Below are 144,179 nucleotides of genomic sequence, written 5' to 3'. Positions count from 1 at the left end.
TGTACCTGGGTAGCAGGCTCCATCCCCAGCACAGTCTCTTGTAGGCTGCATATATTTGAGTCTTGTTTCCTTATCCATTCAGCTACCCTATGTCTTAATTGTGATATTTAATCCATTTATATTTAAGGTTATTATTGATAGGTACTTATCTATTGGCATTTTATTTATTTATGTCTATGTTTCTCATTCTCTCTATTTCAAATTCTTATTACACCAGTCCTTTTAACATTTCTTGCAATGCTGGTTTGGTGGTGATAAACTCCTTTTTTGTCTGGAAAGCTCTTTATTTCACCATGTATTTTGAATGATAGCCTTGCTGGACAGAGTAGTCTTGGTTTCCGATCTTTGTTTTGCATTACCTTGAATACTTCATGCCATTCCCCTTTGGCCTGTAGAGTTTCTGATGAGAAATCAGCTGACAGCCTTATGGGAGCTCCTTTGTAGGTAACAGATTGCTTTTCTCTTGCTGCCTTTAAGATCCTCTCTTTTCTTGAACTTTTGGTATTTTAATTATGATGTATCTGGGTGTGGGCCTCTTTAGGTTCTTCTTGCTTGGGACTCTCTGTGCCTCCTCAACTTGTGTGACTTTTTTCTTGACTAGGTTAGGGAAGTTTTCTGCCTTTTTTTCTTCAAACAGGTTCTCTAACCCTTGCTTACTTTCGACCTCTTCTGGCACTCCTATGATATGAATATTGTTACATTTCATGTTGTCCCACAGCTCCCATGAACTGTCCTCCTATTTCTTAATTGTTTTCTCTTTTTGGTTTTCTGATTGAGTGATTTTTTCTACTCTGTCTTCTAATTTGCTTATCTGATCTTCAGCTTCCCTTAATCTGCTGTTCATTCCTTCCGATGTTTTTTTAATTTCTACTATGTCATTCTTAATTTCCTTCAAATTTCATTTTTCATGCTGTTGAGCAACCTTGGGATCAGTCTTCTGAACTCTATATCTGATAGATTGCTTATCTCCATTTCATTTAGCTCTTCTTCTGGAAAATTCGTCTCCTTCATTTGGAGCTTGTTTTTTTGTCTCCCCATTTTGGCTACCTATTTGGATTTGCTTCTGTGGATTAGGTAGATCTGCTTGGACTCCCAGTCTTTTGGATGGTCTCTAATGCAGGCCAATTTCAGACACTGTTTATGACTGGCCTTGAGTACCCTGTTTGAAGTTTTCCACATTCCACAGCTTCTGGTTTCCTCTGCTGGAGCTGGGTGTGTTTGGACAGGACCAAGATGCGCACCAAGGTCTGCTTTCTAAGCCCTGCGTCCAGAAGCAAATCAAGCAAAGACTCAAAGCACCCAGAGGCTGTTTGTTATTCAGTCTCTTAATGAGGCTGTAGAAACTCCACAGAGTGGAGCAAGAGGTTTTTCCAGCAGGGTGGGGCAATTGCTTCCCTTCCAGGCAAAAGCTGCTTAGAAGGTAAATGTCTGCCTGAGAAAGATGTCCTCTGCCATATAGGGGAATGACTCAGCACCAGGGTCCAGATGGGTGTGCTTTGAGATCTATTCCCCCAGTCAGCCCTCATAGATTCTCCTCACACTGCTCTAGTACACTCTGCCTTACCTCTGTCAGAGCCCTAGGTGAATGGCTGCACATGAAACTTTATGCATTGGCTCTTTAAGAAGGTGCCTGCATTTCCAGCTGTCTCTCCCTGGCAGACAGAAACCTGGCTGCTTTTCACAGCCAGATGTTATGTGGGCACCTTTCTCAGTTCTGGTGCTCTGGGCTGGGAAGACCAGCCTGAGGTTTAGGCCCCAGAGTTCTCAGTGGGAACCCCCAACAGCTGAGATCTCCCTCCTGACCTTCATCTTCTGCCTATGGGAGCCCAGCCAGCCCTCTCATGCCTCCACACTTCCTACCACTCTCTATGAGTTCTCCACTTTTTGTCCTTGGTTGTGACGGTTCTCTCCAGCTAGTCTTCAGTTGCAGTTGATTATTCAGGATGGTTTTCTTATATTTTAGTTGTAATTCCAGTTTGGTCCTGGGAGAGTGTTAGTGTAGCTTCCACTCAATCTGCCACCATCTTGGATCTCCTAAGGCTAAATTTTTAACATCACTTGGTTTACATAAAGAAAAAGGCTTTATTGAGAAACTTAGGACCAAGAGCCAGTATGAAGGGGCACATAGATGCCCCCATCCAGAGAAGGAAGGTGGGGCCAGAGGCAAGATGTAGGAGGGTTACATTCCAGGGTAGGGACCCTTCCTTCTTATATAGGAAAAGCATGAGAGCAATGTTATCAGCTGGGCATGGGGAAGAGGGAGGAACTCATTATTTAGCTGCCAGACAGTCTGAATTTAGATATTGGCTATTTTCAGGAGATTTCAGTGAAATCTGGCTGCCCAGCACCCGAAGAGCTTAGAGCCTGTGGGAAGTTTCAGATCCTTCTACTTGGAGGAAGTCACATGTCTGGGAAGCTGAGTTCAGGTGCAGCCCTTCCCACTGTGGGAATGCAGGAATCTGAGGAATTCACTAAGGGGTTTGGACAATGCAGAGCGAGCTTCCACTTCATTCTAAATCAAATCTTCTTACAACACTGATGTGAGAGAGAAACATTGATCAACTGTTTCCCATATATGCCCTGACCAGGGCTGGAATCCACAACCTGGGTATGTGCCATGATTGGGAATTGAACCCACGACCTTTTGGTGTATGGGGTGACGCTCCAACTAATTGAGCCACCTGGCCAAGGCTCTTTTTTATTTTTAATTTTAATCTATCCCTCCATAAGTTCTTGCTGACCTGTATGTGCTCTTCTGAATTCACTGACTTTACACATTCCATTTCTTCTAACTGTGATACTTTCTCCTCCTGCAATGCCATGGATTTTTTTTCCTCTGAATTTTCCCTGTCATCAGTGTTGCGCATTTGGCATAACCGCTGTGATAAATGCTTTTGTAGAAGTGTGAAGGAATTGCTTTGCAGAATCAGAGGGAGGAATTATTGATTTCACAAGCAAAGGAAAGACTCCTGAAAGATTTCATTGAGGGGTAATCATTTGGATGCACAAAAATAGAAGGTTGGGGAAGGCACTTTAGGCAATGGGAACAGCTTGCACAAAGAGTTAGAGCAACACAGTGTAGCTGAGGTACAAGGCAGGTTGGAGGAGGGAGGTCAGGGAAGACACTTAAGGGTCTTGAACTCTTGCTAAAGACTGTGAACTTCAGCATATGGGATCTGGCAAGCAAGTGAGTAACTGTTCAAATATATGTGTTAGGAGCAAAATCCTGGCAGAAAGAGGGATGAATGGAAAAAGGAGAGAGACTGGAGGCAGGGAGACTAGTTAGGAGACAAGTCATCCACTATCCTCACTCCTCAGAGCAGTGAGCGTGCCGCCTGCCCGCCCTGCCTGCCTCCTCCAGGTGCTGTAAAGCAGTTCTGCTCTCCAGGAGCAGAGCAATGAAGGAAGGAGAGATGCGCACAGTTCTTAGTATGTACACTGAGTAGGTGTCTGGCACTAGAGTAGCTTCCATAGTGGGGACTTACAGTTGTAACTCTGTTTGGAGTACAGTATCCCTCCCCCTTCTCTGGCATTACCCTACCCACCAAGTCAGAAGTTCCCTTTGCACACTTCTATGAGGGGAAAAAAACAAGATTCTCCTCAAATATAGTATAGTTCTAGTTTTCTTTTTTCTCTTCAATTACATTTTCTTGAAAATTGATTCCACACCTTGCTGTTACAGGCCACCTGGAAGTTAGAATTAGCATGGGCTTCAGAGCCAGGGAAATTCAGGCTCCAATCCTCACTTAGTAATTGTGTGAACTTGAGTGATTATGTAACTTTCTTGACCTCTGTTTCTTCACCTCTACCCTATCAATGAGGAAAGAGACAATATCTATAAAATACTTAAGTCAAAATTCAGGTGCAGCTCAGCCAGAAGTACACAAAAGTCCATGGGTAGGAGCTCTGAGATGGAGTCAGAGGGAGAGCTGCAGAATTACAGTGGGGTTTCCTGGCTCCTCTCCTCCACAGCTCTGCTCCAGTCTTGTACTGCACCCACCCAGGCTCTTGTCTGAGGACAATGCATGAACTAAGTTAGATTCAGACAGGGTTCATCCCACTTAGCAGGTACAAATCTCAGTTCAAAAAAACAAAGCCATACAAGTGTGTTAACTTTAATTTTCTATAAGGATTAAATTTTCTAATTCGAGGCTCAATTTAATGGAAAGGTAGAACCATAACTTCAGGCAATGTGGCATTCCTTCTCACCGACTGCCTTGATCTGGGGCTGGGCGTAAGTTCCAGGAGACTTGTATAGACCTAAATCATTGGGAGACCACATCTGGCCATTTATAGGATCAGGTACCACATCAGCATTTGATGGAATGACCTTGTTCTCCTTGGTCTCCTTGGTAACTTCTGGGTCCTTCCTTATTCCTTTCCCAAGCAGCTGGTCCTCTGGGCCATTTCTACACCACTCTTGGGAACACAGGAAACATTCTGTGCTCCTGAGCCACGCAGTGTCACAGGGATCTCTAGAACACCCTCTAAAGACTGCCTACTTGTCTCATGTGGCCATCTCTTCTGCATGTGCACCTCAGGAGATGTGGGAAACCTTGGAGTTTTGCTGCTTCTCCAGGCTATACCCAGGAGTCGGAGCACAGAATCACCTAAATGCACCTGGACCTAGGAATATAGGCAGGGTTCTCCTCACTCTGATTTCTCTAGTCCTAGGAACCCTTACTAATCTGTAGCTAATTTTCTAATCTTTTAGCTTTACTACAATTCTTATGGAGTTTTTCAACATAATAATCCTTTTGTTTGTCTTTTGATTCCAAGATGGGCACCAAGGTCTGCTTTTCCAAACCCTGAGTCCAGAAGCAAATCAGGCAAAGACCCAAAGCACCCAGAGGCTGATTGTTATTCAGTCTCTTAAAGAGCCTCAGACTGTAGAAGAAACTCCACAGGGTGGGGCATGAGGTTTTTCCAACAGGGTGGAACAATTGCTTCCCCCTCCAGGCAAAAGCTGCTTGGACAGTAAATGCCTGCCTGAGAAAGATGTCCTCTGCTGTATGGGGGAATGACTCAACACAGGAATCCAGATCGTTGCCCTCTGAGCTCTATCCCCTGAGCCAGCCCCCCTGGACTCTCCTCACAGAGCTCCAGTCCACTCTGCCCTCCCTCCACTGGAGACCAAGGTGATTGGCTGCACATGAAACTTTGTGTGTTGGCCCTTTAAGAGGGTGCCTGCATTTCCAGCTGTCTCTCCCTGGCAGACAGAAACCCAGCTGCTTTTCACAGCCAGATGTTATGTGGGCACCTTTCTCAGTTCTGGTGCTCTGGGCTGTGAAGCCCAGCTTGGGGTTTAGGCCCCAGAGTTTTCAATGGGAACCCCACAGCTGAGATATCCCTCTGGACCTTCAGCCAGTCCTCTTGCGCCTCCACACTTCCTACCAGTCTCTATGCAGTCTCTTTGTTGCATACTTGGTTATGAGGGTGCTCTCTAGCTAGACTTCAGTTGATTATTCAGGATGTTTTTTTCTATTTTAGTTGTAATTCCAGTTTGGTCCTAGGAGAGTGTTAGTGTAGCTTCCACTCAGTCTGCCACCACCTTGGAATCTCCCTCTCCATGTCTTTTGAGCATGGGCTCTGACTGACTTTGTTTTGAAATATCTTTTCAGGAATGTTATATAACAAACAGTCTTGGAAGATCAAGGTAGTATTTTTCCTTAGCACAAAGGGCAGGTATGCTTATTGTTTATTACAAAAGATCTAGATCCCCTAAACTTAGGTAGGGTTCCTTTACTGTAATGCAACCCACTGCCTGTGAGAGCATCAATCTATCTGTGGGAAGCAGAACACAGGAAACCTATGTAAATGCTGATATTCTGGCTCTTACTATTACTGAGTAGCAATTTCTTAATTTCTGATTCAGGAAACTCATGTCTTTTACTAGCACAAAACTGAGTCAGACTCGAGGAACTTTTGGTAGCCTCAAGGAGGTGAGACAGCTCCAGGCTCATAAGCAGCAAAAAAATGGTGACTTCAAGCATACAGCCATAAGAAACTAAATTCTGTCAACAGATTAGCCTGGAAGAGAACCCTGAGTTTCAGAAAGACACACAGCCCAGCCAACACATTAATTGTAATCCTGTAAGACTCAGAGCATAGGACCTATCTAAGCCATGCTCAGACTTCTGAACCACAGAAACTGAGATAATAAATGTGGTTTTATTATTTGTGATAATTTATTGTGCAGCAATAGAAAATTAATACATAATACACTATAAAACTAAGCTCTACTCTGATATTAATATCCTTAAGAAACTAACAGTATAGCATGTTTTAGAAGAAGGAACACTTTCATTCTGCAGTTTAGCAGTTCAGGAGCCTCAGTTCTCTACAATGTGTTGAAGGCAAAATTAAGTCTTTGAAAATATTCCATGAGTAATGGGGTTATATGCTCTCCGTAATAAGTAATTCTCAGTAATTACACCTTCTCATCCACTGCTCCACAGGATAACAACAATGACGCCCTTCTTTTTGTTTATTTGTATGAGCATGTATTACTCATTCAACAATATTGCTCGGTAGCTGGAATGAAAATTACATTAGAAAAAGAAACAAGGACCAACTCTATTGAGATGCTGCTTTGATAACCCACTCTGTCTAAAGCAAGCCTCTGATGGCTCCCGCTTTTTATGGGAAGGTAGCATTTTTTCATGGGGAGAAAGAAGCTTCTATGAAAAATAAAGTGGGGGAAGAAGAAAAAGCAGAATTAAGTTTCTTGAGGGCAGATAAGGGCAGGGAATGAGACAGAAAAGAAGAGATAACTGGTGACTAGAAGCTGGGAGGAAATTCCCAGGAGAAGAGATTGTTTATGGGGATTTTTCTGGAGAAATGTGGAGTTTTTGAGTCTGAGACCTTTTTTAGGGCCCCCACAAATGGTCAGTAAAAAAAGCAAACATTTTGCTAGGCTTAGCTCAATTGGATTTCTTATAAATGCATCAAGGTGAGACTCTGGCTAAGACAGAGTCAGTCTATGCAAGATGAACAGATGTCGGTCAACATCTGGCTTTTTTTCAAGATTTCGGACTAAAAAGATCAGTGCACAGAGGCTGAAGTTACCTTGGGATTATTACCAAGCATAACTCTGAAGATGATAATTTTGAAAAACTATAGCCCTTTATCTTATTTTATATCAGTTTTACTGTATCAGAAACATAAAAGCAGAGGAGCTTTTCTTAATCTAGGCAATGCTTACAGTTTTGTAATGTAAATTATGATGATAAAATGAAAAGCTAGAGGTAGGAGAAATGGGGAAGAGAGGCCCTACAGCAACTAAGACAACGTTGACATTCAACAAATTTTATTTTAAATTTTAGTTGAGTTTATTTTTACTTTTCTTCCCCAATTCACTTCCTTTTTGTAAAACAAGTTTTTTCTGTATCTGTTCGACATGAAGTCCTGAACACATAATTACTTTCTTCTGTTTTACAAAACTAATGATAGTCTCTTTAATTCTCAAGTTTTTCCTTGTTTCATTTATAAAAATAAAGAAAAACTCATAATCGGTAACTTTAATTAGTAAACTTATAATTACTATTTGAACAAACTATACTTTTAATATTCCAAAAGAAATATTTTTCTATTAAATCTAGTTTTGTGCAAAACAGCTTTATGTTCCAACGTCCATGTGCATTTTCTTTTGAAGTATGTGTGGCATAGTTTCCATTCTATCCATCACTTCCCCCTGTTTTTTGGCAGAGAGGAAATCTTTTCTTCTGATGTTTCAAATTGTCCAAAAAATCCTACAGTGCCTTATATTCCCATCCCTCTCAACCTCACTTCGCCCTACCCCCTTCTGTCCAAATACCCACACAGTCTTCTTGAAGTATGCCAAGAAAATCAGGCCATAGCATCAGACTGATAGCTGATGAAAAAAATGTGAAGCCCAACCACATGGAGTAATATAGGAGTAATATAGGTACCACTGCTGCCTTTCAAAGTCCTTATTTATTTTTAAATTAAGATTTCTCCCCTAGCCAGTTTGGCACAGTGGTTAGAGTGTCAGCCTTTGGACTGAAGGACCTGGGGTTCGATTCTGGCCAAGGGTACGTACTTCATTTGCAGGCTCGAACCCAGGCCGAGCCAGGTACATGTGGGAGGCAACCAATCGATGTGTCTCTCTCACATCGATGTTTCTCTCTCTCTCTCTCTCCCTTCCACTCTCTGAAAAGCAATGGAAAAAATATTCTCAGGTGAGGATTTAAAAAAAAAAGATTTCTCTAACAGTTATAATCTGTCATAACTGGTTATATAAAAAAGCCATCTAAATTTAAAATGTAGTTTTAGATTTAAATAAAAATTGAGATCTTCATTTAGGATAGCTATAGATATTTCAGTTTACGAGATCTTTGTTTGGGGGTAGTTGTACATTATCTCAGTTTATAGATGAAAAAAGAAAAGATATAGAGTGGCTAATGAACGTATCCAGGATTCATGCTTATAGCTTTGCACTGTTTGTAAATTTTAGAGTTTTAACTTTTTATAAACATTTACTAGTGCTCTCTGGTGACAACATGGATAAGAATAGTGTTATACTGGACTCTCTTATAATGTTACTTTTCTTTTGAAAATGGAAATGGAGACTATTTGGATAAGCATGGAACAGCTTTCACTTTTTCTGTCTTGGTCCCATGATGAGTCTATGGGATATTTTTTTTCCATTTTTTTCTCTGTCTCATATTTCTGAATATTGAGTAGTCATCTTTGAAATGGTGCAGTGATACCATGAATCTCACCTTCTACATCTTCTACCTTCAACTTTTGTTTCTTTTTTCATTCTACTTTCATCTTCTCATTCATGAGGTGATGAAAGGACAGAGGTCATGGATGTTGCTCATTTATATCCCTGCTGCCTTTTATGCTGAAGAACACCCAACTGATCCCAGGATGCCTTCATTTGAATCAATAGTATCTCTTTGCAATTCACCCCCGGTCACGCTCTACAGTCCAATCTAACTTTTGTCTAACAACAACTAAAACAGCAGTGAAAGAAAGAAAATGCCTCACCACACAGGAGCAGTGACAATCAATCTGGGGAAACATTATAAAGGATCTTCATTTATTTGTATTCCTCTAATGAGCATTTTTAAGATCTAAAGATCCCAGTAAATGATTAGAAAGTCAATGAGAGTTAAACAAAAAACAAACAAACAAAACTTGTGCCATTATAATTCCATTGAAGACGATAATTTTATTCACCTACTCCAAAATAATCAGATAGTAGCCCAGAATCTTGAGCAGAGGGAAAACTGAAGAACTATGATGGCCACATATGAGATAAGTCTCTTCTGAAATGGAATTCTTATCCATTTGTTCTCCCTGGCAACAGCTGGTAGTATTCCACAAACAACTGGCCTGCTGGTGCAAGAGTTGCATGCCTCTGTGTGCCAAGTGGGCCTGCCAATCTGCTTCTGTCTGAGTCACCTGCTGAACTTACCTCATAGTTTGATTTTCTTTAGTGTAAGTTAAGATAGATTAGCAATGGGAGAGAATAGTGAAAACATAAAATAGTGCTTTTATTTTTTTCAGTAGTTTCAGCTTTATATTTGTTTAAAACGTGCCATGGACTTTCTTATTTTCAGAGGATCAATGTGCAGTTTCTCATTGGTAATTATGGAACATTAGTCTCATGAAATGCTCCATGAAATAAAGATTCTGCAGCCAAATAAACTTGAGAGATAGTGCAATTTTATTCACAGTGCACAGTAGCAACTTAAAAGTTCTGCGTAGTCATGTAGAAAACAAAACAGTTCAATTTTGTTAATTCAGTGTTACCCAAGTTTATTCGACCACTGAATACTGTTTTTTCACAGAACACTCTTATTACCAGGCTAGTGTTCAAAGAGTATACTTTAGAATATTGACTTAGAGGCTCTCAAGCCAGCAGATTTTGTTTAAATAAGTTATTTCTCTTTAAATGTGTGTGTATGTGCTTGTTAATTCATAAAAATAAATCTAGACCACTAGTTCTAACCATAGGTGATTTGCGTCCCTGGGGACATTTGGCAATGTTTGAAGATATTTTTGGTTGCCACAACTTGGAGTTGCTATTAACATTCTTGGAAGCGGCCAGAAATAATGTTAAATATCCCACAATGGATAGCTCCTCTCAACAAAAAATGATCTGACCCATGTGCCAATAGTGCCAAGATTGCAAAATTCTGATCTGGATTGTGGTTAACTCTGAGGAGTAGGATTGGCAGTGAGGGTGAGGAGAGAAAGTTTCTCTCTTGATATTGTACAAGTATACTTCAATTACTTTTGTAATTAAAATATAATTAAGCAAAGTAATGCATATACATTATAGAAACGTTTAAAAATACACCAACTATAAATTTTAAATTACCCAGTTATAACCACTGTTAAAATGATAGTGGATGAGATTAGAAATACTGTGGTATGAATGAGCATTCTATCCTCACATCTCACCCCAGATTCCTAGAAATAGAAAAATAACATTAATAAGTCCACAACAGCCTAGGATGACAATAAAGGATGGTTATGTTGGTCTAGAAATATGGGAAGCAGAGAAGGCTACTGAGGGAAAATCCAAGCCTAAAATGAATAAGAGAAGATGTGCAGAAGCAGCTCAAGAGGCACATCAGGACAGAAGTAGCAGACATGACAAACTAGAGGAAGTCTGGAGAAAACTAGGTGATTATTTGGGAATCCACAGAAAGAGCAGCCAAGTAAGTCTAATGCTTCCTACCCTGCCCCTATTCATCTGCTGTAGAGCAACAGAGAGCTCCCATCCCAGACAAAAGCAATGAGTGTGGAGCCCTTAACCCAGAAGGCAGGGTCGGGCCCAGTGTTGAAGGCCTGAAGGGCTCCCACCTAGATTGCGCCACTGCATCTTCCACCCATGCCACCTCTCCGACGATCGCGAGGGTCAGCTTAGAGGTAGAAAAAGAAATACGCGGGTGGAGCAAGAGAGAATGCAGGCCCCACAATGAAAGAAGCAAAAGTAAATGTGCTCTAGAGAGATATACCTTCACCCCAGGCAATTGGATTAAATTAATTAAATCAGTGGGTGCCACTGAGTACTGTGTAGTTTTATATTTAATGTAATATAGTCATGATAGTTGCGGTGAAGACATTTTAGTAGTACCTTAACAATTTATCTTGCCTATATTTTTTTCTAAGTATGTACAAGAATGATACATAATAAAATCTATGTTTAAATAAACCAGAAAAGGGATCTGGTGTATTTTTAAACTTTTCTATAATGTATAAAAATGTTCATCTAAGTGAAAAAAATAGTTTTATAATTTAATTGGGCAGCATTTTTGTTCTTTCATAGTGATATATAAAATAATGGCATCTTAGATTATATAGCATATAATAGATGCACAATTCCTAAACTAAATATTAACAAACTAAATCTATCAATATATTGAAAGGATAATTTATTATGTCTAAGTTAGGTTTATCCAAAAATGCAAGATTGTTTCATCTTAAGAAACCAATTAATGTGATTCACCATATTAGCAGATTAAAAGAGAAATAGCATATGATCTTCTATCTCAACTCAGAAAAAGACTTCTGATAAAATTCAACATCCAGACACAATAAAACTCATTGCAAATTAAGAACAGAAGAGAATCTCTTTAACTAATGAATAGCATTTACAAACAAACAAACAAGCTACTGCAAACATTATGCATAACAAAAACCCTTAAAAGCTTTTCCTTAGAGTTCAGAAACAAAGCAAACTTTAGAATATTGACCTAAGGGCTCACAGATCAGCAGGTTTTGTTTACTATTGCAGTTAAATAAGTAATTCAACATTGTATCAGGATTTATATTCAGAAAATATAAACTAAAAATCAGTAGGAAAAAAATAGAACACAAATGGACTTAAATGGGAAAAAATCTTGAACTTCACAGAATGGGAAATCCAAATGACCAATACACATCTGACAAAATATGACATCCTGCATACTGCTGATGGGTATGTGAATGGCTTCTAAAACTGAAATGTATAGCCCTGTGAGTATGAACGGAAATGTCAATTATAAACTAAAATATAATTTTCTCAGAATTAAAAAAAAAATTATATGTAGATAGGCTTGAAGTAAGGAAGACCTCTTAAATAACATATGAATTGCAAAACCATAAAGGAAAGTGTTGGTAAATAATAAAAATATGATTACATCAATGTGAAAATCTTCTGGAAGACAAAAACAACCTAAAGAAAGTTGAAAGACAGACCACAAATATCAACCAAAAGCCTATATAATACTGGAAAACTTAAGAAATATGCAAGGACTGTATAAGGAAAACTTTAAAATATCATTGTGGAATATAATAGGGAGCATGAACAAATATATTGGCATTCCATGTTCTTATATATGAGAAGTAAACTTCAAAAAGGTGGTTAATGCTCCTCAAAATAATCTTTAAATAAGTTACAAGCCCAATAAAAGACCAACAGGTTTTTGGTGGTTTTTGTATTGTTTTATTGAGCTAAATAAGCTCCATCTAATTCACTGGGAAAATAAAGAAGCAAGAATTGGTGGTAATTTTGTTTTAAAAAAAAGAAGAGCAAGAACACTGCTCTTAGAGATATTTACTATGAAAATAACAGCACTATTGCACTTGCATATGAAGGGACAAGCAGCTCAATAGAACAGGAAAGGATATCCTGAAATAGACTAAAAAGCAAAAATACATTACTTTGTGATTAAGGTGACATTTAATTATAAATGATTTTAAATAAGCTATTGGGTCACCTGAGTACCTATGGGGGAGGGGGGTGAGAAGCAGTTGGGGAGGGAAGTAAATTTTCTTTTATTCCTTACATCTTACTCCAAGGTAGTTTCCAGATGAATCAAAGATTTAGATGTAAAAAAAATGAAGCTATAAAGAACTATAAGAAACTGTAGAAATATGTTTCCATAATTGCAGAGTAAGGAAAGCCTTTGATATTTTATAAAACACAGAAGCCATCACGGAAAATTTAATGAGTTTGACTATGTGAAAATTTAAAAATTTATTCATGGAAACAAAGAGCACAAGTAAAATTAAACATGAAATGACAAACAGGAAAAAATTATTTGTGACTCATATCAATGCAAAGGGATAAATTTCAAAACATATATTTAGATTCTATAAATCAGTACGAAAAGGAACAAAAAAACACAATAGAAAAAAAATGAGCAAAAGGTGTCAACAGTTTACAGAAAAATAAATAAAGATGGCTCTTAAATATACAAAAAGATGCTCATCTCATTATAAAAGAAATGAAAATAAAAACTACGTTGAGATACAATATTTCACCTATTTGTGTGGCAATGGTTTTAAAAATGAACACATTCTTGAAGATGCTCTGGGGAAAAGTCACTCTCAGACCTGCCTGTGGGAATGCAATATGGTTCAGCCACTGTGGAGGGCAACTTAACATTACTGTCAAAATTACTAATGCACATCTTCTTTGAGTCTGCGAATACATCCTAGAGATATACATACGCCTAAATCTGTAGAGTGACACCTCTACAAGGTTGTTTATTGCACTTTTTTTTTTTTTTTCAGTAACGACAAATTATGTATTGAAGACAACCCAAGCATTTGGAGACCTGGTAGAGAAGAACTATCCATTGAGTGCAAAGGCGAACCAGGTGAGTGTCTCCAGCGTAGTAGGAGACAAGAGGAGAGAACTTTCCAGAGGAGCAGAGTGAGCAGCAGTTTCAAATGCTGGTGGAAGGTCCAGTAATATGAGAACAGAACAAAGACAATAGATGTTGGGAAGAAATATATCACAGTTCATCTTTAAAAATAATAGTAGTGAGGACAAAGTGGAATGGTGAGATCAAAAATTTTTGTTGAGATAAGATAAGAAGGGGGTGGGAGATGAGGAAGTGGAGGGAAGGGTATAGGTTGGTATTTTTAAAGATGGGTGATGACATAAGAATCAAATAATCCTGTAGCGAATAATTTCATAACTGCTTGGGGGGGGGGGGGAAGGAAGGAAGGAAAGGAGGGAGGGAGACAAAAGAGTTTGTGATGGCATCCCATTTAAATTGAAATCATTAATAGCCCCTCAAAGGAAGCTGATTCATGTTTGGATCTTTTAACTATTTATTATTGAACTTAGATCAGTTGGAATTTTTTGATGGTCTCTTGTAATCAGAGATTATGTAAGTAATGAATATTTTTAGAACTGTGTATATTTCTGATTAGTAAACATAGAAATTCTTGCCACATAAACTTCATTGCCATTTAGCTGATCTGCAGTCATTCCTCAGGGCCCTCATGGGGTGTAGCTCCTGTTCCTGTAATCACAGGCCGTCACTGTGCCAACGTGGCCTATCTGACACTGTTGATTTATCAGCAGTAAATGTAAATGGTGTTTTTTTAAAGGTTTAGGTTTGGCCTGACTTTGTAACTCCCTTTTTCTTTCATTATTGTTGTGGTTATACTTGCCCCCCTTAGATTATTCAGCTCTTCAGTCACCATCTAACTAGTCACATATTTAACTGCTCCACGCTGAGACAAGGGTGCCGCAGCTTCAATGCTGGTGGCATGCCTGCGCTTCAGAAAATGTTTACGGTTTGTTCAAACATGTCATCTAATGATAGGCACCGCTGAACTGATTTGTAACAGCAGCAGCACATTCAAGTCTTATAACTATGCAATAATTTCAACATTACTCTTTTCTGTAAACTGTCCTATTTGCCAGAATGTTAATGCCGCTACAATTATATTCCACATTAATTTCTTTTGAGAACAGAGAGAAGCTCATATAAGTTTTAAAAGGTAATACTATTTATTCATACTTATGGACTTATTTAGAACTCATTTCAGCACAAGGGCTACAACAATTCCCGCCCTCAGAAGCTTTATAACCTGGTGGGGTTATAAGACAATGAAACAATTACTATAAAGGAGATAGAGACCCCTTTAAGGAAGCTTGGATGCAATAAGAATCCCTCACAGAGTCCTCAGAGAGGGCCCCTGCTGTCTCACATGTTGTCATCATCAGTGGCGTTACAGGCAAAGCCTCTTTTTTTTACTTTATTTTTATTGTTGACACTATGACTGTTGTGTGTGTGTGTGTGATCATCCCCCACCCCCACCCCACACAAAGTCTTCCTGAAAGCCAGATGCAGAGAAACTAAACTAGATGAGTCCTCACGAGTTTATCATTTCATTGCCACTTGGATGTGAATGCATTCAACCTAAACTGTTCCTACACAGATGCAGAATGATGATAGGTCACATATATAGTTTATTTATTCTTTACACCTGCGTATAAACATGTTTATCAGATCCTGCCCAAAAATCACTTAGATGAGGAGGAAAAGAAAGCATCATCAGGCCCAGGAACCATGGGGAGATACTGGCAAGTACGAGAAAAGATAACCCAAAGGACAGGACACAAGGGGCCTTAGACAAACACTAAACAGGCCCTGGTTGTATTGCTGGATTCATAAATATGTACTTGTGCTGATATGAGCTCTGAAATGTCCCTCACTAGTCCCTGTTTCCAAGTGACCCTGGGTTCTCGTCACTGCTTGGTTGAAATCACTTCCTTTGCTTCATTTTTACTCTAGATGGCAGCAGCAGAACAAAATAGAGGAGAAAAATTTATTTTCAATGAAATTTATTCTTCTGTGTCTATTAGGTAAAAAAAGGTCTCAGAATGTTATTTGAAATAAAATATGCCCTTTAAAATTTCCTTTCCAGTATAGAAATATATCAGCAATGTTTCAATAATTAAACATCAAGGTACAAGTAGGTGTCTTCACAATTGTCCAACTTGTCAGGCCACTGATGATATGATATTTATAGATAATTTTTCTTTTAATAAAAATACCTCTGTGAAGACTCATTGCTTATATTCACAAGTTTACATATGGAAGCTGAGATGTCCAAGTTGAATATCAAATATAATTTAAAAAATTATTTATGTGTGTGTGTGTGTGCGTGTGCGTGTGTGTGTGTGTGTCTTTATTGATTTCAGAGAGAGGAAGGGAGAGAGAAAGAGAGAGATAGAAACATCAATGATGAGAGAGTCATTGATCGGTTGCCTCCTGCACAGCCAGGGATCGAGCCTGCAACCCAGGGCACGTGCCCTGACTGGTAATCGAACCATGATCTCCTAGATCATAGGTCGATGCCCAACCTCTGAGCCACATCAACGGGGCTCAAATATACTTTTCAAACTGACAGAACTTTATCCGAACTTTATCTCTCTATTGTTTATCCGATAATCAGATAGACAATAGAGAGAAATTATCTGGCTGAATATATTAGAAAATTAAAACTTTACTATGTCTTTAATAAATTTGCATTTTTTAAAGTTATTTTTAAAAAGTTATTTTAAATAAACATACACATATTAAACTAGTTTATATATACAGGGGTGGGCAAAAATAAGTTTACAGTTGTAATACAAATAAATAATACAAAGAATAAACACTTTCGAGTACTCACAACTGTAAACCTACTTTTGCTCTCCTCTGTATATTAAAATTACAAATAGTTTATAAATATTTAAAAAGAAGTAATTTTATTACAAAATGAAATTTTACACCATTGTTTTATAAGCTCAGAGGATTTATGGTCCCAGAACATGGTTTGTAGGTGAGATTGCAAAAACACCAGAAACATCATAAAACCAAAGAGACCTTAAGAGGAGCCAATAGATCAAAAGAAGGATGAAAGTTGTAATAATTTTCAACAAAAAGAGCTTCCAGAAAACATTGTCTACTTTGATTGACATTATATTCTCACAAAATTCTTGGCTGGATTGAATGGAATATTCTCAAAGGGTTGGAAAATACAGTTGTCTAGGATTTGTGCCTCATGGCTCTAGCAACTCATATATCTATATTCATAGGTTTATGTATCGATTAAGTTAATTTTCCTGCAGATGGTGTTAAAATATTTTGGAGAAGGGTTATTTTTTTTCCTAATTCACACAAAAGTGGTATTTGGATGAACAGTGGCCCTGTTATCATGAGTCAGAGAGCTTCATTAAATTATAGCCCAAGCAAACCAACACTTTCTTTTTGTGTTAGAATTATTGGCTAGATAAATCAGAATTAATAAATCAGACTCTAGATTACCAGAGTTCAATCATTTTTAACTACATCAATGGAGACACATAGAATTGTGTCAAAAACTCAGACTTTAGTGTGGAGGTTTTTTAGTTGAATTTATAGCTCTGCCACTTACTCATAAGTCCTACTGGTGTTTGAGTGGATTGGAAAGTAGTCTGGCACCATGTAAGTTGAAACATATATATATATACACATATACATACATATATATACACATATATATAATATTTCTTATATTTTATTATGTTTATTATATATTTATATATTTTTATTTCTCTCTAACATGAGGGGGAAAGTCAGGAAGAGCCATAAAGCTTTATGCACAAAAAGTTCATCATTATGTGAATTACAATAGTGAACAAACTGGAAATGATGTACAACAGAGTAATGGTTAAGTAAATTACAAGACATATTAAGATTTGGTAATCAAATAAATATTTAGCAAGGGTTTACTAACATGACATGTATTCTGCTAGGCACTAAAGATTTAGCAGTGAGCATGATAAATATGGAACATGACTTTCTTACAGTAATAATTTAATATCAAGTTTTTAAAAAGCAAGAAAAAAACCCTTATAATACTATAATACTTTACAATACTATAAAACCCTCTTTAGTCTATCCACTGTATAATTTATATATGTATATATGTGGAGAAAAATATAGAAGAGAATACATCAAAATGTTAATAAATATCTCCGAGTGATAGTAATACATGATTTTTCAACAATTTTCTTCATTTTCTTCAATTAACGTGTTATGTTGAAAATTTTTAATTATGCAAAATGACATTATACCAAAGGTGGGTTAAAGTAAAAAGAGAATCATATCTGATAACATACTCAAAAGCCAGGATCACTTCATGGGAACGAAAATCCCTAAGCCTATAAGGACAAATTACATTGTCTATTTTTGTGTTTTGATTTCCATCAGTGTTTTTTGCAAAGTCTGCTTCCTTCTCAGAGTGGGGAAGGTCTGTTCTTAGGCGGAGAAAGGCAGGCAGCATTCCACCCAAGGGACACAAGGGGGTGCACAGGCCCCGCTTCCAAAGCTTCCCTTTGTGTTACAGGGAAAAGGAAAAACCCTACATTTCACTTGATTTGGTGACCAGTTAAAATGTTTAAATAGGCTTATATATACATTAACAATGCGTTTCTAACCTCTGAGATCTTTGAGGGCATGGATCGTCTGTACAAACCACCTCTACTTCCCCACAGTTATTTTATAAGAAAAAATATTGCAAGAGAAAGAGAAATCTGTTAGAGCACAATTAGTAGAACTGGAGACAGTCTAAATGGCTTAGAATAAGAGGTTGTTAAGCAAATTATGGTGCATCATAAACAAATTAGAAAATAACCATTAAAAATGATATTGACATGGAAGGACATTAAAAAGCAATTTTAAAAAGCAGTTTACACAATAATATGTACAATATGGCCTCATTTTTAATTTAAATATATTGCATGCATAAATAGAAAAATCTTGAAAGATATACCTCAAAATATTAAGTATTATCCTTAAGAGGTGAGTGATAGGTGAATTTTGTATTGCTTTTTTTCTGCATATCTACATTTTATAATTTTTGTTTATAACAAATAAAGATTAGTTTTTTAAAACAACAAGAATAAATGAGTGCTTCCAAATAAAAATAAATTCTGGTTCTTACAAATTTTGTTAATTAAATATGTATGTAAATCACTACAAATTACCCAGACATGTGGTAACAAAACTGCCATATTTGCTAAAGACAGTTCCACCTTACGACTGTTTTTCGGGACTAACTATTAATAGTGCCCCTTTCATTTTAAAAATTGAATAAGTCACCCAGCCGGGCGTGGCTCAGTGGTTGAGCATCGACCTAGGATCCCGGAGATCGCGGTTTGATTCCCAGTCAGGGCACATGCCCGGGTTGCGGGCTCCATCCCCAGTCGGGGGCGTGCAGGAGGCAGCTGATCAATGACTCTCATCATTGATGTTTCTCTCCCCCTCTCCTTTCCTCTCTCTGAAATCTAAATAAAGATATATTTAAAAAAATAAAACAAAACTACCTTTCAATAAAAATAATAAAATAAAATAAAATAAAATAATAAAATAAAATAAAATAAAATAAAATAAAATCCGAATAAGTCACTATATAGGTATAATTTTACATTTTCTCCAGGAAGTTAGCAAGCCTTGCAGCTTTTCCTCGTAAGTCAGCAGAATGCTCCTAATCCAAAGAATCCTAATCCTTGTCTCTACCAATGTGCTAAAATGCCAGGCTGGCCCAGAAACTCTGAGATTCCTTGGGCTGCATTAGGATGAGGGTACACTCCAAGACCCACCTGGTCACAGTCAAGACAGAAAAATCTTTTTGAGATCCAGCCTGACTCCTTGGCTGAAGTGCCCTCGAGGCTGACTTGAACACTGAGCACCAGGAACCCTCCGGGGAACAGTGCCCTGACACCCTACCATCACAGCACCTCTGACATGTCTTTCGGGACAGAGCCCTGCCGCTACTAGTACAGATAGTATTTTCAAAGCACTGCTATCCATGGAAAACCAGCAACCCTACTGCTTTGTTGAAAATTCTTTGGATTAGAAGTAACAAACACCATTCAAATAGCAAGTAAAACTGGCAAATGTTCTAAATCAATCTAAGGGTGACTTCTGGTACTTAGAGCATAGAGCCCAGCCAAGGCCCTCACAGGACCAGAGCCAAACCTGGAAAGCACAGTTAACTTTCTTTCTCTTTCCTTTTCTGTCCCATTCTGTGGGATCGCAAGTCTCTGTTTCTTTGAGCGCAGAGTGTCATTTTTCGTACTCTGCAGAAATGCTTATTCTGCCATTTCATACACACCAAAGCTGGCCACCCTGACGGCCCCTACATGTCCTCTCAGGCCTAGCAGCAATTAATTAGCGTTCTCGCCTCTGAGTCCAAATTCCCAATTCCCAAGAGACAGACTGATTGATTTCTATAAATTAATGGAGTCCAGTGTCCGCTCTGGCTCAATCAATTGTGGGTGCTAAAATGGCCCACCCATGTGGGTTAGGAGAGAGGAATGTAGCCTGGGTAGACGCCCCCATGGGCATCTGCGAGCTTTCTTCCCTGCAGAGAACTTGGCAAGGTTCTCCTCCTCATAGCTGCTCTGACTAAACAGGCAGAAATAAGGAGCTCTTAGTGACTCGAATCCATACACCACAGGGACACCGTCAACCATAGTTTCCCCCCTTAGCTGCTTCAGATTTTCTTCACTCTATCGCCAACTACCAAGGGGAATGGAAACATAGTCCTTACCCGCTTTCTTCCAAACCTCAAATCCTATGATGAACAGTCAGGAGGAAGTCATGGGTCACCCACTTGAAGAGCAAAATCTTTATTCTTCTGCTGTTTCATCCATTCACTCATGTAACAAACATTTATTGCGTTGCTACCATATGTCAGGGCCTGTTCTCCGTGCTGTGGGAAGAGATAAGACACGGTCCTTATTCACAGCATTCGCAATGTACTGAGAGAGTCAAACAGATAAAAGAATAATTATGTTACAATGTGATATGACCTACAACAGAAGTATATACCAAGTGTGCTGAGTGCAGAGAGAAAGGGTTTAAATCATCCTTGGGGAAATCAAGAAAGGAGTCAAAAGATTATATTCCATTTGGGTGCTGACAGAATAAGACTGTTCCTGATGGAGGGGAGGAGGAAAATTCCAAGCTAAAATAACAACAATAATAAATAGCTACCACATACTTAGCGTTTACTGCGTATACTGTACCACATGCCACACGTGGATGATCTTGTTAAACCTTGCAGCAGAGCTGACCTGCCTGTCCCTCCACTATGATGTCTACGTATCTCGGAATCAGTCACTGAGAACATAAGATCCTCAGGAGGACAGAACTATGAGCAAGTAAGAAAATTAATAAACGGGTAATATTCTTTATTAGTGTGTGTCTGAGGAAACAAGCACTTTTATACACTATTGATGAAAGTAAAACTTCCTGAAGGACAGTTTGCCAACATGCATCAAAACTCACTCCTAGAAAGTTACCTTAAGGAAATAATTGAGAATTTAGGGGAAGTCAAAACTACAAGGATGTTCATCACCATATTGTTCATAGGAACAATCTATAATGTTCAACAATGTTGCCATAAAAAATGATGTTGTGGATGTATATTTATTGAAATATGTCATGACAAGTTTTCAAAATCAATATATAAGCAAAATATACAGAACAGTCTCAATCATTTTATTTTTATATATACATACATATATAGTATTTACATGAATACATAAAAAAGTACATATATTTTAAATGTGCATATGTACAGGGTGGGGCAAAAGAAGGTTTACAGTTGTGATGATAGGAAACAGTTTATTCTTGTATTATTATTTATTAATTATTGCATTATTTTCTATATGACTAACTGTAAACCTACTTTTTCCCAAGCCTGCATATTTATAGATGTGTATGTTTTATTTTATTGAGATATATATTGTATTTTTTATATATTTATATGAAACACTAGAAAAATATACACTAAAATTTCCCAGCGATTTCTGTAGCCAAGAATTTGAGGGTTGGATAATATTTCTTTTGATTTGGCTCTCCTTTTGAATTGTTCTACAATAAGCTCAATTTATTTGTGTAAGCAAAACAAAAATGAGAACTTAAAATGCCATTTATTATGATAATAATTTAATCACTTGTTTAAATTGACAAACCAAGAACAAGATCCCAAGGTGTGACCTACATTCAACATAAAACTACTTTGTATTCATGTAGAAGTGGTATCTTTGAAAGTTGTAATTTTTTACATCTTTGGACAATATTTTCATAGAGATTATTTACATATCCAAATTATCTCCTATTTCCATGAAGGTGAACAATTTAAAAAAAGAGAAGTTCCAAGTGTGCCACTTACCAATACTTTGAGGTTTGGTAAGTTACTTAACCTCTCTGAGCCTCAGATTGATTATAAAAAAGAAAATAATCTCTCTTGCTAGTTTTTATAAGAACTGAATGAATGTACCTGTGCATACTTTATAAAACTTATATTAATATCCAGTGCAAATTTAACAAAGATCAGACATTAGGTCCTTAAGTTCTCCTTTTGGAAATCTTAATTTTTAGAGCATCCAACATCTTTATAGACCACAAAGTTATGAGCATTATGCTGTTTAGTATTTGATCATATGCAAGCCACGAGGCATTGCCAACCCAGGAAAACTGTGCTGTTCTCATTAATAGTCTGGCTACTGTTCCTCCAGCTTTGGAGATCTACCATAAGGCAGGAATTTACCTTGCTAGTTGAAAACTGTGAAACTGATACAAGCTTCTTAATGCCTTTAATTGCCCCTATACAGCAATATGCTAAGCCTGACAAAATAGCCAATAAAAATGTTCATGCTAGTAATTTTAACTCCCTGGTCCTTTTTGTGACCATTTGCAAAATGACCCAAAACTAGAGTCCCTCTTCTTCCTAGCACAGTCAAAAAGTGAGTTATTTCAGTTATTGGAGTCCCTTTTTCATTCTAGCTCCTTATGCTCTCCCTAATATGAGAAACCAACTTTAAACATGCGGACCATGAGATTTGATTTAACCCCCATTTCACCTGTTGAGTTCTCTCTCTCTCTCTTATGGCTTCATTAGACACCTGTTTCCCGGAAACCACAATGTAACATGACATCAGAGTCTCTTGTTATACCAAAATTATTTTCTTTACAATAAAATTTTTGTCTCAAACAGAGTCCCTCCCTCAGGTCAGCTTTTGACACATACTCATAAAATCATACTGGCAATGCTGGTAAGTATGTTCACTTAGAAAAACCATGGAGATCCTAATTTTGGAATCTTGGAATCTTTTGTCTTCTCTGGATTTGAAACATGATCTGGGTGGTGAGCTTATAACAGTGTGTCCTAATCTTCTTTGGGTCTATGACACCATTATGAATGTACTAGGACACATCTGAAGGGTGTTTCCCTTCCCTATCTACCCTGCCTGTCATCTGCTAGCCCAGCCAACTGATTTGATATTACTATTTTCTACTCTTTCACTTACTAAGATAATGGGAAAAGCAATCATAAATGGAAGTTAAACTCAAAATGTTCTTTGTCTATTAAACTCTACTTCAACAGTCATAGCGTCCAATGTTTTTTATTTAATTGCTTACTTAATTGTAATTTGTTGTATTTGCTTCCCCTTTATATTTTATTTATTTTTTATTTTTTATCCTCACCTAAGGATATTTTTTCTATTGCTTTTCAGAGAGAGTGGAAGAGAGAGAGAGAGAGAAACATCGATGTGAGAGAGACACGTCAATTGGTTGCCTCCCGAATGTGATCCAGCCTGCAACCAAGGTACGTGCCCTTGGCTGGAATCGAACCTGGGACCCTTCAGTCTGCAGGCTGACGCTCTGACCACTGAGCCAAACCAGCTAGGGGCTGCTTCCCCTTTAGACTGTACATTCTGGTGTTGTTTACCCACTACCTAACATAGTGCTTGTTACAAACTAGGTGCTGAATAATAATTTATTATGTGAAAGAATCCTCTCCCTCAATCCCAGTTCCCATTTTTATCAGCAAAATTAACCAGTCAAGGGAGTGGTTATGAGTCAATCCCAGAAAATAGAGTCCACCAGCGCTGAGCAAAGTTTGGTTGCTAGAATGTGAATCAGTTCCCGGTGTCACCAACAATAAAATGTTTCCACAGTGACAAATGGGTGATATTTAGTAAAATATTAAAATAAGCTATTCTGGCCCAGCCAGGTGTGGCTCAGCGGTTGAACATTGACCTAGGATCCAGGCGATCAGGGTTTGATTCCCGGTCAGGGCACATGCCCGGGTTGCGGGCTCGATCCCCAGTTGGGGGCGTGCAGGAGGCAGCTGATCAATGGCTCTCATCATTGATGTATTGATGTTTCTCTCTCTCCCTCTCCTTTCCTCTCTCTGAAATCAATAAAGATATATTTAAAAAGAAAAAAAAGCTATTCTGAATCAATGACGAGGATCTGTCACACTTTTTGTTATTTTAAGATCAAATAGCTGCTGCCACCTTTTGTTATCAAGAAAACAATGTCACCTTTCTCCTCATAATAGTAGCTAAATTTATTGAGCACATACTTGTGATAAAACTGTCTTACACACTTTTTATAAATGCATTACTGATTTAATCTTGAAAAATATTTTAAATTAGAGATCATTATCAAGCCCATTTTATAAGTTAGAAAATAAAGCTCTGAAGTTAAAGAAATTGTTCAGGTTTCAAAAACATGTAAGTAATAGAGCCAGAATTCAAATCTGCTTCTATTTGAAACCAGAATCCAAGCTCTTGTCTGTTAAACTCTATCATTACTGGTTAAAACTCAGGATTACCAGCCTATTTATTGTTGAAGTTCAATGGGTCAGAGATATGTAAAAAGTTAATGGTTTCTTATGGAAGCTGAACAGCTTCCATTTTTTGATAGAGAAGGAAATAATATCAGGAAATCCTCCTCCCTTTAAGAAAGCTGGTTTACTAGAGGGTATTATGCTAAGTGAAATAAATCAGACAGAGTAAGACAAATACTATATAATTTCACTTATATGTGGACTCTAAAGAACAAAATAAACAGACAAAATAGAAACAGACTGACACCTGTCAGAGAGGTAGGAGATAGGGAGACTGGGTAAAAAAGGTAAAAGGATTAAGTTGTATAAATTGGTAGTTACAGAACAGTCACAGAGACATAGATTACAGCACAGAGAAAACAGTCAATAATGTCGTGATACCTATGTATGGGGCCAGGTAGGTACTTGAAGCATCGGGGGGACCACTCTGTAAAGTACATGATTTTCTAACCACTTTGCTGTATATCTGAAACTAATATAGAATAATATTGAAGGCAAACTGTAATTAAAAAAATAAAAATAATTTAAAAAATTTAAAAAGAACACCTGTAATCCAATCCCCACATGACCACCCTCAAGAGTTTACTTTACAATCCAATCCTCCATTTCCTCTCTCTCATCTCCATGTAATTTTTCTCATGTTTCCCCCTTAATCTCAAATGCATAAAACAAACTGCAAACTGTTCTTCTGAGAAATATTTATCTCAGTCTACTGAGATCTTGCTTCCAGTTGTACCCTGTGTTTGCCTCAAGTAAGTTTTATAAAAATTCTCAAAAGGAGGTTTAAGTTAAAAGGAAGCCATAAAACAAAGCATTTGACTTACTAGTAGCTATTTTTTTCAGACACTTTGTTATAAGACTCTGTGTTGATGAGTAAACTAAAAGATATAGAATATTTATCATCCAAGGCAATAAATAAAAATATTTAGTCAATTCTGTATCTGCCACAGGAGTAGTATTGTTATCTCAGATTTTAGATGATATTAACTGAGATAATATACAGATAGGGACAGAAAGCAGATCAATATTTGCAAGAGGCTGTGTGCTCTTAAGGGGCACAGCAAAATTTTTGCAGTGATGAAACTGTTCTATAATTTAGATGCAGTGTACTTGTGTGCATTTGTAAAAATTTGCATGAATATTACTCTACTTAAGTTATTCCTTAATAAAAAATATTTTAAGTGCCTGGCACATAGTCAACAAGCGAAACATAAAAAATAGTTTTTGCTTTAGATAATGTGTTATGTTCTAGAAAATGGAATGACTATGTGCGTCAGTGCATAAATTTCATACTCAGATCTTGAAAGCCAATGTGATCAGTTTCATAAGAGTTTGGATGCCTATTTTCCCCCATTGATGAGATTATGGGAATAGGGTTTTAAAGGGTGGAGTCAGGCAGATCCTGCCAGGTCTGTCTCTAGTTGAAAGGTAGAAAGGGAATTTTTCAAGTAAAATGACTCAGCAGACGTGTATTTAATTAGACTTTTAAAATTGAGGGCTGAGAGCTACAGAATCATGATAACGCTCTGGGTCAGTCACATTAGCAAGTGGCATTTGAAGCATGAGATTTTTCCACATTTCTCAGGTACTTTGAAGGACATGCTCCCACAGATATATGACTATGGAGGGGATAATCGAACATGAGGCATGAGGCAGCCACTGAAGTGGACAGTAGTGAAATAGGATCAAATATCAGAGCATTTTGCAAGCTACAGTTTTTGAAATATTGTAGGTTTATTCAATGCTAATAATAAAAAATTAACATTTCTTTAATTCTTACATGTATTTTTGGGAACTTGGCTAAGTGTTTTGAATTTATTACTCAGAATAATCTCTTACTATACTATACTATACTATACATTATTATTGCCTCCATTTTACAGATGGTAAAAGTGAGGCTAAGAGGTTGAGTTACTTGCCCAAAGTACAAACGTAAGTGTGGCAGAACTGGGGTTTGAATCCAGTCTCTCATCTCTAAACTCTCTGCTCCTAGTCACTATCATCCAATGACTATTTGCTCAGTGGAAATTCTTTTGATTAGGTCTTCTAATAGCAATATATATATTTATTGAAGAAAAATATTCCTTTTTTATAAATTGCATATTGTAGAAAGACCTTATGAAGGAGGACAAATAGATTGAAAAGTTGAAGTATTTTAGATTTTTAAATAAGGGCCTGAGAGCTTACATCTTTAGTCTGAGGCTTAAATGTGGCTTTTTTTTTCTAAGAGAAAATAGCAAAACACTGTGGAGATTGGCGTCTTTCCCCTGAGGATCCTAAGGACTGTGCTTCCAACACTAACACCGGGCACTCTGACCTTGCCCTGAAACATGGGACAAGGCAGGAACCAAGGTTGGAAAGCTGAGCCTTGTAAAAATAGGATGGAACAAGCCAGAGCGTTGAAAGATAGCCGAGCAAACACTGAGGTCAAAAATCTTATGGGAGACTTAGTATAAGTTTAATTCAACATCTAGAAATCAAATTCTCTATTTCTTAAGACTAACAATGACCCTACATTTCTTGAGGCCAATTCATGAAGTAATAAGGTGCCATAAGCAACCAGGACCCAGAGCTTTATTATTTGACGCTCAACCTTGATTAAAGAAAAGTTCCGAAGAGTCAGGGCTACTTCCCTTTGTTCATTTCTGTTCGTTTCAGAAACTGTACTTTCTCTGTTAAAGGGACCATGTTAAATTTGAACTTACCATGAATCAATAAAACTGTTTTCACCTTTCTGAAAGACAGTAGAACTAGAGTTTACAGTTTCTTTATTCCCTTTCTGATTACATATAGAACTTATTTTTTTGTGCCACACACTTCAGCTCTTGATATGCAGCTTAAATATCTCCTTTATACTATTCTTTAGTTTCCCATCTTTGTTGGTCTGGCCTTCTTAAGCTCTTTGTGGGAGGAAGAGTCCAATATTTCTTCTGCAGTGAAATATATAAATATTTACATTAAGTGGAATAAATAGATTATAGTCAATTCAAGTCAAATTTTACTATAAATTAGTTATGAAAAAACTTTTGTTTTTTAACAAACTTTTTGGACTTAAGAATTTCAGATACCAGTTTATGAACCTCTAATAATATGATACAAAAGAGTCTTATTTGTTTATACTGAATAGTAGTTCTATTTTTAAATTAAATAAATTACAACCCTAGGCTTAAAAATATACATGTGCATATACACATGTACAGCTTGCAAACAGGTATTAAAATAATTTTTTATCTAAAGCCTTAAAAAGAGCATATATATGCATTCACAATATTGAATCAGAGATTTGTTTTGAGAATGACTGTTGATGCTATTAGCAGGATAATGATCTATTACACCCATATATTACTTTATATTTTGTCAAACACCATTATATTTACTCTCACATCAATCTTCACACCAATTATGTGAAGTAAAAAAGGCAGGAATTATTGCATTTTTAAAAAAACAATCACCTCAGTCTTTATCTGGTTGCCAAAGGAAGGCATTCTTGTAAATAATATGAAAGATAACAGAAGAAAGAAAATGAGCTTTCCTCTCATTTTATAGAAGAAACTTGAGAGTCAGAGAGGTTCAACGGCTGATTGCGGGTCTACCAGCTAGAAAGCGCTGGAGCTGAAGTTGAAATCTAGTCTGACTCCGAGACTGACAGGTTTTATTCTTTCAACAATATCTAGTGAGCACCAGCAGCGTCAGGCTCTCTAGTAACCACATTCACTATACCACAGTGCCTTTCTGCTAAGAAACAAGAGAAAAGACACAAAATCCCACAGTTTAAAGTACCTGCAGGAATCTAGATCTAAAAAATGTAATAGTACCATAATGTTAGCAGAATCGATTATTTTCATTTTAAGGGGCTAGTTTAATTTGCTAATTAAAGTAGAACCTTTCTTCCCGAAGTTCTGTTTAAACTATTTGGCAGGCACAAACATTTCGGTGCTAGTTGGGGACCTGTGCACTAATGTAGATTGGAGCTACCTCAGACCAGCCATTCCCATAAATGACCACACTTATTTTATAAGATGTGAACTTTAAGATGTGCAGTTGCTAGAGACTATTGATGGCTGAGGCGGGGAGGGATGATGTAAGCCAGTTACGTGAACTACTGAGGGTATTTCCAAAGTCTTAGTCTTGCGCCTGATACTGTGGAGAAATAGCTCCCACTAAACTGTTCCTAACTTTGGAAAAGTGACTTTTAGTGACTTGACCTAGAGACATTTGGTCCAAGTGTCAACTCTATGATGAAGGGCCTCAAATTTAGATTTTGATGTTATTTCTAACTGAGTTATGCATACAGTCTGCATTTAGTTTCCTGGGGCTGCCATAACAAAGTACCACAAACTGGATGGCTTAAGCAAAAGAAATTTAATTTTTCCGTTTTGGAGGCTAGAAGTCTGGAATCAAAGTCTCAGTGGAGTTGGTTCCTTTAGAGGGGTATAAGGGAGAATCTGCCCCATGCCTTTCTCCTAGCTTTTGGAAGTGCTGGAATTCCTTGGCATATAGGTGGCATTCTCCCTGTATCCTCATATCATTTTCTCTCTATGCATGTCTGTGTCCAAATTTCCCCTTTTGATGAGTACACCAGTCACACTGGATTAGGGCCCATCCTAATGACCTCATTTTTACTTGATTGCCTCTGTAAAAACCCTATTTGTACATAAAGTCACATTCTGGGGATTAGGACTTCAACATCTTTATTGGGGATTGTAATGGTTAATTCTATGTGTCCACTTGGAGGGTATTTTTGAATGAGATTAACATTTAAATTGGTGAACTCTGGGTAAAGCAAACTGCTCTCAATAATATGAGTATCATCTTGTGATCTTCAGAGCATACAGGCAAGTGAAAAAAGCTAGTTGAAAAAACATAAGTATAATATGCTACCTTTTATTTTTAAAAAGAGGGAGGACACAGTGACATATATGCTTTTGCTATTTTTTTTTAAATAAAAGGCTAAAGTGAAAAAGTTTAAATGACTGCATATAAGGAGAGAAGAAACTGTAAGAAATATAGGATAAATGATAGACTTTCTTGAATGTACTTTGTTTAGTAGATTTCTTTGGAACCACATGAATGTCTTACATAATTAAAAATTATGATTTTATTTAAAAAGAAATCCCTGAAAATCTTAAGCAAAATGAAACAAATCAATCTATGCAATGAGTTGCTGGCATAATCACATAGAGAAGCATTATTTCAAATGTATTGAAAACATAATAATTTCATTTGCCTACTAGGATATACCCTGAGAAACAAAATAAGTAAATAAAATGTAAAAAAGTATCTTGAGCAATTTCCCATATTCATATTGTTAGTGATAACATTGGTTATATTATTCTGAAAATATTTTATACAATTTAGGATAAAGAAAATTAACAATGTTTATGCCGTTAAGAAACAATATTTTTACAATAATAAAAATGACATAAATATAAACTCAAAGAAGTGAAAACATGTTAATCTTAAATTTAAAATACTGTGAACTCACCCTTGCTGGTTTTTCTCAGTGGTTAGAGCATCGGCCCATGGGCTAAAGGGTCCTGGGTGTGATCCCGGCCAAGGGCAAGTACCTCTGTTGCAAGCTCAACACCGCCCTGATAGGCTCGCGAGCAGGAGACAACCAGTTGATCTGTCTCTTTCACATTGATGCTTCTAACTCTCTCTTTCCCCCCTCTCTAAAAAGCAATGGGAAAAATATCCTTGGGTGAGAATTAAAAATTTCATTAATTAATTAAAATAAAATATTGTTGAACTCATTTTCTTTTAAAAAACATTTATGTGTCTCCTAGCTCTGTACACTGAACAAGCCTAGAAACAATGCAGCAGCAGCGAGCACTCTTAACATCCACATTGTGGTCCCTTAATACCATTTACCAACATTGGACTCCTCAAAGAAATGGATGATCTCAGTCCTAGAGCAAGGGATGTATAAGACGATCTTAGCATATCTTATTATTCCAGAAAACAGTGAGGTTTGCCAAAAGGACTCTGGAGCCCTGGCTGGGTAGCTCAGTTGGTTAGAGCATCGTCCCAATACCCCAAGGTTGTGGGTTTCATACTCAGTCAGGGCACATACAGGAGGCAGCTAATAAATGCTTAAATGAGTGGAAAAACAAAGAAATGTTTCTCTCTGTCTTTCTTTTTCTCTCCCTTCCTCTTTCTCTCTAAAATCAATAAAATAAAATAATTTTTAAAAAGGACCCTGGAGCCAAATTGAAGAAACTTCTACTAGTCAAAGATGGCATAATTTAAACACCAATAAAAAAAAAAAAAATTACTGCAATGAATTGAAATATATAAAAAACATTTTTCAAAGTTCATTGGCCACCCATGGAAAGTGATGTAGAATCAGGTCAGTATGCTTACATCAGATAAACGAAGAAAAAATAGAGTATTTTTCTTTCCTCAATGAAATATATTGCTAGGTAACCAAAAGTTGTGAAAAAAATTTTATCTTGGGGTGTGATGGAGTGGATAAGAGTATAAATAAGATTGGTCATGCTAATTGTGGAAGCCAGGTATTCTCTTTATTTTTGTACATGTTATAAATTTTCCATATTAAAAAGTTAAACTTCATAAAATATGACTATCCAGTTTTTGTTTGGACTGGGGGGATGAAGATGCCATTTGCTGACATTAGAGGGTGGGGCAAAAGTAGATTTACAGTTGTGAGTACACAAAACATATAGTTTATTCTTATGTTATTATTTATTAATTATTGTTATTTTCCATTCAAGAAAGTAAGTGGCCAATAGTAATGAATAGTGCTGAGAGACCAAGGAAAAGGCATGCTGAAATTAATTCTATTACTGGTAGCAAGTTCAGCTCATGACTCACATTACAGTTTATTTCTGTCAGTATCCTTTTCAATAGAATGACTAATGGTGTGATTCTAACTTGATAAATAATAGAGATATTTGCTTCTACTATTATACATACAAATATAAAGCTTCGCCTGTAACATATCTTGCCTTAAAATACATGATACGTACAAATCTAGAAAGTCAAAATATAATTTAGAGAGGACTTTTCTGTGGTTAACAATAGAATTTCTTACTGAAATGATTCATCTAACGATTCTTTTATATGGGGATTTCTCTTAATACATTTAAAATACAATTCAATTTTCAAAACTGTCAGACATGACATTTTACAGACATATTTTCTGTACACCTATACTATGATTTTTATATGTTTTAGTGTTTGCTAAGACTAGGAAGAATTTAAACTCTCAGAAAGAATAAAGCTTAAAAGCTGTTAAATACAAATTACTAGCTTTTTTACAGCTCAAAGATGATCTTCTTTGCATTTTCAAATCTTATTTCAGTTTCCATGAATAAATTGTTAGCATGTATTTTCCTGGGTTCTTAGGGAGAATCTTCATATTCTCAGGAAAATTGTCTGTGATATGAATAGTAGCAAAGAACCTCGTTTTCATCTGCACATATGCCCTTTTTTTATACATGCTTCTTAAGGAATTCTCCAGTACTAAGTACGTTGCACATAGTGGAAAATAAGTTAGAGATCTTCCTCTCAAGTAATCTATTTGCAGCCATCAGTGTAATATTAGCTTATGTTTTCACTTTGATAAAAGAAAGATATACCACACAAAGTGTTTTTTGGCTTAAATTTTTTAAACCTTAATAACCATACTAGAAAATGGGAAATGCTTACCTTCTCATTTATGTTTCTTTGATTTAAAATTTGGCTTAGAGATCAAGATGCAATTAATCTGAAAAAAATAAATAAATAAAAGAATCGAGGAAAATGGCATGGTGCCTGACCTGAACTGCATAATCTAAGGAAGCCTCTGAAAGTGAATGCACTACTTCTCTTTCCTAGTATCTACAGTGAAAGAAAAGGAACTAATAGCTACACTGGAGCTGCCAACCACAGGACCAGAGCTGGTCCATCCCCTGGCACAGTGACAGTTACTCAATGGGTGTTCCGTAAATCAGTACAGAACAAACAAATGAATAAATGAATGAGTAACAAATGAAGCTCGTGCTTGCATGGGTAATGAGAAGCAGGAGGCAGTGTGTTAAATAATAATGCCAACTTGTACTACACGGTTTTCATGTGCAAAAGCAACAGTGAATAAAACTGTTGGTCTCTCAGGAAAAATCGAGGCAGGGACAGTAGTTATATTTGTCACCATCATACAGTCATAGTAAAAATAAGTGCCAGGTTCACTTAGGAATATCCTTTATAAAGCAAGGAAAATGATTAACTTTATTAGATCTATACTTCTTGTAAATATTCTGTATGATGAAGTGAGAAGTATGCATAAAGCACTTCTGCAGCTACTGAGAAGAGACGGCTGCCTCTGGGAAAAGGATTTTAGACAACTGAGTTGCAAACAGAACCAACTTATGTTTCCATGAAACATCATTTCTATTTGAAAAAAAGACTGATAAACAAATGATGAATTATCAGCTTGATAAAGTTTTTACATGTTTTTAAATGAACAAGTAAGCCTGTCACTTCAAGGAAAACAACGGGTGGTTTTTTTTGTCTCTAATTTTCTTCAAATTTGAGCCTTGAAAAATAAAAGTTTGTAAAACTTTAGTTCACTACAGTGAACTTTATAATTTCTCAACACTTCAAGGCTTTCCTGATGAGATTGGATAGTAACAAAAAAATTTTTGATTTTGTATAGCAAAACGAGTCAACATTCAGAAGAGCTGAATAAGTCAGTGAACCAGTATTTTCCCAATGACCAATGAATAATGCTATAAAACATGCATTAGTAAAAGGTCCATTTAAAGTTCAAACCAGATCAGTAGATTTTAACACAACTGGGTGCACAAAGCTTATCTACATGCGTTCAGATTCCACATTGCCATTAACCTATAAGAAACTACCATTTGTAGGGGTTTAGTGTAGTATAAAATATAAGAAAATAGGGAAAGGCAGAATGAATGAATTGCCCAATATCAGAAACAAATTGCTGAAGTTCTGAGATTAGAAACTTGGCTCCTAAATCCCTATCTCCCAAGAAAAAGTGTCTAAAAATATTACCCGTTTTAGTGGTAGTCTTATTAAGATTCTGAAGATATGGCCCCAACCTTATCCCTGATCATCAGAACTTAAAATTTAGAAATACTTCCCAATTTTTTAATGCTAAAACATTTTGAGGACTTCAACATTTAGTGCTTATATTTTAAGCATCTATTAACAAAATGCTACAAGGTATTATTATATTCAGTCTACTGGCAATATGTGGTGTACATTTTGATTCAGGGGACCCCTTCCAATGATCCAAATCCCACAAATTGGAATTTAAAGGTCTTTATCTAAACTTTAGAAAGAGCTGCTAACAGAGGTAGCCATCAGATTCACGCCAACACAGAAGGCAATAAGAGAAATCTGGTGTGTGTGTGTGTGTGTGTGTGTGTGTGTGTGTGTGTGTGTGTGTGTGTGAGAGAGAGAGAGAGAAAGAGACAGTTTTCTCAAGAGAAGTCTGTTTGGTGCCTTTTGCAAAATTCTACATGCTTGGGTTGGGCTTGGTGGGAGAAACGGGAGCCAGTCTTTAACCAGCGTTCCGTTACATCTTACTTCAGCTCAGACATACAGCAGCACCGTATTATTGCATTGCCAAGCCAAACCTAGATTTGAAGCAGACACAGCTGCAAAGTAAGAATGACTGTGTACAAATATAAGGTGTTGTTCGGTGTCTGGTGATATTCTGCCCGACATTTAGATACAGAGAATTTCAGAGAAATCTTACATATCATCTAGCCAATCTTCACTTTTCAAAGATGAGAAAACTATAGCCAAGAAAAATTAAGTGGCTTGCTCAAATTTTTACAGTGAGTTAATGCTAAAGATGGAACTGAAAGCCACAGGCCTTTCTCTGTACCACGACTTGATCATCTAACTGCTTTTCTCCTTGACTGTCAGTTCCCTATCTCTAAACTTAGACTGATGTTTTCCTAACCACAACAAAAAGGATACAGAGTGCTAAAGAACTTGTTAAATACAATCAAGGAACCCTATTTAATTTCCAAAGGAGAGCAAGGCTTGTTAAATGCTAAGAAGTTTTATAATAGTCTAGTCAGTTGACATAGGTTCTTAGGTTTCAATTACAGGAAAATATTATTGCCAAAGTCTGCAAGTGCTACCCTAATTTTTCAGATTACTTCCTTGGAAAGAGTGCTTTTGATCTGCTCTTCCAAAGAAGAACAAATGTGCAGACTTCAATGCTTAATAAAGTTGAAAGCTTCTCCCTGGGGTAACTGAAATTTTTATCAAAGGGGCGATAGACCTGGTTGCAGCTGCAACAAAGAAGAGCCATATAAAGCCAAGTGGAAAGCAGTTATCCATCATTGGTGGTACAGAGCCATTGAACGTGGTGATATTAATTGGAATGCATTGCACAGGACATTCCACTACATGCTGGGCTAATGACCCTGAAAGTTTTGAGTCTCTCTAGTGTATAAAAAAAGTTCAGATGTAAAAATAATCATACAGATGGTGAATTCACTATCCTTGAATGAACACAGCTACCTTGAAATCTAGGTGGCTGAAAAATTTCTTTTTTAAATAATGCCCTTTGAGTGAGTTCCCATATATGCATCTTCCTTTACAACCATTAAAAAAAAAAATCTTCTAATAATTTCACACAGAGCTTTCAGTATAGCAACATTCAAAAGAATAAAACCAATGGAACATGGCAATTTTTACTTTTTTACTTTTGTGCTTTGGGGAAATTCCGATTAAAAGATACGAGACAGTTCAAGTTGGAATTTCTTTATTGCTTCCAAAATGAATGACTGCTAATCTAACAGAAAAATTAGGTTTAAGGCCAAGGTAAGGTAGAACATGTTTCAGGTATGTCTGGGTGCAACTCTTATGCACTTATTACTTAAATCCTCATATCTTTAGATGCTCATTTTGTTCCTGATTGCAGGTTGTGTATAGAGAGAGCAATCACTCTATTTGTCTTTTAGGCAACAGCCATTTCTGAGCTTCATCACAGCCTCTTTACCTAACTCTTTCAACTAAATGTTAAAAGAAAACCTCACAATGTATAATAATATCAATGAATAATAACCTTAAAATGTCAGAAATATCGTCAAGATGTAGCCAACTGATGAGAATAATCCCTCTCTTGGATTCCCAAATTTTGCCCAATTTTATAAATAAATTGTCTAGAATACAATTCTTTGAAAATACAAGCCCTAGCTAGATGATGGCCAGGGGATGAATGTCCTTAAAATTACCATACTTCAACCCAACTTTCATTTACTTGAAACTCAAAGCCTCAAATTTTTATGAACATCAATCTTTTCATCAAGCCATATAACACATGCTAGAAAGATGCTGAGTTTATATGATGTTCAAGTTCTATTTTTCCCCAAGAATCAACACATAATGTTGACTGGATTTTTGATTAGCATATTATCTAAACATAACATTCATAAGAAGTCCAAACATAGAAATCAACACATTTACAAACACATTTTCTTAAACTAATTAAAGCAAACAGAGTAATTATACTTTTCTCTTGTCCATAACCATAACCAGTACTTCCTCTATATTTACCTTTCTACCAACTAGTGAAATTTCAATGATAGCTATCTTTCACAAAATGATTATCTTTGAATCTGCTGGAGCCCCCAAAAGGTGGGCATTATTATTGCCAAGGAGAATAGGGAGGATATTTACAACCTGAGCTCATTTGATGTGGGAAAACTTCTATGGATAGCCTACCTATTTCTTAAGGGTCAAATATCATTGAATATATTATTTAAGTAGAGGCAACATGACCTCTTGAATCACACTCCATTGGGTAGAATGGAACTGATGAAAGACAAATGACAGATGAAAGAGTCTGATATTCCACTGTGGGCCTTGCTTCTTGAGCAGTGTCTTGCACTGAATGACAGCCAGAACCAAGATATAATGGAGATTACAAGATAGGCATGGTAGAACTTGCCAAATTCTCTCTTTATAATGAATAACTCTGGCCATCACTGGTTTCATTAATTATAACATTAATAATCCAATGTGGTTATCATTGAAAAAAGATTAGCAGGACATTAAATGAATCATTTTCATACCAAGTCACTATGTCATCCATAATACTTTCTCCCATAGCTCTCTACTAAAATTGATATGGCCATAATATTCTGGGAAAGGTGTGAGCAAGCACTATTCTATAAGTGGTCTCACCACAAAACACAACAGTAACAGAAATCTCTTCCTAGATTATCTACTTTCATAAATGTTTATCACCTAGTATTACCCAAACAATTTATCTGTATGCACATAGGTTAATCAAAGTAGAGAAGTTTCATCCCCAGTCAGAATACAAAGGTTTTAAAACAGTCATGCTATTATTGTATTATTTTTCTTAGTCACTGAAAAAATGTGACAATTTTACTTGCCTAAAAAACTTACCAGAGAGATTTGAGGAACATTTGAGGGTCCACTGAACTAAAAATCAGTCACTGACAGTATAACATAGTAGGTTTAGAATCAGACAAATCTAATTTGAATTCAGACTACAATACATATCAATTCTGCAACTTAGATTCAGTTATATAAGTTCTCTAATCCTCAGTTTTTAAATTTTTAAAATGAAAATGATAATACTTTCAATATAGGGTTGTTATGATTAAATGTGATAACACATTTAAAACCTTTAGCACAATGTCAGACACATAATAATTACTGAGATAAATGGTAGCTATCAGGATCTCTACCAAGCTTCATAGTTCTTGTGAATTAGAAAAAGCCCTGTAGGTATCAACTTGGAAAGGAGAGCACTGGATTTTAGCCTTTCCTGGCCACCTCAGCCAAGTGCTTCTTGCACAATTTTACTCAAAGGGCTTACACTATCAACTATAGCACCAAAATTTCCATTGTTTAAACAACTCCTTGTTAATAAGGTATCCTCCCTCTCTCTAGGAAGCACTTGCTATTTTGACATTCAATGAAAATAAGAAGGTGATGAGCTGGATAATTTCATACCCACTGTTTTAGGTATCAATAACAAAAAGATATCTGGAAAATGCTCCAAAATTTGGAAACTAAAAAACACACTTCTAAATAACCAATGGGTCAAAGAAATCAATAGGGAAATTAGAAAGTCTTTGCAACTGAAATAATACATATATAGTATTTCAAAATTTGTGGAATACACTTTAAGAAGTATTTAGAGGGGAATTTATAGCATTAAACACTTACTTTAGAAAAAAAGAAAGGTTTCAAATTAATGACCTTAGCTTCAATCATAAGAAACCAGAAAAATAAGATCAAATGAAGCCCAAAGTAAGCAGGATAAAGGAAATAATAAGACCACAGCAGAAATCAATAAAATAGGAAAGAGAAAAACATTAGGAATCAATAAAAAGAAAAGCTTGTTTTGTGAGAAGATCAATAAAATTGACAAACCTATAGTCAGACTGACTGATCAGGAAAAATGAAAGAAGACACAAATGACCAAGATCAGGAATGAGAGAGCTAAATTAACTTTCAATTCTACAAATATTAAAAACATAATAAGGATATATTATGAACAAGTCTATGCCATTAAATTCAGCAACTTAAGTGAAACATTAAAATTCCTTGAAAGACAAATACTACTAAAGCATTTCTTTTGGAAGTGTCATTTCTGCTCAGTAGGCAAAAGCAAGTTAGCATGTAATGAAAAAGAACAGAAGCAACATGGAAAATTACAGGGCACAGTCATAATGATAGTTTTTAATACTCAGAAATTTTTAGTTCCTTTCTGATCAGTTCTTTAGCAAAAGAAGGCATCAGTAGAATTTGAGATTATAATTTTAAATATGTCAAAGATGTGACAGAAAGCATTTGACTTTTTTAAGGCCTGAAAAAAAGTCATTGAGTTTTATATACTTTTAATGTAAGATCTTAACTAAAAATTAGTTTTAATGCAATGAATAAGGGAAAGTAAATGATTTCTTGTATTCTCCAGAATTATCTTTTTATAAATGTAGACAAAATATCTATAATCTTCATAAATGATATGAAATAAATATCTATAATATATAAGTGGCTTCCACCAATTAACAAGAAAGATAAATGAGGCTGTAGAAAAATGATCAAAGGATATTTATATTGTGACAATTCAAAAGAAAAATTCAAATGTCCATAAATTTTATTTTTTTATTTATTTACTTTTTAAAAATATATCTTTATTGATCTCAGAGAGAGGAAAGGAGAAGGAGAGAGAGAGAGATAGAAACAGCAATGATGAGAGTCATTGATCGAGCCCGCAACCGCGCATGTGCCCTGACCAGGAATCGAACCCTGATCGCCTGGATCCTAGGTCGACGCTCAACCGCAGAGCCACGCCCAGCCGGGCAAAATGTCCATAAATTTTAAAATATTAAAACATCTTCAACTTTGCCAGTTATCAGAAACATAAAAAGTAGACAATGAAATAGCATTTTTCATCTATTACACTGACAAGTAAAAGACTTTAATAATAATCATTGCTGACAATGAGAAGTTCCATAATTTCCTTTGTAAACACAAATTGCTATAGTTTGAGAAGACAAACTTAGCATTATCTAGCAAAGTTTAAAATGCACATATCCTGAAGAAAAGAAAAACCCATATAACCACCTCAATGGATGCAGAAAAAGCATCTGACAAAATCAAACACCCTTTCATAATAAAAAGTATTCAATAAACTAGAAACAAAAGAGAACTTCCTCTACTAAATAAAGGATATCTACACATAAAATCTCTAGCTAATATCAACTTAATGGTGAAAGACTGAATGTTTTTCCTTAAGATCAGGAATAAACAATGTGTCTGCTTTCACCACTTCTACTTAACATTGTATTGGATGTTCTAGCCAGGGCAATTAGACAAGAAAAAGAAATAAAAGACATCCAAATTAGAAAGAGAGAAGCAAAACTATCTCTACTTGAAAATGATATAATCTTGAATGAAAACAATCCTAAAGAATGCATTAGAAAACAAGAATAGACAAGTTCAATAAGTTTGCAAGATACAAGACCAATATACAAAAATCAATTGTATACACTAGCAATGAACAATCTAAAACAAAATTAATAAAACAATTCCATTTATAAATAACATCAAGAAGAATAAAATACTAAGGAATAAACAACCAAAAATAAGATGTCCAAGACTTCTTGGACATCTTGGAAAATGACAAAACATTACTGAAGGAGAATATAGAAGATCTAAATAAATGGAGACATATCCCATGATCATGGATTGGAAGACTTAATATAATTAAGATGGCAATATTTTCCAAACTGATCTACAGATTCAGCATATCAAAATCCCAACTGCAGTTTTTGCAGAAGTTAGCAAGGTGATCTTAAAATTGATGTGGAAATTCAAGTGACCAAAATAGCCAAAACAATCTTGGAAAAAAAGAACAAAGTTAAAGGACTCATCCTTTTCTATTTTGAAACATACTATAAAGCTATAGTAATAAAAACAGTGTGATGCTGGAACAAGAATAGACATATAGAGTAATGGAACATAATTGAGAGTGCAGAAATAAATCCTTACATATACAGTTGGTTGATTTTTATTCAATGAATGAAAGAATAGTCTATTCTTAGACCAATCACTGTTTCCGAGGAGACAGACCACAGTGATTTGTGGGGTCAGAATCAAGTGCCCACTGCTGAGTTCAAGAATTCAGTCCTGGGATAGACACCTCTGACATCCACCCACAGGGAGCGGGTGAGGAGTAGTTAACACACACACCCAAAAGCTAGAAAGATACAAATAGCAGATGTCAATTAAATCAAGCATAAACTTTTTTTTTCTGGAAGTGTGACCTTGAAACAGAGTTGACAGAGAGGTCAGTATAACTAAAGTGGAATGTGGAGATGAGGAAGTTTGCTAGATTAGGAGTGATTTGAGTACATTTAAGTGCTTTTGCATAGTAGCCAATAGGAAGTGAGTGGTTAAAGACAAAAAAAGAAATGAAAGCTAATCAATGAATCTAAAGAGATCATTACTTCCATATCTCCATCAGAAAATATATTCAATAAAGGAATTTCTTGCCCAGCCGGTGTGGCTCAGCAGCTGAGCATCAAACTCTGATCCAGGAGATCGCAGTTCGGTTCCCAGGTCAGGGCACATGTTCAGGCTTCGGTCTCGATCCCCCATCGCGCAAGTGTAGGAGGCAGCCGATCAATGACTCTCTCGTAATTGATGTTTCTCCCTCTCTCTCCCCCCCTCTCTCTGCAATCAATAAAGACATATTTTTAAAAATAATAATAAATTTTTTTAAAAAAGAATTACTTCCTGGGTCCTTGGAAGATTATCTAGGCTCTCCCTCTCCTCTTCATGCTCAGGCAACATGAAGTTAAACCACCAAATTTAAATTACAGTATACAGTCTATACAGTCATTGAAACTTGAAATTCCAATGTCCAGGTTATTATATTAATCAGCAGTTCAATCTTCATTAATAATAGGGTTCTCTCCACTCACCCCTTTACCCAGCCTGGGCATAATTTCAAGCAGGCCACCTGTCTTTGCCAAAGGGGATGTGGTAAACTTGTTCACCTCTTCCCACATTCTCAGCTGCCGTTGCTGACCCCTCTAAATTGAAACACTAAGAGGCAGGTGAGGAAAGGGAGGCAGAAAAGTTCTCCCATGGATTGGTACTATTATCAGATGACTTTGCATTCTCTGGTTTGGCAGATATTTAAAGCTGAGTCATTCTTTTTCCTTTTTAATCCTCACCTGAGGATATGTTTTTATTGAATTTAGAGAGAGAGAGAGAGAGAGAAACATTAGTGTGAGAGAAAAACATCCATCAGTTGCCTCCTGTACCCACCCCTACCAGGGATCCACTCACAACCCAGGTACGTGCCCTGACTATGAATCAAGCCCACAACCTTTTGGGACCACGCTCCAACCATCTGAGCCACTTGGACAGGGCTAAAGCTGAGTCATTCTTAACGATGGCTTTATGGGCTCTTTAGAGACTATCCTTCCAACTGCAACTCCATGACACAGGTTGTTCTTTCTGTACTTACAGCTACTGATCCACCCTTCGCTGCCGCTGGATACAGAAGCCCACCTCTCAGATTCTCTATTGGATGCCCATCACCTTCCCAGGCAGGCTTCTTGGAAATACCTTGCTATGTGGAATTATACATTTTCCTTATTGTTTAAGTCAAACAAGTCATATTTTTAGGTTATCCGCTACCAAAGCACTTATACCGATAACAATAACTTAAATTTTATTCTTCTCTTCCTTGTATCCTGCTTATTTTATGCGAGGGAGTTTCTGACTGTTTGTGGCTTGATTTCTCTTTAGAAAGCTTCAGTGGTCCTGGTTCAGACTCTCTAAGCTTAGTGCCTTCAGAGCCTCAACGAATATTGAGAAAATTAATGAATTACCATTATGAATAAAAATTATAATAAAGAATTGTTTTTAAAAGTCTTGAGAGCCTTATCCCAAAACAAAAGGCAAGGTTCCTAGACTTTTTTCCTTAAATCTCCCTAAGTGAATTTTCTTTTAATTGACATTTTATTTTCACAGTATTTTAAAAATTAGAATGCTCATGTGTTTAAAGCAGTACCTGTACTATATTTGCTTTAAAAACTGACAAGAAACCAAAAGAACTAGAGCAAGAAGCACTAATTTTGTACCCGGCAGCATATTAAATACACAATGGATCCGATCTGAACCCAAATATAACTGCTATTTTCAGATGTCTGTTTAGTGTCATAAGTAACACATAAATATATTATATTATAAAAGATTCAAACAGTCTCAAAGTAACTTTCCTTTTTATACGTATTTGAATACATACATACATATAACTTTAAATAGTTCACATAAATGAAGTCATCATAAATATACTATTGTTCTGTGGCTTGCATTTTTATTTAATAACTTGTTTTGAAAATTTTTCTAAGTCAGTATATAGAGCTCATTTTAACAACTGCATAATAGTCAATAGTGGAGAGCATATAATTTATTTGAACATATCTATTAATGGATATTTAGGTTCATTCTAACTTTCGCTTATTACAAACAATGCTACAACTATAAACATTCTTTTATTCATATTATCCTATAGCACTTTTTTTAAAATTTAATAGTTAAATTTAAAACTTGATGTTACACCTTTTAAATATTTAGACCTGTGGTGTTGACAAAGAGTCTCCTTGACTAAACTTAGCCTTCTTGACTAAGTTTTTTTTGTTTGTTTTTGGTTTTTTATTGTTCAAAATATTACAGATGTCCCTTTTTCTCCCCATTGTCTCCTTCCCCCTGCCCCCACCCCCCTCCCAGTCTCTCACCCCAATAGCATTTTTAAAAATCAATGGAGACATATATACCTGAAACAACAAAATATTCTCTGAATCACCCCCATATGCTTGCTCAAAGTTCTTGCTTTAGTCACATATAGACAATTGTTTAACAGGTTGTAATAATATATCATTTGAACAAACAGATCACTCACTGCCTGCAGGGACATTACCTAAAATAGTATACTTAATAAATGTCTCATGTCTCAAAATGGAACTGCAACAGACAAGTTCATGAGCTGACTAATCTAATTGGGAACACAAGCTGACTTCAGGCATTGTTCATTCCACCAAATTTCCTTCCTCCCTTCTTCCCCTTTTCTCCCTTCCTTCCTTCTTCTCACATTTGCGGGTATGAGTTACTGATGAAATAATTTATACCTTTCAAGTCTTGGTTCTTCCATTACCCACTCAGGTATATCTGTGTAATAATGATTATATATGGACAACTATTAAGAGGTGTTTCTAATTTTCACAACCTGTTAGAAGACTAAAAGGTCAGTTTTTAAAAGTAGTCCTCTTTTAAGCAGTTACAGAATTACACTGTCAAGCTGTTTGTTTTTCACTACAAGGGAAGATTTGCATTACAGTTTTATTGCCTGAAAGAAAACCCTGCCATGCTTTTCATGTTATCATGTAGTCTATATATAGATTTTCTCATTCAGCAGAAAGGAACCAGACATTTGATAAGTTTTACATAAGGTATCAAATATTCCTGTGGTTTGTGGGTCAACAAATCAAAAACAGACACCAAATCTTCCTCACATATTACCACCTGCACTAGCAGGAATTCTTAGTTTAGTAACCTAAGAAGAATATTGTAACAGAATCAAGGTCTGAAGGCATCATAGGGTATTTTTAGACTTCTGTCAGGTCATGATCTGCTCTTTTTAGGTGTGGATTTCATGTATTAAAATTCAATGACTAGTTTTTTCAACTTCATAAAGACCTTAAGGCAAAATGCATCCTGAAAAATTTTGAGGGGTCTCAAACAGTAGCAAAGGATACATTTTAATTTTAATTCCAATGCTGCTTTCATGTTACTTAACTTGTTTACTGTTGTGCCCTAGGTCTTCCTAGGCAGCCAGTTGTAAAAGGCTTCTGTGATTTGGCAGTTTAAGAGCCCATAAAGTAATGAACACTAAGTTATTCCAATTAGCACATGCACACATGCCAGGTCAGATATCAGTCAAGCGCAGCAATAGATAACGTTCCTTTTATGTGTAAGGAATTTTGTAAAACAAAACATCCTACCAGGTTGAATTTAATTTAACTGTACTAAATAAAGAAAACTTTCAGAGACTTTGTAAGTAGGTTTCTTAGAAGGCAGTAAATTTGACTTAAATATTTCAGTTGAGCCTTTTTAAAAAATCATAATTATACTCTCTCAGCATTTTCATACTAACATCCAGAGCATTCTCTTCATACTTTGACCAAAGATTGTTTTAAAATGTAATGAGTTAGAATCAAGTTTGCATTTGTATCTCCAAAGGCATTTACAAAATTAGGGGAACATTTTTAAATGCATTGTTAAATCATGGGAGATTTTCATTCTAATTCCGATTCACTCTAAATAATCTTAGGTAGCTGCATAAGTATTTTATACCATTTGTGATTTAGAAGTCATGAATGCTTTCTCAAATTTTGATTGTATGCTGACATAGTGTTCATTATTTTTCAAATTTTTGAAATGTGTACTTTAAATGATTGTATTAATTTCATAGAAAAATAAGTGACTATTATATCCTTAATTCTGCAGCATATGCAATTTATTTATTTATTTTTGTGTATTTTTTTTATTTTTATTTTTTATGCAATTTATTTAATTCCTGCTCAGTGGTAGCATGGGATTAGATCATAAGAGGTGGAAATTCCATTCATTATTCATTTCAATGACTAAGGCTTGCCAAATATTCATCACTAACCCCTTAGCTGCTTCCATTTTATAGTAAAGAAATATGAGGCATGGAGACATTGAATAAGTTTCCAAAGCTCACATCATATTTTAGTAACAAATCAGAATTAGTATCTTCTGGAAATTTCAGGATATGATAACTTACCAAAAGATATCAATGCAATGACTGAAGACAGGAATGAATCATAGCTGATGCCATAGAGCAGTAGTGCAGAAGTTCATTATAATTTACATGTGCCCTAAGAGGGGGGAAAAGGGCAAAGTATATAAACAGAGTAAGAAATATAAATAATCAATTAACGTGTAAAAATATGTACTCTCACTAAGAACTAAAAAAAGTAGATTTCCATAGAAAAAAGCCTACAAGGACCCCCTCCCCCCCATCAGTAGTTACTTTAGGGAATCATGATTGTGGAAGGAAAGACTTTTCTTTTCAAATGTAAATATTTTTTATTGTTGTGTTTTTTTGTTGTTGTTGTTACAACCAAAAAGTATGATGGTCAACAAATATTTACTAAACTTCTACAGTATGTGGGCACTGTATTTGGAATATATCAGTGAAAAAAACAAAAGTTCTTGTTGCTATGAAGCTTACATTCAACTTTTGTTACATTGAGTTCAAAAAACAGCTGAGGCACCTTTAATTAAATTTAATTCAAAGGACTGCAGCAGAAAAATTTGATGGAGGGAACTGCTGTCTCAAGTAACATAAGTTACATTGAGGTGGATTTGTTTGTTTGTTTTTTGTTTTTAATGGCTAGGAGAGAAAAAGACCCATGTGGAAAAGGGGACAAAATAAACAAATAAAAACAGAATTTAGTGATAGATAATATTGCAATATGTACACTATCTTTATCTCTAATGCCATGTTTTATGATTTTAAAAAATTATCTAAAGCATTAATCACAAAACTTAAAGTAAACCAAGAATAGGAGTTAGAGTTTATATTTGTAATAGAATATGATTTCTGTAACACATTTGAGAGACCTTTTAGCGTTTTGTAATTTGGGTGTCAGATGACAGGAGGAAGAAATCTATGCAGGAAAAGAGAGTACATCAAAATATAATCTGAACTGGAGCTTTGAATCTTAGCCCAATTGGTGCAGCTAATCTGCTGAACAAGGTATTGTTAATATTCCAGAGCAGGGGCATTTACTGCTTTGGAACTGAATAAACCAAGGGGCAAAATGATTTCTTCAGAACCTCCCTTTAATTAAAAATTGATTCCCTTCTTACAAGGGTGACTCATATTTCTAATTTAATATTTTCCATTATCAAAAGGTGGCTTATGTTGTGCCACATGTAGAAGACACTAATTTTTATTTATGAGCACATATATATTTTTCAAATGTATTTCAGACATGTACATGAACACTGTATCATTCATGGTGTGGTTTCAATCAGCTTTAACTTTTATACGCTCTTAAATTTGTACTTGAAGATTTTTTTCTGCTACAGGATGCATTTCATCTGAATTTGATTTTGGATGGTACAACAAAGTTTTCAAAATGCTGTATATACCTTGTACTTTATCAATTATACTGAAGAAAACACTAATTTCCAAGTATTCACCCATAACAACCACAGCTATATTCTTATTAAATACAATAAATATGCTATAGAGAGCTGTTACACATATGAAGGTAAATTTTATCATATATTTATTCAACTTTCATTCTGTTAAATTCTGAAATATATATTTTTACATATATATAATATATATAAAAAGTATATTATATATACCTATAGATCACATATTTTCTTTGTACATTGTATGTATGTGTTTTTCTTAATGTATTTAACTACAAATAAGAAAAAGTCAAAATAACACTGGTGGAGAGTGATTTGTCTCTTTTCTTTTCTTTTTTAATCCTCACCTGAGGATATTTTTTCTATTGCTTTTCAGGGAGAGTAGAAGGGAGGGAGAGAGAAACATCGATGTGAGAGAGACATCGATGTTGGTTGCCTCCCACTCTCGCCCCAACCAGGGCTGGGGATTGAGCCTGCGATTGAGGTACGAGCCCTTGGCCAGAATCGAACCTGGGAACTTTCAGTCTAACCATTGAGCCAAACTGGCTAGGACGAGAGTGATTTCTTAATAATTAGAAGAAAGCAATGAATATTCTTGGTATATTTAATATTGTTATTATTCAAATGTTAACACTTGCCAGCTAAGCATTCCACATTTTTTAAATCACATTTTCCTGGGAGTAAGATGATTATATATTACAAAGTGAATCAAAATACTCTTGATTCTTTTACACATGAATCTTCTAAAAGTTTCTTGGTAAAATCAAATAGTCATCCAAGAATTGGCTGACATGTTTTTTTGAATTCTCTAATACACTTTTTTGTTAAGTTGACTTTTGTTTTTACCTTTTCAAACCAGAAGTTCTATTTTATAGATTATGAACTAAGTTGATGTGTAAAATCTTGTGAATTCATGCCTAAAACTGAATTTATAAAACACAAGTGCATTAGGGCAGGTTAGAATGATTAATTTTGCTGTGGTATTAGGAATCAGAAAGAGGAAGTTTGGATTCTCTTTCAAATTCTAAATTAATCCAATGTCAATGAAAATACACACAAAATAGTTACATGTTGCTTTAGTAGTAGAAGGGAAAAAAGAAATAAGTAACAATTATTGAGGACCTAAATTTGCCAGGAATTTATACAAATGTTTTCATTTTAATACTTGTAATAGTATTTTGATGTAGGAAATGTTATTTTCAACAATTTAGAGGTGTGGGAAAGTAACCTTCTCAGTGTCACACAATTAGTAAGTGGCTGTGGGGTTCAGCCCAGGACTGGTGACATCAGAAGCTCAGTCTTGAATAACTATACTCTGCTGCCCATCTTATTGGTCTTAATTTCCTTTGTCTCCTGGTTCACTGTTAATTTCCTATTCTCATCCTTCTTTTTCTCCTCCCTTTCTTCTCTATTTCCTTTTCCAATACAAATGGAGAAATAAAAGGAAATAGCAAATATTGCTTCATTGTTTTGGGAAAACTACATTATGGTTATCCTAGATATTTTACCTTATTTCTTTTCGATTTTTTTAGGGTCAAAAAGAGCTGAGTCTAAAGGGTTTTATCACTTAAGGACTGACAGGAAATAGATGGCATACTCAAATTGGATAATTTGAGGAGAGTTTTGAAAAGAGACTGTTCCTAAAAGTACAACTGGGATATAGGAAAGCACATGAGATAGTGCAATAGCAGTTGGACTCCCCTGCCATTACAGCTAGGCCTGCAGAGCAAGAATTTGTGTCTTCCAGAGCTTGGAGACTCAGGAAGTTCCGTGAAGGGGGTCATCTGACAGGTAACTGATCTTCAGTCAATGGATGCAGACAGATGTGAGATGGTGGAACCAACTCCCATGACTCCCTGCCCTCCTACCATCTCCTGCTGGGGGGCTCTCTATTGGCAGCATCCACCCAAAGCTGGAAGGCAAAAAATCCTGCTGAGGTAGTCTGTGCAGCCAGCCTCCCAGGGCATGGAGAAGGCTGGAGAAGAGTGGAGAGCGGGCATAGAGGGCCAAACAGACGATATCCAGCACAAGGTGAAAATTGTGGTGAAAAGAGGCAGTGCAGTTACTCTAGCTAGGGATATTTCCTTGTCTTCCAAAAGCTTTTGTTTTTGCTAATATGAGAAATAGCTTTCCCAATTAATCCCATTGGAATTCATGTAATTTATTCATACAAGTTGCAATGACATTAAACATTTTATCTGTGCCTGATTATCATTTCTTTCATACATATCACTGTTCCTAAGTTTTTGCAACATGTACATGTTATGTATGCTACTACTGAATTATAGAAATGGGAGGCCTGGGACCTCCTAGGTCAGATGGGTAGCCCCGGTACTAGGTTGAGAGTTGCTTTGGTTCCCAGAGCATATTCGCCTCAGGCAGCCCATATTGCACAACGCTTAAGAATAGAAGTTTTGAAGCCAGACTCTGCTGCTGGTTAGCTGTGTGGTGTCATACTGGGTAAATTATTTCTGTCTATGTTACCTATTTATAAAATGGGGAGAAATTATACCATATATCTCAAAAGGTCATTCTTTCCAAGTTTTAGATGAATGAGTATGTGCAAAGTGAGTACAGCAATGCCTGACACATAGTAAGCACTGAACAAATGTTAGGTTTATTATCTCAAAAATTAATATTTTTGGTCTGACACAAGTTGGCTGATTATAAGGAGACTATGTACACAAATAAAGATAAATCAGTATAAATTATAATTAGTAAAGCAATTCAGAGTGACTTTGAGACCACATAAAGAAACATTAGGGCAGAAAACTCATCTAAATGACCAATTTGCAAGCAAACAACATAATCCCAGAAACCACCTTTGCAATATGGGGGTCTCACATCAAATTTGCTTTATGTTTAGGCTATTGTATTTGCCCTCAATTCACAATTCCTTACTATATATTTTTGGGTCATTCTAACTGACCACAGGCTTAGGTCAAATTATTTCCTCCCCTGGCTCCTCTGAGCTGATCCCACATCTCAGATGCCTTGAACCAATTACTTTCCCTCTCTGTCTCCTGCTCTGCTCTTGTTTCATTTAATGCCACTTTATTTTCCCTCCTCCTAGGGACAATGCTCTTTCACCATTCTTGTTCCCACAGTTCTCTTGTTAACTTCGCCTAGTTTGCATTTAGGACCCTGGATTATTCTCTTAGACACCTGTAGCTTTATCAACTTTATTCCTGTCAAACAATTTCTGCCTCATACAAAATGAGGGCCTTAGAGTAGTCCTTTTACGTGTTATTCACAACTTCTGTGGATCCCAAAAGCGAAAGCATAGAAGGCAAGTTATCATAGATAAATAAAGAGTATTATTAGCAACCCAACAACCTCAATGTTTTCCAAACTGCAGGCCACGACCGATTCTGAATCATCAACCACATTTTATTCGCAGTTCCAGCGTTTTTTCAAAATTAACAAAATACAATGGATAGAATAAGAAAAAATCGAAATGGGACCATAAAATAAGAGTATGATTGTTTCATGAAGTTTTGCTATAGTTATTCAAGTGTATATGTGTTTGTCACCATGTAAAATGTATTTTTTACTCCAGCTCAAGATATAAAAATTTTGAAAGCTACTCTAATATAGCACATTTACTTGTTATTTGTTTTTAAATGCTCTTAGTTCTTTCTACAAGGATTTTTATACATAATTAGATTATAAATTACTTGTGGGAAAGGACTCTTCCCCATCTGGAACCTGTCCCATTTATTGTAATTGCTTGTTCAGCCACCTTCATTGCCTGATAACATGAAAGCTCTTAGGGAACAAGGACTTTTTCTCACCATTATATCCCACATGTACCTAGGAAAATACATGATGTGGTAAAAGTCTAATAAATCCTTGTAGAGTGAAGGAAAAGTCAAAGCTAGAGCTTTTTCTCCATTTTACTAAAGTTTATTTTCAGTATTGAATATTATTACTTAAAAATAATTGTATTAGTAATGCAATCCCATAAGGATCTGATCACTTTACTGTTTCTCTAACCCATTAATATGAATATTTTGCATAAAAAATGCAATAATGATGATAATAACAAAACCATATCATTAAAATGCCTTCACATCTGGCTGGCGTGGCTCAGCGGTTGAGCATTGGCCTATGACTCAGGAGGTCGCAGTTCAATTTCCAGTCAGGGCACATGTCTGGATTTGGGGCTCAGTCCCTGGTAAGGGGCATGCAGGAGGCAGCTGATCAATGCCTCTCTCATCATTGATGTTTCTATCTCTCCCTCTCCCTCTCCCTTCTTCTCTCTGAAATCAATAAAGATATTTTAAAAAATTTATTAAAAATATAAATAAAATAAAATGCCTTCACAATATACTTGCCTAGAAAACTGGTGTCTTTGAATGAAAGATCATCAAGAAGATAAATTTCAGAGTTGTCACACATGCTGAGTTGTTGTGAGGTAATTACATATTATTCTCCAAAAATGTAATCTTACCAAAGGCACCCTTTTCCTAAGAAGATAATTCTTAGTAGGGAAGAAAAAAATTTGTCTATTTTCTGGCCATGATAGAAAAAGAACTTACAAAGTAAGATCAGAAAAAGAAGTAAAATAAATCTATAAGAAAAACTGTAATAAAATATCAAGAGTGCTTGGGTGCATTAACAATTTTCATTAAGTTCTCAAGTTTTCCTAGGTGAAGTCACATATTATTTGGTCTTTCTCATGATTAACGCCAAGCCAATCTTCATTTAAACAAACAATATGACCTGTGAATAATTTTTATGGTTACTATCTTGATACTAAAGCTTATGAAAAATTTAATTAGTAAATTGGAGAATTCAAAGGAAATTGAGGGTCCAAGCATTATCTCCCTTTTCTCCTCTTTTCTCCCATGCTTTACTCCCTGGGAGAAGATGGGGAATTCATATAATTTTAAAATTTTTACTCAACATATACCCATCAACAGAATATGAGGGTTAAAAAAGAATAGACAATGTCTTTTTGTACTAACACTTAACATATTGTGTATATTCAGAAATGTTTAAGGAATGAGTGAAAAACTGTTTTTTATAAGTATCAGTTATTCTTAAAATCACACTAAAATTTTCAAAAATCTTACCTTACAAATGTGTATTTGGTTACATTGACGACATTAAACAATATAACTAATAATACCTAGCAGAGGAAAAGAAACCTTATTTATGGATAAGAACATAGCTTTTTTTCAGTGGATTGAATTCAATGCACCCTCCTTGCATACCCTGCTCTTATGGTTTCTTTTCTTTTCTTCTATGAATCTTTAAAAATATGTTTTTATTGCGTTTTTAGAGATAGAGAAAAGGAAGAGGGAGAGAGAGAGAGAAACATCAGTTGGTTGCCAACTGGGACTCATGACCTTTTGGTGCAACAAGCAGACACTCAACCAACTGAGCCACATAGCCAGGGATCTTATGGTTTCTTAATAGCAGCTTGTCATTAGTATTACTGAAACTCCTTTTTAAAAATCATTTGCTTCTTCACAAGGAACAAAACAAAAAACTCGCAAAAGAAAAACAAACAGTTAAACTGGTCGAATGATTCATCAAATCTAAGGGAAAAAAATTCTAACCTCAATTAAAGCAGATGTCTTCTGTCCCATTTTTGCCCAACTGCCTCTACCTGATTTAATGTTCTTTACACAGAGCTATCTTCCTCTCAACATCACCAAGTAGAGATTCAAAGCAAAACAATTTTAATCAAATTCACATGCAGATTATAAAGTCTCCCAGATACTTCCTCTTATCACAATTGGCCAGAACTGTGGTACTGCCATGCTTTATAGAGTTTTCGAATAATTTTCTTTGATGCACATTTCATATCATTATGAAGTGATATGGCCTGTTTAAAAATATATTTTATAAATCCAATTTCTTCTCCTGTCTTAATAAATCTTGAGAGTATTAGACAGTACAATTTTTGAAAGTTATTTATTTCCATCTTTTTGGCTTTGAAATTTTCTTGATATTGAAAATTGGAGAAAACACTATTAAATTTCCCTCGTGTTTCTAAGTTGTTTTACTTATCCCAAATATATTTTAAAAGTACTACAAAAGTATATATCATCTGCAGTTATCTTTCAAAATACTTCCTAGGAATAATTGGTCAAAATGAGCATAAGCAGTTAAGTCCAAAATACAAGGAATTTTATAGTAAAGTTGAAAATGCTTTTTTTTTAAAGTTTACAAATAATCTTTAAAAATTTTTTAAGTAGCCTGGCCAGTGTGACTCAGTGGTTGAGTGTCCACCCCTGAACCTGGAGGTCATGGTTTGATTCTTGGTCAGGGCATATGCCCAGTAGGGGATGTGCAGGAGGCAGCTGATTGATGATTCTCTTTCATCACTGATGTTTCTATTCTCTATCCCTCTCCTTTCCTCTGTCTGGTGAGTTAGCAAACACATCTGAGCTTTAGGTTTCTCTTTTTTGGAATGAATAATAACAATGGCTGCCTCTAAGGGCTAGTGAGAGGATTAAGTGAAGCAGCATATGTAAAGGTGCTGACTACAGTGTCTGGCCTGTAATGAGTGTTTAGTTATTATTACTAAACTCCAGAAGCATATTACTGTTGGAAACAGAATTTTAATTTAAAGCATGAGACTGTTTATTTGAAATCATTCTGGGTATTTGGTGCTTTTTTAAACTACTAGTCATGATTCATTGTTGGATCATGAAATCTATTCAGTGGGTCATTATCAATATTTAAAAAACTGCAACAAAGTAGTAATGTATAGACTAGAGTACTTTGCACTAATAGGGTTTATTTAAACGTTTGAGAAACAATGACCTGTTGATGGGAGGGAAGCATGCTATTTGAAGGTGGTGGTGGTGTTTTCCTTTTAAGTAAAACTGTTATAGCGTAGTAAAAGCTAGGAAAATTCTAGGACACGGGGAATAGGGAAACTAAGACTGATAGTTGAACAGCGTTTGCAGCCAATTAGTAAATCCTATCTTCCCTAATCAAGGACACTTAAAGGTAAATGGTTTGCACTTCTCTCCCCAACCTGAGCATAAATAGTTCAAATCACCCTACTCAGGGAGACAGTTAACAGAAATCCAGTTAGTGCCATTTACCAACCACACCCAAAGACGGACAAATTAAGAGAATAAATCTCATTTTGGTACATCAGCATAAAGTTGATGAATATTCTATTGATCGGTCCCCAAACACCCAGCCCAGCCTTTAGAACCCACTGAAAATGAAGGTCCCAGTCCCAATGCACTCACCCTCCAGGGAGCATACCCATGCCATTCCCTTCCCCCTCTCTTTCCCCCACAGGCATATGTTCCCTAACCTCTAAGGGACCCCATGAGACTTGCAACCAGGGGAGCAATGGGCAGTGGGAACTTGTTCCTGGCTAACCTCCTGAACCTGTCTCCAAGGCCCCCTTTTCCCCCTTATCTCTGACTTCCCAGTGAGCCAAAGCAGTCCAGCCTAGGCTCTTCTACTGTTTCTTCTATGCCCTTCCTTGTTTCATTGTCTTAAGTATATATTTGCTGTGGTCAATAAATCCTTGCTTTTTTTTCTACACTTTGTCTCTTGCTTGAAATCTTTCCCTTGAGAACACAAGAACTGAGGTCTTCTCGTTGTCTCTCAGGTAACAAAACCACAACCAGTTATTTAAAAAATTGTCCATGTTTATAATAATATAACTCCTAATTTACAGGACTACCAAAGAGGTACTTTCTTGAGTCCACTGCATCCTAGCTCATCTTTCATGCCTAATAATAAAATACTAAAGTCTTATAAAATAAGTTTCATTTATAAAAATGTTAATAAACTTTCATATTTTAAAAGAGGCAGATATACATTTATCACCCAGACCTTGGTTTCTAAATATAATTCCCCAATAAAAGAAACCAGGCCTCCATGGAGAAATGGCTGATTCCACAACAGGGATAGAAAGGGTAAGATGAACCAGGAACATCTTGCTGTGCACAAAAGTACATATTGTTCAACTATTGATGAACCATGTTAAAAGAACTCACAATCCAGTTTAAAGAGGTTCCCTTTGGCTAAATATGGGAAAAATTGGGAATCTAAAGGAATATTTGGGAAAATAAAGATGGATTTATAAAAGGAGCCAACCTGAAAGACCTTCTAATGGCCAGAGCTGAAACAATTTGAACAACAATATAAAGTAGTATTGGATTAGACCCAAAGTATTAAATAACCGTGAGTCCATGTTTATATAAATAAATCATTAAATAATAAATAAGAGTAGACACATTTTCATTACTGAAGAATTCCAAATAATATATGTAGATATTCTTCCCTCCTGGAAGTGGAGCTTAATCCTGCTTCCCCCTCTCCACTCCCACTTCACCCTGGCCTTGAATGTGAACTGGGTTTATTAATTTCCAAAGCACACAGTATGACTAAGGAACAAGTGAAGTGGACATATCTGAGAAACATTACCTTAACCAGGTGATCAGGCTAATATCACTAGTGATAAGTCAGGTTGATGGCATTTTACCTCTGTGATATAATGTGATGAGGACACTTCACCTTTGTGGTATTCTTTCCTCAAATCCTTAACTCCAGTCTAATCATGAGAAAACCATTAAATTGAGAGACATTCTAAAAAATATCTGACAAATATTTCTCAACTGTTGAGGTCTTGAAAAACAAAGACTGAGAAACTGTCACAGAGAAGACAATGGAGACATGACAACTATATGCAATTTGGTACCCTCGATTGGGTCCTGGAACAGAAAAAGAGTATTAGTGGAAAAACAGTGACATTTGAGTAAAGTCTGGAGTTTAGTTAACAGCAATATACCAATGTCAGTTTCTTGGTTTTAACAAATGTAAAATGGTAATGTAAGATGTTAACTTTAGGAAAAATTAGGTGAAGGATATGCGAGAACTCTCTGTACTAACTTTGTAACTTTTCTGTAAACTTAAAATTATTCCAAATTAAAAAGTTTATTTAAAAAGAGCAAATATAATTTAATAGTAAAACATTAATAAAGAACTGGAAGGAAAGAGGCCCTGGCCAGGTAGCTCAGTTGGTTAGATAGAGCGTTGACCAGATACTCAAGGCTGTGGGTTTTATCCCCAGTCACAGGCACATACAAGAATTAACCAATGAGCACACAAATAAGTGGAACAACCAATCAATGTTTCTCTCTCTTTCACCTTCCTCTCTTTAAAATCAATCAATAAAAAAAAGATCACATATTTCCATATTACATTTTATTAAGACAACTCAAACTAAACACAATGCCACGGAATTCATCAAATCTTAAGTTCTTAGTGTTCCAGTACCTGTGTATACAAGGCTTCATTATGTGTGTAATTCTATTTTAAATAACATTTTCCTATTTAATTTATAGTTTTCTGAAATTAGAAATAGTTCTATTTTTCAATGCAGAAAACTTGAAAAGCATAGAAAACACAAAGAAAAAGAATCATTCAGCCTGGCTGGGTGTGGCTCAGCGGTTGAGCATCAACCTAGGATCCAGGCGACCAGGGTTCGATTCCCGGTCAGGGCACATGCCCTGGTTTCGGGCTCGATCCCCAGTGGGAGGCGTGCAGGAGGCAGCCAATCAATGACTCTCTCATCACTGATGTTTCGATCTCTCTCTCTCCCTCTCATTTCCTCTCTCTGAAATCAATAAAGATATATTTTAAAAAAAAAGAAAAAAAAGAATCATTCATAATGCCACTGCCTTAAGATAAACACTGTTAACATTTTGGTAAAAATCTTTACAAATATAATGTCATGCAATATGTGTTTATATTTTTTTGTACAAAATTGATCCCACATACTGTGTTTGATAGTCTTCTTTTTATAGTTAACATGGGTATTTTCTCATATCAAAATATACTCTTCTAATATATATATATAAAATATATATTCTAAAAATTCATTTCTAATGGCTGCAAAATATTCCATGGTAGAGTGTTTAAAAAATATGCCCAGCCGGGCGTGGCTCAGTGGTTAAGCATGGACCTAGGATCCAGGCGATCAGGGTTCGATTCCCGGTCAGGGCACATGCCCAGGTTGCGGGCTCGATCAATGACTCTCTCATCATTGATGTTTCTATCTCTCTCTTTCCCTCTCCTTTCCTCTCTGAAATCAATAAAGATATATTTTAAAAATAAATAAATAAAAAATAAAAATACTTTTATTTCTGATAATCAAGTAATATGCTCATTCCAAAAATTCAGACAATGCAAAAAATATAGAAATTACAAAATTTATGTTGACCATAAGTCTACCTTTTGGAAATAACACTATTAACGTCCAGACTATAGATTGATCTATCTATATAAACACACACACACACACAATATTTTAAATGTGATTATGCATGCTGTTTTGTGACTTTTCTTTTTAATTTTTACTTCCCCCCCCAATTTTATTGAGATATAACGGACTTTTCTTTTTAATAATGAACATCTGTTCAAAATAATGTAGGTAAAAATAGGTCTACATAAAAATTTTGAAGTTTGTGTAATATTCCATTACGAATATAACATAGTGGCAGCAAATAGGGTCATTGATGTGGGCTATGAAAATGGAAAGTGGAGGACTTAAATCCTAGTTCTGCTACTTAGAAATTGTGGGACCTTAGATAAATGTTTGTTTGCTATAAATCTCAATTGCTTAATAGAAATCATAAGGTCTACCTAGCAAGAGTAGTGAAGTGTTAGTGGGAATCAGGGGAGGGTCTAAACGAAAATGCTTTTAGCATGCAAGGCCTTAAGAGGAACAATCTTTATTTTTCCAAGTTCAGATAAGATGGAATACTTAGGCCTATGTCCAAATGGAACTTCAGCAGCCCTCACATTGCATCACTTACATTGAGAAACAAAACAAAATAATACATTTTTTTAGTGGCAGAAATATTGATCATGCTCTGTTAGTAGTGATTGTTAGCTGTGGTTATAAGAAATATTGGGGGGGGGAAGAAATATTAATCATGCTCTGTTAAATGTAATTGTTCTGTTCTGATTAGCAAAAGCACATTCTAACCTGGCTGAGAGTTGTAGGCCCCAGGAAGTGCGAGTTAACCTTGTAATGATCATCTTGGAAAGATTAACAACCTGTTCCTGAAACACTGGAGTCCAGGAGGCAACCCCCCTTTGGGAAAACCCCAGCCTGAATCGATCCATTATACCCATCTTATTCCTTTGCCTACTTCTCCATGTAATCTTTGTCCTTCTACCCAACATAAACAGCTGGCTTACGGGGGTCAGGGGGTGGAGGGAGCAGATTTTATATGAATGACCCTGCTGCTCTCCCATACTGCTGGCATTATTGAAATAAACACTCATATATGATTCAACCTTATGTCTGCTTAATTGGCTAAAGTAGTAACTTGTAGCCCAGACCCACTGCGTCTGGTTTCACATTGAAGGCTGAAACAGAGAGAGAGATAAGGAGGGAGAGAGGGGAAAAGGGAGAGAGGGAGACATGGGAAGGGAGAGAAGGAGAAAGAAAAACCCATAAAGCAAAACTAGTACCCTCACACATTGCTGGTGGGAATGCAAATGGTGAAGCCACTTTGGAAGAGTCTAGCAATTCCTCAAAAGGCTAAACATGGAGTTACTACATGAGCCAACTATTCCAATTCTAGGTATATGCCCAAGAGAAATGAAAACATACATTTGTCTATAAAATAACTTGTACAGGATTCTTAATAGCAGCATTAATCCTAGTAGCCATAAAAGTGGGAAGGACCTAAATGTCTATCAAAGGATGAATAAATAAAATGATGTGGCATATTCACATGCTGGTATATTTGACAATGAAAAAGGAATGAGTAGTGATACATGCTACAGAAGGATGAACCTAGAAAACATTATGCTAACTGAAAGCAGTCAGTCATAAAAGACCCCGTATTGTATGATTCCATTTATATGAATGGTCTAGACTAGGCAAGGCTATAGAGTCAGAAAGTAGATTAGTGGTTGTCCCTGGGATTTGGGGTGAAATGGGGAGTGACTACCAACAGGTACAGGGGTTCTTTTTGAGTGATGAAAAATGTACTAAAATTTATTGTGATGGTGGTTGCACCACTCTGTGAATATTCTAAAAACTATTGACTTGTACAGTTTAAATAGATCAATAGTATGGTAGGTGAATTATGTATCAGTAAGGCTGTTGGAGAAAAAAAGCAAACTAGAACATTATAATTTTGAAGGATCATAATAGGATGGTATATAAATTGTTGGATAGATGAAGCCCTTTCTAAATGGTGGCTGTTACTCACTGATGGGTAATTTGATTGCTTTCTTCAAAATGATGAACATTTTTAAAAACATTCTATACATAGCAATACAATAGTGAGTGCTTTTGCAGTCACCATTTTCTTTCTGAACTTTTAGAGATGTGGAAGTGCTGATCCAATGTTATGTACATTTTTTTAGGACTCCCCCTACCCCCCAGAAGGGCTGGGCTAGTGAGCATTTCCTTGAGAGTATAGAGTGCCAGCAAAGCATCCTTTTTTAGATTTTCCTGTCAAAGTGATGATAACAACATACCCACAAAAGAGTCCTAGTATTATTTCTAAAGGTCTTGCTTTGGGAAAGAGTTTAAGTGTTGTTAAAATATTCAAAGTACCTCCATGATAATGCTTACGGTATTGCTGCAGGTTCTGGTGGACAAGCCAAGCAGGTTGCTTCTGCTTTGATCCTACCTGTGGAAGGTAGCAAGCATTGCAGCAGGGAAACCGTGGGCCCCGCTCTGCCAGAAGTTCCCCCGACCACGTCCAACAACGGGTCTTCACCTAAACTCTGCTGCCGGTTGTGAACACATCTACGTTGAACTGAAAATCAGTTTTACACAGCTCAAGTGCTAACAGGTGGGGAGAGGGCTCGGCCGAACTGTGTCACAGGTGTGGATCTGTGGAACCTGACATAAGAGAAGGCCACCGATTTTTTTAAAAAAGCTAAAAGAGTTGGGAGCGGATAGTAGGTACATTTTCAGGCTCTCTTCTCCCCTCAAAAGTCTGTCAGTGGGCAACTGGAGCCCCCCGTGTTGCTCTCCCTAGGTGAGGCAGCGGCTCCAGGGCTACCAGCGCTTCCAGAAGTTGTAGGGCAAGATTCCCGGGAGTAGCGGAATCAGGATGAAAGGCGCGGGCTGCGTCCGGGTCGCTCATTCCCCGGCAGCTGCGGGCACCCGCCGGCCCGGGCGGGCCAGCGGCGGGCGCTGGGGGGCGGGGACGTAGGGGCGGGTCAACAAAGGTCGGCGATTGTTCCGGGAAGAGAACGGGGCGTTGGCGGCCGCAGGCGGAGCCCAGGCCCGGTGATGTAAAGAGTCGCGGGCTCTCACTGGGAGAGTCGGGGCGGCGCGGTGAGACCCCAGGGGTGTGGGGCCGGGGATTCCAGTCCCCGCCCTGTTTCCCCGCCCCTCCCCCCGCCTCCTTCACGCCCCTCCCCCCGCCTCCCCGCTGGTTGGAAAGTTTCTAGAATCTCTTCCCAGCGGCCTTTGCGGTTCCAACATGGCGGAGCTGACGGTGGAGGTTCGCGGCTCCAACGGGGCTTTCTACAAGGTACCCTCTTGCCGCTTTGTCGGGTCTTCTGGCGGCCGGAGCAGGTTTGGGGGAGGGTTGGTGGCCCCGGAGAGTGAGGTTTGGGGTCGAAAAGGGAGGCCAGACCAAAGCCTGAGGCCGCTGGGTTCTTTGCTTCTCCCCCCTTCACCCGCGGTTTAACGGTCTCGGGGGCCCGGGCTCCGTTATGTTTTGAAACAACACGTCGGACACCTCTTGCGTTTTCCTACTTAGGAACCTTTTTCTTGGATGCTAGTGCGGCCCTTGGCCGGCCGGTGAAGAGAAGCCGAGTCGCTGCCGGGCGGCGAGGAGCCCCCTGGGAGCAGGCCTGAGCGCGGCGGGGTGGGGGAGTCGTGCAAGGAGGCGGTGGGATTGTGTGGTCGCAGCCGCTCTCCCGCCCCTCGGACGGGGCCGGGCGGGAGCGCCGCGGCCGGCTGCTCCGACCCCTCCCCACCCCCTGGGGGGGGGCGTCGCGGAATCTTAGGAATTCACCTTTGTACTAGGGTTTGGGGCTAATAAACTTTAGTGTCTGAAGGAGAGCGAGTACGGATTTGAGGGTTAGGATCGAAGAGAGAAAACGAGGAAACCTTGAAATGTGGCGGGTTGAAATCTTGTTGCGGCCTGGGAAATAGGGCGGCGCCTGAGCCCCTTCTATTACGGAAGAAAAGGCGAGAGAGTTCCAGGCTTTAAAGTATGGTTTAAAATGTGAAATGGATCAGGGAGGCAGGTAGAGAGGTGATCAGTTTCTTTATAGCAGTTACCCAGTGGTTTTGGAAGGTGTTGAGGTTTGTTTTATTTCCCCCCACGAGGTTTTTTTGTTTGTTTCCTTCGGGAGGAAGGAGATTCATTACGATGGAATCGGGGCTGGGAAACGGAAGACGAATTCGAGAGTAGAAGAATTTAGTAGGGGCTTCCAATGTAGGGGTCACATAACTCAAAATGAAATCCTTACAGTTTAGTTCTTCCATTGTAACGGTCTCCCGATTCTCCCTTTCTCCCAAAGTATGCCAAGAGGTTACAAGATCAATACAAAACCTCCCCAGCTGTTGTCTGTCAGTCAATCTCACTAAGCCAGCATCTCAAATGTTTGAGAGTCCTGGCTATTTTTATGAAGGCGCCTTCTCCTTGTACAGGAGTATTGTGCATACGCAGAATGTATTTTCACTACGTTTCATTTTAGCATACCTTCTATTCCACGGGATTTTATTTTATTTGGTGGTCGGAATTTCCTATTTTCTAAGTGTGGTTTTTCTTTTTTCTTTCCTAGTTTACTGATTAGCTATGTGGTTTTGATTTTAACTGTCACGTGGTAATAGCATAGTGGGAAATCACAGTTGGCATCTAAAGGATCTCCCTAAGCTTTTTACAACTTTGAATCTCCTTAGGTGGTCAACATAAAGTAAAAACAGTGATTGTCTGATGGGAAGGAGTTTTAATGCATGACCAGTTACATTAGCAATCTAGGTTTAAAACTTGGTGTCAGACGGGCCTTGGCTGGGTAGCTAAGTTGGTTAGAGCGACCTCCCAACATGCCAAGGTTGCAGGTTCAATCCTGGGTCAGGGCACATGAATCAACCAATGAATGCATAAATAAATGGAACAACGAATTGATGTTTTCCCCCCTCTCTCTCAAATCAATCAATCGATTAAAAAAAAAGCTCGGTGTCAAAGGACCTAAGTAAAATTTGAGTAGATATTTCATTGACTTCTGTTCTTACTGAAACCTAGTGGTTGCCTTCTCTGATTGCAGACACAGCTGTGGCACAATGCACAAAGAATGGGCTTACCATACTTTTCCTATCAAGTGTAAATAAGTTTCATCATTTTTGCATTAACACCCCCTCACCCTTGGAAAAGTGTAAAATTCTCACTATTTGGCTATACAGTTCTTGTGTAATGGAGGCATGCTTTTTTTTGGTCATATTGGAAATTAGAAAAGGATTATTTTGTCTTAAATTATTTTGCAGCATGTAGATGGTAGAACACCATTTATTTTTTGCTAAATATACTTTATGTTGATAGCCTTCATTTTTTATTTTTTTTTTTATACAACTCATTTAAGATCATTGAAAGTTTTAGTAAAGACTGTTTACAATCTTACTTTGACTTCTCAGTATTTTTCTTTTTAAATCAAGTCACAGTAAGTTAAATGTCCCCATTTTGGAACTCTGAAGTACTTACTGTTGGTCCCTATCCACCTATCTTCTTGATTCTATTTGGACTTTGACTCCATTGCTCAGTGTTACCTAACAAAGTAAGGTAGCTCTTTGGCAAAGGTTGGGAAGGACCCTCCAGCCACACTTTTATGTACTAAGATAATTGCACTTGAACATTTGGAATTTTATGCCTTGCCATAATCCAGTTGTACATGTGCTTTGTGGAAACTGGTCTGAAGAACTCTGGAAGAGTGAGAATGGTTAGGTGAAGGATTTTAACTATGTGAATTGAGATTAATTTGCATATAGTAGAATTCACCTTTTTTGATACACAATTATATGAGCTTTGATAAATGCTCACAGTTGTGTAACCACAACTAGGATGAAGAGAGAGAATATTTCTGCCATTCTAAAAATTTCCCTCATGCCACTTTGTAGTCAACCTCTCTCCTAGGTTTGTTGTTTTTTATTCCCGTACTTTGCATTTTTCAGAATGTCCAATGTGTAGAATCATATACCTTGTAGCATTTTGAGTCTTCTTTCATTTAATATAGCAGCAATTTTAAGTAATTTTTTCTAATTTAAATAGTGCATGGTTAGTGAGGGAATTTTGAAAACTATCAGAAATTGCCTTGAGCCCGGCCGGGCGTGACTCAGTGGTTGAGGGTCAACCTGGGATCAGGCGATCAGGGTTCGATTCCCGGTCAGGGCACATGCCTGAGTTGCGGGCTCGATCAGTGACTCTCTCATCATTGATGTTTCTATCTCTCCTTTCCTCTCTCTGAAATCAATAAAGATATATATAAAAAAAAATTATTAAAAAAGAAATTGCTTTGATAACAGCTATCATTTTGTTTTATTTTTTCTTTCAGTTTTTTTCAATGTACAGGTGTTTGATTTTCCTTCTTTTTTTCTCTCCTTCCTTCCATATGCTCACTTGGCTCTAAATGTGAATTGCCAGTGAAGAATTTCAGTCATGGGATTAGTAGCCAAATATCATCATGCCTTGAGGCAGTGCTCTGTAGACATTAATGAAAGGTTTTCTCCTGGAACTTCATTTCACAAATTAATTGGAATCAGTGAAAAATTGAAGATTTAACCAAAAGTTGGGATAGTCTTTTTTATTCCCCCCAAAATATTAAATATTAACATAAATGAAAGCAAGTTCCTATCTTGCCTTTTTGGGGGGGAGGGGAGAGAAAGTGAAACAGAAACATCAATTTGTTGTTACCCTTACTTATTCATTCATTGGTTGCTTGTATATGCCCTGAGCAGAGGTTGAACCTGAAATGGCGTATCAGGACTATGCTGTCGCCAATTGAGCTCCGTAGCCAGGGCTGTATCTTGCTTTTTATAACCTAACAGTGGATCTGTAGTTAAAGAGAGAAAACTTGATACGTTCCTGTTTGCAGCCCTATGAATCTATGGGGATTGGAACAAATGGGAGAAATGTTCATTAAATACTTGATAGGGGATTCCATTTTATGTAAAAATTGGCTTTTATAGCCTTTTCTACCTGGAGTGTGGCATTTTAGGGTTTATACTACTAGCCATTTAAGATACCTCCTCTTTTTTAAAAGTTGTGTGGCTGAATTTGTAATCTGTGATTATTGAAGTTGAAAGTCAGTCAATTTCTGGCTCATGCAGAGGAAGGTTTCCATAGTGTTCCAAGGAAATGTGTAATTTCTAAGATGGTTGAATGAAATATTAGGCCTTCTCTATAGAAAATTGAACTACTTTTAGAGCTCTGTGATTTTTTTCTTTGACTATGTAATTGACTACAAAACAAATTTTAAAGTATAATATTTCCAAAATCTTATCGTAGCTTAATTAATATTAAATGAAATTTGATAGTAATTAAGTTATGCAGGTTTATTATCACTGTGATGATGACCTGTGGAGTTATAGAAAAGGAGTTGTGTTCTGAGAGTGTAATGACTTCACAGTTAGTATTGTGTTGATTTCTTTGTGGAGAGATTAGTAATTGAGGAAAAGATGCTGGCTGTCTTAATATTAGGGACATTGTTAAATTAAAAACATACAATTCCAGATATTTCAAGTATAATATTTAGTTTTATGTGTTTTAAAATGCGATTGTTATAAAAATGGAAAAGAGCTAAGATTTAACTAAATGAAAGGTCCAATTAACAATTTTTAAAAATTTACCTTTCCTGTAGTTTTGTTTTTGTATTACAAGAACAACATGATTATGAAAACTCTGAAAACAAATGAATAAAACAATCTACCTACCTAGAGATACATTGCCAAGGCCTTGGCCTTTTATACTTACGGAAAGCATATTTTTTCCCATTACTTTTTTCCAGCAGTATATTTCCAACATCATATTTGTGAATTAATTGGTAATAGTTTTGAGTGCCTGTTACTTGCTAGATACTCTGTGTCACTTATACGTGTATTTCCTGGTTTTTTTCTCAAGGATTCCATGAGGTATGTGGTATCATCCCCATTTTACATTTTAGGAAACTGACATGATTAACTTGTTCAAGGTTTCACTGTAGCTGAAGTGAGATTTAACTCTAGGGTTTATCACTTTCAGTTGCCTAGTTGAGCTTAGTATTCCTCAAAGGAAATTTGAGGGTAATGAACATACATTTTAAGTTAGGAACACTGGGCAGACACTTGCCGGGATAGTAACTCTAGAAGTGAGTTCTCTACCACAATGTTAAGGTTGTAGCAAACTAGTGTGTGTGTGTTTTTAGTGGGAAGAGCAATATGCCTTTCATCTTCTATGTCTGACTCCTAATTCTTGTACTGGCTGCTTGTCAGAGCTTAATTTCTTTTCATTTGTGGTATGAGACAGTTGGATATCCTCTAACACAGTTTTTCTAGTGGTGGAATCTGCTAGGTTCTTTTCACATTTAGTTCTAACAACAATAACAGCTGTTATTTATTGAGCATGCAGATTATTAGATGTTGCAGGTACTGTATATGAATTTACCTCATTAAGTCCTTTTGATCACAGTGAAGGGGAGATAGTGTTACCATCAGTTGAGGAAACTGAGGCTGTAAGTGAATGTAGGCCCATAGTATTAATAGGAGGCTGATTCAAGATTCAGACCGTTCTCTCAGACTCTAGAGAGGATGATGTCTTTAATCATTATAGTATGTGGTTTTTTTTTGATGTACAAGTGTATGGTTTATCAAGTTATTATTAGTTATAAATTACTACTAATTAATACAATGGAAGTCAAGAGGACTGAATTGGGAGGATTCCTGGAGAAATGATTTGAGCTATGTCTTCACTTTACTAAAATCTACTCTTATACAATATGGTAGTCATTAGCCATGGGACTGGAATGTGCTAATCTGAGTTGAGATGTGCTTTAAGTGTAAAATCCATACTGGATTTCAGAGACTTAGTATGAAAAAAAGCATATACATCATAATATAAAAATACTGATTACATGTTGAAATATTTTCAATGTATTGGATTAAATAAAATTAAAATTGTACCTGTTTTTATTTTAATATGGGTACTAGAAATTTTAAAACTAGATATATAGCTTATATATATCTTAAATTATAATTGTTGGTTATAACCACACATTTATATCATCAATTATTAGCGTTATATTATGTAAGGTATTTGGGAAAATACTTGAGATATTTTACATATGCATATATAGTAGGAAACTTTTATAATGTGGCACTTCTTGGTGGTAATCATACCACACAGCATATTTTTTGAGGGTGCCAGAGCTTTTTAAAAAAATTTATTTTCCAATTACAGTTGATGTACAATATTATATTAGTTACAGGTGTACAATAGTGATTAGACATTTACATACCTTCTGAAGTGATAACCCCCAAAAGTCTAGTGCTCATCTGACACCATACATAGTTATTGCAGTATTATTGACTGTGGTCTATGCCATCTAGTATTTTTGAGTATCGAAAGGCTTTAGAAGATCCCTTGCCAGATCTTTAGCAAATAGTAAGAAACTGTTTTGATGGTTGTTAAATTTACTAGGACCAAAAAAATATAAAAAATAGCTCAACTAAAATAAAAGCAATGTAATGCATTGCTTTGTTAGTCTGGACATGTATATTTACATGTATGACAATCCCTTTAATTTATTTGTGCTTACATTAAAGAGGCCGAAAGCATGGCAGAATTGAACCAGCATTAAATCTGAGTTAAATATCAGTTGTTTTGTCTCTCATACTCTAGCCTTAGCACTTTCTGCTTAGCTTTTTGGGAAGATGAATAGAGATCTCCCCCAGTAATAACTAATGGAATTTATAGGTATTGTTGGCAAAGGAACATGCATCCCCCTGGCAATACTTCTTCAGGATAATTAGTCATATTAAAACTTCTTTCTTTCCCATGTTACAAATTTTTGGTTTTATAGTTTTTCAGGTTATTTTCAAGTCTTAGATTTTCCAGTAACTTGTTGTGTGTACTTAGTACATAGTAGGCCTTCAGTACATATTGAATGAACAAATGAATTAGTTATTCTTGGTTTTTGAACATACTCTGATTTATTAATCTTAGTATAACATAGCATGTATACAAAGCTAACTTTGTCACTTTTAATTTTGATTCAACTGAACTTAAATTGACTTTTTTTAGGGGTTATGTATTGATTCTGGTCAAGTTCAGATATTGTAACAGAACTTTATGCATACAGAGAGAAGTGTGGGGAACTTCAACTCTTTGGAATAGGAAAATCATAATAGTTTTGGGCGACCGTTTGGAGAACTGTTGGATGTTACAAACTTGTGAAATTAACAAGCCAAGAACCTTACTGGTATGCAAGCATTAGTAGATACTTATGCATTCTTAGGAAATATTCATATCTTCATCGTCATTCTTTTATTTAGAATACTTAAATGTTCAATACGAAGGAATGCTGATGGTTTGCCTTGAATAACTTTTTTCCTTAATAGAACTTATTCCGTAATGATGTAATAATTTCTGTAATGTATAATGTAATTAGTAAGTTTGCAGATTTTTTTATTTGTAGAGCATGTGTCCATTGATTTAAAATAATTTCTATTTGTAGATTGGTTTCTGGGCCTTTTAAAAAGGTATTGTTTGAAGTTACTTTTTTTTAAAAAAATTTTTTGGGGAGATTTGCAAAGTTTATTTGAAAATCCATAATTGTAATGGGACATTTTAATATATTTTCTCAGGAAATGAAAAACAATATTTGGTAGCATACAACAGCTGAGAAAACAGTTAATAAAATATTTTTATGAAATACCTGCAGAAGTGTTCATTTTACCAAGAAAAATACATGTACTTTTAATCACATCCAGTCAAACAATTGAAAATATATTGAGGGGTTACATTCAGCTCTCAGTAACCAGAAACACCCACAGTCTTCCTGACAGGAGGAACATGCTTATTTTCACATGTAAGGACCAGGTCAAGGCAGCCAGTGCACATGCAGCTGAGAAACAGACTCCAGTGTCCTTTTTTGACTGCACCATTGTAGATGTTATGGCGAATCAGGAAAGCATACTCATTGGCACCGTGAAAGCATAAAGTGTTTCCTATACAAATTAGACCATATACAGATATAATCTAGAGAAGAGGGGAATTAGACATAGCATGAAAGTTTGAATCAGTTATCTGGTGAAGTTAAGACTTTTTTTAAAAAAATTGCATTAGCAGTCTTGAATGTTTTACTTGTTACTGGAATCAAATTACAATTTAGATCTTTTAGGTGCTATAAACATCGAACAAACAAGTTTGTTACTTAGAAAGTAGATTTGAGATCCCTAGGCATGGAAAAATTAAAAAGATGTGAGAAGTGATTATATGTCTGTATGGAAAAAGTGCTGGTTTACAAAGTGTTTTAAGATATATCTTGACTCTTTAAAAAAAATTCATACATGCATATACATACGTATAGTTTTACACATACATATTCCTTTATGGTAATCCTCCCCCCCCCTCCCCCTGCCCCGTTTTTTCCTCCTCTTGGCTTCCTTTCACCACTTGATCTCTTCTTTTCCTCCATTTCATTTTAGGTAACCCATTTATAGCCAAGTATACATCATACCTGATTTTTCTTCATATTCAGTAGAATGGTATATAGGTACACATTCAGATACTAATGTAGGTTTTTCCCATACTGCTCTATAAAAATAAGATAATCTACATCTTGGCTATTTTCACTTGGAATGTAATTTTTATTTTATTTTTTGTGTGTGTATATTTTTGTTTATTTTCTCCCCAATGACCCATTCCACCCTTTCCCACCCCCCTCCCCACTCCCCCTCCACCCCATTGTCCATGTCCTAGGGTTGTGCATATAAGGATATAAATTTTTTGGTTAATCTCTCCCTCTCCACCCACCCGCCCTCCTCTGTCCCTCTGATATTCGTCAGTCTGATCCATGCTTCCATGTCATTGAATCTATTCTGCTCATCAGTTATTAAGTTCTTTAGATTCCACATATAAGTGAGATCATGTGATGCTTGTCTTTCTCTGCCTGGCTTATTTCGCTTTTCATTATATTCTCCAGGTCCATCTGTACTGTCCCAAAGGGCACGAGGCCATTCTTCTTTACAGCTGCATAGTATGGAATGTAATTTTTTTTTAATTGTTATGTAATGTTTCACAGTAAGAATTACCTTGAAACCCAGCCATTCCCCAATTACTAGATACTTGGTTCTCATTTTTTTTTTTGCTACTCCACATATTTGTTTCCATTGGATAGAGTTCAAAGAGTGGGATAGCTTGGTGGAAGGGAACTTTTTTTTTAAACTCTAATAAAGGTTAACAGATTACTTTCCAAAAGTCTTAACACTTCTTTTTCTTCCATTGATGACTGTCAACTCTTTTCTTTACGTCTTTGCTGGGAATGGGTTGTATGATCTTTAATTTTTGCCTGGTGGATATAAAGGGTTATCTCATTGGAACTTTCACTTACAGATCCCCACTTGTGAATTTTAATATTTATTGGCCACTTGATTTACTTTTCCATAAGTTGCCGTCATTTACCCATTTGCTTGTTGGGATGTCATTTTTCCCTTTTTGAGATTGCTTAAGAGTCATTTATTGTAAGAGTGCCCTTCCACATTTATTATCTGTTGACATTCTGGTATCCCTGGCCACAGAGAACTTCTATTTTTTTATATACTGAACTACTTTTTCCCTGTTAAGGCTTCAGGGTTTCCAGTCTTGATTAAGACAGCCTTTGTTCAGATTATACATAAAATTTCTTAGGTTTTCCTGTAGTGTTTCATTCATTCATTTTATATTTTCTACATCAAGATTTATTTTTGAATATTTATAGGCACCATGTATTAAATAACCTGTTTTAAACTTTTTTTTTTTGGCATGTAGGGGAATTGGATATTTGCTCTCTTCAGCCAAGTCTTCCTCACTTCTAGGATTGGGATGGGAGGAGGATGTCCAACTCCAGGAAAGCTGGGTTCTTTTCAGGGTTTGTAGAACCTCCTAAGAATTGCTCCAAAAATCTCTTGGGTGCTCTGAGAAGACCATACAGTCCCCAAAAGGGGACACTGTGATTTGCTTTTTGGGCAAATGAAGTTAGGTCTTTATTTTCCTTATCTTACTGCCCTGGGCCTTCTCTCTTGTTTTACCTACCACATCATAGATAGTGAGTGGATCTGAGCCCAATCTTAATAGTGAAACCCCCACTATACCATAGTGTCTGTAATAAGAGGTTTTTTCCCCCTTTCCCTATTGATATGCGTTCTTTTTATATGTGCTAACTGTATACATAGTTCAGAAACATAATGTTTTATTATAAATTATTTAAATTATGTGACATAAAAGCTCCAGGAAGATTTACCATGGTATTTATGGGGAGGAGAGGAGTAGCTTTAAGTACTTCTGACACACCTTGGAGTGCCTGGGAATACCTTAGTTTAAGATTCTTCAACTGTTTCCTAATTGAGACTCTCATATATAAGATTGCTTAGGTTGTGATGATCACTTGCATCTGGGACCCCCTAAGTTAGTTTTCTCAACCTAATAGAGTTTCTCATCTGAATTATAAAACACTATTTTCTCAAATTTTCAAGGATGGTGCATAGCTAGTGCTATTCTAGATGCATGGGAGAGATTAACTTATTATGGACAATGAATGCCTTAATGATTGGGCTGTATTCTCTTAGAGCCCTGTTTTTAAGAAATAATTGTTTGCTTTATAATGATTGGGCTGTATTCTCTTAGAGCCCTGTTTTTAAGAAATAATTGTTTGCTTTATTCAATTTTCTTTTTTTTTTTTTTATCCTGTAAATTGGATCATGCATGTGTAGAGTGCAAAGTAGGACAATAGATGATTCTGATTGTTGGCATGTGATTTGAGGTGAAAATTGCAAACAAACTAAGTAAGCCAAAGGTAGAGATGCCTCTAGTTGGAAGTTGGGTTTAGAGTCCAAGTAATAGGTTATTTTTCCATATATTGATTTGGGAAGTTAGTGGAAGATCCATACAATTTCATTGTATCAAAAATAGCATCAGTTGTGAGGCACTGAGGAAATGTTGCCAATTAATCTGAGTGGTAGTTTTCTTTATCTTTTAGAATTCTTGTTGTGTACTTATTGAAAGGTCATCTTTAAACACCTGCATACAAAAAATGGAAAATATAAGCATTTAAATTTAAACCAGTAAAATTTAAATTGGTGAAAACAGCTTCACAGTCAGGTGATAGTGTTTCTTCTCACAGTATCTTCCTCAGTGCCATGGAGAGCATTGATGTTGCAAGCAAACTTTAAAAGAGCTTTCCTCTATTATCTCCAGGATTTTCTTCCAAGAATTTTCACCCACTCTGCAAGCTTTGGTGCTGGTGCTTTCTTGATTTTATCAGAAGGTGTCAGCAGAACAACCTTCTGGTAAGAAACCTCAGTCTTTCCTAAAATGGTCCTTTATTGGTTTGCTGAATGAAATGTCTAGGTGTTCCAGTCAAGTGTCAAAGAAAATTGCAAACAAACCAAATTTGAGCATACTTACCTTTTTTTTTTTTTTAGAGAAAGAGGAAGGGGGAGAGAGAAGCATCGATTTGTTCTACTTATTTATGCATTTATTGGTTGATTCTTGTATGTGCCATGGCTGGGGATCACACCTGAAATTTTGATGCTCTAACCAGTTGACCTCCCTGCCAGGGCTTTGAGCGTGCTTAAACAGTGACATTTATGCGTACTTAATCTCCTGACTATCAGTGGCTATCAGCTATTCTAAGATGCTATCCATCAATTGTAAGAAGCATCCTAATTTCAGAGATGTTAAATCGTTAGAATTGATGGGCTGGGAAGGTAGGCTGGGTTCAGAGGATGAATCAGTAAATAAACTGATAATTGATCAAAGGGTAACAGGTGATAAATCGATTGTGGAAAAACCTGAGGCAAATTTTGCATAAATTATGCTATTAACTTTTCCTTTTTTCATGGGTTATGTTTTTGTAATTACATTTATCCACAGCAGTAAACTTTACCTGATGTAGTTGGCGAAAGTGTAGACTTAACTCAGTCATATAGGCCTATAGGATCTGATATATAGAGAATTTGTTCTGATCGGTTACTTTTAGACTACAGTGTTTAATCATGTTTGCTTCAGTAATTAAGACATCAATTGCAGTATTTGGAGAAGGCGGTAAAAAATGTTGTTTCACTGTTGTGCCAAATAAATGGAAAAATAAAATCTCTAAATTTCACAACAGTGATCCTGAGAAAGACTTTAGGAAGTAAAACTGAAAGAAGTATCAAAGCTGGAGTGAATTTTAAATTATATAAGAATACTTGATCAGTTGTGAGTGTGAGAACTTTTTGCTTGCTTAAGAGAATAAATGTGAACTAGAGTAGAAGTTTGATTCCTGATGGATCCCTTGCTTTTACCACTTGAGATTGGAGTCATTCAAAACCTACTCTCCATTTAGCAAGATGGTACTATTTCTTGCTCAGGGTATTGGCAGTCAGCAAACTCTTCTAAGAAGAATTTTGAAATTTATGAAAGAGTTACAACTTTAGGATATAAATCTTGAGTTTTTGGATCTGGGCTTCTACACTATCGTTGAGGACTTATGCTGTCTGGTTTCTGTTCATAGTTTGCTGAGTATTAAGGTTTTAAAGTTTCTGTTTCCCTTTTATAAGGAATGTAAATTTAAGGTTGTAATGAAGTGCAATTGTAAGACATCAGTGGATTTTTTAAAAAATCTAAAGTAATAGGTGAATTTGAAATGATAATTACTTTGCAGTCCAGGTACTTTTTCTAGACTACGATGATATAGTAGTCTTAATGAATTTAGTGGGAATGTTCTCAAAGGGATTCATGCATCTCTAGATTTCTAAGCCACAGCAAGCAAAGTCTCTGATAAATTGACCTGCGCTTTAAACTTAAAATTTTATTTCAACTTGCATTTATGATTTGGACAAGATAGCTGCCTTTCTAGTTGTGAACTAGTTTTTTGTGTGTGTGTGTGTGTTTTTTTTAATGTCTTTATTGATTTCAGAGAGAGGAAGGGAGAGGGAGAGAGATAGAAACATCAATGATGAGAGAGTCACTGACCAGCTGCCTCCTGCATGTCCCCTACTGGGGATCGAGCCCGAAACCCGAGCATGTGCCCTGACTGGGAATTGAACCGTGATCTCCTGGATCATAGGTTGACCAACACTCAACTGCCGAGCCACTCAAGCTGGGCGTGAACTAGATTTTTATGTTTTGTCCTGGAACTTTGCCTTAAATAGGCTTTTTAGGAAAGGTGCTTTATTCACATTAGTATTGCTACCAGACTTAACCTTTTGGAGTTTAAAACTGTAAATCAGCAAAAGCATTTTATCGTCTGATTGATAATGATTTAATGAAAAGAGCTCCAGACAGAAGATGAGGTTCTAAATTCAGTAATTATAACCTCCTAGGGAGTGAAATTTTGGGGTTATGTATATGTATATGGTTTCAACTCCTTTTCTCTAATATGAGGGATTTGGAAGGTCTATAAAAGAAATTTTGTCCATCTTCAGAGTCATTAGCTGGGTTCCATAATTCACCTCTTCTTTTTGACTATATATCTCAGTCTTTGAATTCCTGAAATACACTCATACCATCTTGCGTTCTGTTTAACCAGTAGGATTTTCTTCCCCGTGAGTACTTACCAATTGAAAAACCTGTTTTTCAGTTGTGGTGTTCTAGAACTTCAAAAATCTCTTCTTTTATTAAGCAGATATCCTGTGCTCCTTGTTCTTTCCACAGGCCATTAAAGCTCCCAACTCAAAATTGTCATATACCTTATGCAAATGTTCAAAAAATGAAATTGATTTTTATATTCTGATGAGAAAGGATCCACAAGATATAAAGTGGGAAGAGAAAAACAAAGGTCAAAACAAATTGTAGTAAATGTGTATGTAACACTTTAAAGAGGATTTATATATTGTTAAAATTACAACTTATTTTTTTGTGAATTGCCCATTCACATGGTTCATGCTCATTTTTATCAGCTTGTTCAGCTTGTTCTTACTATCTTGCCTGAGAATATTATAAATTGGGAATTTAACTCTGTTGTTTGTTGTTTCACTTTCTTTTTCTTTCGTTGTATGTGATATAGTTTGCTTACTTGTGCTTTCTCCTAGAATCTTTATTGATTTAAAAAAGTTTGAAACTTTTATCTATTGATTTTTGGTGAAATACATTTTCTTTTTCCTTAATATTTATGTACCTGTCCCAATACTATTTAAAAATAATCCATTGAGTTCTCTTATTTGTAAATTCCTAAGTGATTTAGGCCTGTTTTTGGAATCTGCGCCTGTCTTTTTTTGTTTTGATTATTATAGCTTTAAAGTAAACTTTAATATTTGGGTAGGGGTAGTTACCCCCTACTCCCATTTAAAAGATTAATTTCTGAATACTTACTTGTTTGTTTTTAAGATATACTCTGGTGTAATTTTATTAAGAGTAACCCCTTTGCCTCCAACAGAATCATATACTCCCCTAGGATATTAATGGTATCCCATTTAGGGGTATATTTAATTTTTTACAGTATCAAGACCCCCCCCCCAAAAAGAATGTGATGGGGTTTACATTTTCCTATATATTCTATTTATATTCATTTGTAAAGTTTCAAAGATTTCTGTACATTCTGTATATTTTTTTTGTTGAGGACATTTCTAGGGTTTTATTTTTTAGATGCTCTTAGAATATTTTTGTATTTTATTTTCTAGCTGTTTTTATCTAGAAAGCTGATTATTGGTTAACTTTCCAATAAGTTATTGAATCTTTGAGTTTTAAAATTTTTTTATTTTAGGCTAGATTGCATTTGAAAAAGAATTTCTTAAAATAGTGCTTCCACTGCTTATGGAATTCTGCTGTTCCCTTCATCTCCTCCCTTACCCCCAATCTACACATAATTTATGACATTCCTGGGATTTTACTATTAGATGCTCTGTTTATTTCTTATGGGAGAACGTCTAAGGTATTTTGATGACACATAAGATGTGTTACAGTGTCTTGTTTTACTTACTAATGATTGTTTAAATTATAGTTAAGAGTTTCAAATTAGGCATTTTGGACTGTTGTGAATGAACAAATTAAGGGACCATTTTATAAAGATGCCTTGGAATCTTTCATGTCCACATATGTATGCGAAGATGAAAGATGTGAGATGTACTGTTCTGAGAAATATGTTCCTGGACCAGATGAGGGTGAATAGGGAGAGACAAAATCCCCAAAAGTTGGAGGTTAGAGTACCACAAGGAAGACAAAGTTATGGAGACATAAAGTCATAAAGCCACCTCCCCCATGCTGTGTGCAGACAAATGTGGCCGTTATTATTTGGTGACTCTTGACTCAAAGATTTTGGCAAACACCTAACCCTGCCATTTTATGTCTCTTGAGTATAAAGGACCCACCATTATTCTGGTGACTTGGAGAGTACAAAAATGACTTGAAAAGTATTGACTTTGTCCTGCATCAAATGGACATAATTTAATGGAGTTCTGGCCACTATAAGTACCTTATCCTTAGCATCTAGTTTTTGGGGATAGAACATATTTCCTAACTGTTCACTACAGTCCAAATGCACTTTAAAGACAGGTTGTCAGGTCCTTAACCCATTTAATCTTATGCCTAAAGGATTTAAGCAATAAAAGTAGGTATCCAGAGCTTTATTTTATTTTTTTAAGTTTTTGAAAAATGTGCACCCAAACAAAGCTAATTGCTGACTTGCTGGAAGTAAAGTGGGAATTGAGTGGGGAGAGGCATAAGCACTGATTTTTATATAGAAGAAAAGGATTTTATTATAATGGAGAGTGGAATTTCCCAGTGACTTGGAGTTCTGATTTGAACTAATCCACTGTATAAATTATACAGAAATGATATAAGGATTGATATAACAAAACATTCCAAATTCTGAAAGTTGGGAAGGACTAGAAAACATTAGTGAAAGCTGAAAGTATGACTGACTTTTGACTGCAGGATACATTTTACTCTAATATTCATGAACTTGAAAATTCGGTTTCTGATAATATCATTTAGAAATGGCAAGGGTATAATATAGATAGATATGCTGCTAACATAACTCTGAAAGTGCCAACCAAAAACATTAGCTGAAAGTAGATGTGTGGATGAACTACTAGGAATAGAGAAACAGGCCGGGATTTCATTATTATAGTATGGTCAGATAATCCCAGCTTGTACTAGAATGGCAATTGTTAATTTTTAGCTTTGGGAGGAGAGAGAGGAATAAAAAAATTTGTACAGAATTGCAAGACAGGAACTATGATAGCACTCTTGAAAGTACTGTAAATCCTCACTTAATGTTATCCAAAGGGTCTTGGAAACTGTGACTTGAAGCAAAACTACCTATAACAAAATCAATTTTACCATAGGCTAATTGATAAACGAGTTAAGTTCCTAAAGCATATTTCTGATCACAAAAACCTCACCAGACTTCTAAATAAAGATTCAAAACACATTTAATATTAAACATTGAAATAAATGTGAGCTATACAGACAGTTAATAAAGGTTAATAAAAACAAGATAATTTTCTAACCTGCTTTTTCCAGTTCAGGGTTAAGGAGAGTCTGGAGCCTATCCTGGCAACTCAGGGTGCAAAGCATGAACCAGCCCTAGACAGGACGCCCTTCCATCACAGGGCACTCATATTCACCCACACACACTCAGACTGGGACAATTTCACCTCATGTGCACATCTTCAGGATGTGGCAGGAAAGTAGAGTACATAGAGAAAACCTACATAGATACGGGGTGAATGGGCCAGCTCCACACAGGAGTGGCCCTGGACAGGAATCAACTTTTTTTCTTTCTCCTTAGTGTTAAAATGAGAATGCTATTCTAGGACTTGCTATGTCCTGAGTTTTAGGCCTCACAAGAGGATGTTTGCATTGGAATAACCCATAGCACACAAATCAGGTTATAGGCCTTTAAAGCTGGAGAGAGATCAGGGTCAAATTACAGATCATGTAATTGAGTAGCAAATGTGGAAGGAAGGCACTGAGAGAGGAGTTACCTACATTCTGTGATTGGTGATTTCTATATTATTAAAGAAAATGTAATGATTTTATTTTCAGCCCCATCTGTTTTCCTCTTCTCCAAGTTCCAAAGATTTTTTGCGGTGATGGCATTGCTCATTATCTTGCTTTTTGGTTTTTCCACTGCCAGTTTGTTTCATAGTCTTTGATTTGCTAATTTGCTTAGAATAATGTCGAAGTTATAGTACTTAAATATTAATAGTTGCTTTTTCTTTAAAATTAGTTTACTTCTGTTCAGTGAATTTCTCAAATTTTGTTGCAGTTTTTTCTTTTTTTTGTGTGTATGGGTTTATGCGTAAAAATCTTCTTAGTATTATTTAATGGACTTCTGATAGGGAGATGAGGTAAACATATGTTCATTTCTGCCATGTTTTAACCAGGTACTGACAATGTGTGTGTTTATTTAGCTAGGTTTGAGTGCATTTTCTGGAGTTTAGTGTGATCTTGGTTTTAGAAAAATATTTTAATTACCTAGTGTTTCAAAGTGTTAAGGTTGAGAACTTTCAAGTTTTGATTGACAGAAATATAAAGTGTCATTTAATGTCAGTTTTAATCATACAGGTGCCAAGGACTGTTTGCCCATGGTTACATAGTGGTAGAGCCCAAGATTTGAACAGCAGTTGTTCTACACCCAAGTCCTTTGCTTTCTTGAGTATGTTAGGTCCTATGGTTGGTTTCGTTCAGCTGTATTCATCAAATGATAATTTTAAGGCTAGAAAATTACTAGTGGTTTTTATTGAGAATCTACTTATATTCATTCCAAAATGGTTTTGAAGTAATGTACTCACTATAGCCCAATTTTTTTTAAGCAAAAGAGGGAGAGAAATTTGTAGGAAAAATAAGATTAGGTTAATGGTAAGGTTAGTATTCAAAATGTAGTCTTGTCTTTTATTAAAGGTGGGTTCTGATTTAATATTTATAACTAATATTTGTAATAAATTGTGGTAAGCATTATTTTACATGATCCCTCACTCAAGAATGTATAAGTGATAGTGCCTGGGATATGAATCTTGGCTGCCTGACACTAGAGCCTGAACTATAAGTCACAGTACTAAATACTGCCTCACTTAGTTTGAGTATTGACTAATACCTATGATGTTTCAGGCTTTTTACTAATTTCAAGGTAGGTTATAGTACTATGTGAAAACTGAGGTTCAGAGAATTTAAGTAAATTCCAGTGTCATACATTTCACAAATGATGGAGATGGAAATCAGGCCCAGATTTGCCCAATTGTAAGCTCTGTGTTCTTTTCAGTACTCTATATTTATATTTCTGTTGCCGTTTAGAGTTAACATAATGTTTAATTGAATATTGATATGTTTTAATAATGTTTTTGTTTTTTTGCAGGGATTTATCAAAGATGTTCATGAAGATTCCCTCACAGTTGTTTTTGAGAACAAGTAAGTTATTTTTTATTTATAGAAATCTTAATTTTAAAAATGGGTAGTGCCAGTTTGTTTTTGGTTCTTACTATTACCAGTGAAAAATGACTTTGCTTTTGGGCGGGCCTTTTTTTTATAATTCTAGTTTTGATGACACTTTGCCTGTTTTTCTGCCCACAATGTATGTGTTACTTTTTTCATGACACTTTTCTTTGCCAAAACACATATGAACATGAATCAGTAAGTAGTTTTTGCCAAAATAGATGGCACAAATGGGATTATAATATGCTTAATTCTTAAAAAAGCAAATGTTGCCCTGCCGGGCGTGGCTCAGCAGTTGAGCATTGACCTAGGATCCAGGAGATAGCGGTTTCATTCATGGTTGGGGCACATGCCTGGGTTGGGGGCTCCATCAGTGACTCTCATCATTGATGTTTCTATCTCTCTCTCTCTCTCTCCCCCTTCTCCCTTCCTCTCTGAAATCAATAGAGATATATTTAAAAAAAAAAAAAAAAAAAAGCAAATGTTGAAATGATGTTGTAGGAGACCTTCCAAGTGGCTACTGGTAGTCATTTTCAGACTGTAGATATTGTAATGGCTAGGTAATGGTCTAAAATATGCAAGACTAGGTATTCTGGACTTGTTTAGGAAGGGTTATAAAGGATCACTGTGTAACTGAAGGTCACAACAGAACTGTTCAACTTTCACTTTTAAGCTGCTCTGGAACTGTCTGAAAAGATATCTGCCCAGCAGTCGTTTCATGTAGAAACAAGTGTTGTGATGATTTCTGTGTTTGAGCAGCTGCCATTTTGACAGTAATGGTGAAAAGAAAGCACTCAAAAATCTTTTACTTCTCTCCTGCTGTGTGTGTGTCCCGTGCATCCTGTGCAGATAAATGCTATAGGAACATTTTATGAACATTATATGAACATATGAATGATCTGTTAGAACTTGAAGTTATTCATCAACTCAGCTTATAAAATACAACATTAAAAAATGTCAGTTAAGCAATAACTAAATTAGCAACTTTGATACATATTTGCTACAAACATGAAAACTAAGCTTTTACTAGGTTTTAATTGTGTATGTGTTCATTGTTGAAAAGATAAATTTTATGTGAGGAAATGAAACCTTATGTAATTCAGGTATTCAAAATAATTGAGTAATTTTCTGTATTTCTGTGAACATCTACACTAAAACATATTGTGCATTTATATTGTTTTATAATCTCTGGAATTATATTTTATATAGTTGTAAATGTGTTTGAAGTAAGTTGGTTCCACTGCTGTTATTTGGCAGTAGTGTAGATATGATATTTTTTGAATATAGCCCATATCCTTTGCAGAATAATGTATATACTGTTGCTTTAGGATGAGTAATTTGGCAGGTAATATGTAATTATTTTCAATGATGTTAATTATTTATAAACTTTATTAAGAGTCATGCAAAATCTGTTCTACTACAACAAACTAATTACTTGGAAAGTATATAATATGAAACTTGTTTTTCTTTATGGAAAACTAAATGATTAATTTGAAAAATATACAGCACTAAGCATAGATTATATAGCTTCCATATTAGTGGGTATTAGGATAATATATTTTGAAATTTTAAATGCCTTTTCTAATCCTTCAGTTGGCAACCAGAACGTCAGGTTCCATTTAATGAAGTTCGATTACCACCACCACCTGATATAAAAAAAGAAATTAGTGAAGGAGATGAAGTAGAGGTATGTATTTGTAAGTTTATTTTCTTGTGTGCCTGTTATTTTGTTTTAAATAAATATTCTTGTAGGAAAATCTGTTTAGCTGATGGAGAATAAATCTAATTCCTTTTCTTTTTCTGTTGGCAATGACTGTAAATAGCAATGCTTGAGTTTTGGAGTCAGAACTGGGATTTATGTCTCAGCTCTACTATTTTTAGCTTTGTGGCTTGGTCAGGTTTCTTTATCACTAAAATGAAAATAATGAAATGATGAGAGAGTTAAGGATGATAGTTCATTTGAATTTCTTTGTATGGAATCCCATAAAAAACTAACGATGTCTTTCTGACTTCAGTATGTTAATAATGTTAATTAATATGCCTGCTCTGTAAAAAGAAACTTGAACTCAATTGTCCAATAGTGGTATAATGAGTTTGTTGGAGATAGAAAATTTGATTTTTTTTGCTTTTCAAGAAGCAACACAGTACCTCCTAGATGCTCAGATATGCTAAATGTTTCTCACAAGGAGTTGGCTCCATAGTATTGAAAGAGATATTTTCAAATCTCATTTGTACCTCATTTATGTAGGATGGGGGGAGAGGAACTGGGGGTGTAGGAGAACCATTACTGATGAAATAAACATTTAACAATACATAATCTGTGCCAGACACTCTTCTGAGCACCTTGCAAATGAATATGTTTAGTTAATCTGTCACTTTTTTTTTTACCCTCACCCTAGGATATGTTTTTATTGATTTTAGAGAGAGAGAAACATCGATTGGTTGCCTCCCTTATGCACCCTGGACCGGTGATGGAACCTGCAACCTAGGTATGTGCCTGGACCGGGAATCAAACCTGCAACCTTTTGGTGTACGGGACAGTGCTCTAACCAGCTGAGCCACCTGGCCAGGGCTAATCTGTCACTTTTATTTCTCATTTTTTTTAATGGTAAATTTTCTTTGAGTTCCCATTAAATTGTAGATATTATGCTAGGAAACCAAAGAATTGTGCTTTAACCCCTAACAACCTCAACTCATTTTCATTTAAAAATTCTGCCTAGATTTTAACTACTTGCTCTAAGTTTACTATGCACTTTATGCTAAATCAAAAAGCATGCTATAACTTAATTGTGTCAGGGCACCACACCATGAGCCCACTCCCTAATAATGTTACAGCTTTCACTTTACTCACCTTTTTCTGTTATAGTTGATTTCACCAAAGGTGGGTACTAAGAACTTTTTTGTAAGGAGATCTGTAGCTGTAGTCTTAGTGTGGTGTGTATTTGTATCTTTGAGGAGTGTGAAGTAGGGTACTTGATGGGTCCTATGAATTGTAGTAGTGATGCTGCTGATTACTACTGTACTATGTTTTCTTGGACTTTAGACTCCAGTGAAAACATTTGTTTGTTGTTTTGGTTTTTTCTAAATAGAAGCAAAAATTCATTTAGAAAGTCACAGGTAGAAGAAGTGAGCCCTGGAAGAAGTGAGCCAGCTGGGCTGTGTGGGCTTAGGAAACAAATTACAGAGGCAAAAGAGTAGCCTTTGGAGCTTAGGAAAAAGAAAGCCAAAGAAAACTCACACAGGGGCCTGTTCCAGAGAGAGCAGTAGAGCCCTGGGGGAAAAAAGGGGTGGGGAAAAGCTCCAGAGAGAAAGATCAAAGAGCGAGCTTGTATTTTCGAATAAACACCTTTCTGTGAGGATTGATAAAATAACTTGATTTGTTTTCATTTTAAAAAATTTGTTTTAGAAGTTGTTTCCTCTGAATTCTTAGTTTTGTTCTAGAATTAGAAATATGTGGTGGCCAATTCTGAGCATAGTGCTTTTCATACTTTTAAAATTGTTGTTGCCCGTCCGGGCGTGGCTCAGTGGTTGAGCGTCGACCTAGGATCCAGGCAATCGGGGTTCGATTCCCTGTCAGGACACATGCCCGGGTTGCAGGCTCGATCCCCCAGTCGGGGGCATGCAGGAGGCAGCTGATCAGTGACTCTCTCATCATTGATGTTTCTATCTCTCTCTCCTTCCTCTCTCTGAAGTCAATAAAGATATATTTAAAAAAAAAAAAAGTTCCTTTAAAAAAAAAATTGTTGTTTAGACAAACAATTTTAATTTTAGTTGGTAGTTTAAAGGCATAGATAAAAGGAAAAACTTGGTGGAGCACTGAGAATGTTACCAGTGTACTTTCCCCAATCTCAGGTGAGGAAGGCCTTATCCATTTTTTGGACCATCTTTGTTGCCCATTTGGAAATTGATGATCAGAGTGTTTTATTTCAGATTGGTTTTTGGTTCAGTCTTGGTGAAATTTGCTCCTTAAAATGATGAGAATCTATACCTGAAATTAAGATGTTATTGTCATTTTTTTCCCTTGAAAATTTACATAAAGAAGCTTTAAAAAGTTAATCTTGCCACCTTTATTGGTTTTTGTTTGGCCATCAGTAGTCAGGAATCTCTCCATGTGACCTGGAATGTTTAGGAATTATGGTTGTTAGACTTTATATTTTGAACCAAATAACATTTTGAGAGCCCTCCCCACCCCATTGCATAACATAAAATATGAATCTTCCCTCTTAGTGTGGTGTGTAGGTGTGCTGGTTGCCCATCTCAGTTTAGATATCATTTACCAGAGTTGAGTGTCTCTTCAAATTTTTTTTTTGCATTTATAAAGAGTATGCATGTCTCTTACAAAAATGAGAATATGTTATATATTTGTTACTTTCTTTTTCAGTTAATCAGGATATCAGACATTTTCATGTCTAAACATACGGATTACATCATTTTTTCTAACCACCCCATAATACTCCGTATTCTACAGATGTGTCATAATTAGACGCATTGAAATTGACAGATTTTTTTGCTATTACAAAAAAAGCCAGAATTAATTAATCGTCTTTTATATAAATCTTCTTCTGGTAATAGTTTTGTTTTGTTTTTAACCCTTACCTGGAGGTATTTTTTCCATTGCTTTTGTGAGAGACTGGAAGGGAAGGAGGGGGAGGGAGAGAAAACCATTGATGTGAGAGAGACACTGATTGGTTGCCCCCTCTACGCGCCTCGACCAGGGCTGGGAATTGAGCCTGCAACCCATGTATGTGCCTTTAGCCAGAATTGAACCAGGACCCTTCAGTCCGTGGACCGACGCTCTAACCACTGAGCCAAACCAGATAGGGTGGTAATACAGGTCTAAGTGGTTCAGTTGCTGAATCAAAAAGCATGTTATTTAAAATTTTGGTAGTACCAAAATGTACCATTTTGTCCTTTAAAAATGCTTTTTGAATTACCACTTAATTTTGCTAACACTTGAATGTATTTGTTTCCTCATTGATTGACTGGCTGGGTTATTATTAATCTGTTATATAAACCCAGTAGAAGGAAGCTGATGTCTTACAATTCTTCATTTCTTCCTTAATCATCACTAGTGATACGGAATGTCTTTTAACACATTCTTCTTTCTTTTTCAAATATATCTTTATTGATTTCAGAGAGAGGAAGGGAGAGGGAGAGAGAGAGAGACAGACAGAAACAGAAACATCAGTGATAAGAGAGTCATCATTGATTGGTTCCTCCTGCATGCCACCGACCAGGAATCGAACCCCTTGGATCCTAGGTCGACGCTCATCCGCTGAGCCCTGCCCGGCCACATGAGAGTGTCTTTTGAATTAGCTCATTGACTGTTAACCTTTTGTTCTTCGAATTGTCTTATTTTTTGTCCATGTAGTTTTTGATGTAGGCAATCTTAGCATTTTATGGATAAATTTTTATGTTATATATTGTGTTTTCTCCCAGACAATGTAATATTCTGTGGCTTTGGCTATCAAGAAGTTTTAGGTTTGCTTCTTCAGATCTGCCAATTTTTTTGTGTGTGGCCTCTGATACATTTCTGCAGGTTTGTGTCCCCCTCCCCCCAAGAGTATATAGGTTTTTAATCCAATTTGATACTTTTCTCTTGGTAATTTACGGCATGGTATATTATTTTTAGTATATTAATTTTTTAATTTATGTCATTGGCCACTGTTTTCTTTCTGCTAGTCACAAATAGCATAACATAGCAATAATAACAGCTGACACTTGTATAGTACTAGTATATGTAACATAACTAACTGGCTTCTTAAACAGATTATTTCCATTTAACACAGTAATCTCTTGAGGGCCTGTTCTAAACTCTAGGAATACTTCGTTAACCATTCCAAGGTCATAAAGCTTGAAGGTTGAGAACCTGATAAACCAGTTTCAGTTTTTGTCCTGAATGCTATTTTTTAATATATCATGTATTTATAGGATGTTGTCAGTTTTATGCTAGACTTAGAACTCTTTTGTTCTTTTGCAGCTCTGGTACCCCTTCTCTTTGAAGAAGGGAAGGTGGCTTTGATTTGGCCATTATTACATTTAGTACAAAAGTGATACAGGAGAGAGAGCTTTCCATTGAGCTCTTTCAGGCATTTACTTAGTTTGGCTATATAAAATTTTCATTCTTCTAGGTCAGGAATGGTTGAATATTGATAATTTCATATGGTTTGCCCTGAAATTTTATTACTTTAAAAATGTTTGGCTACTTGAGGTTTGTCTTTCCAGCCAGTTTATGAGGCTTACATGAAGTTACAGAACATAAATTAGTCTCATGATCAAGTGATGGCCTCAAGGAGACACTATAATTTATAATAGAAAGTTGGTTTTGAAAGGTCTAAAATTAAGTATTTGCTTAATGGTTGATTTTGCTAACTAAATATTGCTAAGAAAATAATACTCAGCTTACAAAGTTGGATGTAATGGGAAAATGAAGAGTTCCTTAGATTCTCTTGAACTGGTTATAGAATATAATAATGTTCTGGGATATTGGAAGGGCAGTACAAATTACTCCAGTGATTTCACGTGAGGTGTGCTTTGTCTTTTATTATAGATACCTGCCTTGTTTAGCAAGTTAGTACACACACACACACACACACACACACACACGTTACATAGGAAACCTTACAACCCAAGCTAATGTGTATAATTTCACAAGGTTTTCAAAGTTTTCTTCTTGTATTTAACATATTTGATAATTATTTTTGAATTGTGAAGTTTTCTTCACAATTGAAATAAGAATTGGCAAGTTTTGTTTCTTGACATATGCCTTTTGTCCTGTCTTTTATGGCAGATTATAAGACATGATTATTCATCTTTATATTTTAATTGTAACATTGGGATAGGTGCCTTGAGAGAAAGTAGATAAAAGGGGTAAGAATAATTTGAGATAGGACACTCTTACCTTACAATTTTTAAAATTCAGTATTTTATTTATATGAAAGCTAAATATATATACGTATTGTTTACATATACCTTTAAAAATGTCCGTTTGATCTTTGCGACCAATCTGAAAATGTTAGCTCTCTGCAATTAGTCGTTCTCATAATACCAAGCCCATTGTTAATCTTAGTGCTTGGGAAATGCTCAAACATTTAAAAAAAAAGATGTGAGCACATTATTTTTGTTACATCTTTCTCTTGGAAAATGGTCAGTTTTTAAGACTTGTGAAACCCACTTGTTAGTGTATCAGCCACAAATATGAATGAGATAATAATATTGTACAGGTAGATAAATTACATTAATGTGTTCTAGATGTTAAGCTTGCTTTTTCTAAGGTACATTTTTTTTTTTATCTCTTCATAGATTGTAGTGAGATGAAATGGTGAATACAGGGGAATAAATTTATCTCATGTTGTAAAATGGGTCATTGTGATTAACTATTCAGTTTAGTGCTTAACATTATTCAGAAATTTTCTTCATAGTTTGGTAAATTTTCTCTCTAGTGTTGTTATCTCTATTTTGTTGTAACTTTGAAAGGCATTGTTGAACATTTTTAACTTGAATGAATACTTAGCAACATCAGACTGGAATTTCATTTAAGTTACAATTTGGTGTGTATTATAGTTTGGAGACTATTTTGTAATAAGGTTTGACTTGGAGTCATTTGGTAGAAAGAATCCTTAAAAAGGCTTTTGGAATTTGAGTCTTCATTTTCCATCCTTCACTCCATAAAACTGTAACTTTCAATCTGAGTACTTTTGTGTTTTTAGGTCTCCCATGGACACTCCTTAGTCTGCTTTTTTGAGCTTTTTTTGGATTTGAAGAAACAATGGTAAAGCAACTAGGGCCATAGCTTTAGAGTGTGAATTGCTCCCTTAGAATAGTTTGGAGATTTAAGTGAAATCTAAAGAAAGGGAATTTCTGTGAGGTGTTCTTATTCCAATGATGTCATAAATTTAGTAATCAACATTTGGAACACAGTACACTAGGGCACAGTTTTAATTCTGGGTTATTAAAGTGATTTTTTTTTTTTTTTTTTTGGTATGAGATACAGTACATTTTATCAAGAATATGATTTGACCCACAGCACGTAAGTGGAGCCAGACTCATAGTTGGCTTCATGAGAGTGGCTTTGTCTTTGAGGGATAAAGTTGTTAATGAGATTTACAGAGATGGATGTAAGTATAAAATGGAATACAGCATTTCAGTGTTCAGTGAGAAATAAGGCCTCAAAGCAGTCCAGAATGGTTTATTCTCTTTTTTGTAGATAAGCTTACACAGCGAGCCAGATTCCTAGAATGTTATGCTTTGGCAAAAATACAATTAAAGGGATTTAAGTAGTTTTAAGACCCGTTTTGTTTGTTTGTTTGTTTTTAGCATTTAAGTTTGAGTCACTCATTCACTATAGATCACTAAGAGAAACTTCATCTAGATGAACTGCCTTCCTGAGTAGTGCTTGGAATTGGCAAGAACCTTCTGTCCTTAGGGTTTTCTTTTTTTTTTTTAATCCACAGTATACTAGGGAAAATAGTCATCCTTTATCATTTGGGCTATATTTACTGGTTTAAAAAATATTTTTAAGTCATTTTACATATAATTTTTCATAAGCATTTAAACATAGCAAATTCAACTTTGTATTCCATATTTTCTTGGTTTTGATAATACATATGCCTAAAATGAGTAAAGTTCCGTAAATATTACTGCTCATCAGCTGTCAGACATAAACCCCAAACATGCCCCATCTTATAAATACTGACATCAAATTTAAAATACATTTCTAATAAGTTCTAGTTTATTATTTCTTCTGGTTCATTTTACACATGAATTGTCAGAATGTAATACTTTAAGAATATTTGGAACTGTTGGTGGTTTCTAATTTTATTGAACAAAGCAAAGTCTTTTTGCTATAATTACACCTTTTTTTAAAAAAACACACAACACTTTTTATATTTAACCAATTGGGTTGAGTAATCCACTGAATTTTTTGCATTTCTTCTTCAGCTCTTTCTTTCTAGTCATCTTTGTATACACATCTGCCTTTGGCATTTGGCCACTTATCAACTGAACCGAGTATATTTTGGTGTGCAGGCATGAAAGATGAAACAGTACTGTTATGTGTCCTTGTAGAAAAACAGGAGTGGTCCAGATGCTTGTTGCAGGATTTTGTATAATGGAGTCCCAGTTGAATGATTAACTGGGTGAGAATACTAAATTTCCTTTTTTTCATTAGGAATGTATTGTTTGGGGGTGTTGATCTAGGATGTTGTCATTTGAAGACTTCATAGACTGAGATTCTGCTTATAAGATAATTTCACATTGATCATTAGAATCTGGAGTGCTGTTGGCTCTTTGCTCCAGTCTGATTCCTCTAATAATCATGAAAGTCCTTCCTCTGTAAATTTTTTTCTGTGTAATTATGGGTTGAAAATAAAAATTCTGAATTCTTAACTGTTCAGCAGTAGCCAAAAGTAGACAAGAATGGTGTTTCTAGTGTTTCTTAATATTTTCTTGAAAGACTATGCAGTAAACTAGAGGATGATGCATTAATAGTGATATATTTTACTGTTGTATCCTTCCTGGCAATACCGTCATTTTTCTGTTTTATTTATTTATTTTTAAAAAATATATCTTTATTGATTTCAGGGAGGAAAGAAGGGGGAGGAGAGGGATAGAAACATCAGTGATGAGAGAGAGTCATTGATTGGCTGTGAGCCTGCAACCCGGGCATGTGCCCTGACTGGGAATTGAACCCCGATCGCTGGGATCCTAGGTCGACGCTCAACTGCTGAGCCACGCCCGGCCGGGCTCTTTTTATTTTTTAAAAATTATAGTTGGAGGTAATTGAATGATGATGATGAAATGAAATAGCAAAGTGTTTAAAGGGAAAGGAAAAATATGACCACTAGATTCCACCTTAGATTTATAAAAGGGCCCATAGGACTCATATACTAATTTTCAGATAGTTTTTATTCTGTTTAAAAAAAAACAATTTCTTAATTTTTTGGAAGACCAGTGAGAAAGGATAAAAGTCATAAAATAGGTTTGCTCATAAAAGAAATGCAAAAGTTAAAATTGAGTCCTTTGGAGCCTAATTGGTACAAAGGCCTATTTTTCTTTTTATCTTTTCTTTCTCACAGTTTTTTTCTAACGGTGTACAGTAAAGTTGATCATAAGGTTTTGGCTTATTCATTTACAGTTTCAATATTCCACTGCTTCCAAAATCACTCTCACAACACCTTGATAGAAGCTGCAAGCTTTTCAAAACTATTTACTTATCAACAGTTTGCATTTATCTCACAGGTAGCTGTTAACTGGTATTGATAGATTTCTTTGGCGACCTCTGTAGGGGTAACCTTAGCTTAGTCATCTTAGCCCCCAACCCCCCAGTTTTCCATGTATTGAAAATACATTTGAAAAGCTGCTATATCATAAATAACTATAATCCCTAATGGAAATTTTCTAATGTGTAATGTTAAAAAATACCTGATAATTATAAATACAGAGCATATAAGACACACTTTTTAGATAGGAAGTGTCATAAGATACGTACTTTGCTAGATGTACTAATGTATGTGACTTTTTTTCCCCCCAGCTAAACATTTAGTACATTTGATGTAGGTTCCTCAGCAAGGGATCTAAATGTCATATTCTTGAAGTAATTTTAAAATAGAGTGTATCACTTTCTGAAAAACAATTCTTGATTTGAGCATCTTATAAATACTGACATCAGATTTTATTTATTATTTTTAATATTCGCCCGAGGATATTTTTTCAGTTGCTTTTGAAAGTAGAAGGGAAAGAGAGAGAGGCAGGCAGACAGACATACATCCATGTGAGAGAGACACATCAATTTGTTGCCTCCTGCATGCGTCCCTACCGGGGCTGGGGATTGAGCCTGCAACCGAGGTACATGCCCTTGTCCGGAATTGAACCTGGGACCCTTAAGTCCTGGCGCTGACGCTCTAACCACTGAGCAAACTGGCTAGGGCCAGGCATCAGATTTTTAAAATACATCTCTCTCAAGTTCTGGCTTATCCTTCTGCTACTTGAACCATCAAAATGCAATGTTTAAAGATGAACAATGGTGACAGAAACTAAACTATGTTTTACACTGTATAAAACTACCTTGTAAGAATCATTTCTTTAATATTTGTTTAGTAAACCCTCATGAATTTGAATTTGTTTTTTGAGGAGAAAATTGCCTAAAAAGGCTATCTTATTTTTCAGTAGTAAAATTTAGGCTCATGTAACTCTTTGTGTGTGTGCGTGTGTGTAATATTTTATTGATTTCAGAGAAAGGAAGGGAGAAGGAGGAGATAGAGATAGAAACATCAGTGATGAGGGAGTCATTGTTTGTCTTCATGCCTCCTGCTCCCCCATTGCGGTGATCGAGCCCACAACCTGGGCACGTGCCCTGACTGGAATCGAACCATGATCTCCTGGATCATAGGTCAATGCTCAACCACTGAGCCAAGCCGGCCGGACTTATATAATTCTTTTATTAAACTTTGTTTAGCCCATTAATTTCAGTACAATAACATTTTTTATTCTTAAGTTTAATGGGACTTGGCATTTATAATAAGTCATTATTTACAAGGTTGAAATATCTTACGATGAATGGTTGAAGGCATTTTTTTTCCTTCTCAGGTATATTCACGAGCAAATGACCAAGAACCTTGTGGATGGTGGTTGGCTAAAGTTCGAATGATGAAAGGAGAAGTAAGTGATGTTAACACTTGGTTTGTGACTAGTTTCCAAGGAAATGCCTCAACTCTTCGTTTCTGTAAAGGTTACTCCAACTCTGTTTTGTTTCTAAAAGCCTACTTTAGAAATAATTGGTCAAAAATTCATCATCATTCGTTTCTGTTTGTGTTCTCAATTTGCAAACACCAAGGCTGCTCTCTAGAGGTACACCCTAAGCATGTGAGGACTACTAAGATTCATGTTTATAAAAACCTATAATCTACTTTAGGAAAATCAGTTTGATGTAACTAAGCTGTGCTTAGTATTTGTGCCACAAGGGGGAGGGTCTACTATTTAAGCTGAGCAAGGTAATTAGAACTTCATTTAAAGCTTATTAGTTTTGCTCAGATGGGATTTTTAAAGTATTTTGATGTCTTTTAGTTTTATGTCATTGAATATGCTGCTTGTGATGCCACTTACAATGAAATAGTCACATTTGAACGACTTCGGCCTGTCAATCAAAATAAAACTGTCAAAAAAAATACCTTCTTTAAATGCACAGTGGATGTTCCTGAAGATTTGAGAGAGGCGTGAGTAATTTTCTTTACTATTGAATTGTTTTGTGTTTTAAGAAGATTTTTTTAAATGCTACAAAAATCTTTTTTCCCCAAACACCTAACCAAAAACTTCTTATAGAAAATCTTTTTAATCAACAAAAGTTTTAATGGGTGGTATCAAAATGAAATACTGGGGTTTGTATTATAATTGCCCTCTAAATTTAATCTGTTATTTAGGTCTTACACATGAATTAATGTCTCCATAGGTGTGCTAATGAAAATGCACATAAAGATTTTAAGAAAGCAGTAGGAGCATGCAGAATTTTTTACCATCCAGAAACCACACAGCTAATGATACTGGTAAGGTAACTCCATATTTTAAGTAGTTAATGGATATTGCGCAGATTTTGTAATTAGATATTTAAAAAAATAAAGGCTAATTTTCTGTATAGTGAATTTATTAATACAGTGTGGGAGAAAAAGTTTTCGTAGTTATAAAATGTTAAATTTTTATCTTCTGAAGTAAGGAAGAATTTTAATATGACATTTTATTCTTAACGTGTGGGGGTTTGGGACCTCCCACCAATCATAATGTGAATAGCAAAATTAAATAAAGTGGGAATTCAGAAAGGAAAGTAAGAGTGCTTCTGGGAAGAGGGGCGTTTGTGTTAGGTGAGGAGAGAGGTGTAGTTGATGAGAATCATGGAAGGCTTTATTGTGAAGGTCCTGTTTGTAGTGAAAAGTCATTGTTTTTGAGTGATTAATTTGTTTGTTTATAGTCTGCCAGTGAAGCAACTGTGAAGAGAGTAAATATTTTAAGTGACATGCATTTACGAAGTATTCGTACGAAGTTGATGCTTATGTCCAGAAATGAAGAGGCCACTAAGCATTTAGAAGTGAGTTTAATCATAAAAGGTATTTTTTGTGTCCCAGTTTCCTAAATATATTCAAGCTCCCTTGCTCAAAATGACTTGACTGTTAGGTAAGGCAACTTAGGATCTATTTTGTGGCTAATAACTGGAGTCATTGTATCCTTAGAAGAATTGCTTTTTTTTCTATTACTTTTCTCAATTATAGCCTTATTTGCTAAATGCCTGTTGAGTTTCTTGTTAGGATTTAGATTTCAGATGCCAAAGAGCTTAGAAACTTACTAGGGATTTCCAGAACTGTATTGCTGATTCTTCTTTACTCTGTTCTTAACCTTTTTTTTTTTACTTCCCTGTCCTGTGTTGGTCACAACACACTTACAGTAGTAACTAGGTTATTATAACAGTTCTTGTGTAAGAGAAGAGTAGGACACACAGCACATAGTTTTTAAAAAGAGCCTGTTGTTGCTTTTCTACCCTGCCCTAAGATACTCCTGTTTTCTCCTATTCATCGCTGGGAGATTTGTTCCTCCTACCCTCCCCCAAATATACATGCAAATACACACTGTCTTAGAGAAACTGGGGCATCTTTAAGACAATTGTGTGAATGCCCTTACTAATTTAAAAGTTACAAATGGGATATGCGAATGAGTTTTGAAACATGAATCATCTGAATTGGAGAACTGCTTGTCTCAATTACTCTGGAAAATTGTTTTAGAATTACTGTTTTTTGTGACTGTGACTAAATAGACTCATCAAACCATTTTCCCCCCTTCCATTATATGACCCAAATAAGTTTCCTTTATTCCTTAGGGGTTTTTTTGTTTGTTTGTTTTTATTCACATTGTAGTAAAATTGACATAACATAAAATTTACCATCTTAACCATTTTAAGTGCAGTTCAGTAGTCTTAAAAGTATATGCAGATTGTTGAGCAATCTCCATGACTTATTCATCTTGCAGAACTGAAACTCTATACCCATTAAACAACTTCCCTTTCCCCCTTCCCTTCAGCTCCATGCAGTTTCCATTCTGCTTTCTGTTTTCTATAAATTCGACTACTCTAGGTACCACATATAAATGGAATCATACAGCATTATTCATTTTGTGACAGGCTTATTTCACTAAGCACAATACCTTTGATGTTTATCCACATTGTAGCATGTCAGCATTTTCTTTTTAAGATTGAATAATTTTGCATTGTATAGTATATCACATTTTGTTCATTTATTCATCAGTCTGCATATTTGGGTTGCTTCCACTTCTTGCCTCTTGTGACTAATGCTGTGAACGTGGGTGTACAGAAAACCATTTCTGTTTTTGATCTTTTATAATAAATTCTAATTTACCTCTTTTACTAGTGCACAAAACAACTTGCAGCAGCTTTTCATGAGGAATTTGTTGTGAGAGAAGATTTGATGGGCCTGGCAATAGGAACACATGGTAGTAACATACAGCAAGCTAGGAAGGTTCCTGGAGTTACAGCTATTGAGCTAGATGAAGATACTGGAACATTTAGAATTTATGGAGAGGTAAGCTGTTTCCTGTCTCTCATCTAGGATAACTTTGCTATAACATTAACTATTCTTTGATAACATTTGGAATTTCAGTTTTTCAGTGAAAATACTTTAAAATCAGTCAGCCTAGTAATCATTATACATATATACGTGTGGATTGAAGATGATACTGTATTATTTGAGGCAGTGAAAGATTTTTGAGTAATGTGTACTATTTTCAGAAGTCTTAACTAGCTGCTTCTGGGTTTACTAAGTTTTATGTGCATTACAAATAATTCAAATATTTTTTGCTTGCTTACCATGTGTTGGGCACTGACAGTTGTAAATAAAACAGCTTTGGTAGAACTTTAATTTAGGTAATATTTTGTGACTGATAATAACATTTGTGTGGATAGAAATAATCTGAGAAGTAATTCAAAGTTTTCATTGAGACTATGCTTCACATTAGAATATATGGATAAGGTGTTTTTGGAGGGAGGAGGGTGATAATTTCAAGTCTTGGCTTTTCATACATAGCTCTTTTTTTAAAAAATATATATATTTATTGATTTCAGAGAGAGGGAGGGAGAAATAGAAACATAGTGATGAGAGAGAGTCATTGATCAAGCTGCCTCCTGTATGCTCCCTATTTGGGATTGAGCTAGCAACCTGAGCATATGCCCTGACTGGGAATTGAACTATGACTTCCTGGTTCATAAGTTGATGCTCAGTTGTTGAGCCACTCTTGCCAGGCTCATACATAGCTCTTAATGGAAAGCTTGAGTCATAAATCTGACTTAGAGGCCTGATTTTTATTTCTGAACTTTTAGAATAGAAGTAGGCAGTATAACAGAGTAATTAAGATGAAAGGCTTTGGAACCGTAGTGCCTGAATTGGAATTCTGTGTCTTACCACTTTGAGTGGGCTTGGAGAAAATTACTAAATTTCCCTGCATAATTTTCCTCGTTGTAAATGGAAAGTATAATTGTGCTTACCTTATAATTTATGAGGAATAGATACATTTTAAAATTTTTATTATATATGTTTTATGATATGAGTTCACAATACAATTGATCTGTGGCTATTAAAGAACAAACAGTAAAAGTGGAAGTTAACTGTTACTGAGAACTGTGAATTCCCTTTAGGGAGCCCTCTTCTCCCGCCCTTCAGTCTTTTCACATTGTACCCATTAGAAATGAGGAATTTAATGATCTTATTAATAGGTGTTTTTTTCTAATGCATCTCTGCAAAACCAGCCTTTTAAATCATTAATCTTGAGAATGAAAAAAATGCAGACAGTATGGACAGTATGAACAATTTGTTTTTAATACTCACCTAGGGATATTCAACATGGGAGAATGGACCAAATAAATATATTTTACTGGGTTTAAATTGTGAGAGCCCGTTGGGCTCCATTTATAATTGGCTAACCTAAGTTAAACTCTTGCTAATTTCCTGAGAAGCTGAAAAGGGACCTTAGAGATGTCCAGCATGTTTATGTTCTAATAGTACTTTTTTCTAGCCTTTTAATGATTACTTTTTAAAAAATGCACTTCATGAATTGTTTGACCTGAAATGTCACTCTCGTGGGCTGAGCTTGTTACTAGAACATAATTATTCAAATTTTGCTCATTTCTCATATTTTTGTTTTGGATTGTGGGGTTTACTTAGGGTTTATTTCATGTTTGTTTCTCTCCTTCTCCCTCCCCTTTGTTTCTCTCCCCCCTTACTCCCCTCCCAGAGTGCTGATGCTGTAAAAAAGGCTAGAGGTTTCTTGGAATTTGTGGAAGATTTTATTCAGGTTCCTAGAAATCTTGTTGGTAGGTACTTCTACTACATGTTAAAGAAGTCAAGTGTTATTTAATTACATACAGTGACTTAATTGAAAATTAGTCTTGTTATCTGATATTTTACTTACAGTTAAGTATTTGGATAATCATACTTGTTTTTATTTTTTCAGTAATAACATTGTATGTGACTTGTATCTTGTTATGATAAAAAGTAAAGATGTTTTCTGTACAGGGTAACCCGTTAATAAGACCCATGGTTTTTAATAGCAGTTTGCCATTACAGTTTTTCTTAAGCCAATTTATGCCTTGGGCTCTTTCTTACTATTCTCATTCACTTAATGTCTTTTTATTATTCACGTCTATCAAAATTATCAGCACTTTTTGAGAAGATGTGATAATTTTGTTTGTTTAGTGCAAAAGAGAAAGTAAGAGTGAACTAACAGTATGATAATAAATAATAAAACTTATCAGTGGACCCTGAATAAATAATGATTGGTTTTTTACAAAGATATAGAGTAAAATAAAGTAAAATGTACATGGGCAGGAGAGGAGGATGGTGATGATATGAGAGGAGGTTTTACTGTTAAGTTTTTGATGCCATTAATGAAAACTGTTGTACCCATATGGGTTATAAGTTGTGACAGAAAATTTTGAGGCTGGAGTTAAGTGAGCATTATAGCTTGGAGTGAGTTGTTTAATAGCTTTGTTATTAATATCCTGTAGATCTGTGCTGTGTGTCCTTTTAAATGCTATTTGAGACAAATGGGAAAGCTTTTGTCACATGTTAAATACTCAGTGATTATCTTAGAAGTTTAATATAAAAAATAAACATTACAAAATTTACTAGGGGAGATGAGTTTTTGTCAACTATTGCATCTCATTCGTTTCTGACCTTGTTGAAATAGTGAGAGCCCATTGGTCTCCATTTATAATTAGGCCTATTCTGCCCTAATTATAAATGATTTCTTTTGGAAATGATTTTGCTATTGTGTTTTATTTGTCAAATTCTGTAAAAAACAAACAGTGGGAGAAAGGTTAAAGAAAAACTTCCACTATATAACAATGTTTTTCTGGCCTATACAACTAGTATGCCCTGGTACAGTAGTCTATGACACAGGAATTTGGATAGTTACACCATACTGCCAGTTAAGTAAGCTGTTCCTGGAAATCACTGTTCACTGTAGACTAATTTTAATAAATGTTATGATACAAAGTGTTATCAAATGTTTATTGTCATATATGAAATCACCATAGACAAGAAAGCTGCTTTTGAAAATGATCCCCTTTTTTGTTTAAATTCTATCAGAACTAACATTGGTTTGCTGCTTTATAGAGTGTAATTTAAGTTAGATTTCTTTGCTTGTAAAAATGATTTGGTGGAGTTACGTACTAGAGAATCAGGGTTCTTTCCAACTCAACAATTCTATAGAAGACAGCCTCGATTTTAGAGTGTTGTGGTAGTGTTAATTCTGAGTAAAAATTCCAGATATTTCAGAAGTAAGGAAATTGGAAATATTTGTAGCTCTCTGATTCTTTATTTATTTTGTGCAATGATGTCCTTGCCTGTCATGTCTCTTTTTTTCTTCTACCTGTCTTGGTTGGCTTTGATTTGGGTTATTTGTGTACTCTTTAGGAAATATACATTAGCAGCAACTATTATACGTTGGTGAAATTTTCAGAAGAAGTATAAAGATTTCAATTGGTTGTTGTGTATAATAATACTACATTTTCCTCCAAAATGTTTTATGGGTGAAGCAGACTTTTGAAAAGTAATACATTCTTAGTCCAAGTGAAAGAAAAAAGAGGACTGAGGAGTAAAAGGGAATGAGGACTACTTGGTGGGTAAGTTCCAGAGAGGATTCCGTTACACATTTAGGTTCCAAGAGTTCTAGAACTTGACCATTCCCACCCCTCCCAAATCAAAAGAAAAAATATTATGTGAACATTGATTTGAAAATTAATCAAAATATTTCACCTCCTAGAAGCCTTCCTTAATCACTTCTCTACTCTGTCCCTTCAGCATTTTTGCTCAATGCTAAATTTATACTACAGGTCTGCTTCAGTTTATCAATATACTTTGGAATTTAAACTGTGGAAATGATCAATTAAAATTTTGACGGTCTCTGATGGGACTAAATAAAATTTGCAGGTAGGTCCTTGCCACGGACCCCAGAAGGGTCATGGATGTTCACTCACCACTGATACAGTTCACAGAAAGAAAGGAGCTAAGATTGGGGTGGGGGGTTATGTATATCAACCTGATTTATGTTATTTCGAAAAGATATTTGCTTATTTTTAGCAGGGTCAAGGATGAAGTTGCTGCTTGAGCTTCGCTAACAATGAAGGTTGCTTTTATATGCTGCTGCTAGGGCTGCTCAGAGAAGACATGTGAATTCCCTGACCTACTCTATTTTATTTTTTTACCTGTTCAATTGCTGTTGCTTTTAAATTTAGGGTTATTAATGGGGAAGGAGGCTTGAAAATAGGGATAGAAAATCCTGTAATAGTGTCTGCTGTTTTGACTGGCTTACTGTTGTCATTGTTCCCTTACTCATTCTTTAATGGAAACTGCTGTCAAGCATGCAATAGGAAAAGTTCCATTTTAACCCCTTTCAACCAAAATTAATTTATTGTGGAAATAGATTGCTGATTAAGTAAAAAAAAAAAAAATGTGGATTTGGACTTAATAACAGGGACTTACTTAGTAACAAATATGGTGTTGCTGTTAACTTTATAAGGGATACATTCATTTCATATAGTGAAGGTTACTTGAATATGCTGATCCTAGATAACACTGCCCAGTGTTGGTTTATTATTTTATGTGAATATATGTTATAACTAATAAGTTCCTAATGGGAAGAGAAGTCTTCATGCTCCCTTTTTAGGTTGTCCTTTAATTTTTGGATACTTTAATTATTGGATACTGACAGACTTAGAGGTTAAGTGTGGAGAAAGTAAATAATTTGGATTTTATGTCATTTTATAGTATTTCATACCTAGGAAGACAGCATACCATATACATGCTGTATGTATTTGTATAGCTGTAAAGTACTTTAAAAACTTACTGGTGTAAAATGTTTTACTTATTAAATATTAACATTTAATTTCTGTGAAGGAACTATTCATTTTAAAAGTTACATCTTCAAGTCACACATATCTTTTGAACAAATGGAAACTTGAAAGTAAAATCAAGATTGAATTTGTTGTTTGAATAATTACATGTAATGTATTATAAACATAAACAAATTGACATCATTAATGCCAAAATAAAAGGTTTTTTGCCTCTATGTATACAAGCTTTTGAAATGGGTTGGCCTTGGTATTTTAAAAATATAAAAACTATGTAGAACATTTTTAAAAATGTTTAGATTTTGAGAATGTTTCCCTTGTGAGCAATATTGTCAGTCCAGCTAATGATATTCTTAGGCATATTGGAGAGAAGGAAGTTTCAGACCAGTGATAGAATTTCTCACTAGTCTGTAGGGATTGAGGTAAATGAGAGTACAAAGGTAGAGCATTGCTTGGTTTTTATAATTTGATAGCAAATCATAAATTATTTGGAAAGTATAGCAGTGTTGTTTTTTAATTTACCATTATATTTGTTTTCTCTTATTAAGGAAAAGTAATTGGAAAAAATGGCAAAGTTATTCAAGAAATAGTAGATAAATCTGGTGTGGTTCGGGTGAGAATTGAAGGAGACAATGAAAATAAACTACCTAGAGAAGATGTAAGTATTTAAGATGTAATTTAATTGGCCTAATTAACTAATTTTTTTTCATGTTCTTTTCTTGGCTGACTTAATGTTATTTTATATTTTGGAAATTGTTTTTATGAAATTATATCTAGCGAGCTATTTAGAAAGTGATATCTACTCAGCTGCTTACACTCTGGTGCAATAGATTTTTCTTCTAAAAAAAGTTCTCTTCCTCATAATACTTCTTTGCATACTTCAGAAACAAGTAATCTTTAAATTGTGGGCCCTGGGTTCTTGGTTGATTTTACAGTACTTGAGCAAAAGCTAATTTTTTTAATAAAAGGCTTCAATTTGATAATCTTAACAGTTCTTTTTTGCATTTAGAATGTAAAGCTATTTAATTTGATACCCAACAAAACAGTCTTATAAGGGAATTCTTGGTAACATTATCCTTGACATTATTACAGAATTTGAGAGCACTGACTATTTCTTAATTCAACTCTTTAAGCTTTTATGTTATTTTGATATGAACTTTCTGAAATTTCTTTTCAGTGGTTCTTCTCACATGTTGATATTTTGTCTACAGTGCTGTTCTTTACTCCTTGTACATAACTTTCAGGATATCTTTCCTTTGTGACTTCAGTAGTCAACTCTGTATAGTTGACTTAAACTTTGTATGTCTGAATATAAGGCAAGGATTTTCCTCCAAATTGTCTTCTAGCAGTACACTCATAACTTCTCTAGTTTTGCACAATAGATAACTATTTGGAGAGTTTGTTACCCCATTGGAGAGAATCAGTCTTATAAAAACAAAAAACTAGACATTTTGCCTGTATAAATAGCCTCACATTAAGGATATTGTAAAGATGCCTAGCAAGGATAGCCACTCCTTTATTCATTTTAAGTAGTTAGAATGTGGAGGTAAATACACCATCAAAAACAAATGAGGAAGAATAAATGACTTAGTATTATACATATGAGCATTTGTGGCTCAGATTGATTTCATCTTACACTGTTATAAAAATTGCTGTAAATCTCAAGTAACTTTTACTTATTCTTAAGCAAGCCCTCCTTCCCTTCCAGCCATTTTTTATGACTTTAAGATGCCTTTGAGATGAGGAATAAAATTAATGTGTCATACTATTATGGGCGCTTTCCCCTCCCCCTTTATGCTTAATATATAAAATAGTGGAGATCTGTTGGCATATCACCACCATTTAAAATTAGCCTGAGCCGTTTACTGGCGAAGTCCATTAAACGACTCAAGTATAAATTTCTTAGGTTGATACTAATATCTGGTCTTCCCTTAGCTTGATTTAGCCCAGTTGCTTTTTAACATTTACCACCTTGTTGCAAGTGAATTCTAGTTATCCTTCATAAATAAAAATTTGTACTTTTCATTTTGTAGTGTTGGTCATTGTTACTGCCATTTCTGTGCTAGGGTTAAATTTAAATGCTTACAGAAACCAAGCAGATTATGTAGGGCACCCAAGTATCTTTCTATAAAAGAAACAGATGCTCCTCAGCTTTAACCTGGTTGACATGTGGGAATACCCCATTGTGTTGCTATATCTTCTGATATTGTTAAGAGAAGCTGGAAATCTATAATACTATATAGAGTTTTTCAATTTTCAAAACATTTCATGTTAAAACAAATTTGAAGGTTGGTATTGGTTTATTTCAGGCCACCATTTCACAGTTAAAGCTGTCTAAATCCACTGGAGAGTGTTTATAACTTGCTTTCTCTGAAGTCTTTGGTGACTCATCTCTGGCCTGAAATGACCTTTCCCACCTGTATTTGTAGCAATTATTGTCGGTATAATAGAGTCTGTATAATAAGGTTATTTAATGACTTTCTTTTATATTTTCTGGTTTATCTTATATCTCCAAGCCAGGTCATAAACTCCTGAGGTCAAGAAGTCAAATCTGAATTCTCATTTTTGTTTTTCATTTTTCCCTAGCACAGTGAATTTATGTAGAGTAGGTGCTTGAGGAATACTTCGAATTAGTTAAGGTTCTTTAAGGTTAGAGTTTTAATAGTAATAGAAATATGCTTGTGTTAGAATAGCACAGAAGGGTATAGTATGAAAAGTAAATGTGTATCTATGTCCTTTCCATGGCTCTCTTCTCTCCATCCTGCCTATTAAGATTTTTGACTGTTGTCAGTTGCCTTTTCATGTCTCTTTTGCTATTAAAAATAATTTTGCAGCAAACGTCCCTTGTGACTGGAGAGTAAATTCCTGGAAGTGGATTTGTTAGATCAAAGCTTATATGGCATTTAAATATTTAGATCCATTTATATTTTCCCATACATTTCCTCCACTAGTATAGGAAATGTATCTGTTTTTTTCACACATTTGCCAATATTGATTCTATCAAATTTTAATTTGTTCCATTCCAGAAGGTGTACATGTTATCTTTCCATATGCTTAAAAGACATTTTTATATTTCTGTGAACAGCTTGTTTGTCCTTTGTATATTTTTGTCTTTTTTTTATTCTACTGTGTTATAAGAGCTTTTTGCATTTTGAGAGTTAGTCCTTTCATATACTTGGCAAATATTTTTTGTTTCTTTGGATTTTTTTTTTTTTTTATGTGCAGACATTTGAAATTTTTATATCATTGAATTTTTTGTAGACTTTGCTTTAGGACATGACTTGTAAATTTTGTGTCATGTTTGTTAGGGTCTTTCCTACTCGTAGATCATTCAGAAATCCATTTATATTTTAGTCCATAGGCTTTTCCCCACGTTTGTTGTGTTTTTGTTTTTTTATTTGTAAATTTTTACTCAGTAGGTTAGGAAACCTGACATAAACTGACACTTAAAAATAATTTCTTAAATTTTTAGCACATTTAAATACAAAATTGCAGTGCAAATTGAAATTTTTTTGGTGTGATGTGTTGGAAACAGGGATCCAGCTTTATTTTTTCTGAGTGCTAGTTGGTTGTCTCAGTGCCATCTATAAGTAATCAGTTTTTAGCAAATTTTAAAAATTAGAAATTTCACTGAGAAAACTTTTACAGATGAACTCACATATTCAGTAATAATTATTTACTCTTCAAATTTTTTTCTTATTACGACTTTATAATAGCCATTAAATTATGTACTTTTTTATCTCTTCTTTTCTTTGGTGGTAACTACTGGTAATATCTCCAGTTCAGGGTCAAGGCATTGCATTTCTCCTATTCCTTGCAGATCATCTTTCTTGAATGACTTTCCCTTTATCTACTTGGTAAAATCCTGTTTATTTTTAACATCTACTTTTAAATAACAGTAATAATATTCTTCCCCCCTTTATGAATTTATTGGGGTGACACTGGTTAACAAAATAATACACATTTCAGGTGCACAATTCTGTAACACATCATCTTGTACACTGTTGTATGTTTATCACCCCAAGTCAAGTCTCTGTTCATCACCATTTATCTCCCCTATACCCTCTTACACCTCCCCCCAAACCCCCTAACAATAATAATATTATGAATTCCCCTAAGTTTCCACATCTCGGGTGGCGTAATTCACATTCTGTCATATCACTAATGGCCATACAATGAAATTATAGGAATATTTAGTATGTTTTCTGAGATTGTGATAGCCTTTAGAGCAGGGACTTCTATGTATCTTTATGCCTTATCATAAATTCTGGAAATTAACAAGTGAATGTTATTTAGAATTGGGTAATTGGATATGAAATTGGCTAATTTTATGAATTTGGGCAAATTGTTTTCTCAACTATAAAATTGGGTTTTCTTAAAAGTTAATTTTTAATAAGCATTAAATAAGGTACAGATTTAGAATAAACAGTATAGTCCCAGAAATAGTTTGTTCTGAAAATTTTTGAGCGCCCCCCCCCCCCCCCCCATTCACTTTGCATACTCTCATCTTCCTGTGAATTCCTGAGGACAGGATCAAGACTGCCTGACTCGTAAGCTTAAGTTAGATTCCCTTGTTTCATGTCTTCATAGATGTAATTGCTTCTTCAAAGTCACTGTAGCTTTCTGTAAGCTCCATGATGGCTGTGCTCTGTGCTGCATCCTTAACATCTGCCCTGGTGTGTTTCTGTTTTAATTTCCCATATCTAAAGTTCACCAATTAAATTTTTAAAAAATTAGTTTGAAAATAAGTCACAGAGTAGTTTCTTATACAGAATCAAAGGTTCTTAACCTACACTTAATTCTATAACTTAGGAACTATTCTGTAAAATCAAGATGATGAGAAGAGACACGGAAACTAGTTGGATCACTTTATTTTAGGTTTTCCTCATTCTCCTAAGTCAATAGTAAGCTAGAAGGGTATTTCTTTAAAGAAAAAATCATTGATAAGCTATCTTAATTCTCCTTTTTCCCACTTTTTAAAAGGCTCCCTCTTTTGAAATTCAGTAAAGTAAACCAGGTCTATGTTAATCTTCTGATTTGCTTGTAATACCTGTGACTAAGGGTATGCCCTTATCAGTAATACCTTTATTTGATTTTGTGTAAGTATTTATACTCTGTAGGTGATACTTATGTTAATAGTCGGGAAGCCTTCTCTCCAACACACAGACATTGAACGTTTTGTTATCTGAGCGCACATTATAGGGATAACCTATCACTGCTAAAGTGATAGTCTGTAAATTCATGCCAGTTTGAAGGAAAATTTTTTTAAAAGTTGGTTTGTATACTTAGAAAATTAGATTGAATTACAAATTTAAAAATTGCCATGGACTCCGACAATAGTGCGGTGAATAAAGAACTCATACAACTCAATATCAGAAAAACATACAATCCAATTAAAAAAGTGGTCAGAGAATCTGAATAGACACTTCTCCACAGAGGGCATAAAAATGGCCAATAGGCATATGAGAAGATCCTCAGTGTCACTAATTGTCATATTAATGCAAATTGAAACAAAAATGAGATAGCCCTCACATCTGTCAGAATGGCTATGAATAAGTTGTATTGCAAATATGACAAGTTATTTCAAATTATATTGATTTTTTTTTTTTTTTAGCAGTATATTTTTAAATCTTGAAGTTTAATAGATATAAATTGCTGTGTGTTTTAGAAAAACTTTGCAAATTATATACTGGTATGTGAAATTTAAGCTAGAACTTTGTTAAAATATTAAATGCTTGAGGACATTGTTTTCTTACAGGGAATGGTTCCATTTGTATTTGTTGGCACTAAAGAAAGCATCGGAAATGTGCAAGTTCTTTTAGAGTATCATATTGCTTATCTAAAGGTTTGTATACTATTCACATTTATACCATTGTTGCTCCCTACATTAAACTTTAAGTTAGTGCGATATTTGTAGTAAATTTCAGATATTTATATATTTTTAATTTAGGTTCAGATATGCCCTGTTTTTATGAGAATTTAGAAATAAAATGTTCTTTGCCATAATAAAGTGATTTGCCTCATGCACATTGTTTCTCCTTCCCTCTGAACTTTTACATTTCTTTCCTTACTATTAAATTATAGGAACACTGTTATCACTTATGTACCTATACATTCTGTACTGGAGCTGTTTTGTTTTTACCTTGATGTTTTACATCCAAACAAGGTACAGAATTGGAGTGAAGATAGGCTTTCTTTGTAACGAGTATCTGAATCAGATGCATTATTCTCATAGACAACATTTGATAATTCTTAACCATTGTTTCTAATGTAGTGTGTTTGAGTTGATAAAGAGCAAGAGTTTTAGAAAAGAAATGCCACATAAATTATTAAAAGTTGTATTTGTTATTTTCTACTATTCCTCTTTTATTCCTGCTATGTTTCTCTTGTTTAGAGTATAGTAATATCCTCAACAGCTCTGTCTAGTTAGTATGTTTTCCTTTTAGTCATTCATATCGTTGCTGCTATGTTAATATTTGGAAAGTTTTCCTGCTAATCTCATTCTGTTCTTTTAAAACTTATCTTTATATAAGTCTCAATTCAGGCTGGCATTTTAAACCCATGTTTTACCTTCCAGTACTCCACTAACTTTTATGAAGCCAAGAGCTTTGTTTAGACACCTTACCTTCACACCCTGTAATGACCTCAATGTCTGAATGACCAAGCCTACTAGTTCATCTGGGTCACAACTCAGGTGTCACTGTTTTGATAGGAAAGTAGGTTATTAGTGGTACCTCTCATAAGTGGTACCCAAACCTCATTTAGCAGAGTTTTAACTCATTCAGAGCTAAATCTGGTAACATTGTGTAATTATTAGCTATTTAATAAATGGGTTATTTTAACACTTGTCAAACATCCCCTTGAAGGAGGAGAGTCCTTGTCTGTTTTTTACATTGCATGCCTATAGCACTCAGCATACACGAAGGCATCAGTAAATGTGTGGTGAGTTTAATCAGCAAGTGACCTTGCAGATTGTGTTTACTAGGAACACAATTGTACTTGATCAAATCCCCAAGATAATAGCTTCTGTCATTGGTAGGTAGTATAGCTGTAGTTTTAGGCTTTAAGAAGACAAAAAGTTACCAATAAGATTTACTCTTTATTGTTTTGATTATAGGAAGTAGAACAACTAAGAATGGAACGCCTACAGATTGATGAACAGCTACGGCAGATTGGTATGGGTTTCAGACCTTCTTCCACCAGAGGGCCTGAAAAAGAGAAAGGATATGCCACTGATGAAAGTACCGTCTCTTCTGTACAAGGTTCTAGGTCTTATAGTGGAAGAGGCAGAGGTCGTCGGGGCCCTAATTACACCTCCGGTTATGGTAAACAGTTTTTTTTTGGTACTAGTTCTAGTTTAGGTGCTCCAATTTTGATTTAATATTATTTAGTTCCTCGCCTTATCTTGACTTTGAGGGCAGTGAATAGTTCTGAGGTATATTTCTTAGTAATAGTGATGATACACTTTATATTAATAATGAAAGGTATGCAGTGTTCAAACAGTTGTGTAATGAAATGAAACATGATTTTAGGTTGGTGGTTTATGATTATATTTATTCTACATATTTAGAATAAATATGTATGAAACTTGTTTTCCAAATATTTCCCTTGTAAGTTATATACATTTTCCAATAAAAATCTAGTAATGCTGGTGATGCTTTTAGGAATCATCTTTTGCTTACCCTGTGGGGAAAATGAAAAGGAGAAATATGTCACCACTGTGCCAAGATTGCATATAGCAAATATGTACTAGCTTTTAAAATACACTTTTTTGGCTTATTCAGCAGTTCTGAATATTAATATCTCTGGAATTATTTTGTGAAATACAGCAGTTCACTAAATTGAGGGTTTTAAAAATCGGAACCTAATAAACATTTTTCTAAAATGAATTTATTTTACTCTGAGGATGAGGCTAACCCATATAGCAAGGGGCCAATGGATGATGATGGCCAATAATTCTCTCATCCTAAATTCTCACTTATTCTTCTTCAGCTTTGGAGTTTTCTGTTTGTCTACATTTGGACTTGGATCTTAGCAGTGACCTGGTTATTTTCCTCCCTCATTCTCTTTCCTTTCTCTTCCCTTCTCCTCCACTCCCCTGTGCTCATTCTGACTGCTGTGGAAAACTATTTTATAAGCCCTAAAACAAAAGGCATTTAGGCAAAATAGGAATACATGAAAGCTGGATTCCCTATCCAAATTTCACGTAATGTTTGACCGAAAGGTCATTTAATGTTGCCAGTTAGGTTAAATTTTTACTAGTTTTTATTTGTTGTAAAGTTGGAAGGTTAATTTTCACTTCCCTTTCATATCTTCAGTTCTTGATATTTATTTTTAAAGTTAACCCTGTATTGAAACATGAAAAGTAAATTCCAGTGAAGTTGTTTAGCATGTGAAGGGCTAAGAATTGTGAACTATTACTATATTCATGAAAATACATTTAATACATAAGAGAAGCAGTATTTAAATAGAAATTAAGTATATACGGAATGATTTTAGAAGTACAAATGATCAGATTTGGCTTTTTGAGCGATGAGGATGATTTTATTGAAGAATTTTATAAGCCTCTGTGGGAAATCAAGTCAGATTATTGATGAGAGATCACGTTTTGGCAAAATGCTTTTGTTGAGAGTAGGTAATAAAATTACATGAGAGTGGTAGAGGAATATCATTGGGACGGAAGAAAGCTGCATGTTGTTCAGTAGATGGCGCTCTTACCTCTGAATCTTGACAGATGAGTAACATTTATTTCTTGAAATATCCATGGACTTAAGTGGGTATGAGAGAAATAAAATCATTTGAATTTGGTTATAGATCTTCTTGTCCACTTAATATCAGAAGGATTTTTTTTTATAGGGTAACACACATAAGCTGTATTAGAAACAGTTTCTCAATATAACATCTCTGATGTTGGTATGTGTCTTATAATTGATGATGTCTTATAACTTTAATTGGCAACATTTCTTTAATGGCACACAAAATATGTCTTTGGATGGATGGCATGTGGATTTGATAAAATATGGTACTTTAGCTATTAAGTTTTAATATACATGATCATTGAAAAGGATGTGAATCATATTCATAGCTGATTTTAGAAGCTTTAGAGGGAAAGTCTGATATAAAAATCTGTTAAAAATGGGTTTTTTAATTGTTGGAGCCATTAAAAATTGAATTGGTTTTGTGAATTAAAGCTTTTAAAAAATTGTAAGTAAATTCAGAAGTTCTTAGACATTCCAAAGGTTTTCTTCACTACTCATGAAATGATAAATTGCCCTTATTCCAACCATCAGCTATAATCAGGTTCTTTTTTGTCATTGGAAAAATAAGTGTTTGGGAGATTCATGCTCTTCTGTGAGACACTTATTCCTAAGAAAGATTTGAATATGAATAATAGAAACTTGCTATATTCTTCCAAAAGTATATTTCCAGCTAATCATTTAATCTATTCTTACGTAATTGATGAGTTACATCCATATTTAATGGCTTGTGGAGAAAAAACAGTGCATTGAAGAGTTATTTTAAAGTAGAAAGGAAGTTGGTAGTCTCCTTCATTTGTTAAACTTCACATTTTATTTCCTCTACCTTAGTACTTCTGACTTTTGCATCTGAAGAACTCTTGTGTTTTGCTTTTATCATCAAATGACAGTGGCATTTAAATGTGAGGAACTTAGAGTTTATCATGGAATCACTCTTAATTGGGAGTTTAGCAAAGGAACTTCAGAATCATGCAGTAAATTTATTCAAGAGAAAATGGTTATGCTCATTGGTAGGTGTCTGGTGGCAGTTAGAGGTATGATACAGAGCTCCACCCTTTGAGTTTATCATAGACAAGTGAGAAGTAGATCCAAAGGGATAAAAATAGAAAGCACCATTTGGCAACACTGCATGGTAGGTATACATTACTTCTAAGGAAATAAGAGAAGGGGAGAGGTCTGTTTTCATTTAAAATTGTCTGAACCTAGAAATTGAATTGTGCTTTGAAAGAAATGTGTTTGGCTATATGATGAAAGGGTGGAAGAGACATCCCAGAACTACCTAAGAATAGAAGTGGAAATGAGTGTGACAGTGATTGAGTCACATAAATCTAATAGGATGATGATGATGATGATGATCATGATGTAGGCTTCTATAGAATATTTGCAGTGTTCAAAACTTTTTTTTTAATCCTCACCTGAGGATATTTTTTTCCATTGCTTTTCAGAAAGAGTGGGGGGGGGGGAGGAGACAGACAGCAGTGTGAGAGAGAGACATCGATTGGTTGCCTCCTGTATGAGCCCCTACCAGGGCCAGAGATTGATCCTGCAACCGAGGTACATGCCCTTGGCCGGAATCGAACCTGGGACCTTTTAGTCCGCAGGCCGATGCTCTAGCCACTGATCTAAACCTGCTAGGGCGCAGTGTTTAAATTTTTAAAGGGTTACTACAGTCAAATAGGGTTATTTAAACAGTGACTTACAGGAAATAATTTTGAATACTTTCACCTTTTTTTTTTTAATTCCTTTAAAAAATTTGTTAATATTCTCTTCTTCCTCAAGGTACAAACTCTGAGCTGTCTAACCCCTCTGAAACAGAATCTGAGCGTAAAGACGAGCTGAGTGATTGGTCATTGGCAGGAGAAGACGATCGAGAGAGCCGACATCAGCGTGACAGTAGGAGACGCCCAGGAGGAAGAGGCAGAAGTGTTTCAGGGGGTCGAGGTCGTGGTGGACCACGTGGTGGCAAATCCTCCATCAGTTCTGGTAGTCTTTTATATACTATGTCAGCATCCTTTCTTTGTAAACATTGTAACTTTATACAAGTTAGTTTATTTCCCGGGGCCACTGATTTTTGGAAATTTCTCTTGCTACTACTATGAGGAAAAGCCCCGTAGTGTGTTTATCAGTGAAGGTTTAAGTAGAATATTTGGGTCAGAGAAACGTTAGTTGGCTTATTTGGGGGACTTATGTAATTAGAATGTTTTTTCTCTCTAGAATTTTCGAGTGTCATGCATTTGTTGGCCAGATAGACATACAGAATTCTTATGCTCAGAGAGATCTAAATACCTTTTATATACTTGTTGAAAAGTAACTGAAAAGCATTTTTTCTACACTATGTACTACTTTGGGAACAGGATAAAACTGAAATCAGCTTAAAACATTTTTTTAGTTTTTTACTGTTTGAGGAATTGAGTTGTAAAGAGAAGTGTTTAGAAGACTGAGATTTGAGGTATGCAAGCAACTTTTTACTCATGTGTTTATGAAAATTTTAAATGCTATAACTTCAGTGGAATTGTCGAGTTACCACAATGCTCTTGCTTAGCATAATGGTCCTGGGGGGAGAATTGTCAGGGACACTTGGACTAGCTTATATCAGGCATATAACCGTAACATATTGTGTACCACTTTAAGAAAACCACTCTTACTGTTATACTATGCCCTATGAAAGTTTATATAGTATTTTAAATGTTATAAGACATATGTATATATAATTAAATATATACCAAACGTGCTTATACATTAGAAGAAACTGGAACAAATCACAACATTCAGGGACTTTTTAAAAGGTACTCTCTAGTTCCAGTGAAACTCTTTAATTCCTAAAATTTAGTTTATAGGCTTTCAGGTAAATAGTTTTTATATTTTTAGTACATTGTTCACTATTACCAAAATTTATAAAATTATAGTGTGCTGAATTACAAAATAAATGTACTTAGTGTTTATGATTAATGGATAAACTTAGTGTCTTTTGCAAAGATGCTAGCTTGCTAGCTGTTACCAAAGGAAACTTAGAAAGGAAAAGTCGTGATTAGGTGAATTTCTTCTATAATTTGATTGGTGGAGGCAATAAATGCACATAGGTAAGATGGGTATTTTTTTCTTACAAATTATATCTTAAAACTTTTCCTTTCCCACCCTCACCCCACCTTATCCCACCACACCTTCACTCTTTGTTTCTGGAGATGGGAGTACTAGTCAACATTCATTTCCACATTTTGCTATAACCAGTTAGAATTTCAACTTTTTTAGTTTGCTTTTTTTGTGTAGACTTGTTTCAGTTGCTTCTGTTTATAGCAACAGATTTCTGGTAAGTCGTGGAGTGCAGGTGTTGGGTATTATTTGGAAATAGTCCATTAATAGCAAAAGAAGTAACGGTCACCTTGAACTCAGTGAAGGTGACAAAAGCTCTTTTTTCAAATTAATTCATATTAGCTGAATCTTTCTTTTTCTTTTTCTAACCTCTGGGCAGGATTAGCTAGGAATGTGAATGTCAGAAATAGTATGTAATAATGTACTATATCCTAACATTTTCAAAATAAGTCAAAGAGAAACGGTAGGAAGCTGAGGTATCTGCTCATCTCCTGCTTTAATTTTCATTGCCATTTAAAGTTTTTTCATATTGTTTTCCAGGTAAAATAGTGATACAGAAAACATTTGAAGACAATATATTTTTATTGGGGGAAAATTGAAGTTTCTTTATTAATAATTAATTTAGCTCAATATAGATCAAAACATTCCTAATAACTGCAGCTCTCTTAAATGAATATTTCTTGCCTCTGACATGCATATAGTGCTCAAAGATCCAGACAGCAATCCATACAGCTTACTTGATAATACAGAATCAGATCAGACTGCAGACACTGATGCCAGCGAATCTCATCACAGTACTAACCGTCGTAGGCGGTCTCGTAGACGAAGGACTGATGAAGATGCTGTTCTGATGGATGGAATGACTGAATCTGATACAGCTTCAGTTAATGAAAATGGGCTAGGTATGTAAGCACTTAGGGAAAAGATATATATTGTATAATATTGTTAACATGATGCTTTTTTCACACACAAAAAAAAGCCCAAACATAACGCATTTCAAAAATTGGATTTTTTTTTTAGTGCTTACTTCAAACAAAATAGATAGCTTTGTGTCTGTTAAATGTCTAGTCCTCAGATTTGTATAGCCAAATTATTTGAAACTGAGAGGGTTTATTAAAGTGCTCTTTGATGCCATTAAGGAACACAGATATGCAGACTTACAAGGCACTTACTACTCTTATTGTTCCTAAACCAAAATTGAGCTTTCAGCTTACATCTTTAAAAATTATTATAAATGACGCTAGTGAAAGTATGTATATTGAGTTGGCATTAATTTCCAAAGGGCTAAAATGTCATTAACTTCAGTTAAAAAATAAAGTGTATTGGAGAGGAGAATTTTATCTCCCTGAATGATGGCATTTTAAATTAAGTCTTAGTTTGTTTAATTAAGAGTTAAAACCCTCTTAATTTCCAGATGATAATTCCATCTTGTAAGTCTATTTGGAATGTTTAAAACTACAAAAGTATTTTTCCTGTAGTGTAATTGATGTTGTTTTGTCTTCCCTATTTAACTGAAAGAGTTCTCTTTCCCTTTCTTTGAGTCTTTGAAGGGACGAAGTTTTTGTTTTGTTTTGTTTTTATCAGAATAGTTCATGGTAAATTTTGCAATTACAGATGATAGTGAAAAAAAACCCCAGCGACGCAATCGTAGCCGCAGGCGTCGTTTCAGGGGTCAGGCAGAAGATAGACAGCCAGGTAACTTGAGTGGACCTGTTGACAACACCAGGTCATAAGCATGAAAAAAATGTCATGTGTCTGCTTTCTAAATATATTATACTTACATGTACACATGTGTGCATATACATTCAAGATGTGCATTACATAAATTGTTTACTCAACTAATAAGACTACTACTCTTTAAGAAAATGCATTCTTCCTTGACACCGTAAATGTTTAGTAACCTGTCTAATTGAACTAATGTTATGTCTCAATTTTTTACATGGAAATACTGTTGAGAAGGCCATTATTTTGTCCACTTGGCAGATTCTTCACACTTGAGTTGGGGCCTGCCATCCCTATGTTGTAGATTGTGATTGAGGTTGATTGGCAAAACTGGACAGCTTTTGCATGGTGCCTGCTTACTCTATCTGCATTTAGCACCTCATTTTTGTGGGAATTGTTATAATACCCACAGCTTTAAAAAAAGTATAAATGAGAACAATACTTGAAAATGTCTTTTTCCTAATACGAGGAATGCATGTTATGTTTTTGTTTATTGTAGTGTGATGCTTTTTCCCTACACCTACTAACTTCAAATTAATAGTACTTACTTAGCTTTAGAATGTTGATTTTCAAATAGTCATATTTTTAGTAACTTCAAAGAAACTTGTTTGTTGTGTCTATATTATTTTGAACATAATTCCATTTCTTGTGTACAGAGAATCACATGTATATTCACAATGAAGAAATTGTGTGCACCAGAAATAAACCCCTTTTAAACTAATCAATTTTGCATTCTTTCCAGAGCATATTATTTCACGTGTTTTCCCCAACTAAAGAATGTAAATTCCAGTATCTTTAGTATTTTAAGTTTAGTGGTTATAGAGACATTTAGGAAAACTGGTTAAGGTTATTCCCATTCTTGAAAAAAAAAATTTCATGTTTATAAATTTAAAAGGAGTTAAATATTGTCAGAAGTAGGAAGTTTCCAGAAAATATTTATTGTCTTCCCCTCTCTTCTTTTTCCACTGTCTTTAGTGTTAGAAATATATTTTAGATCAAGAGATTGTATTTTGTTTTTTGAAGCTGGCACAGCAGTGAATACAGTATCTGGCCATACTTTATAAATAGGAAAATTCAAGCTATCAGTATGGGGACTTCATAGGAAAAATTTCAGTGTAATTTATTAACTAGATGGATGGTGGTTTATTACTCAATAAAAGGAATAACGTAGTGGGTTTGTTAAAAAAGAGGCAGAGATTTCTGCATGGTATTAATTGAAATTTGAATAATTTGGAGTTTACAATATATTGTGTTCCATATTGCATTTATTCCTATTTTACTTTGTTCTTTGGAAAAACTGCTTTTCATCTTTAAAACACCTTGCATTCCCTAGCTTATTCTCCCCAACCCCCGCCAAAAAACCAACCAACCAACCAACCAACCAGCCCCAAAGCCCGAGATACGATAGGAAAAGCACACCATTTTCTCATTACCCCTGACAGCAGCTCTAGGAAGGTAGCCTCCATATAAAGAATATAAACATTCTCTTAAGTATACAATTATTTAATTCTCATTTGCTTAAAATTTCTTGCTGTCCTTAATGTAAATTAAACATTATTATTTACTAAAAATGAGACAATACATTGGAGTCCAGTTGATTAACTTGGACCCCTTAGGGGAAATTCTAGAGTCTAAATTATGTTGCGTAAAATTGCCTGAATTTTTTTCTAGATATTATAAATACTTACTAATCTGTATTGAACTTTTAAGTGGCTTGTATTATAAAGATTGGCTATAGATTTTTTATTTTTTTTTAATCAACTGAGGTTGTTTTGGTTTTACCTCCCCTAGGGGGACAGGAGGGGCACTGGTAAGTTTTTACCTTTACAGCTAAGTGCCTCTTAATTTAATTGATAAACTATATCAAAGTATATTATTCTGTCTGTACAGAATAATGGGTGAAGGGTTATAAGAATTGTCAGGGTTTCCAAGTAAATGAGTTCTTCCAGGTATCACCGAGGGCTGAATTAGAGAAACAATGGATTTATTAAGGTGCTCCCCAAATTAGAATAATTCCTAGAATGGTTTTGCCACTATGTATGTAGACATAACAGTAAAGTGGATTTGATCGTATCCCTATCCCCCATTTTGGAAACTATTGTTAGATGCATTTATAATTCATTAACAGTGAATTTAAATTATTTTTAAAGCTCCAAAATGAGCACACTGAGTTTCTTATAATTTGGAAGAAAAGAGACAGTTTTAGACAAGAAATACCTTTAGTGGTGTTTCTAGTAAATGATATATATTATGAATTAAATTGTTTCCTCAAGATTTTAAAAATTTATTTAATACTTTTAGGCAGTTCTTAGACCTTATAAAAGCATTAGCATGTTACTTTATGATTAAGAAAAAATGAATTGTAAATATATACAGTTTTAGATAAAAATGATTTACATAAAATTTCAACCTGATAGACCAATTCTTCTACCTAGTGACTTAAATTTGGAATTTACTTGAATTTTCATTCTTTACATAATTAACTTGCTTCCATAATTTAAAATACACTGTATTTCACATAATCAGGGATTTTTCTTCACCAGTTTCTGAGAGAAAATAATTCTTTCAGAGAAAGAGGATGATTATTTTGATATTTCTTCAAATATGTGAATTCTAAGTTGCAAGTCCTCAGAGATAAAGGATTGAGGTTTAAAGTGGGGCTAGCCCAGAGTACTTGTAGACAAGAGGTCAGTTGTGGCACTAGTTTGGCAGTAGGATGTTAGCTCGGGTTAATCTTTTCCCTATGTCACTACTGCCATCCACCCTCTTACTTGGAAACATACACACACCTCAGTCAGTCCCTCAAAAGACGGGCAAAATGAGAAGGGAGTGGTTAGTAAATTCATGGTGGCCTTTCTTCCATCATGATTGATGTTTACATTGTTAGGGTGGTTTTCTGTCATCTTTAGTTTTTTGTAGTTTTTTATTGTAGATCACTCAAAATGGCTTCTAATGTGGACTGTTAAAAGGAACCATAAGATACCACACTTGGATTTCTTGTGTTTGTTTTTTGTTTTTTGTTTTTAAATAGAACTAATATTTGAGTAACCTTTTACATCTTTGATGAAATTTTCAAATTGAAGTACACTACACCATGATTTACACCAAATATGCCCCATTTTTCCCCCCACTGATAATTGCAAATACTGTTTGGGCTTAGAATGCTACATTTCCTACTCTTGGTTGTGGGTTTCTGTATCAAATTTATGCCACAACCATAGACTCAACCAGAAGCAAGTGGCTGGATTCCTGTGGAAGAGGAGTTTAATCTAGGCTTCCTCGATCTCCAGCTTAAAATTTTTATCTCTAAATCACAGGCTTTTTCAAGCCTTGTTTTTGGTTGGAGGTGGTACCCAGCTTAAGAAAATTTTGAAATTGGGTAACCCACCGTTAGTTTATTTTAAAAATAAAATTACTCTTTATCCATAAATAAACTTTAGAAATATTTTTCAACACCTGTAATTTTTTTCTCATCTTCAACAGTCACAGTTGCAGATTATATTTCTAGAGCTGAGTCTCAGAGCAGACAAAGAAACCTCCCAAGGGAAACTTTGGCTAAAAACAAGAAAGAAATGGTAAGGAGAATTTAACCTGTAGGTTTTGTTGCCTTTTGTTTTTTGGGTTTTTGTTTTTTTGTGTTTTTTTTTGGTATGGTTTAGCTTTATTTTTACTTAATTTTCTATATGATCACTTGTGTCCCCCGACTAGATGAATAATATTTTTGTTAAAGACTACTCTTTAGTTTGTTGTTGGCCCCAGGTGACTGAAGATAGAATGCATGCTTGAGCCTGAAATACTTTCCCATTAGAACCCTAAATAGCATTTGTAAAGTTCAGTCTGCCCAAAGATACTAAGCATAGAGACTATTGCTTAATTTGAGGAGCGATAGGCTACATATACCTCTTCTCAGTGATGGAGATAGACCTTTAAGTTTCAATTCTTTTAATGATTTAAAGGATTTGATGTATAACTGAGTTTTTAAAATGGTGAGTAAAGTAGGTGATTATTTACTTCCGGTATTAACTATGTCTTTCACATGGTGAGCTTTCCACTGGCTAAAATAAAATTAGGTACAGTTTTTCAGTAAACAAGTACAGATTCTTCCTGTGGTTTAGGTACTTCTAGGTACTAGAAACAAAGAGTTGAAAGACCCAGAGAGGTGGAGTACATTGGTATTTGTTTTGAACTTTACGAATATTTGAATTATTTGATCCATTGTGGTGTGTGAAACTAAAATTATTTATTAGCTAATTAATGTTTATGTAGCTATTTTCCTCCTCAGCTATAGATTTTATATATAAAGAAGTTGAAAAAGTTGTCTCCCTTTGGCAGGCAAAAGATGTGATTGAAGAGCATGGTCCTTCAGAAAAGGCAATAAATGGCCCAACTAGTGCTTCTGGCGATGAAATTTCTAAGCTACAGCGTACTCCAGGAGAAGAAAAGATTAATACCTTAAAAGAAGAAAACACTCAAGAAGCAGCAGTCCCGAATGGTGTTTCATAAACTGAAGAAGTTCCTAGTTTACAGTTCTTTTACATTACATTTTACAATAGTGCTTGTACAAGCTTGCCAAAGATAGAATATGGATCGCCAGTCTTTACATCGCACTTTCAGTTCCTCCATTTGGAATTCAGAAAGGGGAGGGATCCTGAAGAAATCATATGTTAAACATACTTTGACACCTACTGTGTTATAAATCATCAGATGTGCCTTGAGAATAGTATATGTAACATTAAAAAAAGTTGCTGGCTATAGGAAATGTTATTTTGTTTTCAAAATATGGCAGAGATGGGGGGAGGTGGGTGGGGTGGGATCCCTAACATAATATTCTTTATGAAAGCATTAGCTGCTTTTGTTACATTTTTAATAATATGCAACCACTTCACCTGAGGAAAACTAGAGTTGAAATGCAGTCTAAAATATTTTGCACTGAATTGTAATTTCTTCATTAGTTTAGTCTGGAAACTGGTCTGTTCTGATATGTTTTTAAAATGCTGTATGTAGAGGAAAATCTGCAGACCACTGGAATACATTTGTTAAACTCATCTGCAGGGACACTGGGTGATATTGGCAGTGACTGTTCTATATTGAGGCTTTGTTTGGTTTATTTATTAAAGTGTACAGTATTTAAAAATCAAACATAGCTTTAGTTAAAACACTAAGGTGAATTAGTCATGTCCATTCAGACATAACCTGAACTACTGAAAAGATCACTTTCCAGAAGGTTTATTCTGTATAAACTACATGTTAGTTTTCAGTAGAGTATCTTTTCCTTTTCTTACTTTTTTTTCCCTTTTTTCCCCCCCTTTTTTTCCCCCCTTTTTTGATTTTGGTTGTTTGATGTGCAATATGTTTTTGTATGCAGGTAGTAAATAAACTTTGATCTTCCATTTGCTGATTTTTAACTTTCTACTTTTTATGCCCACTGTTGCCAAGAAGTTGGAGTTACTTATAGGCCTAGAATAGTATCCCGATTGCTTTTTAAAAAGCATTTACACTTGCTCATAAATAATATCAAACTATTAGTTGCTCAGTTAATCATTTTGTAGTGAATCATCTGAAATCTTAGCACTTAAAATTTAGTTTGTTAGGGAATTGATCACAATGTTAGGAGTCTTTGGAACATAAAATTGTAGTCAAAGACAACTTTGGAAGGCAGTGGGGTAAAATCTAGAATTTCACTTTTGCCTTTGATTATTAAAAATTATTTTTATAAAGAAGTATGAGCAACTTTTATAAATAGGCTACCGATTTGCTTTTTGATTCTCACGGAAATAACTTGGAAGGTTCTCATACTAATGATTGTATTTTTTCTATATATTTTAGCCAGATGGCTTAACTTTAGGAAGTTAAAGACTTTCACACTGTGTTGTAAAAAGTAACAATAATAATTTATGAAACTAATTGTGAGGTCATACACAATAATTGTGGATTTATGGGAGAGTTTAGCTCCACAATATTATAGATCACTGAGCAAGAAAGCCCTTTGTGTTATTTGGTATCTTAACGTGTTTTTTATGTGCATAATTTGTGTTAATTTTTTATGTGCATAAAAATGTTAAGTGATTTTAGTTTCTAGTGATTGAAGGAAAATTCAGGGTATAGTTAAAAATGTAATTGCCAGGTCAGTGTGCATAACCGTAGCCCTCAAATCTATTGTTGAGGTTAAGATGTGATGTTATTAAATGCTTTTTTATAAAACTCTAATAATTTTTAAATAAGGTGTGTTGTGAATAGTCAGTCCTTGCACATTGAATAGCAATATGAAGTAATTCCATATCCCAGTTTAAAAAAATTGACCCACAAATGTATTTTTATCTATCAAAATTAGAAACAAGTAAAGTTATTGGCCTTTTTATTCTTAGTTCTCTTTAGTAATAGGTCTATAGGTTAAATATGAGTTACGAGAAAAACATTCAGTAATCCCCAAATTGGTAAATATGGTATAAGGAAAAAATTTTCATTTTCTTCCATGTAGAACAGATTTACTAAAGTCCTTACGTAAAGGTGGTTTCAATGGGAAAGGACAATGAGACCACTTTAAAAAGTGGGTATAGCCCAAGCAGTTCTTCAGACTAGCACTAATAACCACATTCTATGAAATACATATTAAAATTTCATTATTTACAAATGACAAAACCCAGTGTTTTGTCCTTTAAAAATATATGTATTGAAGAATTATGATAGGCTTTTTGGGGTGTGTATAAATAGCACATGCTCAGTTTCAGAAGTGAAAAGCCCACTTCCCAAAGAATAACCATTGTTGGTTCAGGTAGCCTTCTAAACTTAGAGAGGGGTGCATCTTTTTTGGCTACTATACTAATTAGATGTTGGTTGCTTGGGGGAACTTGCCTGTGCACATTAAACACAGATGTTTAAGAAAAAATCTCTAAAGGTTTTGTGTAGCTCAAATATTTTGTCAGCACACATGTGAAATCTGAACTAAATCATGAAGTGGGAGCTGAGATTATGTGGAAGCAAAAATGATCTGCTTTTCCTGAAACCTTGGAAAGCCTAGGATTCTTGGGTTTGGCATCACTTCTTTTAAGCCTTCAGTGGGCCTTTGTTTTTGCAAAATGGTGTGGGTCTTTGTTGTCAGGTTAGTCACCAGTAGTAAAATTATAGTATGGATACACAGAAATCTTAATTGTAAGTAAAGTGTCTTAATGCGAAGTTAAGAGAAGTAGCACATCAAACTGCTGGTGACTATGGACACTTACCTGAAACGTTGCTTAGTACAAGGCTGAGGGAGGTTGCTCAAATGTAATAATAAAAAAGAACAGGTATATATATAGGCAAGTAAACTAAAAGAACAGGGAAAACAAGCTAGTGAGGAAGGCAGCAAAAGCGGGGTTTTTATTCTTGTATGATGTATCTCCACCTCAGCCATTCTTTTTTAGCTGGGATCCATCACTTTTATGTCAGTAGTATTTTTATAGCTATAAGTATAGTGTTCAAGAAGGGTCTCTTACAAAGTTGGCATGTTAACAATGTTAGAGTTAGATTGGGAAATAGTACCATTTGTGTCCTCTGCAAATTTACAGTTATTTGAGGTTAAAACCAATTAGATACCATTCTCATAGGCTGTGCCTACAATGAGCTCAGTCTAAGGCTAGATGAATAGGAAACAACTGGCTATGACGCAGTAAGTCTGTATGTCAGATGATTGGTGGTTTGGAAATGAAAATAAAGTTACAGCCTAATACATTTTTAAGTATAATCATTTGATTTTCTAGAAGACCTCAAGGAACTTGGATTTGACTGGTTATCTGTGGGTTTGGCAAAATTACTAAAGGCCAAAAAAAGGATGTAAAGTTCCATTCAGTCTTCCTATCTTTGCTATGCTGTTAATGGTCTGGATCCTTTATACCCTTTTATAAGGTGGTCTGGAATTTGCTGACCCTTATTTAAAAGTTTTAGTTGTTAGGATGTGCACTTGAATGCATATTAGTTACTTAAATCCATGATGAACCTATGACAGCATTTGGGTACTCAGGAACTGCTGCAATAAATCAGTAATTGCAATTTGCTGTAAACTTTTGATAAGTGGTGGTAATTTGAAACTGCACTCAGCTGCTGGTTGAAAATAAGTCAGTTATACTGAACCATAGGAAATTGCCAATAGTTGGTTGACCATTTTTGACCCACAAAAATGGCAATTTCCTATGGTTCAGCCTAATACATTTTTAAGTATAATCATTTACTCTAGAAATCCAAGCAAGAGTCTAATCAAGAAAACCCCAAATTACTGGATGAGGGAGGTACATATAATCTTATAAGGAAACATTAATTTTGTTTTTAAAAAGGGTGGAACACTTCAGAGTCCAATTCATCTATTACTATTTCAAGTACTAAAAAATGGTGCATAATAATACTCCTGGATAAACTATAATGCAGCTTTTTATATGAGGAATTCTGTCAGTTTGCTTTTCTATTTCTTGAGAATTTGAAAAGATGTGGAAGTACAGAATGGGATTTACTATCTAACTTTTTCTGTATTTCATTTCATGTAGAGGGCTAGACTAGCTAAGGTCCTTTACAATATTAATGTAACTTGAGTCTTTTCATATGTGACACTGAGTAACACTTAACTATATTCCCAAGTACTCTCAACAGGAGTATACTGAATTAAAATGGTGTTTTATATGTGTCTATCCCAGACATTTCCAACTATGCTGTATGTAATCTAAAGGATATCAAAAGCAAGGGCAAAATTATTCTTCACTCTCAGCCTTGAAGCTCCAATAAGAAGAATGTTTTATGCCCGTTTTACTTACTGTCAAATCTATTTTTTTCCTAGAGTCTTTTCAGTACAAAGTTTTTCTGGTTAAATCATTTTATACTTAATTGTAGCCTGTAACTTTATACCTCAACTTCTTTGAGCTCCATTTTTCAACTTGCTGTTTTCAGGTTAAAAATGTCACACAAATATATTTGAAATTCCATGAATTGACACCACTAAGGTAACAGCAAGTATTAACATGTTCCAGATTATACCCTAACATTGGACTGTGTCTTCATGGGGTGAGGAATAATAGGTAACACAGGATAGCAGCTCTTCCTGTATGCTGTTGCTAAGGCAACAGTTGGCTCGAGGCAGATATACAGCACTCTCAAGGACAGGTCAACACAAAGCAGAGCTTAGGTCATTTAAGTTGCCTGGTACTCAAGGTTACCCACAATTCAGGATTTTTTATATAATCCAAAAACTAGCATTCTAAATGTTTTTACTTTACCTCAAATTTACAGATTTTTTTTTTTTCTATTCTGTTCTTGGAAGTTTTTTGAGCCAGTTTCTAAATTTTCATTGGAATTAACATGTTTTGTTGTGGGCGGGGTCATTCATGCTCAATAAAACATGACGCCACTGCACACTTCTAAATTGCAAAACAACTTTTGTAGGTCATTATCAGCAGCAAGATGCCTTATAAATTCTCATTGAAACAACTCAGTATTCTAGCTTAAAATGTTGAAACTTAAGACTTGACTCTTTGAATGGAGCTCTCTGCCTGAGTTAATTTTTTTAAGAATTATTTCTGATGCAAGATTTTAGGGTAGGGCATAAATTTTCAGTGTGCTGAACACAATATAGCTTTTTAGCACATTCATGTTTAGGATTTTCCCTTGTGTTAAAATGTTACCTGATTTTTTCAATTCTCAGTTTTGCTTCTAGCTGCCTTCTACCCTTCTTGCTTCTGTTATAGAGCAGAGCTAATTAAGGATAGCGCAAGAAACCATATTACAAAGCTTCTAGAATCAATATATAGGTATGGGCTTATATTCCACCTATTTTCACATAAATTCTCAATTCTTGAATGGTTTGAGTCTTCTGGAATAACTAGACGATTTTTCTTGCCCATCATTTGGAAAATACTTGAAGGCGAAGAATTTGCTTAAAATTCTAAGAGTGGGCCTGGCTGGCATGGCTCAGTGGATGAGCATCGACCTGTGTTCCAGGAGATCGGGGTTCGATTCCCAGTAAGGGCACATGCCCTAGTTGCGGGCTCCATCCCCAGTAGGGAGCATGCAGGAGGCAGCCAATCAGTGACTCATCATCGATGTTTCTGTCTTACCTCCCTCCCTCCCTCTGAAATCAATAAAGATAAATATTTTTTAAAATTCTAAGAGTGGGAAAAGATTTAAATTTAAGGACTACTCAGCCCATTTTCAACACCAGTTTTTATAAAGTACAGTGTAGGGCTCATTTAATGATGTCAATGCAGAGGTCCAGTGAAAACGAAAGGGAAGCAGCAAGGTAGAGAAATTAAACCTCTGATATGCCAGGTCTGTTTAAAGCTATGGGTGAGAATTCCCCTAAAACATCTATTGAGGACTAATATATACAGAACCAAATTGCAGCAAACACAATAAATTAGAAGATACCCAGGGCTTAATTACAGTTTTGCTAGCTGTGTTACCTCAGTAATACTTGAGCTGGCTTTTTATTTCCTTATCCATAAAATGTGGAGGGACCCTCATAATTTTCAAGTTCGCTGCTGCTCTTTTTCTTCCTAGCAGATAAGAAAGCCGAGCCCTAAGCACATAGATGGCTTGCTCAGAGGTGCCAGGCTATTATTGTAGAAGTTTGACTTGAACCCTGCACTTCCTACTCCCTTAGTGTGTTCAACTATTCCTTCCTCCTCTTAACACCATCAGACAAAGAAAAAGGCCCCAAGCTAGATGTGTAATGACAAGTGCCAGACTCACACCTCTGTACCACAAAGGAAAACACCTGGGTTATCAGATTTGCGAGAGGTACCACACTGCAGAGGCTAACAGCATGGAACTCTGGGTTTCAGAAAAATCAGCCCTCTCAGCATGTTGCTTGGGGCAAGTTACTTAACCTCACTACAGCTTCCTTACTAGTAAAATCTGCTAAAGAACGCTAAGTACTATTGAGGTTCAGTAGGTCCTTGATTAATGTTTCATTCGGTGTTACAGTGATGAGATGCCACAGGAACTCAACTCTATCAATAGCCTATGGTCAAGTTAGTTTTGTTATACATCATTTCGCTTAAAAGTTGAGGAACCTATTGAGGACCTTAAGTGAGGACTTTTACTATACAGGGAAAATGCTTAGAACAGTGCTGGCACGTTGTAAGTAGCTAATAAATGTTAACATTACACATCAAGTATTTTGTAAGAAAATACCATGAAAAGGATACAGATCATACTTGTATCAGTTACCTGTTGTGATTTAGAGCTCTCACATAGATGACTTTTTCCCCCAAGAAAAATGGTAGGCTTGCCTAAGAGCCTTCAATGAAATACGGATTCTACTTGACAAAGGTAAGCATAGAAGAAACAAAGCTGATTACTATGAAAGACAAATGTGCTGTTGTGCGACTTAGTATTAAAGTGGTTTCCATTGTCTTAATACTTAAAACAGGTATGCTATTTATATTACTCAAAAATACACCCAGTATATGAAGTTTTTCCTATTTACAGTTCATACTTGATTGCCTGTTGGCACATTGTCACACTTTCTACTTGTCTTTGAAAAATCTGCTTTTAAGTTTTAATTGATACTACTATCTCGTTAAAGCTCTTGGTCCTAGAAACATTTATTAATCCAAAGGACTGAAATAAAAGGCTAGCAAGCCAAAATACAGTTGATCCTCATTAACAGATTCCTTATTTGCACATTCACCTCACTAAAATTTATTTGTAACCCCAAAATCAACATTTGAGGTGCTCTTCTGGTCATTTGTGGGCATACAGAGTGGTAAAAAATTTAAATCACCTGATGTACAAAAAAAGTGATTCTCTGCCTTTTCATACGGTAAACAAGTATTCTTTTCATGAGTTAGTGCCTTGTTTTTTTTTCAATCTTTGTGCTTTTTACTGCTTTGTGTTTTCTCTGCTTAAGATGACCCCTAAGCTAATGAAGTGCTACCTAATGTTCCCCAACACAAGACGGCTGTAATGTGCCACCATGAGTTGTTGGTGTTGGTTGTGAGTTCAGTGTTAAGGAATCAACATATCAAATAAGGTGTCTTTTAAACAAATGCACATGAAACAAAAATATGGTCAGAGGCTCATAGGAACATGTATTTCCCCTAGGAACAGTGGTGGTGTATTTTCAGTGACTTTCTAGAACAAAACTACTTTGAATAACAACTATACCTTCATACCCCTTTCCATGGGAAATATGTAAAAGATTTATCCTATACAAAAGTCATGGCTGCCTCATTATACTCCTAAAACATAACAAATAGACTTGACCAGATTTTAAACAAGGATGGAAAATAAACTAAAAGAGCAGATATACCCCAACTTTGGAACACTCCTAAACACGTTCCAACACTAAATATGATCACCATTATTTTGACCTTCAAAGTCTGTATTCTCTATTAATAAGAACTTTAAGATGGTTTAATAAGATTTAGATGGCAGGTAGCATACATTATCATCTTAAAGCTAAACGTAAGTACTGCTGGAGACCACAGCCTAACTATTTCATTTGGGTGTTTTATACCAATCCTTTGGTTAAGATCCTTAAATATTTTATGTTAGAGCAATAGTAAGCCATTTGGCCTCAAATGTAATTTAACTATATCACTGCATAAATTCTCAGAGTCCAAGCTAAGTATTTTGATAACAGAGCATTTCAGTTTAGCTAATTGTGTTTAGGCTTGGTCATAACAAATGCAAAACTTTTGATTATGTAAAATTTTATTATAAATGGTCAGTTTCTTAAGGGGCTAGGTGAATACACTGTAAATATTTTCTTGATTAGAAACAAGACATACTTTAATCTTTTTCAAGTTTTTTAATGCATGAAATCTGAATTCTGTCATTGATACACATAACATCAAGTTTTTAGGTCAAAGACGGGGCTAAACTCACTTTTAAATTCACAGCTCCAAGCACCTGAGCCAGCTCTTTGTACCTTGACAGTCTTTCCTCCCAATGAGATGAATCTACTATAACAACTTGTACTAATTCCATCATATTTATCACATTGTATTTTAATTACCAATTTACCAGTTTCATTAGACTGGGGTTCCTTGAGAACACAGACTTTCACATTCACTTTGCCTTTAAGTATCAAATTATTTACTAAATGAGTAATGATTAGTATTTCTATTCAAATGGTATATATCCATTATTGAGCATTACTCTCCAAATATTCCATACTCTGATTTAAAATCCTCAAATTTAAACATATACCAAGGCTTTGACTTAGTTTGTGCTAAATCATTTTTAAAATGTGTAGCTTCAGGACATTTTATTATAAAAAGCTAATACTCATATACATAGCTAATAAGAACTTAAAATTCATCATACATTTACTTCATTTTTTAGCTTGACCTTCTAGTAAATCTTTCGCTTCATTGATTTTGGCTGCTATATAAGGAGATCCTCCTATAGGAAAAAAGAAAAAAGGAATAATGTTACATGGGTTCTCAATTTCTGCTTAGTGAAAAGCTATTCTTGTTTCATTGATCCATATGCTTATCTGAGAGGTGCAATTAGAAATAGTATTCTGATTTTTAAAAATAATGATAATAATTACTATATGGTAATATATTTGACCAATGGGAAATGAGATTTCCACAAAAATGGCACCTTGTAAAAAGCTTAAATTGTTGACAGAATAGGATTGCACAAAACCTACAGACTTATGTACCTCTGAAATAATGTAAGCTACCTACCTATACATGATGATTACAAGTCATAAATGAACAATTTATTGTACTATGTTATTTTAAAACCTTGGTATTCTTAGAGGCTTCTGAGCTTTGTTGGAAAGGCCTCACTTTGCTTTAGGTCCTTTTTCTGCCCTTCATAGTTTTTCTTTTCCTGTTATTGTCCCTTTACAATGTCATGTACAGTCTTTTTCCTACTAATCTACTGGAGAAGTGATTCTCAAAATATGATTCAGCAAGCATCAGCATCAAGAAGAAGACTGGTAGAAATGTGAATTTATGGGCTCCACCCTAGATTTTAATCAGAAGCCCTCCAGTTAATACAAGGTAAATTTCACGAAAGAGGCAATGCAGTCAGACACAAAAAAAATTACAACCGTGTTTTAACTCAAAGTCCTTTTAATGAAAGGCCTCTCCTATAAAAGGATTTGAGCATTGGAATATGGATTTTTGTGGTCTATATTTTGGCCTTCCAAGGAATTATTTCAACACAGCTAAGGCTGCTTAGAAGTGTTATCAGAAACTAATAAATACATTCAATAGGTTTCTAACTATGTACCCTCAAGTTCAAAGGTCTAAATCAATAGGAAAATTACATTTTTGGCTTCATTAACTGAAATTGAACATTTCCTTTAAGAATGCAGTCCAAACCCCAGCCCCCCAAAACAGTAGGATTAGAAGAATTTGACTACTAGCAGTCAAATTTTATCACAATTGCAGATCTCAAAACATTGTTAATACTTATCACTACTTCCATATTATAGTAGTTATTAAGAATCTGCTCATTACTCTCTAAATAAAATTTTCACTCAATTTACACCAACAACAAATGGATCCAGCCTGGGAGACAGTGCTCCCACACAGATTTAGGCATTTTCTTTATTATAAGCCAAGAATTAGATATAAAATTATCCCATTAATAACAATTACATAGTCACTTCAAGATGTATAAGAAGAGTTTAATGACTACTTACCCTTGTCTGGGTGATTTAAAAGCATAATTCGTCGATGAGCATCTCTTATTTTTCCCTTATTGGCAGTAGGGCTGATTTAAAAAGGAAAGGTATTGTTTACTTCAGACTATTACTGGATCACATAAAAAAATTGTACATAAAGGGCAATTAAAGATGCAAAACTGGATGGAGTAAGTCACAACAGTATGAAAAGCTGTTTAGGAACCTCTTCCCTAACATACAAGGAAGATGAATATTTTGAATCAGGAACTAAACAGCTCCTGAGAAAAACAAGGAATTCTCAAAAATTTAATTGAGCTTGATAACATTCATTTCAACAGCCCTTTTATTGGAAATTTAAGTATTTGGAGATGAGGGCAGAATTTTCCCACAAAAACTTACAGAAAACAACACTGAGTGTTGTGATTATGTTGCAAGTTTATCTTTTAATGAATTAAAAAATGCTTATGTGCCAGTATGCCTTACCATTGGAATTTTGTAGGGAGTGTTTAGATGTTAAAAATGTATGATACAGCCTGGCTGGGTGTGGCTCAGCGGTTGAGCATCGACCTAGGATCCAGGCAATCAGGGTTCAATTCCAGGTCAGGGCACATGCCTGGGTTGCGGGCTTGATCAATAACACTCTCATCATTGATGTTTCTCTCTTTCCCTCTCCCTTCCTCTCTCTGAAATCAATAAAGATACATTTAAAAAAAATAAAATGAATTCACTTTAAAAAAAAAAGGTATGATACAAATAACTCCCTCCTAATGAAAAAAGGTCTTTCTTACATTTGCTAATAGCTCTAGAGTTGTAGAAAAATTTTAAAATATAAGTTATTTTACCTTACACCTAGTATTAATGCTGCTTCCCGTTTTGTCATTTTGGGTTCAAACCCACCTCTGTAATAGCCACCACTGAAGGCCTGAAAGAGGAAATGCATTAATAAAAGATTATGAGAATAAACTGAGAGTTGCTAAAAAATGTTTGTAAATGTTCATAGAACTAGCAGAAAAACTAAGGCATTTCAGATAACTTTAATTCCCATGGTATTTGAGCTTTATAAGTAGCATCAAATATTTTAATGATCATTAAATATCCATTTTTTTCTTAGACAATCTAAACTGTCTTGACAATATAAGACAAAAGGGCAGGGCCTCAAAGCCAGTTTTTCTGGGAGTGCAGGGAAGATTCCAACTTAGCCATGTTCTACATAAAAATTTGATCTCATAGTATGCGTTTTGTAGTCAAGAAGAGGATTTAAAGATCTTTGAGGTAAGTGGATCAAGGGTATTTTGAGGTTTAAGACAACTACTAAAGACTAAAATATGTATGTATGGATGTTTGGAAATTTACCCTCTTCAAGTGTAGTTCTAGGCTTCATTAACAGGCAGCAAAGAATTAGCAAAAATGTTTAGGAAGTCTTACAGATTTTGGTAGACTTTGAAAAACTTGTTTCACTTGAGGCTCCATATGCTTCATGGCTTGCAAAACATAACGGCCTAAAAACAAAAGTAATAGAAAAATTAAAAAGTCCTCAACCTCCCCTGCTTCACTTCCACCCCCAAACCACAAACCAACCTGCAAATCCTGCAGCAGCAATGGTCAGTCCAACTGCTACCACCGTACTGGCCTGGTAAGGGGAAGCAGAGTAAGTATTTACTTCTCTAATTCCCACCCTTCCCTCTCACACCCCCTCTCCCATCCCAACTCGTTACGAGTTTTATTTCAATGGGAGAAACACCTTTTAAGGTGAAAATATTCTGCACAGTAATCCTTTAAAATGACAACTTTTATATCCCATGCACTGCAAAGGCAGCTGAGTTAAGACGCCTCTAGGGGGGAGAACGATTTCCCTCCCTTTGAAAACCTCTCTTTCACCTCAGGGCAAATGAAAGTTACACTGAAATCCGATCAAAGCAAAAGGAAAAAGTTTGTGCTCGAAAAGAACTGTTTTCAGAGGGTTCCTGGAAATTCCTGATAACGCACTTCCATGTTAAACGTAGGCTTAACGAAAGCACCTTCGGCAGTGTCCCGCCTCACGGCCAGAGAGCACGAGAAGCGCAAACAGGCTTCAGGGTCGAGGAGAGATGTCAGCAAGAGCCCGGTGGGGAGCGCAGCGAGGAGGTGCTGCGGGGGAGGCAGGTGTAATCGAATGCGTTCCCCTCGCCGCGGAGCGCCGGGCGGCGGCCAGGGGCTGGAGCCCCTGGAAGGGGTCTGCGGGAGAGCCGACAGCTCCGTGCTCTGGAGAGCGTGACCCAGCGCCCGGGCCAACGCCCTCGGCCCACGGTCGCGCGAGGTAGACGCCGGCGGCTCCCCTCCTCCGAGGCCGTGAGCCGAGGCTGGGGTCTGGGCCCGGGATCGCCCGGGACACCCGAAGGCCGCACTCACCATGGCTCCGGCTCGGCTCCCCTGCCTCCCCCGAGAGCGCGGCTCATCCCAGCCCGGAGGCCGCGGCCACCGCCTCCACGCCTCTGCCAGAAAGCAAGGCGGCCGCCCCCCGCCGGGACAAAACTCGCACACACTGGCCGCGCACTCACGGCAGTGGCGGCCGCAGCCTAGGCCGGAAAACTGTCGTAAAAGGTGAACGCCGCCGGGAGGCAAGGTCGCTCCTCGGGCGGGCAGCGGAACGCGCCTTCCGATTGGCGGGGGGCGGGAGGCTGCCCCCGCTCGGGGCTCAGAGGTGGGGCTTCTCGGTGTTCTGCGCTTCCCTCCCGGGACCGGGGTGTTTGGAAACTCCTTCAGAGGTGTTGGTGTAGACGAGCCTGAGGGAATACTGTTTAGCCTTACTCTGAATTTCCCTTTCTCCCAGAACCTCCATTTGCTATTTATTGTTTGTTTCCGTTTCTTGTTTTTTTTTTTTAAATTGTTGTTGTTGAGAGCATTACAGATATCCCCCATTTTTGCCCGTTTGCCCCCCTCCACCCGGCCTTCACCACACTGTTGTCTGGGCCCATGGGCTATGCATATAAATTCTTTGGTTAATCGCTTCCCGTCCTGCCCGCCCCCGCCCCCCATCTGCCAGTCTGTTCCATGCGTCCATGTCTCTGGACTGACTTTGTCCATCAGTTTATTTTGTTCATTAGATTCCACATATAAGTGAGATCATGCCATGTATTTTGTTTATAACTGTCAAGGGTAATGCTGTCTTAAGCATGCCTTAATAGTTCCATCACGAAGCCAAATAAATAGGTAGTAACCCGTTATAGCAAACGTGAGGCTGTGCCAGGAAACCAACCCGCATTGTTTCAGGGGTTGCTGGGTAACATTCCTTTATTTAAAATTTTTTTATTTAAATATGTGACCTGACAGGACCTTGTGTCAGTGTTTGGGGTTTTGTTTTGCAGAATGGAATTACCCCTTAGAAGATATTTAATATTCTGATTATGGAGTATCGATCGAAATCTCCACAACAGAAAAATGCTATTTCTATTTACAGTTCTCCCTCTCTCCTAATATCAAAAGTAGGGTGTGGTTTTGCCCTTACAGGGCATCACTTTCATATATCCCTACATAAATGCTTGAGAAAAGTAATGGGAGACAATAATGGAAGTTTTACAATGCAACCTGTGGATGAGCAAAATAAGTTTAGAATTACTTTCCAAAGTATTAGAAATCTGTTTACATTACAATGAAATTCTACTTTGATGAGCAGGTTACTAGACAAATTTTCAAATTTGTTAGCTTTGTTTTTCTTATCTATAAAGATTCTGCATTGGTATCTCCAAGAGCTTTTCTAACCCTGAGATTTTTTTTTTTTTTAATATCTTTATTGGTTCCAGAGAGAGGAAAGGAGAGGGGGAGAGAGAGACAGAAACATCAATGATGAGAGAGTCACTGATCGAGCCCACAACCGGGGCATGTGCCCTGACCGGGAATCGAACCCCGATCGCCTGGATCCTAGGTGGACCCTCAGCCGCTGAGCCACGCCTGTCTGGGCACTCTGAGTAGTTTTAGCTGAAATAGATTTAATAAAGGATATTAGGTTAGGGAAGTTTTCTGCCTTTTTTTCTTCAAACAAGTTCTCTAACCCTTGCTTACTTCCTACCTCTCTGGCACTCCTCTGATGCAAATATTGTTTCATGTTGTCCTACAGCTCCCTTAAACTGTCCTCCTATTTTTTAATTGTTTTTTCTTTTTGGTTCTCTAATTGAGTGATTTTTTTCTACCCTGTCTTCTAATTCACTAATCCTATCCTCAGCTTCCCCTAATTTGCTGTTTAATCCTTCCATTTTTTTTTTAAATTTCTGCTATGTCATTCTTAATTTCCTTCATAGTTTCCATTTCATTTTTCATGCTGTTGAGCATCCTTATGATCAGTATTCTGAACTCTATATCTGATAGATTGCTTATCTCCATTTCATTTAGCTCTACTTCTGGAGAATTCTTTTGTTCTTTCATTTGGGGTTTGTTTCTTTGTCTCCCTATTTTGGCTGCGTGTTTGGATTTGTTTCTGTGTATTAGGTAGATCTGCTAGGGCCAAAAAGAGTAGGTATTTTTCTCTAAAAGTTGTGTGCCAAACATTGTGCTAAATGCTTTATGTAGATAATTTCACGTCACTCAATGACAATAGTATTTATTTCTGTTTTGCATATGAGGACATTTTGTAAGAAACACTTGTTTTCCATTCCAGATCTGTTCTCTACCATTTTCTATTCTGCTCTGTGTCCCAGAGGAGCACCTGAAGTTAGGAGGCTGACTTTAAAGGACTACCTCAATGGGCTTCTTGGGGTTCAGTTTTGTCTGCGATTGGATCAGAGGGCAGGAGGAGGGTGAGTTTATGGTCTTCATTTCTCCATTTTGTTTTCTGGTGGTGGTTCTTGAAGAATGCAGTTCCTTGCGGGGGGGTGTCTGTGTGTGTCTGTGTGTCTGTGTTGTTCAGGTAATTACTCCCACTCCTTGCTCCGTTAGGCCTAAGGGTGGTAACGACTCCATTGGCCCTTTCTGCCTTGCTAGACACAGGACACTTGAAGATCATTTGCTGTTTTCCCTCAGTCTTGTCCAGACTTTTGTAAACAGTCCCTTTATTAAATCCTCAGCTATTCCATTTGGGTATGCTGTCTGTTTCCAATATGGATTTTGACTGTTATAAGAGGCAACTGAAATAATTCAAGTAGGAGATGATGATAGCAGTGGATGTGGAAAGAAATAAATGGCTGGAGTCCTGACTATATTCTGAAGGAAGAGCTGATAGAATTTGCTGATGGGTCTGATGTAGTGGGTGCGAGAAAGAAAGGATTCAAGAGTGACTCCAAAGCTATAGCTTGGGCAGCTGGAAGGATGGAATAGAATTGCCATTTAATGGGACTAGAAAGACTTCAGAAAGAGAAAGCTAGAGGTGGGAACTTTTTCATGTTAAAATACCATGTTGAAATATCAACTTGATAGCTAACCAGTGTTTTCAAGTAGGCATTTGGATATGTATTTCTGGCATCAAGAGAGAAGTCTCAAGTTATAAGCCCATGAGTCTTTGAGTCCATGTAACAGATGAAATCATTCATTGTATGAGTGGAGAGAGAAAGAAGAAGGATAAGGACTGTATTTGGGGAATCTTCCATATTTGGAGTTTGGGGAGATGACGAAAATCAGAAAATTAGAACTGAAAGGAGTGGCCAGAAACCAGGTGAGTGTGGTGTCCTGGAAGGCAAATGAAGAAAGTGTTTGGTGCAGGAACTGTAAAATGCTGCCAAGTCGGAAGAACAACTGACAGTTGACTACTGGAGATCTTTGGTGGTATTTATGAGAAGAGTTTCTGTATTGTGATGGAGTGGATTCAAGAGAGGATGGGAGGAGAAGAGTGGAGATATAGGTCATATTACATCTCTTCAAGGAATTTTGCTGAAAAGGCAATGTAGAGAAATAGGGCAGTGCTCAGAAGGAGAAGCAGTATAAGGAGAGTTGATTTTTTTTAAGGTGGAAGAAATAAAAGCACGTTTATCTGCTATAGGAATGATCTTATAGAGGGAAAAATTTAACAAAACTCATTGAATTATATAATTTAAGAATGAGAAGAAAATGTAGAGAGCATTTCCCCCGCCCCCCCAACCAGCTTAGTTTTTTAAATGAGTAAACTGGGCCTCAGAGTGGTTGACTGACTTTTCTAAATCCCTGATAGAGTCCAGTTATCACTCAACCTTATTGTTTACTTTCCAGGTGTATATAATGTCAGGGTCATAAGATGAGAGGGTCATAGAATTGCCTTTCCCTGTATTTCCTTACCCCTCTTTTTAGGAATTAGCTTAGGTCTGGATTAATGTGGTCTAAATTCCTGACCAGCAGCCATTTAGCCCAGCTCACAGGGTGCTGTATGTAAAACTAAATGGTGCTCAGTAAATATTTCCTTCCCTTCTCCTTCATTCCACCCCTTTACCCTCTTTTTTCCGCCCATGACCCTGCCATGACCTGATAATCTACCATGGGGAATTCATTGTGTGGTTGGGGTATGAAATTCTTGGAAAGTGATCATACTGAGGTTTGATCAACAGACTCCTCTGTGAAGTGTTTTAAGAGATCCTTTTGGTGTTATAACTAATAAAAGAGAGAAAGAAGCACCATGTAGAAATTAATTGGGGTGTAGAAAGGAAAGAAGCAAGAAGAGATTTAGAGCAAGAGGGACTGAGGACAGGCCTGGGTAGGAATCATATGAGAACCTAGGGCAGTGGGGGGAGTAGATGGGATTCTGGGAAACCAGAAGGGAAGGCCAGAGGTCCGGCTACTCTTTCCTCCAGTCAGCCTCATCTACAGCCAAGTTAGGTGACCCCGCCCTGCTGGGTGGCTATTAAGCAATAATTTTTTTTTTTAATTTTATTTTTGTTTGAAATATTACAGATGTCCCTTTTTTTCTCCCCAATGCCCCTTTCCACCCTGTCCCATTCCTCTCCCCAGTCCCTCTCCCCACCATTGTCCGTGTCCTTGGGTTGTGCATATATGCACATCAATTCTTTAGTTTCTCTCTCCCCCTCCACCCACCCACCCTCCTCCATCCCTCTGACATTTGTCAGTCTCATCTATTAAGAAATAATTTATAACTATTTCTCCTGTGAGTTTTCTGTCCCTTTTCCTCAACTTGTTTCATTTTTTTTTTCTCACTGCATGTGTTTTAGTCTTCCTTCCTACTTTCCTTTCAAATTACATACTGCTGTGCTTGCTTAATCTGGAGCATGGGAGTAGAGGGCCAGTCAGAGAATTGCAGTGTGATTGACCATAGTGACAGCACCCAGGAGGCATGTATTTCTGGTTAAAGGCTCTTTTCTCTTCTAGGCTGTGAGGTAGTCAGGATTTCAGGGGAAACTTAGAAATTGAGGTAACCTAGGTGCCTTTTCCTCAATGGAGATTTCCCAACAACTTTCCTTTTCATTCCATCTTTGCGCGTCTTTTTCCATTGTCTTTCTCAGTCTGTTGCCTCCCTCCCCTACCTAGCCAGGGTCCCACTTGTAGGCAACAGCTTTATGCATTGAATAAATCAAGCCCTCCCTGCTGAGCTGTCAGCAAGTGGGACTGACCCACAGAACCGTCTAAGTGCATCCTGTGCCTGGGCCAGTCAGACAGGCACAATTATTGGATTGCTGGAGTTTGCCACTAAATGAGGGTGAAATAGTCGGCCTGAGACTTGGTGAATATTATTAATAATATAGTGTCATGCATTAATAACATAGTGTCATGTGAAACAAAGCTACACTGGAGGGTCTGTCTGAAGTCTCATTTAAAATCACATTTTCAAGGAGCTAGATAGTAGAAGAGATGAAAAGTAATAAAGCAAAGTGTCTTTAAGCACTGTTTGGGAGTTTCAGTTTGACCTAAGCTGAAGTTAAGCGAATACATATTGCCATCATGAGTTATTTGCTGGGCAGAATGAAGCATGGGACTCACCCCTGGCTAATTGTCAGAAATATCCCATTACTATAGTGCTCGCCTGTGAAAAGTCATCTTCATTCTCATCATTATCACTCTTGAAGAGAGGCCATTGCAAAAACTCCATGAAATTCTTTCTGGAAACTTTGATGTCTTCAGTTACTGGCTAGTCACCTTCCTTAGCCTGCCCACCTCAGACAACCCTTCCAGACTCCTCTACTTCTCTCTTCATAAACCTCATAGTGCTGCTAGATGTGACTTGTCACCATTGTTCTCCATATGTGCCCTGAAGTCCTCTGCCCCTGGGCTTTTATTCAAATCATTCCCTCCACTCCCAGTGCCCTTCCCCCTTCCCATCTCTGTCTGTCAGTTAAGGCCTAGATCAAATGTATATTCTGCGAAGCCTTTTTTTTTTTTCTTATTCATTTGGAACAGATGTGCACAAACATTTTATGTAAAGGAACCAGTAGTAAAATTTTAGTCTTTGCAGGCTGCATATAGCTTGTGTATTCTTTGTTTTATCAAAATGTAAAAATGATCCTTAGCTCGTGGACCATTCAAAAACAGAACACAGGATGAATTTGGCTCATGGATCATACATAGTTAGCTAATCCATGGTCAAAACTGATTTCTCCTTTATATGAACTCCTGTGCAGTTTTGTGTTATACATGCCACTTATTATATCCAGCCTTGTATAGAAATTATTGGTATACAGGTATTTCCTGTATTGGACTGAAGATCCTTGAGAGTAGAAATCACGTCTCATGTACTTTATTTTACTCCCTACAACATCTATTATAGTATCCGAACACAGAAAGTTCTTAAAAGGTATTTGTAAAATGAATGAATAAATTACTTATAATATCTTCTAGCAAGAACATAATTTATTTACCAACTTTTCCAAGTCTTTTATTTTGTGATAGGTAGGTCTTCCATCTCTACCCCAATCCTGGAAACCCTTAATAAGGCCAGGTGTACTCTAAGTGCAACTAGTAATGACACATAGAATATTGTTTTCATTTATTAAATATTGTATTCATTGAACAGTTATTATGTGCAGAGCTCTGAGAAAACATCCATGGATGGCATAGACAGAAACCTCAGCCCCTGTGGTGCTTTGCAGCCTAGACTAGGAGGCATGATCTTAATATGAGCTTTCCTTCTGATATGTTTCAACTTCATTTTCCTATTTTTAAGATCATTGACTTAATAATAATATTTGCCACTTGGTTTGCCAGGGTACAAGAAATAATAAAAACTATAATAGTAGAAGCCAACATTTATTATATGCCTTAGACAGTTACATAGGTATCCTTTTTAATATGTACAACCACATACAGAATTTAATGAAGCAATTAACTGCATTTAGTTATTTTGTTGTCAGTCTGGATAAACTGGTGATCACAGCTGTCACTTAACTGTATTATAGGACATAAACCAGTTGACTAGAAGCAATATCTTGATCACAAGATAAATTAAGCAACATCGTTTAGAATAGGCATATAGTGCTTAATAATTGGTGGTGATTAAAAAAAATAATAACTTGGCTAGTAAGTGAAGGGGTAAAGATTTGATTTAAAGTCTGTTTTAAATTCTAAGCCTGATCTTTTCAGTGTTATCAAAATGTTAGGTCATGTTGAGTTTTATTCTGAGCACAGATTTGCACTGAAATGAACAATAGTGAAGCAAAAAATAAAAATAAGAAATAAAAACAAGTACACATGCAATTAGTTGAAAGAAATTAAGATATTTTATGACTGTCTCTAAAGAAAATACAAAAGAGGGAGCAAGTTCTTAGTAGTCAGAAGAATTTTCTTAAAGTCCTCTTTCCTTATTATGTCTTTCTTATTGTCTGCCCCCCACAAAATCCATTAACAGACAAAACTCTTTAACTCTCCCAGTTCTCCCTCAGTGCTGTTTGCTCAGCAGTTTTTCCTCTTGCCACCACTCTTCAACCTATTTTTGTCCCTTCCAGTTACTCTCTGCCCATTTAAGATGTTATCATTCCTTTATTATGTTCTCTCTCCTGCAGTACACACTGCCGTAGGGTAGATAAGATGGCCCAATTTTGTGGGGAGATTATCCAGATGGGCCCTAAACGCTATCAGATGTGTTTTTACAGGAAGGAGGCAGAGAGATATTCCATACAGAAGAGGAGAAGGCAATGTAAGATGGAGTCAGAGATTGGAGTGATGTGGAACAAGCCAAGGAGTGCCAGCAGTCCCCAGAGCTAGACTAGGCACAAACAGGAGTCTCTCCAAAAGCTGCAGAGGGAGTGTGGCCTTGCTGACACTTTGATTTTGGCCCAGTGAAGCTGATGTTAAACTAGTCTCCAGACTGTGAGATAATACATTTCTGTTATTTTAGGCCAGTTTGTGTTAATTTGTTCTGGTAGCCATAGGAAACTAATACATCCAGTCCCCCTCCCCTCCTTTTTAATTCTCTGAAAGAATGTGAAAAGCTGACATTATTTCTTCATAAAATGTTTGGTAGAATTTGCTAGTAAATACCTCTGAGCTGGGGTTTTCTTTTTAGAAAGGTTTTAATTATAGATTTAATTCTTTTAATAGTTATAGGAATGTAAATGTTTTTGTTTCTCCTTATAAGGTATATATGTTTTTTAGGAATCTTTCCCTTTAATTTAAATTTCCAAATTTAATATCTTAAAGTTATTATATTTATTTTTTTATTTTTTTAATCTTCACCTGAGGATATGATTATTGATTTTAGAGAGAGAGGAAGGAAGAGAGAGAGAGAGAAAAAAGACATTGATTGATGTGAGAGGGAAAACACCAACCAGTTGCTGCGGGTACACACCCTGACTGGGGATTGAACCTGAAACCTAGGTATGTGTCCTGACCGGAAATCAAACCTGCAACCTTTTGGTGTACAGGATGATACTCCAACCAACTGAACCTCCCTGCCAGGCTGTCACAAAGTTATTTAAATATCCTCTTAATATCTTTGAAGCATCTAATTTATCTAAAATGATTTTCTCTTCTTCATTCCTGACTTGGGATAACTATGCCTTTTTAAAAAATTATTTCTTCATCAGTCTCATTAGACATTTATCAATTTAAATAGTTTTGTAGAGGCTTCTGGTCAAGATGGTGGGGTAGGTAAACCTGGTACTTGCATTCTCCCATGACAACATCAAATTACAACTAAACTACAGAACAACCATCATTGAGAACTGCCTGAAGTCTAGCTGAACAGAAACCCTGTAACTAAGGATATACAAAAGAAGCCACATTGAGACTAGAAGGAGGGGCAGAGACACAGAATGGTCTGGTCCCACATTCACATGTGGTGGTTAAAAATCGGGAGGGTATCTCAGACGCAGAGGTCCCCCCTGAGAAGCGAGGTGTCCCAGTTCCATTCCAGGCTCCCCACCCCAGGGTTCCAGTGCCAGGAAGAGATGTCCTCATAACTTCTGGCTGTGAAAACCAGTGGGGATTGAGGCTGAGTGAGAGCGAGGGCTGCTGGAGTCCCCAACAGTTTCTCTTAAAGGGTCCTTGCACGGACTTATTCCCACTCGCCCGCTCTGGGCTACAGAGCTTGAAAAGGCACCGGGGACATACCAGACAAATAGGTTTTATTTAATAGATAACAGACAAATAGATTTTAATAAAACTTAACCAAGATATTTAATGGACATTCATTTTTGCTTGCATTTCTTTATTATTGGACATATCCCTGAGTTGAGATGGCTTAGATCATTCACAATTGAAGGGGTTTATATATGGAACATAAAAAACAGTGAAGCAGTGACCCTACTGAAAGTAATTTGTCAGATAGCAGAGTACGATTAGCTTGCAGGTGATGGGTTTAGTGAAGGTTAAGGAAATGAGAAGAAAAATTACATTAAGAACTGAATCATTCACTCTCCATAAAGTGGGATGTGGTCTATAATACATTAATTGCAATAGTCAAAAGACATATATGAACTCAGCCTCAAATATCAAAGAGCATTCAGCAGAAAGAATCAGGGGTGAATCTGGAGTTGAATGATTTCTGTAAACTTTTCTTTCTTACTCTCCTAGGTCCCCTTTCAGCCAGTGGGAACTTTGCTTCCTGGGGCAGTAGAGTGCCTGCCTCCCTCTTGTTCTCTCTTCTGCCCATTCTACCCATCCCCCTGCCAATCCCCTGGTTTGTCCTGTATCTTTTCATTCTAACAGTGGAGACCTGTCAGACATATAGACATCTCTTGGTACACAGTTAATGTATTATTATGGTAAATTATCTCCTTTCCACCTGGTGTGAGCATGGGCAGGATGAAAGAGATAAAGGGGAAAGAGAGCCCTTTCCCATCCTTCTGCCGAAGATGAGGTAGGACAAAAGTAGGAAGGGGACAGAGATTCCAGTCCTGTCTCATATGTACATGATGAAAACATACACTCTTTACACAGAATAAAAGTAGTCAGGAAATGGCCATGTATTAGAGCCGGACAGCTTTAAAATGGTTCAAATGCTATTTTTTAAAAAAATGTGTTTTTATTGATTTCAGAGAGAGGAAGGGAGAGGGATAGAGATAGAAACATCGATTGGCTGCCTCCTGCGCGCCTTTACTGGGGATCGAGCCCTCAACCTGGGCATGTGCCCAGACCGGGAATCGAACCAGTGACCTCTTGGTTCTTGGGTCAATGCTCAACCGACTGAACCTGCCAGGCTCAAATGCTATTTTAAGATGATCAGAGCTAGGCTTAGTCACTGAAGGGGAGGGTATACAGATATGCAGAGCAAACTAGAGAGCTGGACACTGAAAGAAAAGTGACAACTCAACATTTTAGGTGAAAAGTGAAGAATTATAGCATCATTAAGACTACAATGAGCACTAATTGGGTTTGCTCAGTGGTTAGAGCATCGACCCGTGGACTGAAAGGTCTCGGGTTTGATTCCGGCCAAGGGCACGTACCTCGGTTGCAGGCTCGATCCCTGACCCCAGTCAAGGGGTATGCAGGAGGCAACCAATCGATGTGTCTTTCTCACATCAGTTTTTTGTTGTTTTCTCTCTCTCTCTCCCTCTGTTCCACTCTTTCTGAAAACCAACAGAAAAAATGCCCTTGGGTGAGGATTAAAAAAAAGAATATAATGAAAAATGAGAAAAGAAGAAAATAGTTCCATTTAGATTGCTGGAGAATATCAGAATTAGAGCAAAGACAGAACTTCAGAAGTTTGCAGTACCTTGACCTTCATCCCTTTTAGTGGCAGCCATGCATTGCATACATGCTAGCTTTCAAGGTTCAGGTACACCTGTTCAGGAATGACCTTTGATTCTGGCATTTAGCATTCTGCCGTAAGACCTGTGCTTTAGAGGGCTCCATTCTGGCCCCTCTCTGGCTGTGCCTCTGTCATGGGTGATATGTGAGGTGTGCTCACTCAGATACTGTGTTCTCCTTTCTAGACCATACACTGGGAACCCGCAAGCAGAGGCCTCTCACTGAGCAGGAAAAAGGGAAATAATGGGAAGAGAAGGTAGAGGTGGGTGGGTGCATTGTGCAAAGCTGGAGCCTGCAATTGTACTGTTGCCCAGGGCCCCAAAGAAATGAGGGTTGGGCCTATACTTGCTGGTGTTCAGTCCATTTTCTCTACCTTCTCCATTCTCAGCTCCTGTCTTAGATCTACATTCCATCAGGCAGGTTTCTGTTTTTAACTTTATCCTTAATCAGAAGTTCCCTGCATGCAAAGGGTCGGCAAATTTGAATGGGAAAAACTGACATTTTTATTTTCACTAACTTCTAATTGAAATTTATCATTTCCTTCAACTGTGAATGTAGGGAACAAAACACAGGTAATATTAGTAGTACCTATGACTTTGTCACCAATAGAAACCACAGATATATTTATAACACATTAAAGTTATAATAAATCTTAAAATACCGTTTACACTTATCATACTTCAAAACAGTATTTTGAAATAATTTTTCTTATTTAATGTGTTAATAAGTAAGCATACTTATATGTCACAAATTTAAAAACAAATTTCTATAGCTTTATTTTAATATAATTTTTTTTGGTAATCCTATATATATATTTTTGACACATTTAAAAACTATTCTGAGAATGAGTCCATAGGTTTCAACAGATAGGCAAAAGGGTCTATGGTACAAACAAGGTTGAGAACTTAGACACTGAAGTTTAGATCCCTTTGTCTCTTTTTCCCCCCACCGTCCCTGCTTACCTCAGGTAGGAACATCCCCACTAGCCACAAGCCCACAGAATCTAAATGTCCCCTGGTCCTTGTCCAGAGTTGGCCAGGACAGCTCTGCTAGGACCTTGACCTCTGCTAATTTCCCTGGAGCCCCATTGTGTAGCATTGGGCTTTGTTTCATGTAGCCCTTCCTTTGAGTTGGGTTCATTTCCTTAGTACGTCACTTAGATATATGTCTGACACTGGAAGACACTGTTCCTTAGGAGCTACTGTTGCCTCCACCCTGGTTAATTCCACACTCCCCTGGTTTATCTCAGTTGTCTTTTTTCTAAGAGCTTCTACTGTACAGCTGTGTCAGGAGGACATGTCTATGACTAGGTCGTTAAATGAGAACTATGCCCCCCCTCCTATCTACCTACTACGGGTTTTGAACTTTGTGCTCTCATTTGAATACATAGTATTTTTACCTCATCCCTACTTTGACTTTATGTCCATAATCTCTTGAGACCCAATCTCTCTGGTCTAAAGAGAATCTCAGTTATACTCAGCTCCTTGTCTGTGTGCTCTGTCTTATCTTTTTCCTTAATCCCCGTATCTAATTGGTCACTACATTTTGCCAGTTGTAGGTTTGACTTCTCTTTCCTTCATTCTTGCTGGTACTGCCTTAGTTTAGACTCTCATGAACTCTTGGTTGTATTATCAAGGTAGCTTCCTAATTGGTCACCAAGGCCAGTCTGTATGTTTGTATGCATTGACAAAATCAGAATTCTCTGGGCCAGTGTTTGAATGACACACATTAACACAGCTGTGGGAAGAGCATTGGAATGGTAGTTAGGAGACCTGGGTACTATCTAAAAAGTAAGTGACCTATGGAAATGGTATGGTGAAGTAAGGTGGGATTTTCCTGAAGGAAATAGCCCTATTTCTAGGACTGACGGGGTACTGAACACAAACTCAGAGGTGTGAGATTTCACAGAGGTTCCACTGGTGTGAGTGGAGTGGCTCTTGCTTCACAGAGTCCTGGCAGGAGCCAGGCATGGTTTCGAAGTCAGATGGTACCTTATGATCTCAAAGAGCTATTCTAGGGTAAACCACATTCTGTGTTATACTTCCTTATCCTCAGGTCTTTTATAAAGTATTTTAAAAGTGTTACTCTACTATGGAAGTAAGGGGAAGCATCATTCCCTCTCCAAGGCTAGGGTATGGACATCAGCAGGATCTCCAGTGAAATTATCCTCAACAAAACAACTGTCTCCAAAGGAGCAGCCCTGGAAGAGGCTGTGATGAGATGGCAGAGTAGAGAATGAGATACAGAAGGAATTATTCTGGGCCATACCTGTTGCAACTCACTAGGAAAAGCCCAGAAATTATGGTGGGAGTAGCAGAAGCAAGAAAACCACTTTTAACTTCCAGATAGTAGGTCAGTGGTGCTCATGTTGTAATAACTTTAATAATAACAGAATAATCTCTGATAATATGTGCAGGCTGGTGACTTTTGGGTTATTTTTTAGTGTATAATTTTGAATTGCTTTGGATCTCTTGAAAATGGCTATAGATTCATTATGACTTATTTACAAATAACCCACCTATTGTTAACTCATATCTTAGTAAGGGAAAAGCCAATTCAAATCCTTCTCCCCCTTTTGGGAAATATGGTAGGATATGAAAATAAGTTATAACAAAAAAGTAAATTATAACAAGATATAGAGAGCATCTATTTATTACAAACTGGCGACAAAGATATCAGATTTGAATAATTTCTCATTTTCTCTGTCAGGAAACCTACTGAATCAATAGGCTTTCTAATTTTCTATTTCTTCTTGAATCAGTTTTAGTAGTTTGTTTCTTTCTAGAAATTTCTCCATCTCAGGTAAGTTATTTAATACTTTTATATACAATTCTTTCTATTACTGCCTTATAATCCTTTTTATTCCTGTAAGTAGTGCCCTCTCTTTCATTCCTGATTTTAACAATTTGAGCATTCTCTCTCTTCTTTGTTTGGCCAGTTTAGTTAAAGGTTTGTCAATTTTGTTGGTTTTCATAGAACCAATTTTTGGTTTCACTTATTTTCTCTATTGTTTTTCTATTCTCCATTTTATTTATTTCCAATCTAATCTTTATGATTTCTTTCTTCTGTTGCTTTGGGTTTAGTATGCTCTTTTTTCTAGTTTCTTAAGGTGGAAAGTTAAGTTATTGATTTAGGATTTTTCTTCTTTAATGTAAGCATTTACAGCTATAAATTTCTTTCTGAGTCATGCTTACACTGAATTTCACATTTTTGTATGTTGTGATTTTGTTTTCATTCATCTCAAAGTATTTTCTAATTTTCTTTCTGACTTCTTCTTTGACCCATTGGTTATTTTGGAATCTGTTGTTTCATTTCCTTAATTTCTTTCTGGTATTAATTTCTAGTTTTATTCTGTTGTAATCAGGGAATATACTTTGTATGACTTCAGTTTCTTAAATTAGTGAGACTTGTTTTATGGCCTAACTTATGGCCTATCCAAGAAAGTTCCATATGAACTTTCAAATCAGTTTATCAGTATCTGCAAAATAATTTTCTGGTATGTTGATTGTGGTTATATTGGATTCATAGATCAAGTTTGGAAGAATTGACAGCTTATCAATATTGAATTTTCTTATTTAGGAACATGAAGTATCTGTCTAGATATTTTATTTTTAACTCAATGGTTTCCATTTTTATTATTTTAATGAGATTTGGCCTATTTCCATCTATTGCAAACATGTTTTCCTTAATAGCTTTAAGATAACTGCTTTAAAATCATTGTCTGCCAATGATAACATCTGGGTCATCCTGAGGTCACCCTTCATTTAATGTCTTTTCTCTTGAGTATAAATCAAGTTTGTTTTTTTTCTCTTTCTTTATGTTAAGTAATTTTGAATTGTATCCTGGGTGTTGAGAAAAATACATTGTCAAGATTCTGGATTTAGTTTTTTGTTTTACAAATTTTTAATTTTATTTTAGCTTTTGACTCCCTTTAACCATTTCTCCCACCTTTATTCCCTGCCTGTCTGGTGACTAACAATCATTCCAGAAATAAGAGAGATCATACGGTATTTGTCTTTCTCCGTCTGACTAATTTTACTTAGCAGAATGCCCTTGAAGTCCACCCATGTTGTTACACATGGCAGGATTTCATTCTTTTTTATGGCTTAATAATATTCCATTGTGTGAATACCACAATTTCTTTATCCTTCATTAATTGAACACTTAGGTTGTTACCACATCTTGGCTGTTGTAAAGAGTGCTGTAATGAACATGGTGGTCATAAATATATCTTTTCGAGTTATTTTGTTTGTTTGTTGTCTTTGGATAAATACCCAGAAGTGAAATTGCATGAAAGACTTGGGAATCCTCTAAGGGGAACTGATTGGTTCATTTTTTTGCCAAGTCATGGAAATCATATTTTCCTATCCAAAACATTGGGGCTCATGATTCTGATAATGGGAGAGAAAACTGAGATTGAGACCATTCCACCAAATCTAGGGTACATGATATAGTATATGGTAGCTACAAGAAAGGGCCTAAGATGCCTGGCAAAGAAAGTCAGGGCATAAAATATTGTCTACTGGCTGAACTGTTCCTGGAGAGGAATGCCTATGGAAAAGGATTGATATTGGGTATTCGGTAAGTCTTCAGAACAACTTCAGCAAGAAATCAGAGGATTCTGGTTCAATTAGGACCTTGATTAGACTGAATTGATTAGAATATCCATGGGAAGTCCATAGCTTCCAGTGTACTTTTTGAAACTCATGACCAGTATAAACTTTGTTTTCACCCTGTTTGCTAAAACCTTTCAAGCAAACTAAATGAATCTTTCTTTTGATTGTGCTTCTAACTGAATTACCATCTGCTATTTGGAAGTCATAATTAGTTTTGAAATTTACATTTAAGTATAAATTTTGCAGTATCACACTGATTGGTGTGAGTCTAGGATAAGGAGACAAGAATTACTCTTATAGTTTGGTCTTACTATTCATTCCAAAGCTTCATCTATTACACGGAATCCCGAATGTCTCTTAAAAACCTGATTGGTGTACAGAAGCTTCAACTATTTATTATTCTTTCCTCAGCTCATATTTGCAGCATGTCTCATTTATTTAAGACACAGTTTCAATTTCCAAGGCCGTGGTGGCTTTTCTGTGCTCCCTTAAAGGAAAACTGCCAAGGTCGATAGGTTCAAATTTGACTTCTCTTGTAAGTGCGTTTATGCATTGCTAAGATCTTCCTGCTTCCTCACATGCTTTTGATTTTAATGGTTGATGCATTGCCATTGACTCAAGGACCAAGTAATTACAATAATGTCAGCCCTCAAATCTGATTGTATAAATCCAGAACTGTATGCTGCTTTTCTTTGTACTTAAAGAATGTTACAAGAACAGTGCCCAAGAATCAATTTAAGAACAATAGGCTGTTGAGTTAAAGCATCATTATCATTAAGAGGTATTTTTACAATGCTTGGCATTTTTCAGTGGATGTAGTAACTAGATCTAGATTCTCAGCCTACTCCTACCATGACTTATTAGGTGACCTTGGGCAAATCACCCTAATGCCTCTGAGTTTCCTCATTATGAAATGGGGAATTAGACTGGATGTTTTTCCAGGTTATTTCAGATTCTTAAATATATGATTAATAAAATTATTCTGATGAAAACTTTTCAAGTTATTTCCACTTTCATGAATGAAAATGGAATCACAATGGTTCCATAAAACTCAGGGTTATATAGTAAGTTTTTTACCATACTGGTTTGAATTCCTAATTTTTGATCCAAACATTACTTTATTGGTTTGATTTTATTTTTATTTATTTATTTTTTATTTATTTTAAATTTTTATTGAAT

The 144,179-nt window shown here is 35.9% G+C and overlaps 2 protein-coding genes across 8 annotated transcripts; one reads left to right on the top strand and one right to left on the bottom strand.

Annotated features, from left to right (window-relative positions):
* Positions 1–59,612: 59,612 nt before the first annotated feature.
* On the top strand, positions 59,613–116,098 carry FXR1 (FMR1 autosomal homolog 1). 5 transcript variants are annotated; one of them, XM_016218057.2, is made up of 18 exons: positions 59,613–59,681; positions 77,665–77,717; positions 79,335–79,428; positions 89,328–89,399; positions 89,805–89,953; positions 90,187–90,280; positions 90,700–90,816; positions 92,147–92,317; positions 94,023–94,101; positions 97,689–97,798; positions 102,899–102,985; positions 104,258–104,315; positions 104,403–104,465; positions 107,676–107,879; positions 109,688–109,888; positions 110,601–110,681; positions 114,192–114,283; positions 115,041–116,098. In XM_016218057.2, exons 1-18 carry the CDS (start codon positions 59,631–59,633, stop codon positions 115,209–115,211), a joined length of 1,947 nt encoding a protein of 648 aa, XP_016073543.1. In that variant the 5' UTR covers positions 59,613–59,630; the 3' UTR covers positions 115,212–116,098. The 5 variants fall into 5 exon arrangements, with proteins under 5 accessions (XP_016073543.1, XP_016073544.1, XP_016073541.1 ...); XM_016218058.2 differs by lacking the exon at positions 110,601–110,681; XM_016218055.2 differs by having other exon boundaries at positions 104,258–104,465.
* A 7,362-nt stretch (positions 116,099–123,460) lies between these two features.
* DNAJC19 (DnaJ heat shock protein family (Hsp40) member C19) lies at positions 123,461–127,844 on the bottom strand. 3 transcript variants are annotated; one of them, XM_016218103.2, is made up of 6 exons: positions 127,705–127,844; positions 126,895–126,946; positions 126,742–126,815; positions 126,159–126,238; positions 125,335–125,405; positions 123,461–124,076 (listed from the first exon to the last, which is right to left on the bottom strand). In XM_016218103.2, the coding sequence occupies exons 1-6, from the start codon at positions 127,705–127,707 to the stop codon at positions 124,006–124,008; spliced, it is 351 nt and encodes a 116-aa protein (XP_016073589.1). In that variant the 5' UTR covers positions 127,708–127,844; the 3' UTR covers positions 123,461–124,005. The 3 variants fall into 3 exon arrangements, with proteins under 3 accessions (XP_016073589.1, XP_016073591.1, XP_016073590.1); XM_016218105.2 differs by lacking the exon at positions 127,705–127,844 and adding an exon at positions 127,303–127,683; XM_016218104.2 differs by lacking the exon at positions 127,705–127,844 and adding an exon at positions 127,335–127,409.
* Positions 127,845–144,179: the final 16,335 nt, after the last annotated feature.

The sequence above is a fragment of the Miniopterus natalensis genome, chromosome 6, assembly GCF_054644295.1.
Source record: "Miniopterus natalensis isolate mMinNat1 chromosome 6, mMinNat1.hap1, whole genome shotgun sequence".
NCBI lineage: Eukaryota > Metazoa > Chordata > Mammalia > Chiroptera > Miniopteridae > Miniopterus > Miniopterus natalensis.
The sequence above is the reverse complement of the archived record's forward strand: the minus strand, read 5'-3'. Positions and strand labels throughout refer to the sequence as shown.

Excerpts from the sequence above, each read along its gene's own strand:
- FXR1 (XM_016218055.2), top strand. The coding sequence starts at position 59,631 with ATGGCGGAGCTGACGGTGGAGGTTCGCGGCTCCAACGGGGCTTTCTAC. Across the intron at positions 89,400-89,804 it reads TTCGAATGATGAAAGGAGAA|TTTTATGTCATTGAATATGC; the intron begins GTAAGTGATGTT and ends GATGTCTTTTAG. Across the intron at positions 94,102-97,688 it reads GGTTCCTAGAAATCTTGTTG|GAAAAGTAATTGGAAAAAAT; the intron begins GTAGGTACTTCT and ends TCTCTTATTAAG.
- DNAJC19 (XM_016218105.2), bottom strand. Across the intron at positions 126,239-126,741 it reads TTCAAAGTCTACCAAAATCT|GCCTTCAGTGGTGGCTATTA; the intron begins GTAAGACTTCCT and ends TTCCTCTTTCAG. Across the intron at positions 124,077-125,334 it reads TTTAAATCACCCAGACAAGG|GAGGATCTCCTTATATAGCA; the intron begins GTAAGTAGTCAT and ends TTTTTCCTATAG.